At 44.1% G+C, this 144,179-nt stretch overlaps 4 protein-coding genes, 2 long non-coding RNA genes and 4 pseudogenes across 6 annotated transcripts; 9 read left to right on the top strand and 1 right to left on the bottom strand.

The window, feature by feature from the left end:
- Window positions 1-1,741: 1,741 nt before the first annotated feature.
- On the top strand, window positions 1,742-3,337 carry LOC143017047 (ankyrin repeat domain-containing protein 46-like; annotated as a pseudogene).
- Window positions 3,338-9,627: 6,290 nt separating this feature from the next.
- On the top strand, window positions 9,628-10,439 carry LOC143017010 (ankyrin repeat domain-containing protein 46-like). Its single transcript, XM_076171622.1, has 2 exons — window positions 9,628-9,938; window positions 10,229-10,439. The coding sequence occupies exons 1-2, from the start codon at window positions 9,628-9,630 to the stop codon at window positions 10,437-10,439; spliced, it is 522 nt and encodes a 173-aa protein (XP_076027737.1).
- Window positions 10,440-18,152: 7,713 nt separating this feature from the next.
- LOC143016992 (uncharacterized) lies at window positions 18,153-20,718 on the top strand. Its single transcript, XR_012965576.1, has 3 exons — window positions 18,153-18,439; window positions 18,982-19,084; window positions 20,487-20,718. It is a non-coding gene; the product is annotated as an uncharacterized LOC143016992 (long non-coding RNA).
- Window positions 20,719-20,897: 179 nt separating this feature from the next.
- On the bottom strand, window positions 20,898-22,624 carry LOC143016993 (uncharacterized). The gene is made up of 3 exons (XR_012965577.1): window positions 22,381-22,624; window positions 21,848-21,963; window positions 20,898-21,590 (listed from the first exon to the last, which is right to left on the bottom strand). It is a non-coding gene; the product is annotated as an uncharacterized LOC143016993 (long non-coding RNA).
- A 17,965-nt stretch (window positions 22,625-40,589) lies between these two features.
- LOC143017048 (ankyrin repeat domain-containing protein 46-like) lies at window positions 40,590-41,353 on the top strand. The gene is made up of 2 exons (XM_076171647.1): window positions 40,590-40,900; window positions 41,191-41,353. Exons 1-2 carry the CDS (start codon window positions 40,590-40,592, stop codon window positions 41,351-41,353), a joined length of 474 nt encoding a protein of 157 aa, XP_076027762.1.
- A 4,133-nt stretch (window positions 41,354-45,486) lies between these two features.
- LOC143017045 (ankyrin repeat domain-containing protein 46-like) lies at window positions 45,487-47,409 on the top strand (annotated as a pseudogene).
- Window positions 47,410-70,778: 23,369 nt separating this feature from the next.
- LOC143017037 (ankyrin repeat domain-containing protein 46-like) lies at window positions 70,779-72,808 on the top strand. Its single transcript, XM_076171643.1, has 3 exons — window positions 70,779-71,086; window positions 71,377-71,526; window positions 72,403-72,808. The coding sequence occupies exons 1-3, from the start codon at window positions 70,779-70,781 to the stop codon at window positions 72,617-72,619; spliced, it is 675 nt and encodes a 224-aa protein (XP_076027758.1). The 3' UTR covers window positions 72,620-72,808.
- Window positions 72,809-81,968: 9,160 nt separating this feature from the next.
- LOC143017019 (ankyrin repeat domain-containing protein 46-like) lies at window positions 81,969-131,019 on the top strand (annotated as a pseudogene).
- LOC143016998 (ankyrin repeat domain-containing protein 46-like) lies at window positions 84,372-87,402 on the top strand (annotated as a pseudogene).
- LOC143017029 (ankyrin repeat domain-containing protein 46-like) lies at window positions 124,711-125,025 on the top strand. Its single transcript, XM_076171639.1, has one exon. The coding sequence runs from the start codon at window positions 124,711-124,713 to the stop codon at window positions 125,023-125,025; it is 315 nt and encodes a 104-aa protein (XP_076027754.1).
- Window positions 131,020-144,179: the final 13,160 nt, after the last annotated feature.

Here is a 144,179-nt window from a genome sequence, read left to right as displayed (position 1 = left end):
CTGGTTTACATAATGAACATGTGGGCTCTTTATCGCCCTGACATCAGATTAAAGCATGAGTCACCAACACAGTCATCAGGTGGCTCAATAAATGTGGCCGTTTGAAAGGGGGTCAGGAGAGGAGGAGGAGAAGGGGGAGGAGGAGGAGCCCTGCTCAATACCGTTGAGGCAGGTTGTCGTAGGAGATCCTTCGCTCTCGGCTCCAGTTGCGCCTCTGCGACGCCACCACAGAGAAACTAATACTGCTGTGAGGATGGAGAGGATGATGATGGCGATGATGGCCCACGTCGGTGTCTGTTCAGTGCTGCACTGTGTTGGCTACAGAGAACAAGCCTTGATCCTCCGGCTTAGTCCGAAACACCTCCAGAGACAAGTCCCCGTGTGCGGCACCATCCACAGACACGCTCCTGTTAAACCCAGCCCCGTACCCGCGCCCCCCAGACTTGAGATCAAGCTCAAACACAAGCTCGTCGTTCCTTTTCCATCGTATAAACCCCGCAGAAGTTTGACCCACAGTATCGAGGTAACATGGGAGTTTGACGCTTTGCCGAACAGACGCTGTCACTTCCACAGGCGCCAAGACCTCCAGCTGGAAGCGGCTGAGGATGTAGCCAGCCCCGCACTTCAACTCGTACACCCCGTTATCGTTAAAAGTCGTGAACTTGAGGGCCACAGCAGAGCCTGGAGCGACCTTGTCTTTGAACCCGTTCTCTGGCTCCCAAATCCCGTCATGAAGTCGAGCCATCGGTGTCGGTATGGCACGCATTGACCGGTGGACCAGCGTGGTTTCCGCACCATCCAGGCACGAGTCGATCTTCCAACCCGGGAAGGTGCAACCGTCTCCCAATATCACAAGCGCCGAGAATTGAGCAGACGCCTGAGTACAGCAGAGGTAGAGTACTATGACACAGAGCAGCGTAAACATCATGTTCGGTGAGTCTCAGTTGCAGTTCTCGTTTTCGAGTATTCTGTGAGGAGGGTGTATGATTGAGTTGAATTTCACTATGACGTGCCGAGAGAAGCTATGCAGATGCTTCAAGGAGGGTGTATGATTGAGTCGACTTTCACTATGACCTGCCGAGAGAGACTATGCAGAAAAGCATGACAGGAAGAGTTTTCACTCACTTAGTTAGAAGAAAGCGACCGTGAAGAGTCCTACATCAAGCTGCTGGCACGCCAGACAAGAAGCATATTTTCCCGTTGTAGCAGTGACTCACAACGGTTCACCGCACGAGTCAGTTGTTTCGCACCCACATTGTCATTCACGGTGCCACCAGCTAGTACAAAAAAGACAACAACATAACTGAAGGTAGACTTAATCTAAATGTGAATACTATTAATCACTGCTACACATTGCATGCATTGCAAATTGCTGAGAAATTCTAAACCAACACGGATTCCTTCCCTGGTAGAGGCTCCGACATTCGACACTAGAGGGCGTAGTTGACCACTGTCTATGTCCATGTGACATCAACGCTTCTCTCAGCCTGCTGCGTTCACTGACTGCTGTCACATTTGTTATTATGTGTGACATGTTTAGTATGACAATCTTCCTTCTCCTTGTTCTTGTTCCCTTTCTTTCTGTAGGACAAACTGTCAACATGTCCTCAATGCTCTAACACAGGGCCTTTAAACGATCCAACTTTATTTAGATGTATTTATTATACTTTATTAAACGAAACATCTCCTGCTTTTTCTCCGCAATGCAGGTACGCTGGAATTTTCTGATACCCACTCAGACATGTCCTATGTCTTCATCAACGACTCGTCGCAGACCAGCGTGCCTTTGCTCCTGCACAAGTTTGGGGCAGATCTGTTGGCGACCGACTACCAAGGGAACACAGCGCTGCATCTGTGTGGACATGTGGATACTATACAGTTCCTGGTGTCCAACGGGCTGAAAATTGATATCTGGTAAGAGAGAGACTTGTTCAGATGATTCAATGTGCGTTACAGAATCTAGGGTGAGATTTGCTCAGTTCATCTCAATTACCAAGATTGCTCACTCCTGTCTTCGTTCAACTCCAGAATACTGGTTCACACGCTTGACAGGAGTTGTATTTTGTGGTTGGAGTTGAATTTGTACCAGGATGTGCTACAAAGGTCTGAAGAAAGAAAAGCAGCTGAGGGGGCTCCCATCTTAAACTTCTGACTCTCCAGCATTAACTGTAACTGTTGGTGCTTCTGCTCTTCCTGCATCACAGCAATCATAACGGATCGACTCCCTTGGTGCTGGCAGAGAGACGCTGGCAAAGATCCGCCTGCTGGAGGGGCTGGAGGAGCAGGAAGTGAAAGGCTTCAACAGGGGACCCCACTCCAAACTGGAGACCATGCAGATGGCCGAGAGCGAAAGGTAAGAGCTTTAACCTGACCCCCACCGCAACCTGATGAATTATAATGGATTCTGTGTGGGTTGTGTGTGTGTGTGTGTGTGTGTGTGTGTGTGTGTGTGTGTGTGTGTGTGTGTGTGTGTGTGTGTGTGTTGAGAGATGAGGGTTTCTTAACTGCATCATCGGTCACTTCTGCCTTTAATTTTTGCCTTGACTCAACCCAGTGTGGTCAGTTGAGCAGCATCTTAAAGCTGAGTGTCTAGCGTGCGTGCGTGCGTGCGTGCGTGCGTGCGTGCGTGCGTGCGTGCGTGCGTGCGTGCGTGCGTGCGTGCGTGCGTGCGTGCGTGCGTGCGTGCGTGCGTGCGTGCGTGCGTGCGTGCGTGCGTGCGTGCGTGCAGTCTGGTACAATAATGCAGCTGTGGTTTCTTCTTTCCCCATTGTCAGTGGTAAATAAAACAGTCTCTACAGTTCACCTTTGAATAAAGGCAAAGGATCAGCGAAAAGCTTTCATTTTATCTTCTTTTTGAGGAAACACTCTTTTTCTGAGATCTTCCATGATTTGTCTCAGGAAGTGCAATTTTAATATGGAGTTGTAGACTTTTTGTATGTAAATATTGACGCAGGTGTGGTTAAACGCCACAATGTACCAACGTTACAGAGGATTTGCTGGTGTCTGTTAAAAATGGAATGTACAGAAACACAAATACATGCACACACGCACGTATTTCATGTTATCTTGTCAGGTAGATATTTGACTGATTGCCCCTATAATTGTGTCCCCGTGTCTCAGTGCGATGGAGAGCCACTCTTTGCTAAACCCCAACCTGCAGAGCAGCGAGGGTGTCCTGTCCAGCTTCAGGACCACCTGGCAGGAGTTTGTGGAGGACCTGGGCTTCTGGCGGGTCCTGCTGCTGCTGGTGGTCATCGCCCTCCTCTCCCTGGGCATCGCCTACTACGTGAGCGGAGTCCTGCCTTTCTCCACCAGCCAGCTGGAGTTGGTGCACTGAGGGAGGGCGGGGAGGCCAGAGCAGAGCAGCAGAGGAGCCGTGCAGAGGAACAAACGAGCAAACTCTGACCGACAAAATCACATTTTTCATTATTTGCAGTCTGGAACTTTTCCAGGTCTAGTCGATGAAAAGGTCGCAATTTTTGAGTGGAAAACTTTCAATTAAAAAGAACTTTTATTTATGTATAATCCTGCCCTGAAGGTCAGAAGCCAGGAAAGACCCAGAACATTTACACTCCAAACATTTCAATTACACTGCAATTAGGAAGAGAGATGTAGTTTTTCTAACCTACCTACCTGAGGTTTATGCATTTAGAATGGGCACGGATCAAACTATGCTCTCTGCGATGAACAGACCTGGATCATGGCACTGTACATCTTTTATTTCACCACCACCTCCACATGCAACACAGCAGGTAGACTGAGAGAGCAGCATGTAAACCACAGAGTGACGCTGGCTCAGACGCTCACACGTCTCTGTCCCTGTACACCACCTTTCATTCCTTTCTCATGTGTTCTGTTACAATTGCCAATATGGTTTATATCTTTGTTTTTTCCCCTGCCTGATCTCTATTAACTGTATTATTTATCAAACTACTTAACTGGTTTAGTATTCTTTCTTCACACACGTCTTATTGAGATGCTGCAGCCCCTCTGCTTTTATTCTAACAAACATCTCACACCGGAAACTATAGCGCTGCGATAACTGGACAGGGATTCACTGAAGAGGTGCAGGAATGTTGGAGTGTCGCCGGCTACATGCAGAGTACAGCGGTTACATTTCATGAGACGTTCCTGCCACAAGCATGCCGCTTTGTGTTTACTTTGTATACGTCACATGTAGGCGCTGAAATTGAAGTGCAGGATTATGGCAGCAGGTTAATGCTTCTTACTTACTTTGTTGTATATTCATTCTATTAAAATGCAACTGTAAACCTTGTAACTGTAGATTCCCTGTTGATTTTGTGTGTAACTCATTTGAAGTAAATCCACATTTCAAGTGGAAAATAAACAAAATCACACCTGTGTATGATTCTAATCTTCCGTCTGCTTTGCTTTGCCTGTGTTAGAATAGAGCCTCACTCGTTCTGTGTTGTATAACGTTAGGATCTACATCTCCTCTCCCTGCAGAGCCTGTGACCCTCAACATCATAGAGTTGTAGGTGGATTGAAGGAAGGAAGAGTAAACGATGGTTAAGGGGGAGAAGAAGTAAAGACCAACACAGTTATAGAGAAATGTGCATTCACTGTGTTTCCAAAGTACAGCGTTGGTGTTGGCGGATGCAAACGGAAAGTAACATTTAACACACTTTCATTCAAAGAGACATAATTGAGATTTGAATACAGCAACACCGGGTAAGGATCTGGTCCAGCGCTCAACAGGAGAAGGTGTCAATGGGAGAAATTTTTATTGAGTGTATATTCATACTTTAGAAGTAGAAGCGGATACAGTCATACCAAAAGTGGGGGGGAGGGGAGTTAGTGAGCAGATTAAATGAGCCATCAGTGCCTGCAGATCTCTGAGTTTTCCACCTTGTACTTCCACAATCATGAATCATTTGGCTAGAGTTGCTGCCTATCTGTTGACACAGAGTTCCGCCCACAATCCGACAGTTGCTCATACGGATTAATTCACACCCACATCCTCTTTCACGGTGCCACCAGCTATTACAGCGATAACAACTAAACAGAAAGTAAACTAAAACTTCATGTTAATACCATTCATTACTTTATTTTTTAAGATTCGATTAGATTAGATTCAACTTTATTGTCAATGAGCAAGTACAGGTACGAGCTAATGAAATGCAGTAGCATCCAACCAGAAAGTGCAAAAGTGTACTATTATATATACAGAATACAGAATATATACATTCTATATACATTCCCCCAGACTTGAGATCAAGCTCAAACACAAGCTCGTCGTTCCTTTTCCATCGTATAAACCCCGCAGAAGTTTGAAGAGTAAAGTACTACAGATTAAACTAGAACGCAACACAATTAAAGTAGCTTTCCTGAAGCTTTGAATTGATGGTTTGTTGGGCTGGGGTTGATTGCATTGCTGTGGTTGCTACGTCTCAAACTCCCAAGTTCAGGTAGAAAATAAATAAAATCACACCTGTGTATGATTCTAATCTTCCGTCTGCTTTGCTTTGGCTGTGTTAGAATAGAGCCTCACTCGTTCTGTGTTGTATAACGTTAGGATCTACATCTCCTCTCCCTGCAGAGCCTGTGACCCTCAACATCATACAGTTGTAGATGGATGGAAGAAAGGAAGAGTAAACGATGGTGAAGGGTGAAAAAAGTAACAGTTATATAATAGAAAAGTGCATTTATTGTGTATTTGAAGTACAGTGTTTGAACACACGTATCGGTGTTGGTAGTTGCAGATGTAAGGCTATGTTTACATTTACTTTGAGTCATTTAGCTGAGACAACACAGCAAGTCCCTGCTGGTTTACATAATGAACATGTGGGCTCTTTATCGCCCTGACATCAGATTAAAGCATGAGAAACCCACACAATCATCAGGTGGCTCAATATATGTGGCCGTTTGAAAGGGGGTCAGGAGGTCTAGAGGAGCCCTGCTCAATGCTGTTGAGGAGGACTGTCGTAGGAGATCCTCCGCTCTCGGCTCCAGGTGCGCCTCTGCGACGCCACCACAGATAAACTAATACTGCTGTGAGGGTGAGGGTGATGATGGTGAGGATGACGATGATGATGATGGCCCACGTCGGTGTCTGTTCAGTGCTGCACTGTGTTGGCTACCGAGGACAAGAAAAGAAGGAAATCAGGTTATCAGTATAAACACTGCACGTTTGATACTTAGGAGTCCCAAACATTATATTACGATCATTTGGCAGACGCTTTTATCCAAAGCGACTCAATTTGCATTACACTGCCACCCTTCGCAGAGAGGGGAGCAACTGAGGATTTGGTGTCTTGCCCAGAGGCACCTCGGCAGCGACTCGAACCGGCATCCCTCCGGTTACCAAGCGGATGCTCTACCCACTGAGCTACTGCCTCCAAACAAATAGTAATAATTATTTGATTATATTATTATGAGTTCGGCTCTGCCTCCCCTGACCGCACGCCTCTGCCCACTGCATAAGTGTTGTGTTCCGGTGCGGACGGGACTTACCGGGACCGAAACGGTGCAGTTGGTCGGTTTTGGGTTCGCGGTGACCGACAGCCGCACGTCAGCGACCCCGTATTCCCTCTTCGCCTCCACACGATAGCAGAAGAACACGCCTTGATCCTCCGGCTTAGTCCGAAACACCTCCAGAGACAAGTCCCTGTGTGCGGCACCATCCACAGACACGCTCCTGTTAAACCCAGCCCCGTACCCGCGCCCCCCAGACTTGAGATCAAGCTCAAACACAAGCTCGTCGTTCCTTTTCCATCGTATAAACCCCGCAGAAGTTTGACCCACAGTATCGTGGTAACATGGGAGTTTGACGCTTTGTCCAACCGACGCTGTCACTTCCACAGGCGCCACGACCTCCAGCTGGTGGAAGCTGAGGATGTAGCCAGCCCCGCACCACAACTCGTACACCCCGTTATCGTTAAAAGTCGTGAACTTGAGGGCGACAGCAGAGCCTGGAGCGACCTTGTCTTTAAACCCGTCCTCTGGCTCCCAAATTCCGTCATGAAGTCGAGCCATCGGCGTCGGGATGGCACGCAGTGTCCGATGGACCAGCGTGGTTTCCGCACCATCCAGGCACGAGCCGACCTTCCAACCCGGGAAGGTGCAACCGTTTCCCAATGTCACACGGGCCGCCAACTTAGCAGACGCCTGAGTACAGTAGTGGTATAATACTATCACACACAGCAGCGTGAATGACAACATGTTTGGCGATAGATTACGAAGAGGCTATGTGAACACAGAGTGAGCATGTCTGGATCTATATATAGGTGTACAATTGCCAGCTATCTGGTGTGAACTCTATTGCAACAATTTGTGACTTCCTGAGCGGGTTTGCTTACACAAGAATAATGGGCAGTTGTGACAATCACGTTCACTTCCGCTTTCGTTCTCTGTATTGAAGTTGAGTTCACCGCACGACTCAGTTGTTTCGCACCCACATTGTCATTCACGGTGCCACCAGCTAGTACAACAATGACAACAACATAACTGAAGGTAAACTAAATCTAAATGTGAATAACATTAATCACTACTATACTACTAACACTTGAACAGAATATTTAGTAACACTGAAACACACCACACAAAACTTAAACTCTTCCTTGTGCTCTTCCTTGTTCTAATATGTATGTGTACATTGTCTCCTTTAATATTGGCAACATATCCAGATAATAACATGCAAGCAGCCTATGACTAATGACTTGATCCTTATATAAGGAGGGTGGCAGTGGCTCAGTCTACAGAGTCACTTGGGTGGTAGCCGAAGGGTCGCCGGTCCAAGTCTCAGGAGGACCACGACAAAAAAAAACGGACGATGGGCTGGTGGCTGGAGGGATGCCGGCGCATCTCCTGGGCACCGCCGAGGTGCCCTTGAGCAAGGCACCTAACCCCCCAAATTGCTCCAGGGCGCCTACAAGGGGCTGCCCCCCTCACTCAGCATCTCTTCACACAATTGCTGCATGGGGATGTTTACATGTGTGTGTGTGTTTCAACTGTCTGTGTACAACAGTAATGTAAAGCATATAACTGAGTGAGGAGCAGAATTTCCCCCCGGGGATTAATAAAAGTGTTTCTTCTTCTTTTCTTCTTATACTGACTGTATCTAAAAGAGTTATTGCCTCACCCGTTTTAGACTTTTAATTGGAGTGAATTTCCCAGTATGGAGGTTTGGTTCAGCGTGATCTGTGACATTTTAAGCAAATATCAGACTGGAACAAGAGTGGAAGACTCAATGGTGCAAATACTAGCGCCAGCCTCTCTGCTACCGAAGGCGTGTACACAGGTCACATGTTATGAACGCAGCACAACAGCGTGTGGTTTAACACGACCGGGGTAAAAGCGGTTAGAAGGTAAAGAGACAGAGAGCTTGTGCAGCGCCTTGCTCAAGAAGAAAAGGGGGAAAGGAAATGATGCTGAATGCACGTGTCACGGCGGCTGCAGTTCTGAATGATTTCGCCCCTTTTATATTCACATTTTGAAATCGATGTAGTTGAGCCGCATGCATCAGTTGTTTCGCACACACATTCTCTTTCACGGTGCCATCAGCTATTACAACAATAACAACAACATAACAGAAAGTAAGCAAAATCTAAATGTGAATGCCATTCATTACTACTACTACTAACACATGAACAGAATATTTAGTAACACTGAACACACCACACAAAACTTATCCACACCGTCCCCGGGCATGCTAGGAGGTCCTTGGAAGTGTGTTAGAATAGAGTCTCACTCGTTCTGTGTTGTATAACGTATAGGATCTACATCTCCTCTCCCTGCAGAGCCTGTGACCCACGACATCATAGAGGTGTAGATGGGGGAGGGAGGAAGAGTAAAGTACTACAGATTAAACTAGAATGCAACACAATTAAAGTAGCTTTGAATTGTTTGTTTGTTGGGCTGGGGTTGATTGCATTGCTGTAGTTGCTATGTCGCAAACTTCTAATTTCAAGTAGAAAATAAATAAAATCACACCTGTGTATGATTCTAATCTTCTGTCTGCTTTGCTTTGCCTGTGTTAGAATAGAGCCTCACTCGTTCTGTGTTGTATAACGTTAGGATCTACATCTCCTCTCCCTGCAGAGCCTGTGACCCTCAACATCATAGAGTTGTAGATGGATGGAGGAAGGAAGAGTAAAGTACTACAGATTAAACTAGAATGCAAAACTAAAGTAACTTTCCTGAAGCTTTGAATTGTTTGTTTGTTTGTTTAGGGTTGATTGCATTGCTGTAGTTGCTACGTCGCAAACAACCTCAGCAATGGGGTTGCATTGCAAATTGCTGAAAAATTCTAAACGAATACAGATTCCTTCCCTGGTAGAGGCTCCGACATTCGACACTAGAGGGCGTAGTTGACCACTGTCCATGTTCATGTGACATCAACCCTTCTCTCAGCCTGCTGCGTTCACTGACTGCTGTCACATTTGTTATTATGTGTGACATGTTTAGTATGAAAATCTTCCTTCTCCTTGTTCTTGTTCCCTTTCGTTCTGTAGGACAAACTGTCAACATGTCCTCACTGCTCCAACACAGGGCCTTTAAATAATCCAACTTTATTTAGATGTATTTAGTATACTGTATTAAACTAAACATCTCCTGCTTTTTCTCCGCAATGCAGGTACGCTGGAATTTTCTGATACCCACTTGGACATGTCCTATGTCTTCATCAACGACTCGTCGCAGACCAGCGTGCCTTTGCTGCAGTCGTGCATTGATGGAGACCTGCCCTTTGCCAAGAGGCTCCTGGAGACGGGATGTGACCCCAACATCCGCGACAACCGGAGTCGCACCGGCCTGCACCTAGCCGCCGCCGGCGGGAACGTGGACATATGCCGACTCCTGCACAAGTTTGGGGCGGATCTGTTGGCGACCGACTACCAAGGGAACACAGCGCTGCATCTGTGTGGACATGTGGATACTATACAGTTCCTGGTGTCCAACGGGCTGAAAATTGATATCTGGTAAGAGAGAGACTTGTTCAGATGATTCAATGTGCGTTACAGAATCTAGGGTGAGATTTGCTCCGTTCATCTCAAATACCAAGATTGCTCACTCCTGTCTTCGTTCAACTCCAGAATACTGGTTCACATGCCTGACAGGAGTTGTATTTTGTGGTTGGAGTTGAATTTGTACCAGGGTGTGCTACAAAGGTCTGAAGAAAGAAAAGCAGCTGAGGGGGCTCCCATCTTAAACTTCTGACTCTCCAGCATTAACTGTAACTGTTGGTGCTTCTGCTCTTCCTGCATCACAGCAATCATAACGGATCGACTCCCTTGGTGCTGGCAAAGCGACGCGGCGTCAACAAGGATGTCATCCGCCTGCTGGAGGAGCAGGAAGTGAAAGGCTTCAACAGGGGACCAGAACATTTTGTAACAGAATATTTTGTAACTCTGAAACACACCACACAAAACTTAAACACAAGGCGGCAAACTCACCCTTCTTACACAGAGCTGATACTCTAGCTTTTTCATCCAATGAACTTTAATCAATTGCATTATACACACAAATTCCTTTAAAAAAGATGTGCTCTTGTATTTTTCTCACGGATTGGATATACTCACTCATTTATATTGAATGAGTATGAATTGAGGAATTGCGATGGCAAACTTGAGACACACGGAGGGTGCAGAGGAAGAGCCGCTATAAGTATAACGCTCTTCCTTGTTCTAATATGTATATGTACATAGCCATGATTCTAATCTTCCGTCTGCTTTGCTTTGCCTGTGTTAGAATAGAGCCTCACTCGTTCTGTGTTGGATAACGTTAGGATCTACATCTCCTCTCCCTGCAGAGCCTGTGACCCACGACATCATAGAGGTGTAGTTGGAGGGAGGGAGGAAGAGTAAAGTACTACAGATTAAACTAGAATGCAACACAATTAAAGTAGCTTTGAATTGTTTGTTTGTTGGGCTGGGGTTGATTGCATTGCTGAAGTTGCTACGTCGCAAACTACTAATTTCAAGTAGAAAATAAATAAAATCACACCTGTGTATGATTCTAATCTTCTGTCTGCTTTGCTTTGCCTGTGTTAGAATAGAGCCTCACTCGTTCTGTGTTGTATAACGTTAGGATCTACATCTCCTCTCCCTGCAGAGCCTGTGACCCTCAACATCATAGAGTTGTAGATGGATGGAGGAAGGAAGAGTAAAGTACTACAGATTAAACTAGAATGCAAAACTAAAGTAACTTTCCTGAAGCTTTGAATTGTTTGTTTGTTTGTTTGGGGTTGATTGCATTGCTGTAGTTGCTACGTCGCAAACAACCTCAGCAATGGGGTTGCATTGCAAATTGCTGAAAAATTCTAAACGAATAGCCTCTCTGGGAGGCAGTGGATCAGTGGGTAGTGCTTCCGCTTGGGAACCGGAGGGTCACCGGTTCGAGTCCCTGCCGAGGTGCCCCTGAGCAAGGCACCGAACCCTCAATTGCTCCCCCCTCTGTGAAGGGTGGTAATGTAATGTAAGTCGCTTTGGATAAAAGCGTCTGCCAAATGCTCGTAATGTAATGTAATGTAATGTCTCTGCTATCTAAGGCGTGTGACGTGGTCGTTCTATGAGAACTTGTATTTTCTAACTTGCGTTTTAACTATTTCTCGGTTTTCCACGGTGCCGCGTTCAAGAATGCAAATCCTTCGCTCTCGGCTCCACGCGCGCCTCTGCGAGGCCACAACAGATAAACTAATACATTACATTACAGTCATTTAGCAGACGCTTTTATCCAAAGAGACTTCCAATAAGTGCGTTCAACATAGGTAGGCAAAGAATAATACTGCTGTGAGGGTGGGGGTGAGGGTGAGGATGACGATGAAAATGACGATGACGATGATGATGATGATGGCCCACGTCGAAAAGACGAAAATCAGGAAATCAGTAAAAAAACTGCAAATTTGATACTTTTTCTAACCTACCTGCCTGAGGTTTATGCATTTAGAATCGGCACAAATCAAACTATGCTCTCTGCGATGAACAGACCTGGATCATGGCACTGTACATCTTTTATTTCACCACCACCTCCACATGCAACACAGCAGGTAGACTGAGAGAGCAGCATGTAAACCACAGAGTGACGCTGGCCCACATACCATCAGAGCACCGGTCGATCTTCCAACCCGGGACGTAGAACAATCTCCTAATTAGAGATGTGACGTTCGCGAACGATCCAGTTCTTTTGAACGGCTCATTAACATGAACGATGAGAGCCAGGTCGCGATTGGTTGGGAGCCGTTCTTTTTTTTGTTCATTTTTTTTCTCTCTTCCTGCGATCACGCCTCTAGCAAACAGATGCTTACAAAAGCTCCTCCCTCCACTATCCACGCTCTCCACGCCTCACCTGGGAGGAGCGCTTATTTAATATGCAAATGTTTGCATGAGTTGGCTTAGCCAATTTATGGCTAAGAAGCTTTGTGTCGTGGCTACATCAGTTCCATCTGAGAGAATTTTCTCTAAAACAGGACAAATAATTACAGAGAGGAGAAGTCGCCTCAAGCCCGAAAAAGTAAGGGCACTTACCTTCCTCAATGCAAATTTGCCAAGGGACAAGAAAGAGAGGCCGTAAAGCATGGTTTATTATTGCTGCTTTATTATTTATTTTATTTATTTTTTATTTTGTCTACAGTTGATGTTGTTATTTGAGTTATGGTTATGGTTTTAGTCTATTGTACAGTTTGGACCAGTATTTCCAGGAGCGTGTATACACCTTTTTTCTCAATTTATTGCAGTTTTATATGTTTTGATAACACTTGAAGTATTGTTTTAGAGTTTTGTATGCAAATATTTTGTCATTTATATTAGTTATTGTTTTCTTTAAAATGTGCACCTTTATTATAAGCCTGTGTTATATAATATTGTTTGTATTGAGGTTTTTTTTGTATTATTCTTTAAATCTGTATTGTAATGTTCTTGAATTTTTTGCACTAAAAGCTTTTGCAACTTCTTTGTAGCTTGCTTTGGGCTTTTTGTATGTATTTGTAAGTATTAAGGTGTTGGATAAGTAAAATAAGTCAAAGTAGGCGCTTACACACACTTTATACAATGAGTAAATTGTCATCTCACTGTCAATCAGACTTAAAAAATCTTGTCCACACATGTCAAATGAAGCTATAATCTATACTATAGAATAATTCAAATCCAAATATTTGTGGGAAATCTAAGTTAGAAATTATTCTGATGCATGTTGGGTTTCCCCAACCTTACAGTTGAATGACTCACAGTGAAGCCTGTCTCTACTACGTTTCTAGCGTGTCAGTTGCTTCCGATCAGCGTTATATGATTTGTTTCACACTCACATCCTCTTTCACGGTGCCACCAGCTATTACAGCGATAACAACATAACAGAAAGTAAACTAAATCTACATGTTAATACCATTCATCACTTTATTTTTTTAGATTAGATTAGATTAGATTCAACTTTATTGTCAATGAGCAAGTACAGGTACAAGCCAATGAAATGCAGTAGCATCCAACCAGAAAGTGCAAAAGTGTACTATTATATATACAGAATACAGAATATATACATTCTATATACATTCCCCCAGACTTGAGATCAAGCTCAAACACAAGCTCGTCGTTCCTTTTCCATCGTATAAACCCCGCAGAAGTTTGAAGAGTAAAGTACTACAGATTAAACTAGAATGCAACAAAATTAAAGTAGCTTTCCTGAAGCTTTGAATTGATGGTTTGTTGGGATGGGGTTGATTGCATTGCTGTAGTTGCTACGTCTCAAACTCCCAAGTTCAAGTAGAAAATAAATAAAATCACACCTGTGTATGATTCTAATCTTCTGTCTGCTTTGCTTTGCCTGTGTTAGAATAGAGCCTCACTCGTTCTGTGTTGTATAACGTTAGGATCTACATCTCCTCTCCCTGCAGAGCCTGTGACCCTCAACATCATAGAGGTGTAGAAGGATGGAAGGAAGGAAGAGTAAACGGTGGTAAAGGGGGAGAAGAAGTAAAGACCAACACAGTTATAGAGAAATGTGCATTTATTTTGTATCCAAAGAGACATAAATGAGATTTGAATACAACAACACACAAGCAATCATCTGGCCCAGAGAGCAACAAGAGAAAGTGCCATAAAGAGAAATTCTTGTTTTGTATAGATTTATATTTATAAAAAAGAAGAAAATACACTCATGTTAAGGCTAATGTGTATAAAAGCTCCCTGCTGGTTTACATAATGAACATGTGGGCTCTTTATCGCCCTGACATCAGATTAAAGCATGAGAAACCCACACAATCATCAGGTGGCTCAATATATGTGGCCGTTTGAAAGGGGGTCAGGAGGTCTAGAGGAGCCCTGCTCAATGCTGTTGAGGGGGGTTGTAGTAGGAGATCCTTCGCTCTCGGCTCCAGGTGCGCCTCTGCGACGCCACCACAGATAAACTAATACTGCTGTGAGGGTGAGGGGGATGATGGCGAGGATGACGATGATGATGATGGCCCACGTCGCTGTCTGTTCAGTGCTGCACTGTGTTGGCTACCGAGGACAAGAAAAGAAGAAAATCAGGTTATCTGTATGAACACTGCACGTTTGATACTTAGGAGTCCCAAACAAAGTAGTAATATTATTTGATTATATTATTATTAGTTTGGCTCTGCCTCCCCTAACCGCACGCCTCTGCCCACTGCATAAGTGTTGTGTTCCGGTGCGGACGGCACTTACCGGGACCGAAACGGTGCAGTTGGTCGGTTCGGGGTTCGCGGTGACCGTCAGCCGCACGGCAGCGACCCTGTGTTCCTCCTTCGCCGCCCCACGATAGCAGAAGAACACGCCTTGATCCTCCTGCTTAGTCCGAAACACCTCCAGAGACAAGGCCCCGTGTGCGGCACCATCCACAGACACGCTCCTGTTAAACCCAGCCCCGTACCCGCGCCCCCCAGACTTGAGATCAAGCTCAAACACAAGCTCGTCCTTCCTTTTCCATCGTATAAACCCCGCAGAAGTTTGACCCACAGTATCGAGGTAACATGGGAGTTTGACGCTTTGCCCAACAGACGCTGTCACTTCCACAGGCGCCACGACCTCCAGCTGGTGGAAGCTGAGGATGTAGCCAGCCCCGCACCTCAACTCGTACACCCCGTTATCGTTAAAAGTAGTGACGTTGAGGACGACAGCAGAGCCTGGAGCGACCTTGTCTTTGTACCCGTGTTCTGGCTCCCAGATCCCGTCATGAAGTCGAGCCATCAGCGTCTGGACATCACCCGGTGACCGGTGGACCAGCGTGGTTTCTGCGCCGTGCGGGCAGATCTTAAACACCGGGAAGATAAAGCCATCTGCTAACATCACCCACGCGAATTCGGCAGGCACGGGAGTAAAATAGAGCCATGTGTGAAGTGCAAATAACAGCAAAAGTTGTTCCATTACAAGTTTACCTCGGTGTGCAAGTCGCAGCCAGGAGATACACTGTGGCGAGTTGAGAGTTCGCATCGCAGACAGAAAGTGCTGGGGCACCTGCATCCTCTATCCGGAATTATGACTCATCCGTCCAGAATTTCTCTCTCCCGTTGCGCTTGATATGACTCCTTGCACAACCGTTCTGCAGAATTGCTTGTCCCTTCTCAGACACACTCATAGGATTTGTTTCACACCTGCATTCTCTTTCACGGTGCCACCAGCTATTACAGCGATAACAACATAACAGAAAGTAAACTAAATCTACATGTTAATACCATTCATTACTTTATTTTTTTTAGATTAGATTAGATTACATTCAACGTTATTGTCAATGAGCAAGTACAGGTACAAGCCAATGAAATGCAGTAGCATCCAACCAGAAAGTGCAAAAGTGTAGTATTATATATACAGAATACAGAATAAATACAAAATATATACAGAATAAACTACATACATTATATATACTATATATACTAACTATAAATATAAATTAATAAATATGTAAATAAATAGTGCGAGTCTGAGTGCAAATATATATACAGAATACAGACTATATACAGAATAAACTATATACATTCTTTATACATTCTATATACAGAATAAACTATACACATTCTATATAATATATATACCATAATTACAAATTAATAAATATGTAAATAAATAGTGCAAGGAGTCTTAGTGCAGTAAGGAATTGAAATGGAAATGATCAGTGCAAACAGAAAGTTGTGCAAATTGCAGTTGAGTGCTAGATGATGCTAGAGGGAGGATGGAGTTGAGTGGAGTTGAGTGGGGCAATGGAGTGGAGTTCAGCAGGGTCAACGCCAAGTAGAAGAATCAAACTACTTAACTGGTTTAGTATTCTTTTCTTCACACACGTCTTATTGAGATGCTGCAGCCCCTCCGCTTTTATTCTAACAAACATCTCACACCGGAAACTATAGCACTGCGATAACTGGACAGGGATTCACTGAAGAGGTGCAGGAATGTCGGAGTGTCGCCGGCTACATGCAGAGTACAGCGGTTACATCATGAGACGTTCCTGCCACAAGCATGCCGCTTTGTGTTTACTTTGTATACGTCACATGTAGGCGCTGAAATTGAAGTGCAGGATTATGGCAGCAGGTTAATGCTTCTTACTTACTTTGTTGTATATTCATTCTATTAAAATGCAACTGTAAACCTTGTAACTGTAGATTCCCTGTTGATTTTGTGTATAACTCATTTCAAGTGGAAAATAAATAAAATCACACCTGTGTATGATTCTAATCTTCCGTCTGCTTTGCTTTGCCTGTGTTAGAATAGAGCCTCTGCGACGCCACCACAGATAAACTAATACTGCTGTGAGGGTGAGGGTGATGATGGCGAGGATGACGATGATGATGATGGCCCACGTCGCTGTCTGTTCAGTGCTGCACTGTGTTGGCTACCGAGGACAAGAAAAGAAGAAAATCAGGTTATCGATGATGATGATGGCCCACGTCGGTGTCTGTTCAGTGCTGCACTGTGTTGGCCACAGAGGACAAGCAAAGAAGAAAATCAGGAAACAGTTTAAGAACTGCAAGTTTGATACTTAGGAGTCCCGCACAGCGATGATGAGATTCATGCTGCAATCCAAACTATTACTACAACACTAACAGCAGATCTACAGTGACATGCGGTGTGGTTCGTGGCTGGTGAGGCCAATGACTCTTTCAAAGTCAGATTTATAGATTAATCTCAATATATGAATTCATTATAGGAGTTTCAATTCACCATTTATTTGGCTGCTTCCAAATTATTAACTAAATATGTTTCATATCTCATATCAGCATGTGTACACACACATATAAGATACATATTAGGCCAAAGTCAATACAAATGAAAGTACAACCACCTGCATCAGCCAGACCTAATGTGTTGTACAAAGTGAACAAATAGTAATATTATTTGATTATATTATTATTAGTTTGGCTCTGCCTCCCCTAACCGCACGCCTCTGTCCGCTGCATAAGTGTTGTGTTCCGGTGCGGACGGGACTTAGAGGGACCGAAACGGTGCAGTTGGTGGGTTCGGGCTGTCACTTCCACAGGCGCCACGACCTCCAGCTGGTGGAAGCTGAGGATGTAGCCAGCCCCGCACCACAACTCATACACCCCGTTATTGTTAAAAGTAGTGACGTTGAGGACGACAGCAGAGCCTGGAGCGACCTTGTCTTTGAACCCGTGTTCTGGCTCCCAGATCCCGTCATGAAGTCGAGCCATCAGCGTCTGGACATCACCCGGTGACCGGTGGACCAGCGTGGTTTCTGCGCCGTGCGGGCAGATCTTCAATCCCGGGAAGGTAAAGCCATCTGCTAACATCACCTGCGCAAACTCAGCAGACGCGTACTCAATGTAAGAGCATAGAAGCAATACATGAAGCACATTTCTAAATGCCATTGTCAGCAGCGACAGAACAGCACAGAACAGCGACAGAACAGAACAGCACAGCACAAAGACCTGTACAGGTACAGTGAGCGTGCGGCACACAGGTTTATATGGGATGTGGATGTGGAGTTGTGGGCGTGTCGCAGTGGATGTGGAGTTGTGGGCGTGTCGAAAATCAAAACATGGGCGTAACGATTAGGCCGTATCCCACATTTTGAAGAGTAGTGGCCCTAAAGAGAAGTTCTTGTTTTGTATACAATTATATTTATAAAAGAAAAGAAAATACAGTAATGTTAAGGCTAATGTGTATTCTGCGCCGTGAGGGCATTTTTACGGTGGCCGAGAACCGCCACCGCTGCAAATAAAAGAAGCGCTGCAAAAATAAAAAGCTGGTGCAAAAATAAAAAAGGCGATGCAAATAAAAGAAAGTCTGCAAAAAAGAAACGCTACTGCAAATAAAAGAAAGTCTGCAAAAATAAAAAAGTCGGTGCAAAAATAAAAACGGTGATGCAAATAAAAAAGCCACAACGGAAGTGGGTTACCGGGGACTGTTTTTGCCGATGCACCTGTGTGAGTAGAAGACGACGCCGACGCACCTGTGTGAGGAGAAGAAGACGGCGACGACGACGACGAGAAGAAACTACGAATAGGAAAACGAACTAGAAAGTAAGTGAACATGATAGTGTTTAATGTCGCTACGTGTACTTTTTAATGTGTTATTTGGTTAGGCCAGGTAACCCCAGGTTTGAAGGTGAACTGGAGAATGCCGGTGTATTGTTAGCTTCGGCTAACACGGGGAGACCACTAACCAGATGTCAGTTTGACATCATAGCTGGAGTTTGAGTTATTGGATGACATCGTTTTGTTAGCGTGATGCCATCACACTCATTTATTTAAGTAGCTTCAGATTCAAACAGCTTCAGCAGCATTGGAGACACACTTTCTGGACCAACATCTGACTGTGACTCTGTGAGTGAGCTCGTTTTGTGGTGACTATCTACAGTGAAGACAGCTTATTACTGTCGTTGTTGTTGTTTGTATCATTAATAATCATGCTAACAATAATCTAAGGCGTGGGTAACAGAAGTTATGTGGATGAATGTGAAGTTTAAGCTGTGTGGGGTGGCCAGGGACCTTTGAGAAAGAACCATGACCATAATGTCAGATTGAATCCTAAACTTGACTGTTTTTGCTTTGTCATTTACCAGGTCATGTTTTGTCCATTCTGTGGGGTGAACCTTCCATCTGTCCTGGTATATTGTGGCTCATGCTGTAGAAATGTCAGGTTCCTAAGGAGTCTTCAAGATGAAGGTACATTTCTTTCTGACAGTTAATGAGGTTCTTAAACATGATGGATTGCTATGCTTTTTCAGAGAATATACTGTCTGTTAGTCATGAATATACCACTTCATATGGTGAAATCCATAACAGAGGCATGTGGAATACAATGAATTTGAAGACATGAAAAATTAAGAAAGTTTCTTAGTCTAGTAGGCTACTGATCCCTGTAAAAAAATCCTATGCAACAATTTTGAGTGTTTTGCACTATGCTACTTTTATATAAAGACATTTTCAATTAATTAACTTTAACGAGTGCATTGAATAGCTTGATTCCTCAATAACTAATCACTAACTACCATGTCACCCACACATGATAATCTTAACAATCTCATTTATTCACCTCTGTAAAAATTGAAAATGTTCATTATGCAGTTCATCATTTAGCCTCTAATATAGTGTCCTCCGTCCTACCCCTCAGGTCCTGAAGCTAGTACTCCAGTGGATGAACTTATCCAAAAATATTTCACAGAGGGCCATAGTTATGAAATAATAGTGGACTTACTGAAAACCAAACACAACACATCAGTCAGTTTTCGCAATCTACAAAAAAGACTAAAACATGCAAGCCTGACCAGAAGGATCAACTACACTCCAATTGCTACTGTGCAGGCAGCTATTTCCGAGGAGCTAAAGGGATCAGGCCAGCTTTTAGGGTATAGAGCGATGTTGCAGATTCTGAAACGGAAACACTCTCTTGTCGTCAGACAAGACGATGCACCTAATGGCAGAGCTGGATCCATGTGGAACAGAGAATCGCTGCAGACGTAGATTTGTTCGAAGGGCATATCATTCAATGGGACCAAACGAAACCTGGCACGTTGATGGGTATAATAAATTAAAACCTTTTGGAATTGGCATAAGTGGCTGCATTGATGGCTTCTCCAGAAAAATTATGTGGCTGAATTGTGGAAAGACGAACAACGACCCTTCAGTAATTGCTCAAAACTACATCAACTGTGTAGTTGAGCATGGAGTTTTTCCAAAGCGGCTCCGCACAGATTGCGGCACTGAAAATGGAATAATGGCCGCCATTCAATGTACCATGAGATCAGAGCATGCAGACGAGTTTGCAGGAGCTTAAAGCCACATGTATGGCACTTCAACATCCAACCAGCGGATTGAAAGCTGGTTCCGGAAACAAAGGTTTCTGTCACTTTTAATTCATTTATGTTTTACTTGACCCTGGATTATTGTATTTGCTGTATGCATTTATATTATTTCTCAGTTTAATGTATATTGCTGTGCTTTTTAAAGGAAAGGGTATATTGTAGTGAAATCTCCAAAAGGCATGAGTCAGTAGTAAGTGGACTTGTACATTAATCTAAACCTCTTGAAGAACGATGACCTGGATGAATTTGTGTTTTCTATCTAGGAGCCAATTTTGGATGGATCTGTTCAGTGACTTGAGGGAGAGGCATCTCTTCAATGGCAGCCCTGCAAACACAAAGTTCACCTCCTGGAGTCACCTTATTTATTATTAATTACGTAAAAACTGAAATAATGTGGTGCTCTAAAATGTGGGTACTTAACTGCACTTGAAAATATTTTGTAACATTTTGATTATAAAATTTAAGATTCACAATAAAGTTTTCCCTCATGTGCAATGCTTTCTCTAATATTTGATACTTAGTTTAACCTAAGATCATTGCTTGTCTTTGGGTCTCTGCATCCTTGTCCTGTAAGAAACTCTGGAGATAATTGTAATGACCATGAAAGTGAAACTTAATTGATGTGTTGCTCAGTGTGAACACTTTCCTGTACTTGCTCCTAGCAATTGTGGTTTCCCAGCATCTGCCCAAACCCTGAACCACATCACCAGCATCATGCCAGTGCCAGCAACTCCTGCTGGGGATGAGCATGAAACTCTTTTTGGAGAACTGCAACGACAGAGTGGTGTAAGAGCTCCTTTGCAGTGGGAATCAGCTGTAGAGAACTACATCACCCTGAAAAACATGGCTGGTCTGTAAAAATTTTAGGGACATATTTGTGTTGTGACAACACCAAAACAAACTTCTTTTTATGTGTTGTATTTGCTGCTGCTGTATATTGCTGCTGTCATTTTCTTCTCTCCCCTGTCATTTGGCAGAGGCTTTTGTCCAAAGCAACGTACAAATGTCTGTAATAAAGTTGTCTATGCCTGAAAAAATCTTAAAAAAAAAAAAAAAGAACAGTCTGTAGTTTTTTTATTTATTTTTTATTTAAAGAAACAAGCTGAAGCTGCAAGCACATTCCTGATATCAAATACAATAAAAATGTGCGGTCTTGACAACAGTCTAAAAATGAAATGTTTAATATAATGTACACAAACATGGATCTCTAGGTCAGAGCGTGACACATTCTTTTAAGTAGTTTAAGCCTTGATTGTGTGACAATATTTTCAGACAAGGCTAAGTGTGAACGATAGACTATGTTTCGGAGCTACAATTACCAGAGCTGCTGAATCAGTGCTTGACTCTCCATCTGCAGGTTCCCATATCTGGAAGTAAAAAACAATATATCAGTGAGCACTTCAAATTTGATTGACAGAACTAGAGCTGAACAAATTTGAACATAAATATTGAAGTTTGTAAAATATGTGTAGGCCAGGACACTGCAACATTTACTGTAATTTAAAATGCTATTTTGGCACGTTTCATCAGAAACATGGCTTCTATGTAAAATCTAGAAACATTTTCATTTTCAGACAGAACTTACAATATAATCAATGTAAGACACAACAAATGTGGCACTCACCAATGTATCAGCTGCACTGAATTCTGCAGAGCTTGGACTCATGATGATCACCTCTGAATCCGACAAAGTAGTTTCGGAGGCTGCTGGTGTCCACAAAAAGGACAATTCATTATGATCTGCAAAAAACAAACAAAAAAAACAAGTATCATTAGGTTGCTTTGGACTTAAATTGCATGAACATTTTAGCCGTCAGTTCAATACCTCAATCTGACATTATGGTCATGGTATTTTCACAAAAGTCCCTGGCCACCTCACACAGCTTAAACTTCACATTCATCCAAATAACTATTGTTACCCACGCCTTAGATTATTGTTAGCATGACTATTAATGATACAAGCAACAACAACAACGATAGTAATAAGCTGTAGCCGTCAGTTGCTTCCACTCTCGTTAGTGGTCTCCCCGTGTTAGCCGAAGCTAACAATACACCGGCATTCTCCAGTTCAACTTCAAACCTGGGGTTACCTGGCCTAACCAAATAACACATTAAAAAGTACACGTAGCGACATTAAACACTATCATGTTCACTTACTTTCTAGTTCGTTTTCCTATTCGTAGTTTCTTCTCGTCGTCGTCGCCGTCTTCTTCTCCTCACACAGGTGCGTCGGCGTCGTCTTCTACTCACACAGGTGCATCGGCAAAAACAGTCCCCGGTAACCCTCTTCCGTTGTGGCTTTTTTATTTGCATCACCGTTTTTATTTTTGCACCGACTTTTTTATTTTTGCAGACTTTCTTTTATTTGCAGTAGCGTTTCTTTTTTGCAGACTTTCTTTTATTTGCATCGCCTTTTTTATTTTTGCACCAGCTTTTTATTTTTGCACACCAGCTTTTTTATTTTTGCAGCGCTTCTTTTATTTGCAGCGGTGGCGGTTCTCGGCCACCGTACATTTTCAATCACGGGGAAAAAAAACCATCTCCTAACATCATCTGCGCGAACTCAGCAGTCGCGTAGTTAGAGTAAAAGCATATAAGAAACACAAGCAGCGGCGTAATCTGCGACATTTTCAGTTAACATCAACCTGAACGCTGAGAGGACAAGACAAGAGTGCGGTTGGGAGCATCATTATCCCTGGCTTTATCGGCGGGTGACACAGTCTGTGTTTAGTTAGCTTCTAGACCTTTCCACTGTCTAACGCTCTTTCGTGATTTGAATTGCAAATCGCGCTATTTCTGATCGCAGTTGTCCAATTACGCCGCACGAATCAGTTGTTTCGCACCCACATTCTCTTTCACGGAGCTTTTCCAGGTCTAGTTGATGAAAATGTCACATTTTCTTGAGTGGAAAACTTTCAATTAAAAATAACTTTTATTTATGTATAATCCTGCCCTCAGGTGTGGTTAAACGCCACAATGTACCAAAGTTACAGAGGATTTGCTGGTGTCTGTTAAAAATGGAATGTACACACACACACACACACACACAGGTTTATATGGGATATGGATGTGGAGTTGTGGGCGTGTCGAAAATCAAAACATGGGCGTAACGAGAGTTAGGCCGTATCCCACATTTTGAAGGGTAGTTCGTTATAGTTTGTGGAAAATATTGTTTTATTGTTTATTGCAGACAGCAACAGCATAACACAACGAACTAACACACGTAACACCGGAAGTGTAGTTTCTCACCGTATAACATACAGGCAGAGACAGTATAGTGGTAGAACAGCACCGCCATCTATTGGTAAAAATACTGTATAACAACACTCCCACTTACTCTTACAATGGGATTTACAAGTCCCCTTAATTTTCAAAAAAATTGTTTTACTTTGTTTTTCAAGAACTCTTTTTCACATTTTTCAGAAATTGCTTTGACCAGGCAGCGTTCTTCGTACACCTGTCAAGCATTTTAAATAGGGAAAAGTCCGATCTCTCCCCTGAGATATTCAAATCTCTGTCTAGCCAGTGGCTTGGTGAAGATATCCGCTTTCATGTCAGTTGTTGGACAATATTGCAGTTTTATTTGTCCATTCTGTACACATTGACGGATGTAGTGGTAGCGAATGTCTATGTGTTTGGTCCTGGAGAGATTCACAGGGTTCTTCGCGATTTCGATGGCTCCTTGGTTGTCTTCCAGGATCACTATGGATATACACTCCACTGCTAGATCACACAGTAGTCGTCTCAGCCAGATTCCTTCTTGAGCTGATTGACTGAGTGCGATGTACTCCGCTTCTGCTGTTGAAAGTGCGACTGTTGCTTGTTTCTTGCTGAGCCAGCTCACCGCTCCTCCACTCAGAAGAAAGATGTTGCCTGTTGTTGACCGACGATCATCCTGATCTCCAGCCCAGTCAGCATCTGAGTATCCGATTAAGGCTTCAGAGTCTGACTTCTCATACTTGAGAGCAAAGTTCACTGTTCCTTTTAAGGATCGAAGTATCCTCTTTACAGCAGTCAGGTGTGAAGCGTCTGGATTTGAGTTGAACTTTGACACAGCACTCACAGCGTGAGCTATGTCTGGTCGTGTGCCCATTGCAGCATACAGCAGACTTCCAACCATTGACTGATAAGTATGTTGATGAACTGACTTACTGACACCATCACTCTTTCTCAGCTTGACGTTGGCATCTGCAGGAGTTGCTACAGGATTGGCATTATCCATTCCATATTTCCGAAGTATGGCTTCAAAGTAATGCTTCTGATGAAGAATGACACAGTTCTTTCCTTTGTCCTGGATCACAGAGATGCCCAGGATGTAGGATAGCTCACCCATATCTTTCATCTTGTAGCGCTCCTTGAGAGCCGTTTTGAGCTCCTTCATGCTCTCAGTTGATTCTGTAATCAAAATCAAATCATCCACATACACTGCTAGTATCTCAAGCTCTTGTCTTGATCTCACAAACACGCAGGTGTCTGATGTGCTCTGTTTGAATCCAATTTCCATCATGAACTCTGTGAAAGTCTTGCTCCAACAGCGAGGTGACTGTTTCAGTCCATAGATTGACCTTTTCAGTTTGCATACCAGATTTTCCTGCCCCGGTTTGATGTAACCCTCTGGTTGCTCCATGTATATTTCCTCTTCCAGGTGTCCATTAAGGAATGCAGTTACAACATCCATCTGGTGCACATACAGATTGTTTTGAACAGCAAAGGACAATAAAGTACGAATAGAGCTAAATCGTACCACTGGTGAAAACGTTTCATCATAGTCAGCACCATACAACTGTGAGTAGCCCTTGGCAACGAGCCTGCACTTGTATCGTTCCACTCTTCCATCACCATGATGCTTAACTTTGAACACCCACCTTGATCCTACTGCCTTTCTGTCTCTAGGCGAGTCCACTAAGTCCCATGTCTCATTTTCCAGCTGTGACTCATATTCCAAGTCAGCTGCTTCCTGCCACTCTTTTGCATTAGGACTCTCCATTGCCTCTTTCAGTGAGAGTGGCTCTGTCACACGACACACGTTGGCATAATGATCAACAGTCACTACATCAGCAAACTCATCATATCCAAATCTTCTTGGAGCATTTCTGATTCTGTCATTTTTTCTGACAGTGCTCTCAACAGTGACCTCATCATCTCGTGTTTCACTCTCATCTGTTGCTGTAGTCATTTCGTTCTATGTGCAGGGAACTTTCACTTCCTGCTTCCAGTTGAAGTTTGATTCGTCAAAGACGATATCACGACGGATTAGAATCCTCCTTTTTTCTTCATCATATAGGCGATAGCCCTTGGCATTGTTTGCATATCCCACGAAGCGAAGTTTCACAGTCTTTTTGTCCAGTTCTCTTCTCTCTTCATCTGGGACGTGTGCATAGGCAATACAGCCAAACACCTTTGTGTGACTCACATCAGGTTTCTTGCCACACCATCTCTGGTACGGTGTCTCTCCCTTTAGAACAGAAGTAGGTAGCCTGTTCTGTATGTAGGCTGCGGTGGCTACAGCCTCTGCCCAGAACATCTTTGGTAACCTAGCATGAGACAGCATGCTCCTAGCTGCTTCAACTAGTGTTCTGTTTTTCCTTTCAGCAACACCATTTTGCTGTGGTGAGTGGGGTACAGTCATTTCATGGTGGATGCCTTGAGCCTTCAAGTATTCTTGAAACTCTTTTGAGGTGTACTCACCACCATTGTCTGTTCTCAACCTTGAGACGTTCAGCCCACACTCGTTTGTGAAAGTTTTTTCAAATTCCTTGAATTTGTATAGCACTTCATTCTTCTGTTCATGAAGTACACTTTGCAGCATCTTGAGTAGTCATCTATGAAAGTGACAAAATATTTTGATCCACTTATAGATTCAGTCTGCATGGGACCACAGACATCACTATGAATCAGCTGCATCCTGCGCTCAGAACGTATTTTTCCAATCGACTTGAATGGCTTTTTTGCCAGTTTGCCTTCCACACATCCTTCACAGAAGGGAACTTCCTTTTCTGTAGAGAAGTCCACTCCGTTCACCAGACCTTTTAGTTCCTTCAGTTTGGTAGTGTGACCAAGGCGCTGGTGCCACAAAATGGCAGCTACTGATGCACTGTGAAAGACAGAGTCACTTCCTTCCACATCCAGCTGATAAAGTCCATCAGGTCTTTGTGTTCCCATTCCCTCAAGAGATCCATCTCTTCCACGAATGTAGCAGCGAGACCTCTTAAACTGTACTGTATTTCCCTTTTTGGTAGAAGCTCCCACTGAGAATAAATTCCCAGACAACTTTGGAACATACAACACTTCATACATAGTGACATTTTTTACATTACTTGACTTGAAAGTCATTTTCATGTTGACATTTCCGATTCCTAGGGCTTTAACCACCCTACCGTCACCGAGTTTCACTGACTGTGCTTTTGAGAACTGCTGGTACTCCTGAAGAATTTCTTGATCACGCGTCATGTGCTTTGATGCTCCTGAATCAATTAACCATTCAGCCTGTTGTGGTCTGCCAGATACTTCCCCTCCAGTCACAAAGGCACTCTCAAATGGGTCATCTTATTCCTCCAACATCATATTTTTGGCTTTGTGGGTTTTCTTTTTAGGTTTATTTTTCCAGCTTGGACAGTCACGTTTGATATGGCCTTCTTTCCCACATTTATAGCATCTCCACGTTCTTTGTCCTGCTGCTCCCACTGCTTTGGAGCCATCGTGCACATTTCCACGAAACTGTGATGACATGGCTGCAGCACCACCTGACGTAGCACCACTGTTGTCATTAACATTAACTCGCTTTTGTTCTTCATTGATTAATGCTTGCTGAACAAACTTCAGTGTCAGGTTGTCGATTTTTGTTTCTAGTGCAGTGACAATTGTTGCATAACTTTGTGGCAAACTTCCCAATAGTGTCACAATTTGATCCTCTTCTTCAATTACAGCTTCAATTGCTGATAATTGATCAGTTAGCTCCTTCATTTGTTTTAGATGCTCTGTTAAACTATCTCCTTCTTTCATTTCACATCTGAAATATTTCTTCTTCAGAAATAGTTTATTTGCCAAAGTATCTCTCTCAAAATGGGCTTTCAGCGTAGTCCACGCTTCTTTGGGAGTCTTGCAGCTTGTTATCAGATACATCTGTGGCGTACTTACGTTCAGCACGACCGTCGAGAATGTTTTCTCTCTCCGTCTGGTAAACTCAGCCTGTGCTGCTGCGCCAGCGTCTCCGGGTAGCGTGTCTTCCTCTGTTAGCATACCCCATAGTCCTTTAGCCTTTAGCAAGTGCTCCATCTGAAACTTCCATGTTGCCCAATTCTCTGGTCCGCTCAGCTTGTCAATAAACAGCTTGTCCTCCATTGTGAATTCCAATACTGTTTATCTCACACACAATTCCGTGGTCTTCAGCTTTTTAGCGATGCTCTGGGCCCATAACCTATTGTTTTATTGTTTTATTGCAGACAGCAACAGCATAACACAACGAACTAACACACGTAACACAACATACAGGCAGAGACAGTATAGTGGTAGAACAGCACCGCCATCTATTGGTAAAAGTACTGTATAACAACAGAGAAGTGGGACGGCCGAAAATCAAAACATGGGCTGTGGCTTACGGGAGTTAGGCCACAGCGTGTGGGCTGATTGGCTGTGGCCTACGAGAGATAGGCCACACGGTGATGACACGCATGATGTGTCATGCAAAACTGAAGCATCGGCCCTTAGAGCCGACGCTTTGCTCAAATGACGCTGTCACTTCCACAGGCGCCACGACCTCCAGCTGGTGGAAGCTGAGGATGTAGCCAGTTCCGCACCTCAACTTGTACACCCCGTTATCGTTAAAAATCGTGAACTTGAGGGCGACAGCAGAGCCTGGAGCGACCTTGTCTTTGTACCCGTGTTCTGGCTCCCAGATCCCGTCATGAAGTCGAGCCATCAGCGTGACCGGCGAACCAGCGTGGTTTCTGTGCCGTGCGGGCAGATTTTCAATCCCGGGAAAGTAAAGCCATCTCCTAACATCACCTGCACGAACTCAGCAGACGCGTACTTAATGTAAAAGCATAGAAATAATACAAAAAGCGGAGTACTGGATGACATTATCGGTACAGGCAGGGATCCGACCGCAGGAAAATAACCCATGTGAGAATGGATCGCTGCGCGCACATTTATTTAGGAGACAAGGTGAAGGGGGTGGAGCGTCGCTGCATGTGACCGTAATTCGGTTAAATTCCTCATCAAAGAGAGGATAACCTCTGGCAGGAAATCCGGTCTTTAAGAGCCGGTATCAAATCATTCGCACCCACGGTGCCACCAACTACTACAACAAGAACAACATAACAGAAAGTAAACTAAATCTAAATGTGAATAACATTAATCACTACTATACTACTAACACTTGAACAGAATATTTAGTAACACTGAAACACACCACACAAAACTTAAACACACCGCCCCAAGGCATGCTAGGAAGTCCCCCCCCCCCCTTCCTAGCATGGACGGAAGAACCTCTATAAATATATTGCTCTTCCTTGTTCTGATATGTATATGTACATAGCCATAATTCTAATCTTCCGCCTGCTTTGCTTTGCCTGTGTTAGAATAGAGCCTCACTCGTTCTGTGTTGTATAACGTTAGGATCTACATCTCCTCTCCCTGCAGAGCCTGTGACCCTCAACATCATAGAGGTGTAGATGGATGGGAGGAAGGAAGAGTAAACGATGGTTAAGTGTGAGAAAAAGTAACTAGACCAACACAGGAATATAGAAATGTGCATTTATTTTGTATCCAAAGAGACATAAATGAGATTTGAATACAACAACACACAAGCAATCATCTGGCCCAGAGAGCAACAAGAGAAAGTGCCATAAAGAGAAATTCTTGTTTTGTATAGATTTATATTTATAAAATAGAAGAAAATACACTCATGTTAAGGCTAATATGTATAAAAGCTCCCTGCTGGTTTACATAATGAACATGTGGGCTCTTTATCGCCCTGACATCAGATTAAAGCATGAGAAACCCACACAGTCATCAGGTGGCTCAATATATGTGGCCGTTTGAAAGGGGGTCAGGAGAGGAGGAGGGGGAGCCCTGCTCAATGTCCTTGAGGCAGGTTGTCGTAGGAGATCCTTCGCTCTCGATTGTTAAGGGTGAGAAAAAGTAACTAGACGCAGTTATATTAAAGAAAAGTGCATTTATTGTGTACCTGAAGTACAGTGTTTGAAGACGTGTATCAGTGTTGCAGATGAAAGGTTATGTTTACATTTACATTTAGTCATTTAGCAGACACTCTTATCCAAAGCCAGCACACAAGCAAACATCTGATCCAGAGAGCAACAAGAGAAAGTGCCAAAAAGAGAAGTTATTTAAGTTTTATTTTAAGTTATGTATAAAAGTTCCAGCTGGTTTAGATGATGAGCATGTGGGCTCTTTATCTCCCTGACATCAGATTAAAGCAGGAGAAAATCACACAATCATCAGGTGGCTCAATATATGTGGTCATCTGAAAGGGGGTCAAGAGGTCTAGAGGAGCCCTGCTCAATGCTGTTGAGGAGGACTGTCGTAGGAGATCCTCCGCTCTCGGCTCCAGGTGCGCCTCTGCGACGCCACCACAGATAAACTAATACTGCTGTGACGGTGAGGGTGATGATCGTGATGATGGCCCACGTCGGTGTTTGTTCAGTGCTGCACTGTGCTGGCTGCCGAGGACAAGAAAAGAAGAAAATCAGGAAATCAGTATAAAACCTGCAAGTGTGATAGGAGTCCCGGACAGCGATGATCAGAATCACACTGCGATCGAAACTAGAACTACAACACTAACAGCAGATCTACAGTGACATGGGGTGTGGTTCGTGGCTGGCGAGGCCAGTGACTCTTTCAAAGTCAGATTTATAGATTTATCTCAATATATTCATATATTCTTCTGCACCCTCTGTGTGTCCAGTTTCCCGTCGCAATTTCACAATTCTTACTCATTCAATACGAATGAAAGTACAACCACCTGCATCAGCCAGACCTAATGTGTAACATAAAGTGAACAAATAGTAAGATTATTTGATTATATAATTAGTAGTTTGGCTTTGCTCCCCTAACCGCACGACCCTTCCCACTCATAAGTGTTGTGTTCCGGTGCGGACGGCACTTACCGGGACCGAAACGGTGGGGTTGGTCGGTTCGGGGTTCGCGGCGACCGTCAGCCGCACGGTAGCGATCCTGTATTCCTCCTTCGCCTCCACACGATAGCAGAAGAACACGCCTTGATCCTCCTGCTTAGTCCGAAACACCTCCAGAGACAAGTCCCCGTGTGCGGCACCATCCACAGACACGCTCCTGTTAAACCCAGCCCCGTACCCGCGCCCCCCAGACTTGAGATCAAGCTCAAACACAAGCTCGTCGTTCCTTTTCCATCGTATAAACCCCGCAGAAGTTTGACCCACAGTATCGAGGTAACATGGAAGTTTAACGCTTTGCCCAACAGACGCTGTCACTTCCACAGGCGCCACGACCTCCAGCTGGTGGAAGCTGAGGATGTAGTCAGCCCCGCACCACAACTCGTACACCCCGTTATCGTTAAAAGTAGTGACGTTGAGGACGACAGCAGAGCCTGGAGCGACCTTGTCTTTGTACCCGTGTTCTGGCTCCCAGATCCCGTCATGAAGTCGAGCCATCAGCGTCTGGACATCACCCGGTGACCGGTGGACCAGCGTGGTTTCTGCGCCGTGCGGGCAGATCTTAAACACCGGGAAGATAAAGCCATCTGCTAACATCACCCGCGCGAACTCAGCACACACGCGAGAAAAGTAGAGCCATGTGAATAATGCTGACAGCGGCAGAAGTTGCTCCATTGTAAGTTTATATCGATGGGCAGGTCGCAGACAGGATTTACAAGGTAGTGATCTGAAACTGGGACTGCTAATACCTTCAACCCACATCTAGCCGATGCATGCGTTATATGGTCTATGAAATGGAACTAGAAAAATCCTAGTGACTCATTGAGCAACGCTGCATTCCTCACTCAGAACTGTTTCAGTCAAAGATCTGCTGGCAGTTCATTCCTCAGGCAGACAGACTTGTATGATATGTTTCAAACCCACATCCTCTTTCACGGTGCCACCAGCTATTACAGCGATAACAACATAGCAGAAAGTAAACTTAATCTACATGTTTATACCATTCATTACTTTATTTTTTTAGATTAGATTAGATTCAACTTTATTGTCAATGAGCAAGTACAGGTACAAGCCAATGAAATGCAGTAGCATCCAACCAGAAAGTGCAGAAGTGTGCAATTATTTATACAGAATACAGAATAAATACAGACTATATACAGAATAAACTATATACATTCTATATACTATATATACTAACCACAATTATAAATTAATAAAAATGTAAATAAAAAGTGCAAAGAGTCTTAGTGCAGTACGGAAGTGAAATGGAAATGATCAGTGCAAACAGAAAGTTGTGCAAATTGCAGTTGAGTGCTAGATGATGCTAGAGGGAGGATGGAGTTGAGTGGAGTTGAGTGGGGCAATGGAGTGGAGTTCAGCAGGGTCAACGCCTCGGAGAAGAATCAAACTACTTAACTGGTTTAGTATTCTTTCTTCACACACGTCTTATTGAGATGCTGCAGCCCCTCCGCTTTTATTCTAACAAACATCTCACACCGGAAACTATAGCGCTGCGATAACTGGACAGGGATTCACTGAAGAGGTGCAGGAATGTCAGAGTGTCGCCGGCTACATGCAGAGTACAGCGGTTACATCTCATGAGACGTTCCTGCCACAAGCATGCCGCTTTGTGTTTACTTTGTATACGTCACATGTAGGCGCTGAAATTGAAGTGCAGGATTATGGCAGCAGGTTAATGCTTCTTACTTACTTTGTTGTATATTCATTCTATTATTATTATTCTAATCTTCCGCCTGCTTTGCTTTGCCTGTGTTAGAATAGAGCCTCACTCGTTCTGTGTTGTATAACGTTAGGATCTACATCTCCTCTCCCTGCAGAGCCTGTGACCCTCAACATCATAGAGGTGTAGATGGATGGAGGAAGGAAGAGTAAACGGTAAAGGGTGAAAAAAGTAACAGTTATATTATAGAAAAGTGCATTTATTGTGTATCTGAAGTACAGTGTTTGAAGACACGTATCAGTGTTGGTAGTTGCAGATGTAAGGTTATGTTTACATTTACATTTAGTCATTTAGCAGACATTCTTATCCAAAGAGACATATCGCATACAAATATGAGATTTAAATACAACAACACACAAGCAAACATCTGTTCCAGAGGGCAACAAGAGAAAGTGCCAAAAAGAGAAATTAGAAGGAAATACAGTCATACAGCAAGTCCCTGCTGGTTTACAAAATGAGCATGTGGGCTCTTTATCTCCCTGACATCAGATTAAAGCATGAGAAACCCACACAATCATCAGGTGGCTCAATATATGTGGCCGTTTGAAGGGGGGTCAGGAGGTCTAGAGGAGCCCTGCTCAGTGCTGTTGAGGCAGGAAATCCTTTCCTCTCAGCTCCAGTACAGTATAAGAGATGAAACCTTTATAGAATGATACAACATTTTCAAAGCTGTATTCAAAGTCGATTCAGTGCTCAGCTCTGCGACGCCACCACAGAGAAACTATTACTGCTGTGGTGATGGTGATGGTGAGGATGACGATGATGATGATGGCCCACGTCGGTGTCTGTTCAGTGCTGCACTGTGTTGGCTACCGAGGACAAGAAAAGAAGGAAATCAGTTTAAAAACTGCAAGTTTGATACTTAGGAGTCCCGGACAGCGATGATCAGATTCATGCTGTGATCCAAACTAGAACTGCAACACCAGCAGATCTAGTGAGCTGTGGTTTGTGGCTGGTGAGGCCAATGACTCTTTCAAAGTCAGATTTATAGATTTATAGATTTATCTTAATATATAAATTCAATATAGGAGTTTCAATCCACCATTTATTTGGCTGCTAACTGGATATGTTTCAGATCTCATATCAACATGTTTCTACACACACATACAAGATATATTAGGCCAAAGAAGAACGTTAGATTTATAGCGGCTCTTCTTCTGCACCCTCTGTGTGTCAAGTTTCCCGTCGCTATTCCACAATTCTTACTCATTCATCACAAATGAAAGTACAACCACCTGCATCAGCCAGACCTAATGTGTTGTGAACAAATAGTGATATTATTTGATTATATAATTATTAATTTGGCTCTGCCTCCCCTAACCGCACGCCCCTGCCCACTGCATAAGTGTTGTGTTCCGGTGCGGACGGCACTTACCGGGACAGAAACGGTTAAGTTGGTCGGTTCGGGGTTCGCGGTGACCGTCAGCCGCACGGCACCGACCCTGTGTTCCTCCCTCGCCCCACGATAGCAGAAGAACACGCCTTGATCCTCCGGCTTAGTCCGAAACACCTCCAGAGACAAGTCCCCGTCTGCGGCACCATCCACAGACACGCTCCTGTTATACCCAGCCCCGTACCCGCGCCCCCCAGACTTGAGATCAAGCTCAAACACAAGCTCGTCGTTCCTTTTCCATCGTATAAACCCCGCAGAAATTTGACCCACAGTATCGTGGTAACATGGGAGTCTGACGCTTTGCCCAACAGACGCTGTCACTTCCACAGGCGCCACGACCTCCAGCTGGAAGCGGCTGAGGATGTAGCCAGTCCCGCACCTCAACTCGTACACCCCGTTATCGTTAAAAGTCGTGAATTTGAGGGCGACAGCAGAGCCTGGAGCGACCTTGTCTTTGAACCCGTTCTCTGGCTCCCAAATCCCGTCATGAAGTCGAGCCATCGGCGTCGGTGTGGCACGCAGTGTCCGGTGGACCAGCGTGGTTTCCGCACCATCCGGGCACGAGCCGATATTCCAAACCGGGAAGGTGCAACCGTTTCCCAATATCACAGGCGCCGCGACCTGAACAGACGCCTGAGTACAGCAGAGATATAATATTACCGCACAGCGCAGCGTGTCCGTCAACATTTTAGGTGTTAAACGGCGGAGAGGCGCTGTAGATAGAGAATGAGTGTATCTATGTGCACAGTTCGCAAGTCTCAAGAAGCGACAAATGGTGTAATTTCTTAAGCCGGAACTGTCTACTACGGTGTCATGTAATAAAGAAAAGGAGCTGTTTTTACCCACATCCTGTGTTCTGTGTTCACCGCACGAGTCAGTTGTTTCGCACCCACATTGTCATTCACGGTGCCACCAGCTAGTACAACAATGACAACAACATAACTGAAGGTAAACTAAATCTAAATGTGAATAACATTAATCACTACTATACTACTAACACTTGAACAGAATATTTAGTAACACTGAAACACACCACACAAAACTTAAACTCTTGCTTGTGCTCTTCCTTGTTCTAATAAGTATGTGTACATCGTCTCCTTTCATACTGGCAACATATCCAGATAATAACATGCAAGCAGCCTATGACTAATGATTTGATCCTTATATAAGGAGGGTGGCAGTGGCTCAGTCTACAGAGTCACTTGGGTGGTAGCCGAAGGGTCGCCGGTCCAAGTCTCAGGAGGACCACGACAAAAAAAAACGGACGATGGGCTGGTGGCTGGAGGTATGCCGGCGCATCTCCTGGGCACCGCCGAGGTGCCCTTGAGCAAGGCACCTAACCCCCCAAATTGCTCCCGGGTGCCTACAAGGGGCTGCCCCCCTCACTCAGCATCTCTTCACAAAATTGCTGCATGGGGATGTTTACATGTGTGTGTGTATGTGTTTCAACTGTCTGTGTACAACAGTAATGTAAAGCATATAACTGAGTGAGGAGCAGAATTCCCCCCCGGGGATTAATAAAAGTGTTTCTTCTTCTTCTCTTCTTATACTGACTGTATCTAAAAGAGTTATTGCCTCACCCGTTTTAGACTTTAAATCGGAATGAATTTCCCAGTATGGAGGTTTGGTTCAGCGTGATCTGTGACATTTTAAGCAAATATCAGACTGGAACAAGAGTGGAAGACTCAATGGTGCAAATACTAGCGCCAGCCTCTCTGCTATCTAAGGCGTGTACAAAGATCACATGTTGTAAAATCATAGAAACAGCGTGTGCGTTAACACGACAGGGAAATAGCGAATAGAAGGAATAGAAGGAGACAGAGCGCTTGTGCAGTGCTGAGCTCACATACATGAAACAGTCGGAAGGAGAAGTACTTATGCATGCACGTGTTACGGCACATACTCTTCTTCATAACTGCGCCTCTTTAACACTTACTCGCCCTGACTGTATCCAGGTCGAACCGCATGCATCAGTTGTTTCGCACACACATTCTCTTTCTCTATGATGTCGGAAGGAAGAGTAAACGATGGTAAAGGGGGAGAAGAAGTAACTAGACCAACACAGTTATAGAGAAATGTGCATTTATTTTGTATCCAAAGAGACATAAATGAGATTTGAATACAACAACACACAAGCAATCATCTGGCCCAGAGAGCAACAAGAGAAAGTGCCGTAAAGAGAAATTCTTGTTTTGTATAGATTTATATTTATAAAATAGAAGAAAATACACTCATGTTAATGCTAATGTGTATAAAAGCTCCCTGCTTGTTTACATAATGAACATGTGGTCTCTTTATCGCCCTGACATCAGATTAAAGCATGAGAAACCCACACAATCATCAGGTGGCTCAATATATGTGACAGTTTGAAAGGGGGTCTGGAGGTCTAGAGGAGCCCTGCTCAATGCTGTTGAGGGGGGTTGTAGTAGGAGATCCTTCGCTCTCGGCTCCAGGTGCGCCTCTGCGATGCCACCACAGATAAACTAATACTGCTGTGAGGGTGAGGGTGATGATGGCGAGGATGACGATGATGATGATGATGATGGCCCACGTCGGTGTCTGTTCAGTGCTGCACTTTGTTGGCTACCGAGGACAAGAAAAGAAGAAAATCAGGTTATGAGTATAAACACTGCACGTTTGATACTTAGGAGTCCCAAACATTATATTACGATCATTTGGCAGAAGCTTTTATCCAAAGCGACTTAAATTGCATTACACTACCATCCCTGCAGAGGGGGGAGCAGTTGAGGGTTCGGTGCCTTGCTCAGGGGCACCTCGGCAGGGACTCGAACCGGCAACCCTCCGGTTACCGCATGCCTCTGCCCACTGCATAAGTGTTGTGTTCCGGTGCGGACGGCACTTACCGGGACCGAAACGGTTAAGTTGGTCGGTTTGGGGTTCGCGGTGACCGTCAGCCGCACGGCAGCGACCCTGTGTTCCTCCTTCGCCCCACGATAGCAGAAGAACACGCCTTGATCCTCCTGCTTAGTCCGAAACACCTCCAGAGACAAGTCCCCGTGTGCGGCACCATCCACAGACACGCTCCTGTTAAACCCAGCCCCGTACCCGCGCCCCCCAGACGTGAGATCAAGCTCAAACACAAGCTCGTCGTTCCTTTTCCATCGTATAAACCCCGCAGAAGTTTGACCCGCAGTATCGAGGTAACATGGGAGTTTGACGCTTTGCCCAACAGACGCTGTCACTTCCACAGGCGCCACGACCTCCAGCTCGTGGAAGCTGAGGATGTCGTCAGCCCCGCACCTCAACTCGTACACCCCGTTATCGTTAAAAGTAGTGACGTTGAGGACTACAGCAGAGCCTGGAGCGACCTTGTCTTTGTACCCGTGTTCTGGCTCCCAGATCCCGTCATGAAGTCGAGCCATCAGCGTCTGAACATCACCCGGTGACCGGTGGACCAGCGTGGTTGCTGCGCCGTGCTGGCATATCTTAAACACCGCGAAGATTAAGCCATCTCCTAACATCACCTGCGCGAACTCAGCAGACGCGTAGGTAAAGTAGAGCCTTATTAGCGGCGGAAGTTCAGCCATTTTTTGTCAAACTCAGTCTGTGTATCGAGGGGAAGACACGGCGGTGCAGATACCGGTTCCTCCTTCGCTTCAATATGAGGATGGAAGGATTATCATCTATCCTTCCGTTAATCATTCACATTTCCCATTAGTAGGTGTACGCTGTGACAGTCTTGTGAGCCAATTACATTTCATTACTATCGCTTTTATCTAAGTTGACTTACTATACATTTACCAAGCGACAAGCTCTAACCACTGACTTCCAATAATTTGTACACCTGACAACGTGAAAGTCATGTATAGTTCTGCTGTTATCCTGTGCCATGGTCTCACATCTCTCCACCATTTGTATGATTGCAGACCACGAATTTGTCCACAACGCCTACGATATGTAAATTCTATTCCACAAGTGTTTCGCACCCACATTCTCTTTCACGGTGCCACCAGCTTTCACATCAATAATGGCAACATTAAAGTAAACTAAATCTTAATGTGAATAAGATTAATTACTACTATACTACACTTGAACAGAATATTTAGTAACACTGAAACACAAAACTTAAACACACCGACCAAAGGCATGCTAGGAAGTACTCCCCCCCATAGTCCCAACACACAGCACCAAATTAACCCTTCATCTACACAGAGCTGATACATTACATTACAGTCATTTAGCAGACGCTTTTATCCAAAGCGACTTCCAATAAGTGTGTTCAACAAAGGTAGATAAAAGAACTTCAGGTCACAAGAAATCGTGAGTGCATTTCTTTCCAAAATCAACAGCTAAGAGCATAACTAGAGCTAGAGTAGAAGTACAAGAAGTTATGATGTATGAGAAAAAAGGACAAATTAGAAATGACAAGTTAGAAAACAAATAAGTGCATCAGAAGAGCTAGGTCAAGATAGGTGATGTCCTAAGAGGGCGGTTCCGGGTAGTGTTTGTTGAAGAGATGGGTCTTCAGCCTGCGGCGAAAGATGGGCAGCGACTCCGCTGTCCTGACATCAGTCAGGAGATCATTCCACCACTGAGGTGCCAGAACAGTGAAAAGCCGTGACCGTGTCCACCCAATGAACTTCAATCAATTGCTTTATACAGACAAATTAATTTTTAGAAAAGATGTGTGATGATGACAGATGTGTGACCTGAAGTTCTTTTATCTACCTTTGTTGAACACACTTATTGTAAGTCGCTTTGGATAAAAGCGTCTGCTAAATGATCGTAATGTAATGTAATGTAATGTGCTCCTGTGTTTTTTGGCGTGGATTGTATATACTTTCATTTACAATGAATGAGTATGAATTGAGGGATTGCGATGGCAAACTTGAGACACACGGAGGGTGCAGAGAAAGAGGCCCCATAAATATAACGCTCTTCCTTGTTCTAACATGTATATGTACATAGCCATGATTCTCATCTTCCGCCTGCTTTGCTTTGCCTGTGTTAGAATAGAGCCTCACTCGTTCTGTGTTGTATAACGTTAGGATCTACATCTCCTCTCCCTGCAGAGCCTGTGACCCTCAACATCATAGAGGTGTAGATGGATGGAAGGAAGGAAGAGTAAACGATGGTAAAGTGTGAGAAAAAGTAACTAGACACAGTTATATAATAGAAAAGTGCATTTATTGTGTATCTGAAGTACAGTGTTTGAAGACACGTATCAGTGTTGGTATAGTTGCAGATGTAAGGTTAGGTTTACATTTACATTGAGCAGACACTCTTATCCAACGAGACATATCTCATACACATATGAGATTTTAATACAACAACACATAAGAAAACATCTGGTCCAGAGAGCAACAAGAGAAAGTGCCAAAAAGAGAAGTGTGTGTGTGTGTGTGTGTGTGTGTACTGCCCGTGCAGGGGGTGTTCTCTTTGATGCAGCAAGACAGCCAGCTAACATAACCAAAGGTACTCTTCAATAATGGATACAAGGCTTACTTTTCTTGAATCTTTTACTGTCGATAGTTTGCTATTTGTAAAACTGAAACGTTACAAAGAAAAAACACTTTAGAGCATAAACATAAACACTCATCAGTTTACTCACAGACAAATAGTCCCCAAGGCAGAAGCGTATCAAGATAGCGTTCAGCTTGAAATATGCCCGACTCCTCCTGGTGTCAGTCTGAGCTCACTGAGAAATTGCACCACTCAGGTGCTTTTGATTGTTCTGGTTGATTAGACCTGTGCTCAGGTGACGTTGATTGACTGTGAGAAACCAAGAGCTTTACCGCTCCTTATCAGCAGAGGACGCCATTAATCTAAACCAATGCGCTCTAAATAAACGTCTTTAATGTCATAACTTTAACTAACACTAAAGGCAGCACAGTGTGTGTGTGCGTGCGTGCGTATATACAATTTGTATCCTGTTGATGTCACCTCCACATCAGATATATTCCATCAAAGTGCAAATCAAAGCTCTGGCATATTTAGATATCCTGATCTTACATCTTTAACTCCGGGGAAGGTAAAGCCATCTCTTAACATTACCTGTGTGAACTCTGTGTATGCGTATTTAGATAGGGATAATCTTAAATGCTTGGATGGTCACTGGTAGAGGTACAAAGTTCCGCTCTTATACTTTGGTGATCAATCTGTATGATATATTTTGTTCTGGGCCCAACAAGACACATGATCATTAAAAATCTTTCCCGGGATAACCTTTGCCAAAGATCATCTCTGTCATAGTTATATTTGTACTGACAGGTTGACTCATCACGATCTCTCATACGCATGCTCGATGTCATTCTCCCTCAAAGTGCCATCAGGTATTACAACAATAACAACAACACAACAGAAAGTAAACTAAATCTAAATGTGAATAACATTCATTACCACTAACACTTGAACAGAATATTTAGTAACACTGAAACACACCACACAAAACTGAAAAACACCGCCCCAAGGCATGCTGGGAAGTCCTTGGAAGTGTGTCAGAATAGAGCCTCACTCGTTCTGTGTTGTATAACGTTAGGATCTACATCTCCTCTCCCTGCAGAGCCTGTGACCCTCGACATCATAGAGGTGTAGATGGATGGAGGAAGGAAGAGTAAAGTACTACAGATTAAACTAGAATGCAACATAACTAAAGTAACTTTCCTGAAGCTTTGAATTGTTTGTTTGGGGTTGATTGCATTGCTGTAGTTGCTACGTCGCAAACAACCTCAGCAATGGGGTTGCATTGCAAATTGCTGAAAAAGTCTAAACGAATACGGATTCCTTCCCTGGTAGAGGCTCCGACATTCGACACTAGAGGGCGTAGTTGACCACTGTCCATGTCCATGTGACATCAACCCTTCTCTCAGCCTGCTGCGTTCACTGACTGCTGTCACATTTGTTATTATGTGTGACATGTTTAGTATGAAAATCTTCCTTCTCCTTGTTCTTGTTCCCTTTCTTTCTGTAGGACAAACTGTCAACATGTCCTCACTGCTCCAACACAGGGCCTTTAAATGATCCAACTTTATTTAGATGTATTTATTATACTTTATTAAACTAAACATCTCCTGCTTTTTCTTTGCAATGCAGGTACGAATTTTCTGATACCCACTCAGACATGGCCTTTGTCCTTATCAACGACTCGTCGCAGACCAGCGTGCCTTTGCTGCAGTCGTGCATTGATGGAGACCTGCCCTTTGCCAAGAGGCTCTTGGAGACGGGATGTGACCCCAACATCCGCGACAACCGGGGCCGCACCGGCCTGCACCTAGCCGCCGCCCGTGGGAATGTGGACATATGCCGACTCCTGCACAAGTTTGGGGCGGATCTGTTGGCGACCGACTACCAAGGGAACACAGCGCTGCATCTGTGTGGACATGTGGATACTATACAGTTCCTGGTGTCCAACGGGCTGAAAATTGATATCTGGTAAGAGAGAGACTTGTTCAGATGATTCAATGTGCGTTACAGAATCTAGGGTGAGATTTGCTCAGTTCATCTCAAATACCAAGATTGCTCACTCCTGTCTTTGTTCAACTCCAGAATACTGGTTCACATGCCTGACAGGAGTTGTATTTTGCGGTTGGAGTTGAATTTGTAGCAGGATGTGCTACAAAGGTCTGAAGAAAGAAAAGCAGCTGAGGGGGCTCCCATCTTAAACTTCTGACTCTCCAGCATGAACTGTAACTGTTGGTGCTTCTGCTCTTCCTGCATCACAGCAATCATGACGGATCGACTCCCTTGGTGCTGGCAAAGAGACGCGGCGTCAACAAGGATGTCATCTGCCTGCTGAAGGGGCTGGAGGAGCAGGAAGTGAAAGGCTTCAACAGGGGACCCCACTCCAAACTGGAGACCATGCAGATGGCCCAGAGTGAAAGGTGAGAGCTTTAACCTGACCCCGACAGCAACCTGATGAATTATAATGGCTGCAAACATGACGACAGTGCTGTGTGTGCCTGAAAGCATGAGTGCAGTCTGGTACAATAACGCAGATATGGTTACGAGTTTCCCCTTTGTCAGTGGTCTCCAACCTTTTTTCCTCTGAGCGCCCCCCAGACTTGAGATCAAGCTCAAACAGATGCTCGTCGTTCCTTTTCCATCGTATAAACCCCGCAGAAGTTTGACCCACAGTATCGAGGTAACATGGGAGTTTAACGCTTTGTCCATCAGACGCTGTCACTTCCACAGGCGCCACGACCTCCAGCTGGTGGAAGCTGAGGATGTAGCCAGCCCCGCACCACAACTCGTACACCCCGTTATCGTTAAAAGTCGTGACCTTGAGGGCGACAGCAGAGCCTGGAGCGACCTTGTCTTTGTACCCGTGTTCTGGCTCCCAGATCCCGTCATGAAGTCGAGCCATCAGCGTCTGGACATCACCCGGTGACCGGTGAACCAGCGTGGTTACTGCGCCGTGAGGGCAGATCTTAAACACCGGGAAGATAAAGCCATCTCCTAACATCACCTGCGCGAACTCAGCAGACGCGTAGGTAAAGTAGAGCCATATTAGCGGCGTAAATTCAGCCATTTTTTGTCAAACTCAGTCTGTGTATCGAGGGGAAGACACGGCGGTGCAGAAACCAGTTCTTCCTTCGCTTCAATATGCGGATGGACAGATTATCATCTATCCTTCAGTTACTCATTCACATTTCCCGTTAGTAGATGATTGCTGGGACAGATCGCGGTTAGCTCTAGCGACTGACTTCCAGTATTTCTTACCTCTGATGATATGAAAGTCATGTGTACTTCTGCTGTTTTCCTGTGCCATAGTTTCACTTCTCTTTACCATGTCTATGATTGCGGTTGATGAACTTGATCTGACTGGCGGCACGGCGGTAGTTCTATTCCACAAGTGTTTCGCACCCACATTCTCTTTCACGGTGCCACCAGCTTTCACATCAATAATGGCAACATTAAAGTAAACTAAATCTTAATGTGAATAAGATTAATTACTACTATACTACACTTGAATAGAATATTTAGTAACACTGAAACACAAAACTTAAACACACCGACCAAAGGCATGCTAGGAAGTACTCCCCCCCATAGTCCCAACACACAGCACCAAATTAACCCTTCATCTACACAGAGCTGATACATTACATTACAGTCATTTAGCAGACGCTTTTATCCAAAGCGACTTCCAATAAGTGCGTTCAACAAAGGTAGATAAAAGAACTTCAGGTCACAAGAAATCGTGAGTGCATTTCTTTCCAAAATCAACAGCTAAGAGCATAACTAGAGCTAGAGTAGAAGTACAATAAGTTATGATGTATGAGAAAAAAGGACAAATTAGAAATGACAAGTTAGAAAACAAATAAGTGCATCAGAAGAGCTAGGACAAGATAGGTGATGTCCTAAGAGGGCGGTTCCGGGTAGTGTTTGTTGAAGAGATGGGTTTTCAGCCTGCGGCCAAAGATGGGCAGCGACTCCGCTGTCCTGACATCAGTCAGGAGATCATTCCACCACTGAGGTGCCAGAACAGTGAAAAGCCGTGACCGTGTCCACCCAATGAACTTCAATCAATTGCTTTAGACACACAAATTAATTTTTAGAAAAGATGTGTGATGATGACAGATGTGTGACCTGAAGTTCTTTTATCTACCTTTGTTGAACACACTTATTGTAAGTCGCTTTGGATAAAAGCGTCTGCTAAATGATCGTAATGTAATGTAATGTAATGTGCTCCTGTGTTTTTGGCGTGGATTGTATATACTTTCATTTATAATGAATGAGTATGAATTGAGGGATTGCGATGGCAAACTTGAGACACACGGAGGGTGCAGAGAAAGAGGCCCCATAAATATAACGCTCTTCCTTGTTCTAATATGTATATGTACATAGCCATGATTCTCATCTTCCGCCTGCTTTGCTTTGCCTGTGTTAGAATAGAGCCTCACTCGTTCTGTGTTGTATAACGTTAGGATCTACATCTCCTCTCCCTGCAGAGCCTGTGACCCTCAACATCATAGAGTTGTAGATGGATGGAAGGAAGGAAGAGTAAACGATGGTAAAGTGTGAGAAAAAGTAACTAGACACAGTTATATAATAGAAAAGTGCATTTATTGTGTATCTGAAGTACAGTGTTTGAAGACACGTATCAGTGTTGGTATAGTTGCAGATGTAAGGTTAGGTTTACATTTACATTGAGCAGACACTCTTATCCAACGAGACATATCTCATACACATATGAGATTTTAATACAACAACACATAAGAAAACATCTGGTCCAGAGAGCAACAAGAGAAAGTGCCAAAAAGAGAAGTGTGTGTGTGTGTGTGTGTGTGTGTACTGCCCGTGCAGGGGGTGTTCTCTTTGATGCAGCAAGACAGCCAGCTAACATAACCAAAGGTACTCTTCAATAATGGATACAAGGCTTACTTTTCTTGAATCTCTTACTGTCGATAGTTTGCTATTTGTAAAACTGAAACGTTACAAAGAAAAAACACTTTAGAGCATAAACATAAACACTCATCAGTTTACTCAGACAAATAGTCCCCAAGGCAGAAGCGTATCAAGATAGCGTTTAGCTTGTAATATGCCCGACTCCTCCTGGTGTCAGTCTGAGCTCACTGAGAAATTGCACCACTCAGGTGCTTTTGATTGTTCTGGTTGATTAGACCTGTGCTCAGGTGACGTTGATTGACTGTGAGAAACCAAGAGCTTTACCGCTCCTTATCAGCAGAGGACGCCATTAATCTAAACCAATGCGCTCTAAATAAACGTCTTTAATGTTATAACTTTAACTAACATTAAAGGCAGCACAGTGTGTGTGTGCGTGCGTGCATGCGTGCGTATATACAATTTGTATCCTGTTGATGTCACCTCCACATCAGATATATTCCATCAAAGTGCAAATCAAAGCTCTGGCATATATAGATATCCTGTTCTTACATCTTTAACTCCGGGAAGGTAAAGCCATCTCTCAACATTACCTGTGTGAACTCTGTGTATGCGTATTTAGATAGGGATAATCTTAGATGCTTGGATGCACACTGGTGGAGGTACACAGTTCCTATCTTATACTTTGGTTATCAACCTCTCTGATATATTTTGTTCTGGGCGCAACAAGACACATGATCATTAAAAATCTTTCCCGGGATAACCTTTGCCCCTTTGAAAGACCATCTATGTCATAGTTATTTTTGTACTGACAGGTTGACTAATCACAATCTCTCATACGCATGCTCGATGTCATTCTCCCTCAAAGTGCCATCAGCTATTACAACAATAACAACAAGACAACAGAAAGTAAACTAAATCTAAATGTGAATAACATTCATTACCACTAACACTTGAACAGAATATTTAGTAACACTGAAACACACCACACAAAACTGAAAAACACCGCCCCAAGGCATGCTGGGAAGTCTTTGGAAGTGTGTTAGAATAGAGTCTCACTCGTTCTGTGTTGTATAACGGTAGGATCTACATCTCCTCTCCCTGCAGAGCCTGTGACCCACGACATCATAGAGGTGTAGATGGATGGAGGAAGGAAGATTAAAGTACTACAGATTAAACTGGAATGCAACAAAACTAAAGTAACTTTCCTGAAGCTTTGAATTGTTTGTTTGTTTGTTTGGGTTGATTGCATTGCTGTAGTTGCTACGTCGCAAACAACCTCAGCAATGGGGTTGCATTGCAAATTGCTGAAAAAGTCTAAACGAATACGGATTCCTTCCCTGGTAGAGGCTCCGACATTCGACACTAGAGGGCGTAGTTGACCACTGTCCATGTCCATGTGACATCAACGCTTCTCTCAGCCTGCTGCGTTCACTGACTGCTGTCACATTTGTTATTATGTGTGACATGTTTAGTATGAAAATCTTCCTTCTCCTTGTTCTTGTTCCCTTTCTTTCTGTAGGACAAACTGTCAACATGTCCTCACTGCTCCAACACAGGGCCTTTAAATGATCCAACTTTATTTAGATGTATTTATTATACTTTATTAAACTAAACATCTCCTGCTTTTTCTCCGCAATGCAGGTACGCTGGAATTTTCTGATACCCACTCAGACATGTCCTATGTCTTCATCAACGACTCGTCGCAGACCAGCGTGCCTTTGCTGCAGTCGTGCATTGATGGAGACCTGCCCTTTGCCAAGAGGCTCCTGGAGACGGGATGTGACCCCAACATCCGCGACAACCGGGGCCGCACCGGCCTGCACCTAGCCGCCGCCCGCGGGAACGTGAACATATGCACAAGTTTGGGGCGGATCTGATGGCGATCGACTACCAAGGGAACACAGCGCTGCATCTGTGTGGACATGTGGATACTATACAGTTCCTGGTGTCCAACGGGCTGAAAATTGATATCTGGTAAGAGAGAGACTTGTTCAGATGATTCAATGTGCGTTACAGAATCTAGGGTGAGATTTGCTCAGTTCATCTCAAATACCAAGATTGCTCACTCCTGTCTTTGTTCAACTCCAGAATACTGGTTCACGCGCCTGACAGGAGTTGTATTTTGTGGTTGGAGTTGAATTTGTACCAGGATGTGCTACAAAGGTCTGAAGAAAGAAGAGCAGCTGAGGGGGCTCCCATCTTAAACTTCTGACTCTCCAGCATTAACTGTAACTGTTGGTGCTTCTGCTCTTCCTGCATTACAGCAATCATAACGCATCGACTCCCTTGGTGCTGGCAAAGAGACGCGGCGTCAACAAGGATGCCATCCGCCTGCTGGAGGGGCTGGAGGAGCAGGAAGTGAAAGGCTTCAACAGGGGACCCCACTCCAAACTGGAGACAATGCAGATGGCCTAGAGCGAAAGGTAAGAGCTCTAACCTGACCCCCACAGCAACCTGATGAATTATAATGGATTCATTTACCATATATGCACACATGACCACAGTGCTGTGTGTGTGGGTGTGGGTGTGGGTGGGTGGGTGTGTGTGTGTGTGTGTGTGTGTGTGTGTGTGTGTGTGTGTGTCTGTGTCTGTGTCTGTGTGTGTGTCTGTGTCTGTGTGTGTGTTGAAAGATGAGGGTTTCGTAAACTGCATCAGTGTGTCACTTCTGCCTTTAATCTTTGCTTTGACTCGACCCAGTGTGGTCAGTTGAGCTGTGCAGCATCTTATAGCTGAGTGTCTAGCGTGCGTGCGTGCGTGCGTGCGTGCGTGCGTGCGTGCGTGCGTGCGTGCGTGCGTGCGTGCGTGCGTGCGTGCGTGCGTGCGTGCGTGCGTGCGTGCGTGCGTGCGTGCGTGCGTGCGTGCGTGCGTGCAGTCTGGTACAATAATGCAGCTGTGGTTACTTCTTTCCCCATTGTCAGTGGTAAATAAAACAGTCTCTACAGTTCACCTTTGAATAAAGGCAAAGGATCGGCGAAAAGCTTTTATTTTATCTTCTTTTTGAGGAAACACTTTTTTTCTGAGATCTTCCATGATTTGTCTCAGGAAGTGCAATTTAAATATGGAGTTGTAGACTTTTTGTATGTAAATATTGACGCAGGTGTGGTAAATCGCCACAATGTACCAACGTTACAGAGGATTTGCTGGTGTCTGTTAAAAATGGAATGTACAGAAACACAAATACATGCACACACGCACACGCACACGCGCACACACACACACACACACACACACACACACACACACACACACACACACACACACACACACACACACACACTCTCACTCACACACACATCAGAGACACAGAGAAGCATTTCATGTTATCTTGTCAGGTAGATATTTGACTGATTGCCCCTTTAATTGTGTCCCCGTGTCTCAGTGCGATGGAGAGCCACTCTTTGCTAAACCCCAACCTGCAGAGCAGCGAGGGTGTCCTGTCCAGCTTCAGGACCACCTGGCAGGAGTTTGTGGAGGACCTGGGCTTCTGGCGGGTCCTGCTGCTGCTGGTGGTCATCGCCCTCCTCTCCCTGGGCATCGCCTACTACGTGAGCAGAGTCCTGCCTTTCTCCACCAGCCAGCTGGAGTTGGTGCACTGAGGGAGGGCGGGGAGGCTAGAGCAGAGCAGCAGAGGAGCCGTGCAGAGGAACAAACGAGCAAACTCTGACCGACAAAATCACATTTTTCATTATTTGCAGTCTGGAACTTTTCCAGGTCTAGTCGATGAAAAGTTCGCAATTTCTTGAGTGGAAAACTTTCAATTAAAAAGAACTTTAATTTATTTATAATCCTGCCCTGAAGGTCAGAAGCCAGGAAAGACCCAGAACATTTACACTCCAAACATTTCAATTACACTGCAATTAGGAAGAGAAATGTAGTTTTTCTAACATACCTACCTGAGGTTTATGCATTTAGAATGGGCACAGATCAAACTATGCTCTCTGCGATGAGCAGACCTGGATCATGGCACTGTACATCTTTTATTTCACCACCACCTCCACATGCAACACAGCAGGTAGACTGAGAGAGCAGCATGTAAACCACAGAGTGACGCTGGCTCAGACGCTCACACGTCTCTGTCCCTGTACACCACCTTTCATTCCTTTCTCATGTGTTCTGTTACAAGTTGTAAATTGCCAATATGTTTTATATCTTTGTTTTTTCCCCCTGTCTGATCTCTATGAACTGTATTATTTATCAAACTACTTAACTGGTTTAGTATTCTTTCTTCACACACGTCTTATTGAGATGCTGCAGCCCCTCCGCTTTTATTCTAACAAACATCTCACACCGGAAACTATAGCGCTGCGATAACTGGACAGGGATTCACTGAAGAGGTGCAGGAATGTCGGAGTGTCGCCGGCTACATGCAGAGTACAGCGGTTACATTTCATGAGACGTTCCTGCCACAAGCATGCCGCTTTGTGTTTACTTTGTATACGTCACATGTAGGCGCTGAAATTGAAGTGCAGGATTATGGCAGCAGGTTAATGCTTCTTACTTACTTTATTGTATATTCATTCTATTAAAATGCAACTGTAAACCTTGTAACTGTAGATTCCCTGTTGATTTTGTGTGTAACTCATTTGAAGTAAATCCTCATTTCAAGTGGAAAATAAATAAAATCACACCTGTGTATGTTTCTAATCTTCTGTCTGCTTTGCTTTGCCTGTGTTAGAATAGAGCCTCACTCGTTCTGTGTTGTATAACGTTAGGATCTACATCTCCTCTCCCTGCAGAGCCTGTGACCCTCAACATCATAGAGGTGTAGATGGATGGAAGAGTAAACGGTGGTAAAGGGGGAGAAAAAGTAAAGACCAACACAGTTAAAGAGAAATGTGCATTTATTTTGTATCCAAAGAGACATAAATGAGATTTGAATACAACAACACACAAGCAATCATCTGGCCCAGAGAGCAACAAGAGAAAGTGCCATAAAGAGAAATTCTTGTTTTGTATAGATTTATATTTATAAAATAGTAGAAAATACACTCATGTTAAGGCTAATGTGTATAAAAGCTCCCTGCTGGTTTACATAATGAACATGTGGGCTCTTTATCACCCTGACATCAGATTAAAGCATGAGAAACCCACACAATCATCAGGTGGCTCAATATATGTGGCCGTTTGAAAGGGGGTCAGGAGGTCTAGAGGAGCCCTGCTCAATGCTGTTGAGGGGGGTTGTAGTAGTAGGAGATCCTTCGCTCTCGGCTCCAGGTGCGCCTCTGATCCAGGTGCGACCGCAGATAAACTAATACTGCTGTGAGGGTGAGGGCGATGATGGTGAGGATGACGATGATGATGATGGCCCACGTCGCTGTCTGTTCAGTGCTGCACTGTGTTGGCTACCGAGGACAAGAAAAGAAGAAAATCAGGTTATCAGTATAAACACTGCACGTTTGATACTTAGGAGTCCCAAACAAAGTAGTAATATTATTTGATTATATTATTATTAGTTTGGCTCTGCCTCCCCTAACCGCACGCCTCTCCCCATTGCATAAGTGTTGTGTTCCGGTGCGGACGGGACTTACCGGGACCGAAACGGTGCAGTTGGTCGGTTCGGGGTTCGCGGTGACCGTCAGCCGCACAGCACCGATCCTGTGTTCCTCCCTCGCCCCACGATAGCAGAAGAACACGCCTTGATCCTCCTGCTTGGCCCGAAACACCTCCAGAGACAAGTCCCCGTGTGCGGCACCATCCACAGACACGCTCCTGTTAAACCCAGCCCCGTACCCGCGCCCCCCAGACTTGAGATCAAGCTCAAACACAAGCTCGTCGTTCCTTTTCCATCGTATAAACCCCGCAGAAGTTTGACCCACAGTATCGAGGTAACATGGGAGTTTGACGCTTTGTCCATCAGACGCTGTCACTTCCACAGGCGCCACGACCTCCAGCTGGAAGCGGCTGAGGATGTAGCCAGCCCCGCACCACAACTCGTACACCCCGTTATCGTTAAAAGTCGTGAAGTTGAGGGCGACAGCAGAGCCTGGAGCGACCTTGTCTTTGAACCCGTTCTCTGGCTCCCAAATCCCGTCATGAAGTCGAGCCATCGGTGTCGGTATGGCACGCAGTGTCCGGTGGACCAGCGTGGTTTCCGCACCATCCGGGCACGAGTCGATCTTCCAACCCGGGAAATTGCAACAGTCTCCCAATAGCACACGGGCCGCAATCTGATCAGACGCCTGAGTGCAGTAGTGGTATAGAAATATCTCACAGAAGAGCGTAAACGCCAACATGCTTGGCGATAAATGACGAAGAGGATATGTGAACAATGGCTGAGTTTGTCATGATCTATATCCGGCTACACTTTCCCTTTCTGTGCAGTTTCACTTTCACAATTAACATGTGCTGTTATTAAAACTCACTTTAGTCACAAGTTCCATTTCCTGCGCTAACCTCCGGTGTTTCACCTCACGAGTCAGTTGTTTCGCACCCACATTGTCATTCACGGTGCCACCAGCTAGTACAACAATGACAACAACATAACTGAAGGTAAACTAAATCTAAATGTGAATAACATTAATCACTACTATACTACTAACACTTGAACAGAATATTTAGTAACACTGAAACACACAACACAAAACTTAAACTCTTGCTTGTGCTCTTCCTTGTTCTAATAAGTATGTGTACATCGTCTTCTTTCATACTGGCAACATATCCAGATAATAACATGCAAGCAGCCTATGACTAATGATTTGATCCTTATATAAGGAGGGTGGCAGTGGCTCAGTCTACAGAGTCACTTGGGTGGTAGCCGAAGGGTCGCCGGTCCAAGTCTCAGGAGGACCACGACAAAAAAAAAACGGACGATGGGCTGGTGGCTGGAGGGATGCCGGCGCATCTCCTGGGCACCGCCGAGGTGCCCTTGAGCAAGGCACCTAACCCCCCAAATTGCTCCCGGGCGCCTACAAGGGGCTGCCCCCCTCACTCAGCATCTCTTCACAAAATTGCTGCATGGGGATGTTTACATGTGTGTGTGTGTTTCAACTGTCTGTGTACAACAGTCATGTAAAGCATATAACTGAGTGAGGAGCAGAATTTCCCCCCGGGGATTAATAAAAGTGTTTCTTCTTCTTCTCTTCTTATACTGACTGTATCTAAAAGAGTTATTGCCTCACCCGTCTTAGACTTTTAATCGGAATGAATTTCCCAGTATGGAGGTTTGGTTCAGCGTGATTTGTGACATTTTAAGCAAATATCAGACTGGAACAAGAGTGGAAGACTCGATTGTGCAAATACTAGCGCCAGCCTCTCTGCTAGCGAAGGCGTGTACAAAGATGACATGATGTAAAATCATAAAAACAGCGTGTGTAATGGACATCTCCTCTCCCTGCAGAGCCTGTGACCCACGACATCATAGAGGTGTAGTTGGAGGGAGGGAGGAAGAGTAAAGTACTACAGATTAAACTAGAATGCAACACAATTAAAGTAGCTTTGAATTGTTTGTTTGTTGGGCTGGGGTTGATTGCATTGCTGTAGTTGCTACGTCGCAAACTTCTAATTTCAAGTAGAAAATAAATAAAATCACACCTGTGTATGTTTGTAATCTTCCGTCTGCTTTGCTTTGCCTGTGTTAGAATAGAGCCTCACTCGTTCTGTGTTGTATAACGTTAGGATCTACATCTCCTCTCCCTGCAGAGCCTGTGACCCTCAACATCAAAGAGGTGTAGATGGAAGGAAGGAAGGAAGAGTAAACGGTGGTAAAGGGGGAGAAGAAGTAAAGACCAACACAGTTATAGAGAAATGTGCATTTATTTTGTATCCAAAGAGACATAAATGAGATTTGAATACAACAACACACAAGCAATCATCTGGCCCAGAGAGCAACAAGAGAAAGTGCCATAAAGAGAAATTCTTGTTTTGTATAGATTTATATTTATAAAATAGAAGAAAATACACTCATGTTAAGGCTAATGTGTATAAAAGGAGATCCTTCGCTCTCGGCTCCAGGTGCACCTCTGCGACGCCACAACAGATAAACTAATACTGCTGTGAGGGTGAGGGTGATGATGGTGAGGATGACGATGACGATGATGGCCCACGTCGGTGCCTGTTCAGTGCTGCACTGTGTTGGCTACCGAGGACAAGAAAAGAAGAAAATCAGGTTATCAGTATAAACACTGCACGTTTGATACTTAGGAGTCCCAAACATTATATAACGATCATTTGGCAGACGCTTTTATCCAAAGCGACTTAAATTGCATTACACTACCACCCTTCGCAGAGGGGGGAGCAATTGAGGGTTCGGCGCCTTGCTCAGGGGCACTTCGGCAGGGACTCGAACCGGCAACCCTCTGGTTACCAAGCGGAAGCTCTGCCTCCCATAACCGCACGCCTCTGCCCACTGCATAAGTGTTGTGTTCCGGTGCGGACGGCAGTTACCGGCACCGAAATGGTGCAGTTGGTCGGTTCGGGGTTCGCGGTGACCGTCAGCCGCACGGCAGCGACCCTGTGTTCCTCCCTCGCCTCCCCACGATAGCAGAAGAACACGCCTTGATCCTCCTGCTTAGTCCGTGACACCTCCAGAGACAAGTCCCCGTGTGCGGCACCATCCACAGACACGCTCCTGTTAAACCCAGCCCCGTACCCGCGCCCCCCAGACGTGAGATCAAGCTCAAACACAAGCTCGTCGTTCCTTTTCCATCGTATAAACCCCGCAGAAGTTTGACCCGCAGTATCGAGGTCACATGGGAGTTTGACGCTTTGCCCAACAGACGCTGTCACTTCCACAGGCGCCACGACCTCCAGCTCGTGGAAGCTGAGGATGTCGTCAGCCCCGCACCTCAACTCGTACACCCCGTTATCGTTAAAAGTAGTGACGTTGAGGACTACAGCAGAGCCTGGAGCGACCTTGTCTTTGTACCCGTGTTCTGGCTCCCAGATCCCGCCATGAAGTCGAGCCATCAGCGTCTGGACATCACCCGGTGACCGGTGGACCAGCGTGGTTGCTGCGCCGTGCTGGCATATCTTAAACACCGGGAAGATAAAGCCATCTCCTAACATCACCTGCGCGAACTCAGCAGACGAGTAGGTAAAGTAGAGCCATATTAGCGGCGGAAGTTCAGCCATTTTTTGTCAAACTCAGTCTGTGTATCGAGGGGAAGACACGGCGGTGCAGATACCGGTTCCTCCTTCGCTTCAATATGAGGATGGAAGGATTATCATCCATTCGTTACTCATTCACATTTCCCATTAGTAGGTGTACGCTGTGACAGTCTTGTGGGCCAATTACATTTCATTACTATCGCTTTTTTCCAAGTTGACTTACTATACATTTACCAAGCGACAAACTCTAACCACTGACTTCCAATAATTTTTACCCCTGACAACGTGAAAGTCATGTGTAGTTCTGCTGTTTTCCTGTGCCATGGTCTCACTTCTCTCCCCCATTTGTATGATGGCAGTCGAAGAACTTATCCAGGATGCCAATGGCAAGTAAATTCTATTCCACAAGTGTTTCGCACCCACATTCTCTTTCACGGTGCCACCAGCTTTCACATCAATAATGGCAACATTAAAGTAAACTAAATCTTAATGTGAATTTAGTAACACTGAAACACAAAACTTAAACACACCGACCAAAGGCATGCTAGGAAGTACTCCCCCCCATAGTCCCAACACACAGCACCAAATTAACCCTTCATCTACACAGAGCTGATACATTACATTACAGTCATTTAGCAGACGCTTTTATCCAAAGCGACTTCCAATAAGTGTGTTCAACAAAGGTAGATAAAAGAACTTCAGGTCACAAGAAATCGTGAGTGCATTTCCTTCCAAAATCAACAGCTAAGAGCATAACTAGAGCTAGAGTAGAAGTGCAATAAGTTAGGTACTCTGATGTATGAGAAAAAAGGACAATTTAGAAATGACAAGTTAGAAAACAAATAAGTGCATCAGAAGAGCTAGGACAAGATAAGTGATGTCCTAAGAGGGCGGTTCCGGGTAGTGTTTGTTGAAGAGATGGGTCTTCAGCCTGCGGCGAAAGATGGGCAGCGACTCCGCTGTCCTGACATCAGTCAGGAGATCATTCCACCACTAAGGTGCCAGAACAGTGAAAAGCCGTGACCGTGTCCACCCAATGAACTTCAATCAATTGCTTTATACAGACAAATTAATTTTTAGAAAAGATGTGCTCCTGTGTTTTTGGCGTGGATTGTATATACTTTCATTTATAATGAATGAGTATGAATTGAGGGATTGCGATGGCAAACTTGAGACACACGGAGGGTGCAGAGAAAGAGGCCCCATAAATATAACGCTCTTCCTTGTTCTAACATGTATATGTACATAGCCATGATTCTCATCTTCCGCCTGCTTTGCTTTGCCTGTGTTAGAATAGAGTCTCACTCGTTCTGTGTTGTATAACGTTAGGATCTACATCTCCTCTCCCTGCAGAGCCTGTGACCCTCAACATCATAGAGTTGTAGATGGATGGAAGGAAGGAAGAGTAAACGATGGTAAAGTGTGAGAAAAAGTAACTAGACACAGTTATATTATAGAAAAGTGCATTTATTGTGTATCTGAAGTACAGTGTTTGAAGACACGTATCAGTGTTGGTATAGTTGCAGATGTAAGGTTAGGTTTACATTTACATTGAGCAGACACTCTTATTCACAGAGACATATCTCATACACATATGAGATTTTAATACAACAACACATAAGAAAACATCTGGTCCAGAGAGCAACAAGAGAAAGTGCCAAAAAGAGAAGTGTGTGTGTGTGTGTGTGTGTGTGTACTGCCCGTGCAGGGGGTGTTCTCTTTGATGCAGCAAGACAGCCAGCTAACATAACCAAAGGTACTCTTCAATAATGGATACAAGGCTTACTTTTCTTGAATCTTTTACTGTCGATAGTTTGCTATTTGTAAAACTGAAACGTTACAAAGAAAAAACACTTAAGAGCATAAACATAAACACTCATCAGTTTACTCACAGACAAATAGTCCCCAAGGCAGAAGCGTATCAAGATAGCGTTCAGCTTGTAATATGCACGACTCCTCCTGGTGTCAGTCTGAGCTCACTGAGAAATTGCACCACTCAGGTGCTTTTGATTGTTCTGGTTGATTAGACCTGTGCTCAGGTGACGTTGATTGACTGTGAGAAACCAAGAGCTTTACCGCTCCTTATCAGCAGAGGGCGCCATTAATCTAAACCAATGCGCTCTAAATAAACGTCTTTAATGTTATAACTTTAACTAACATTAAAGGCAGCACAGTGTGTGTGTGCGTGCGTGCGTGCGTATATACAATTTGTATCCTGTTGATGTCACCTCCACATCAGATATATTCCATCAAAGTGCAAATCAAAGCTCTGGCATATATAGATATCCTGATCTTACATCTTTAACTCCGGGGAAGGTAAAGCCATCTCTTTACATTACCTGTGTGAACTCTGTGTATGCGTATTTAGATAGGGATAATCTTAGATGCTTGGATGCACACTGGTGGAGGTACACAGTTCCTATCTTATACTTTGGTTATCAACCTCTCTGATATATTTTGTTCTGGGCGCAACAAGACACATGATCATTAAAAATCTTTCCCGGGATAACCTTTGCCCCTTTGAAAGACCATCTATGTCATAGTTATATTTCTATTGACAGGTTGACTCTTCCCGATCTCTCATACACATGCTCAATGTTAGATTGCAGTTAACTCCATTAGTACCTTCATTGGCGACAATAACACCCATTGTGATGCGTACCCACTTAGTTGCAGTTCACTTTCTTCATTATGGGCACGCCATGTGGCAGGCATAACCTGAGTCACAGCACCCACATTCTCCCTCAAAGTGCCATCAGCTATTACAACAATAACAACAACACAACATAAAGTAAACTAAATCTAAATGTGAATAACATTCATTACCACTAACACTTGAACAGAATATTTAGTAACACTGAAACACACCACACAAAACTGAAAAACACCGCCCAAAGGCATGCTGGGAAGTCCTTGGAAGTGTGTTAGAATGGAGCCTCACTCGTTCTGTGTTGTATAACGTACGTTAGGATCTACATCTCCTCTCCCTGCAGAGCCTGTGACCCTCAACATCATAGAGTTGTAGATGGATGGAGGAAGGAAGAGTAAAGTACTACAGATTAAACAAGAATGCAACAAAACTAAAGTAACTTTCCTGAAGCTTTGAATTGTTTGTTTGTTTGTTTGGGGTTGATTGCATTGCTGTAGTTGCTACGTCGCAATCAACCTCAGCAATGGGGTTGCATTGCAAATTGCTGAAAAAGTCTAAACGAATACGGATTCCTTCCCTGGTAGAGGCTCCGACATTCGACACTAGAGGGCGTAGTTGACCACTGTCCATGTCCATGTGACATCAACCCTTCTCTCAGCCTGCTGCGTTCACTGACTGCTGTCACATTTGTTATTATGTGTGACATGTTTAGTATGAAAATCTTCCTTCTCCTTGTTCTTGTTCCCTTTCTTTCTGTAGGACAAACTGTCAACATGTCCTCACTGCTCCAACACAGGGCCTTTAAATGATCCAACTTTATTTAGATGTATTTATTATACTTTATTAAACTAAACATCTCCTGCTTTTTCTCCGCAATGCAGGTACGCTGGAATTTTCTGATACCCACTTAGACATGTCCAAGGTCTTCATCAACGACTCATCGCAGACCAGCGTGCCTTTGCTGCAGTCGTGCATTGATGGAGACCTGCCCTTTGCCAAGAGCCACAGCAACCTGATGAATTATAATGGATTCATTTACCATATATGCACACATGACCACAGTGCTGTGTGTGTGTGTGTGTGTGTGTGTGTGTGTGTGTGTGTGTGTGTGTGTGTGTGTGTGTGTGTGTGTGTGTGTGTGTGTGTGTGCGTTTGCGTGTGTGTTGAAAGATGAGTTCTCACTCATCACTTCTGCTTTTAATCTTTGCTTTGACTCGACCCAGTGTGGTCAGTTGAGCTGTGCAGCATCTTATAGCTGAGTGTCTAACTTCTAGTGTTTGTTTGTGTGTGTGTGTGCAGTCTGGTACAACAATGCAGCTCTGGTTACGACTTTCCCCTTTGTCAGTTGTCTCCAACCTTCTTTCCTCTGAGAGCTTCTTGTGTTTAACATCGTTAGTAACATTTATCCACATGGCTGATTCTCCACCCAAACCAGCTGAATAAGAGTCTTTTGTGTTGATATATCCAACACTCTTTACTATTTTACTAATACTATACCTTTCATATTTGACCTTTTCTGTCATCACTGTCACAATTTCCTTTCGCATTCCCTGTAACTCTTGGAATTTCATCAGTTCTTCACATGCATTCAGTCTGTTCATCAATTCTGTACAATGTACCATGGTTACAGAGGATTTGCTGGTGTCTGTTATAAATGGAATGCACACACACACACACACACACACACACACACACACACACACACACATATATTCAGAGACACAGAGAAGCATTTCATGTTATCTTGTCAGGTAGATATTTGACTGATTGCCCCTTTAATTGTGTCCCCGTGTCTCAGTGCGATGGAGAGCCACTCTTTGCTAAACCCCAACCTGCAGAGCAGCGAGGGTGTCCTGTCCAGCTTCAGGACCACCTGGCAGGAGTTTGTGGAGGACCTGGGCTTCTGGCGGGTCCTGCTGCTGCTGGTGGTCATCGCCCTACTCTCCCTGGGCATCGCCTACTACGTGAGCGGAGTCCTGCCTTTCTCCTCCAGCCAGCTGGAGTTGGTGCACTGAGGGAGGGCGGGGAGGCCAGAGCAGAGCAGCAGAGGAGCCGTGCAGAAGAACAAACGAGCAAAGTCTGACCGACAAAATCACATTTTTCATTATTTGCAGTCTGGAACTTTTCCAGGTCGATGAAAAGGTCGCAATTTCTTGAGTGGAAAACTTTCAATTAAAAAGAACTTTTATGTATGTATAATCCTGCCCTGAAGGTCAGAAGCCAGGAAAGACCCAGAACATTTACACTCCAAACATTTCAATTACACTGCAATTAGGGAGAGAAATGTAGTCTCTCTAACCTACCTACCTGAGGTTTATGCATTTAGAATGGGCACAGATCAAACTATGCTCTCTGCGATGAACAGACCTGGATCATGGCACTGTACATCTTTTATTTCACCACCACCTCCACATGCAACACAGCAGGTAGACTGAGAGAGCAGCATGTAAACCACAGAGTGACGCTGGCTCAGACGCTCACACGTCTCTGTCCCTGTACACCACCTTTCATTCCTTTCTCATGTGTTCTGTTACAAGTTGTAAATTGCCAATATGTTTTATATCTTTGTTTTTTTCCCCTGCCTGATCTCTATTAACTGTATTATTTATCAAACTACTTAACTGGTTTAGTATTCTTTTCTTCACACACGTCTTATTGAGATGCTGCAGCCCAGGAGCTTTTATTCTAACGAACATCTCACACCGGAAACTATAGCGCTGCGATAACTGGACAGGGATTCACTGAAGAGGTGCAGGAATGTCGGAGTGTCGCCGGCTACATGCAGAGTACAGCGGTTACATTTCATGAGACGTTCCTGCCACAAGCATGCCGCTTTGTGTTTACTTTGTATACGTCACATGTAGGCGCTGAAATTGAAGTGCAGGATTATGGCAGCAGGTTAATGCTTCTTACTTACTTTGTTGTATATTCATTCTATTATTATTATTCTAATCTTCCGTCTGCTTTGCTTTGCCCGTGTTAGAATAGAGCCTCACTCGTTCTGTGTTGTATAACGTTAGGATCTTACATCTCCTCTCCCTGCAGAGCCTGTGACCCTCAACATCATAGAGGTGTAGATGGATGGAAGGAAGGAAGAGTAAACGATGGTAAAGGGTGAAAAAAGTAACAGTTATATTATAGAAAAGTGCATTTATTGTGTATTTGAAGTACAGTGTTTGAAGACACGTATCAGTGTTGGTAGTTGCAGATGTAAGGTTATGTTTACATTTACATTTAGTCGTTTAGCAGACACTCTTATCCAAAGAGACATATCGCATACAAATATGAGATTTAAATACAACAACACACAAGCAAACATCTGGTCCAGAGGGCAACAAGAGAAAGTGCCAAAAAGAGAAATTAGAAGGAAATACAGTCATACAGCAAGTCCCTGCTGGTTTACATAATGAACATGTTGGCTATTTATCTCCCTGACATCAGATTAAAGCATGAGAAACCCACACAATCAACAGGTGGCTCAATATATGTGGCCGTTTGAAGGGGGGTCAGGAGGTCTAGAGGAGCCCTGCTCAATGCTGTTGAGGCAGGAGATCCTTTCCTCTCAGCTCAAGGTGCGCCTCTGCGACGCCACCACAGAGAAACTATTACTGCTGTGGTGATGGTGATGGTGAGGATGACGATGACGATGATGGCCCACGTCGGTGTCTGTTCAGTGCTGCACTGTGTAAGCTACCGAGGACAAGAAAAGAAGGAAATCAGTTTAAAAACTGCAAGTTTGATACTCAGGAGTCCCGGACAGCGATGATCAGATTCATACTGCGATCCAAACTAGAACTGCAACACCAGCAGATCTAGTGAGCTGTGGTTTGTGGCTGGTGAGGCCAATGACTCTTTCAAAGTCAGATTTATAGATTTATAGATTTATCTTAATATATGAATTCAATATAGGAGTTTCAATTCACCATTTATTTGGCTGCTAACTGGATATGTTTCAGATCTCATATCAACATGTGTACACACACATATAAGATATATTAGGCCAAAGAAGAACGTTAGATTTATAGCGGCTCTTCTTCTGCACCCTATGTGTGTCAAGTTTCCCGTCGCTATTCCACAATTCTTACTCATTCAACACAAATGAAAGTATAACCACCTGCATCAGCCAGACCTAATGTGTTGTGAACAAATAGTAATATTATTTGATTATATAATTATTAGTTCGGCCCTGCCTCCCCTAACCGCACGCCCCTGCCCACTGTATAAGTGTTGTGTTCCGGTGCGGACGGGACTTACCGGGACCGAAACGGTTAAGTTGGTCGGTTCGGGGTTCGCGGTGACCGTCAGCCGCACGGCACCGACCCTGTGTTCCTCCCTCGCCCCACGATAGCAGAAGAACACGCCTTGATCCTCCGGCTTGGTCCGAAACACCTCCAGAGACAAGTCCCCGTGTGCGGCACCATCCACAGACACGCTCCTGTTAAACCCAGCCCCGTACCCGCGCCCCCCAGACTTGAGATCAAGCTCAAACACAAGCTCGTCGTTCCTTTTCCATCGTATAAACCCCGCAGAAGGCTGAGGATGTAGCCAGCCCCGCACCACAACTCGTACACCCCGTTATCGTTAAAAGTCGTGAACTTGAGGGCGACAGCAGAGCCTGGAGCGACCTTGTCTTTAAACCCGTTCTCTGGCTCCCAAATTCCGTCATGAAATCGAGCCATCGGCGTCTGGACATCACCCGGTGTCCGGTGGACCAGCGTGGTTTCCGCACCATTTGGGCACGAGTCAATATTCCAACCCGGGAAGGTGCAACCGTCTCCCAATATCACACGCGCCGCAAACTGAGCAGACGCCTGAGTACAGCAAAGGTATAATCCTATCACACAAAGCAGCGTGAACGTCAACATGTTTGGCGGTAAACGACGAAGAGGCTAGAGATGTGACGTTCGCGACGATCCAGTTCTTTTGAACGGCCCATTAACATGAACGATGAGAGCCAGGTCGCGATTGGTTGGGAGCCGTTCTTGTTTCGTTCATTTTTTTTCTCTCTCCCTGCGATCACGCTTCTAGCAAACAGATGCTTACAAAAGCTCCTCCCTCCACTGTCCACGCTCTCTCCACGCCTCACCTGCGAGGAGCGCTTATTTAAGTAGTGGTGGTGGAAGTGGTGGAAAAGTCGGGTCCTTGTGTACCCCGGGCTTAGCCAACTCATGGCTAAGAAGCTTTGTGTCGTGGCTACATCAGTTCCATCCGAGAGAATTTTCTCTAAAACAGGACAAATAATTACAGAGAGGAGAAGTCGCCTCAAGCCCGAAAAAGTAAGGGCACTTACCTTCCTCAATGCAAATTTGCCAAGGGACAAGAAAGAGAGGCCGTAAAGCATGGTTTATTATTGCTGCTTTATTATTTATTTTATTTATTTTTTATTTTGTCTACAGTTGATGTTGTTATTTGAGTTATGGTTATGGTTTTAGTCTATTGTACAGTTTGTACCAGTATTTCCAGTAGCGTGTATGCACATTTTTTCTCAATTTATTGCAGTTTTATATGTTTTGATAACACTTGAAGTATTGTTTTAGAGTTTTGTATGCAAATATTTTGTCATTTATATTAGTTATTGTTTTCTTTAAAATGTGCACCTTTATTATAAGCCTGTGTTATATAATATTGTTTGTATTGAGGGTTTTTTTGTATTATTCTTGAAATCTGTATTGTAATGTTCTTGAATTTTTTGCACTAAAAGCTTTTGCAACTTCTTTGTAGCTTGCTTTGGGCTTTTTGTATGTATTTGTAAGTATTAAGGTGTTGGATAAGTAAAATAAGTCAAAGTAGGTTTACGCGCGTACACACACTTTATACAATGAGTAAATTGTCATCTCACTGTCAATCAGACTTAAAAAATCTTGTCCACACATGTCAAATGAAGCTATAATCTATACTATAGAATAATTCAAATTCAAATATTTGTGGGAAATCTAAGTTAGAAATTATTCTGATCCAAATCTCAGCCCATCATTCCTCCCTTCTTTCTTATTTACAGGATAATAGGAATTAACCCCAGACTGGCTTCTTAAAAAGTGAATATATAGAAAAGAGCCAAATGAGCCAGTGTTTTGAACAGCTCTTTGAAGTGAACGGATCTCAAATGAACGGCTCCCTCCAAAGGGCCAAGAATCCCATCTCTAGAAGGAAGAGTAAACGGTGGTAAAGGGGGAGAAAAAGTAACTAGACCAACACAGTTATAGAGAAATGTGCATTTATTTTGTATCCAAAGAGCCATTAAAAGTTCACCTCGGTGGATAAAGTCACAGCCACGTTATACATTGTAGCTATTTGATAATGCAATTACTAGTGGTATGCATTGAATTCTGCTTCCACGACGGTGTAGGATATTTCCGCACTTTGAGTTTTCCCCAGCCATACATTTGAATGACTCGCGCTGGAGCGTGTCTCTACTACGGTTCTAACGTGTCACACGCTTCCGATCAGAGTTATATGATTTGTTTCACACCCACATCCTCTTTCACGGTGCCACCAGCTATTACAGCGATAACAACATAACAGAAAGTAAACTAAATCTACATGTTAATACCATTCATCACTTTATTTTTTTAGATTAGATTAGATTAGATTCAACTTTATTGTCAATGAGCAAGTACAGGTACAAGCCAATGAAATGCAGTAGCATCCAACCAGAAAGTGCAAAAGTGTACTATTATATATACAGAATACAGAATATATACAGACTATATACATTCCCCCAGACTTGAGATCAAGCTCAAACACAAGCTCGTCGTTCCTTTTCCATCGTATAAACCCCGCAGAAGTTTGAAGAGTAAAGTACTACAGATTAAACTAGAATGCAACAAAATTAAAGTAGCTTTCCTGAAGCTTTGAATTGATGGTTTGTTGGGATGGGGTTGATTGCATTGCTGTAGTTGCTACGTCTCAAACTCCCAAGTTCAAGTAGAAAATAAATAAAATCACACCTGTGTATGATTCTAATCTTCTGTCTGCTTTGCTTTGCCTGTGTTAGAATAGAGCCTCACTCGTTCTGTGTTGTATAACGTTAGGATCTACATCTCCTCTCCCTGCAGAGCCTGTGACCCTCAACATCATAGAGGTGTAGATGGATGGAAGGAAGGAAGAGTAAACGGTGGTAAAGGGGGAGAAGAAGTAAAGACCAACACAGTTATAGAGAAATGTGCATTTATTTTGTATCCAAAGAGACATAAATGAGATTTGAATACAACAACACACAAGCAATCATCTGGCCCAGAGAGCAACAAGAGAAAGTGCCATAAAGAGAAATTCTTGTTTTGTATAGATTTATATTTATAAAATAGAAGAAAATACACTCATGTTAAGGCTAATGTGTATAAAAGCTCCCTGCTGGTTTACATAATGAACATGTGGGCTCTTTATCGCCCTGACATCAGATTAAAGCATGAGAAACCCACACAATCATCAGGTGGCTCAATATATGTGGCCGTTTGAAAGGGGGTCAGGAGGTCTAGAGGAGCCCTGCTCAATGCTGTTGAGGGGGGTTGTAGTAGGAGATCCTTCGCTCTCGGCTCCAGGTGCGCCTCTGCGATGCCACCACAGATAAACTAATACTGCTGTGAGGGTGATGATGATGAGGATGAGGATGACGATGATGATGATGGCCCACGTCGGTGTTTGTTCAGTGCTGCACTGTGTTGGCTACCGAGGACAAGAAAAGAAGAAAATCAGTTTAAAAACTGCAAGTTTGATACTTAGGAGTCCCGGACAGCGATGATCAGATTCATGCTGTGATCCAAACTAGAACTGCAACACCAGCAGATCTAGTGAGCTGTGGTTTGTGGCTGGTGAGGCCAATGACTCTTTCAAAGTCTGATTTATAGATTTATAGATTTATCTTAATATATGAATTCAATATAGGAGTTTCAATTCACCATTTATTTGGCTGCTAGCTGGATATGTTTCAGATCTCATATCAACATGTGTACACACACATATAAGATATATTAGGCCAAAGAAGAACGTTAGATTTATAGCGGCTCTTCTTCTGCACCCTCTGTGTGTCAAGTTTCCCGTCGCTATTCCACAATTCTTACTCATTCAACACAAATGAAAGTACAACTACCTGCATCAGCCAGACCTAATGTGTTGTGAACAAATAGTAATATTATTTGATTATAATTATTAATTTGGCTCTGCCTCCCCTAACCGCACGCCCCTGCCCACTGCATAAGTGTTGTGTTCCGGTGCGGACGGGACTTACCGGGACCGAAACGGTTAAGTTGGTCGGTTCGGGGTTCGCGGTGACCGTCAGCCGCACGGCAGCGACCCTGTGTTCCTCCCTCGCCCCACGATAGCAGAAGAACACGCCTTGATCCTCCTGCTTAGTCCGAAACACCTCCAGAGACAAGTCCCCGTGTGCGGCACCATCCACAGACACGCTCCTGTTAAACCCAGCCCCGTACCCGCGCCCCCCAGACTTGAGATCAAGCTCAAACACAAGCTCGTCCTTCCTTTTCCATCGTATAAACCCCGCAGAAGTTTGACCCACAGTATCGTGGTAACATGGGAGTTTGACGCTTTGACCAACAGACGCTGTCACTTCCACAGGCGCCACGACCTCCAGCTGGAAGCGGCTGAGGATGTAGCCAGCCCCGCACCACAACTCGTACACCCCGTTATCGTTAAAAGTCGTGAAGTTGAGGGCGACAGCAGAGCCTGGAGCGACCTTGTCTTTAAACCCGTCCTCTGGCTCCCAAATTCCGTCATGAAATCGAGCCATCGGCGTCGGGATGTCACGCAGTGTCCGGTGGACCAGCGTGGTGTCCGCACCATCGGGGCACGGGCCGATTCTCCAGCCCGGGAAGGTAAAACCATCTCCTGATAACACACGCGCCGCGAACTGAGCAGAGGCGTAAGAAAGGAAGAGATGTTGTAGTGCCACACAGAGCAGCGTAGGCGTTGTCATGGTTTACACTAGCTGAGAAAGTTTCAAGTTGCCGTCGAGGATCGGCAGTCGCACCATCGGCAATCCTCGAAGGAGAAGTGTATTGGAAAACTTCTGTGCCGGCTTTTATAGAGCAGAAGCCCCTCCCTGCACCTTACTCGTCTTCCGTCGTAATACGTCATGATGCGTCCAAGTCTGGCTGTGTTTGTAGCATACAATTTTGCCAGTTTCAACGCCCTGCATGTCACCGAGCGAGTCACTTGTTTCGCCCCCACATTGTCAATCACGGTGCCACCAGCTAGTACAACAATGACAACAACATAACTGAAGGTAAACTAAATCTAAATGTGAATAACATTAATCACTACTATACTACTAACACTTGAACAGAATATTTAGTAACACTGAAACGCACCACACAAAACTTAAACTCTTGCTTGTGCTCTTCCTTTTTTCTAACATGTATGTGTACATCGTCTCCCTTAATATTGGCAACATATCCAGATGATAACATGCAAGCAGCCTATGACTAATGATTTGATCCTTATATAAGGAGGGTGGCAGTGGCTCAGTCTACAGAGTCACTTGGGTGGTAGCCGAAGGGTCGCCGGTCCAAGTCTCAGGAGGACCACGACAAAAAAAAACGGACGATGGGCTGATGGCTGGAGGGATGCCGGCGCATCTCCTGGGCACCGCCGAGGTGCCCTTGAGCAAGGCACCTAACCCCCCAAATTGCTCCCGGGCGCCTACAAGGGGCTGCCCCCCTCACTCAGCATCTCTTCACAAAATTGCTGCATGGGGATGTTTACATGTGTGTGTGTGTTTCAACTGTCTGTGTACAACAGTAATGTAAAGCATATAACTGAGTGAGGAGCAGAATTTCCCCCCCGGGGATTAATAAAAGTGTTTCTTCTTCTTCTCCTCTTATACTGACTGTATCTAAAAGAGTTATTGCCTCACCCGTTTGAGACTTTTAATCGGAGTGAATTTCCCAGTATGGAGGTTTGGTTCAGCGTGATCTGTGACATTTTAAGCAAATATCAGACTGGAACAAGAGTGGAAGACTCAATGGTGCAAATACTAGCGCCAGCCTCTCTGCTATGGAAGGCGTGTGACGTGGTGGTTCTATGAGCACTTGTATTTTCTAACTTGCGTTTTAACTATTTCTCGGTTTTCCACGGTGCCGCGTTCAAGAATGCAAATCCTTCGCTCTCGGCTCCACGTGCGACTCTGCGAGGCCACAACAGATAAACTAATACATTACATTACAGTCATTTAGCAGACGCTTTTATCCAAAGCGACTTCCAATAAGTGCATTCAACATAGGTAGGCAAAAGAATAATACTGCTGTGAGGGTGAGGGTGAGGGTGAGAATGACGAGGACGATGACGATGATGATGATGTTGATGATGATTATGGCCCACGTCGGTGTCTGTTCGGTGCCGTATGGTGTTGGCTACCGAGGACATGAAAAGACGAAAATCAGGAAATCAGTATAAAAACTGCAAATTTGATACTTTTTCTAACCTACCTACCTGAGGTTTATGCATTTAGAATGGGCACTAATCAAACTATGCTCTCTGCGATGAACAGACCTGGATCATGGCACTGTACATCTTTTATTTCACCACCACCTCCACATGCAACACAGCAGGTAGACTTTGAGAGCAGCATGTAAACCACAGAGTGACGCTGGCTCACATACCATCAGGGCACTGGTTGCTCTTCCAACCCGGAACGTAGAACCATCTCCTAATAACACATGCTCCGCGAGCTGAGCAGATGCGTAAATAAAGAAGACATGTTGTAGAATTTACATGTCTGATTCGAAAGAAGAGAAGGTAAGGAGACAGAGCGCTTGTGTAGTTGTCCGCTCGGTCAGAAACAACGGAGGGAAGGGGAAGTACTGCAGCATGCACGTGTCACAGCGACGGTTTTTCTAGGCGTGGACATCTCCGTTCCATCGACCATAACAACAACATAACAGAAAGTAAGCAAAATCTAAATGTGAATGCCATTCATTACTACTACTACTAACACATGAACAGAATATTTAGTAACACTGAACACACCACACAAAACTTAACCACACCGTCCCCAGGCATGCTAGGAGGTCCTTGGAAGTGTGTTAGAATAGAGTCCCACTCGTTCTGTGTTGTATAACGTATAGGATCTACATCTCCTCTCCCTGCAGAGCCTGTGACCCACCACATCAGAGAGGTGTAGATGGAGGGAGGGAGGAAGAGTAAAGTACTACAGATTAAACTAGAATGCAACACAATTAAAGTAGCTTTGAATTGTTTGTTTGTTGGGCTGGGGTTGATTGCATTGCTGTAGTTGCTACGTCGCAAACATCTAATTTCAAGTAGAAAATAAATAAAATCACACCTGTGTATGATTCTAATCTTCTGTCTGCTTTGCTTTGCGTTAGAATAGAGCCTCACTCGTTCTTTGTTGTATAACGTTAGGATCTACATCTCCTCTCCCTGCAGAGCCTGTGACCCTCAACATCATAGAGGTGTAGATGGATGGATGGAAGGAAGAGTAAACGGTGGTAAAGGGGGAGAAGAAGTAAAGACCAACACAGTTATAGAGAAATGTGCATTCATTGTGTATCCAAAGTACAGCATTGAGTGATTGATTTGCTCCTTCATACCTCCAGGCTATGGTCAACTACCCGGATCCTCCCTCTTAGGACATCACCTACTCTGTCTAGCTCTTCTGATGCTCTTGTTTTCTAATCTTTCATTTCTAATTTGTCCTTTTTTCTCATTCATCAGAGTACCTAACTTATTGCACTTCTACTCTAGCTCTAGTTATGCTCTTAGCTGTTGGTTTAGGAAGGAAATGCGCTTATGATTTCTTGTGACCTGAAGTTCTTTGATCTACCTTTGTTGAACACACTTATTGTAAGTCGGTTTGGATAAAAGCGTCTGCTAAATGACCATAATGTAATGTAATGTAATGGGTATCAGTGTTGGTGGTTGCAAATGTAAAGTAACGTTCACATTTGACAGATACTTTCATCCAAAGAGACATAAATGAGTTTTGAATACAACAACACACAGGCAAACATCTGGTCCGGAGAGGGCAAAGAGAAAGTTCTAAGAATGGGATTTTTATTGGGTATGAATCTATATCTACACGTGGAAGAATAAACAGTCATGACAAGGAAGGTGGGGGGAAATGGGGTAGGCAGTTGGGGTGCGACATTAGAAAGTGCGCCAGCTGCTGCAGTGAAGGGTTGCCCCGACTCACACTCATCTACGATATGTCAGGACTTTCCCTTAACAAGGTGGAGTTGCACAAGGGAGTTGTTTCACACCTACATTCTCTTTCACTGTGCCACCAGCTATTACAGCGATAACAACAACATAACAGAAAGTAAACTAAATCTAAATGTTAATACCCTTCATTACTACGGTACTACTAACACTTGAACAGAATATTTAGTAACACTGAAACACACCACACAAAACCTAACCACACCGTCCCAAGGCATGCTAGGAAGTCCTTGGAAGTGTGTTAGAATAGAGCCTCACTCGCTCTGTGTTGTAATAACGTAGATTAGGATCTACATCTCCTCTCCCCGCAGAGCCTGTGACCCTCAACATCATAGAGGTGTAAATGGATGGAGGAAGGACGAGTAAACGATGGTAAAGGGTGAGAAAGAGTAACTAGACATAGTTATATTAACGAAAAGTGCATTCATTGTGTAGCTGAAGTACAGTGTGATAATCTCCCTGATATCAAATTGAAGCAAGAGAAACCCATTTAATCACCAGGTTGTTCAGTGTATGTGACCATCTGAAAGGGAGTCAGGAGGTCTAGAGAAGTCCCGCTCAATCAGTCAGATTGTGACAAGCAAACGCAGCGACACCGCTGCTTGTGGCGCAATAAGTCTCTTTTCAGGGCGCAAGGGCGACGAACGGACTGTTAGACACATAGCTCGATCAATGGTAATCATGTCTGATCTCTATTAACTGTATTATTTATCAAACTACTTAACTGGTTTAGTATTCTTTCTTCACACACGTCTTATTGAGATGCTGCAGCCCCTCCACTTTTATTCTAACGAACATCTCTATTTATAGGCAGGATGTGGTGTTGCTTTGAGCAGAGAGTTTTGCAGAGATTTCAATCAAATAACTTTTCATGATGTCCCAGACCCCAGCTACAACTACTAAGTATTTTTTGTTCTGAGCTTGTATTTGTCTACACATTGCAAACGCAGACTGTCTGATTGCAGCGCAAACTGACGTGTGCGTCTCACGTATTTTTGTTGTTGAATGCAGATTGCGCTCGATCAGTCTTACTTGAATTGAATAAGCAATGTGTTGGTTTGTAAAACGGAGATTATCAGTCAAAAGGTGGCTAGTTGTGGAATAATGCATTGCAATCCTTTGACATTTGCTTGTTTTCAAGAGAAGATGATTGAAGAAAATATTGAAATATTAATTAGACATTTATTTTGGGGAAAATAATTGTGATATGTGTAATAAATATAATCTATAGATTAATCGACTAATCGAAAAAATAATCTGTAGATTAATTGTTGAAATAATCGTTGGGTGCAGCCCTAGTTATTACTGATCCTCATTTATACACTGATGTTCAACTTGAAGTCAACTTGACCGCTCCAAGTTGAAGCGCTCAAGTAAAAGCGGAGCCGATTGTTTTTGCTCTTACTTTGTCCACAGTGCAGTTCTCTCCAGCTTTAACTGTAACTGTTGGTGCTTCTGCTCTTCCTGCATCACAGCAATCACATCGGATCGACTCCCTTGGTGCTGGCAAAGAGACGCGGCGTCAACAAGGATGCCATCCGCCTGCTGGAGGGGCTGGAGGAGCAGGAAGTGAAAGGTTTCAACAGGGGACCCCACTCCAAACTGGAGACCATGCAGATGGCCTAGAGTGAAAGGTAAGAGCTTTAACCTGACCCCCTTAGCAACCTGATGAATTATAATGGATTCATTGACCGTATATGCACACATGCAACATGTTGTTGCAATTTGTTTTTATTGAGGCAAACATTGTACATGACATTGCGCAAACATTTGTAGTATATATTGGAGATATTTTTTTATATATAAAGAGGGGAAAGAGAAGAGAGATGAAGAGAAAAAAGGAAGGTTGTGTTATCACTTGTTGTTAAACTTTAAACGAAGACCCGGAAGTAGACTACAAGTAGATTGGAATTGCAATGATGTCATAGGGTAAATACAGTTTTTACAGGATAGCGTAGAGACATAAGAGTAATGCAAGTAGCAGCGTTGTCTGTGGCATGTTCGGTAGAGAGCTTCATCATTGAGCCGAATGAACAAAGATTTCTAGGCTGTAGGTTAGTGATGCCAGCACCGTGCCCTGTTTGATCATAAGGTGGTAATTGGGTTTCTGATAAACTAAGTTATTTGACGACACGCCTCGCTGATTTAGCTTTCATCTTTAGTATATCATCCTACATGGGTAGGCTGTATATTGGTGAATACTATCTTCACTTCTGTCATGTAGCAGGCATAAGCTGATTCACAGCACACACATTTTCCCTCAAAGTGCCACCAGCTATTACAACAAACAAACAACACAACAGAAAGTAAACTAAATCTAAATGTGAATACCATTCGTTACTACTATACTACTTACACTTGAACAGAATGTTTAGTAACACTGAAACACACCACACAAAACTGAAAAACACCACCCCAAGGCATGCTGGGAAGTCCTTGGAAGTGTGTTAGAATGGAGCCTCACTCGTTCTGTGTTGTATAACGTAGATTAGGATCTACATCTCCTCTCCCTGCAGAGCCTGTGACCCTCGACATCATAGAGGTGTAGATGGATGGAGGAAGGAAGAGTAAAGTACTACAGATTAAACTAGAATGCAACAAAACTAAAGTAACTTTCCTGAAGCTTTGAATTGTTTGTTTTGGGTTGATTGCATTGCTGTAGTTGCTACATCGCAAACAACCTCAGCAATGGGGTTGCATTGCAAATTGCTGAAAAAGTCTAAACGAATACGGATTCCTTCCCTGGTAGAGGCTCCGACATTCGACACCAGAGGGCGTAGTTGACCACTGTCCATGTCCATGTGACATCAACCCTTCTCTCAGCCTGCTGCGTTCACTGACTGCTGTCACATTTGTTATTATGTGTGACATGTTTAGTATGAAAATCTTCCTTCTCCTTGTTCTTGTCCCCTTTCTTTCTGTAGGACAAACTGTCAACATGTCCTCACTGCTCCAACACAGGGCCTTTAAATGATCCAACTTTATTTAGATGTATTTATTATACTTTATTAAACTATACATCTCCTGCTTTTTCTCCGCAATGCAGGTACGCTGGATTTTTCTGATACCCACTCAGACATGTCCAATGTCTTCATCAACGACTCCTCGCAGACCAGCGTGCCTTTGCTGCAGTCGTGCATTGATGGAGACCTGCCCTTTGCCAAGAGGCTCCTTGAGACGGGATGTGACCCCAACATCCGCGACAACCGGGGCCGCACCGGCCTGCACCTAGCCGCCGCCCGCGGGAACGTGGACATATGCCGACTCCTGCACAAGTTTGGGGCGGATCTGTTGGCCGACTACCAAGGGAACACAGCACTGCATCTGTGTGGACATGTGGATACTATACAGTTCCTGGTGTCCAACGGGCTGAAAATTGATATCTTGTAAGAGAGAGACTTATTCAGATGATTCAATGTGCGTTACAGAATCTAGGGTGAGATTTGCTCAGTTCATCTCAAATACCAAGATTGCTTACTCCTGTCTGCGTTCAACTCCAGAATACTGGTTTACATGCCTGACAGGAGTTGTATTTTGTGGTTGGAGTTGAATTTGTACCAGGATGTGCTACAAAGGTCTGAAGAAAGACAAGCAGCTGAGGGGGCTCCCATCTTAAACTTCTGACTCTCCAGCATTAACTGTAACTGTTGGTGCTTCTGCTCTTCCTGCATCACAGCAATCATAACGGATCGACTCCCTTGGTGCTGGCAAAGAGACGCGGCGTCAACAAGGATGCCATCCGCCTGCTGGAGGAGCAGGAAGTGAAAGGCTTCAACAGGGGACCCCACTCCAAACTGGAGACCATGCAGATGGCCCAGAGTGAAAGGTGAGAGCTTTAACCTGACCCCGACAGCAGCCTGATGAATTATAATGGCTGCAAACATGACGACAGTGCCTGTGTGTGTGCGTGAAAGCATGAGTGCAGTCTGGTACAATAATGCAGCTGTGGTTACGAGTTTCCCCTTTGTCAATGGTCTCCAACCTTTTTTCCTCTGAGAGCTAATTTGAGAAAATAAAAGTGTCTGAGAGCTTCTTGTGTTTAACATTATTAGTAACATTTATCCACATGGCTGATAATCCACCCAAACCAGCTGAATAAGAGTCTTTTGTGTGAACATTTGCAAAATGTTGATGTATCCAACACTCTTTACTATTTTACTAATACTATACCTCTCCTATTTGACCTTTTCTGTCACATCACTGTCACAATTTCCTTTCACATGCCCTGTAACTCTTGGAATTCCATCTGTTCTTCACCTGCATTCAGTCTGTTCATCAATTCTGTGAGTTGTCAGAGGGTTACATGCACAGGAAGCAGTTAGGAGAGAGTGGAGCTGATGTGCGCTGTCTCTACAGTTCACCTTTCAATAAAGGCAAAGGATCAGCAAAGAGTTTTTTATTTTTCAGGATCTTCCATGATTTCTCTCAGGAAGTGCAATTTTAATTTGGAGGTGTAGACTTTTTGTAAATATTGACTCAGGTGTGGTTAAACGCCACAATGTACCAACGTTACAGAGGATTTACTGGTGTCTGTTACACACACACACACACACAAACAAACAAACAAACAAACAAACAAACAAACAAACAAACACACACACACACACACACACACATTCAGAGACACAGAGGAGCATTTCATGTTTACTTGTCAGGTAGATATTTGACTGATTGCCCCTATAATTGTGTCCCCGTGTCTCAGTGCGATGGAGAGCCACTCTTTGCTAAACCCCAACCTGCAGAGCAGCGAGGGTGTCCTGTCCAGCTTCAGGACCACCTGGCAGGAGTTTGTGGAGGACCTGGGCTTCTGGCGGGTCCTGCTGCTGCTGGTGGTCATCGCCCTCCTCTCCCTGGGCATCGCCTACTACGTGAGCGGAGTCCTGCCTTTCTCCACCAGCCAGCTGGAGTTGGTGCACTGAGGGAGGGCGGGGAGGCCAGAGCAGAGCAGCAGAGGAGCCGTGCAGAGGAACAAACAAGCAAACTCTGACCGCCAAAATCACATTTTTCATTATTTGCAGTCTGGAACTTTTCCAGGTCTAGTCGATGAAAAGGTCGCAATTTCTTGAGTGGAAAACTTTCAATTAAAAAGAACTTTTATTTATGTATAATCCTGCCCTGAAGGTCAGAAGCCAGGAAAGACCCAGAACATTTACACTCCAAACATTTTAATTACACTGCAATTAGGAAGAGAAATGTAGTTTTTCTAACCTACCTACCTGAGGTTTATGCATTTAGAATGGGCACAGATCAAACTATGCTCTCTGCGATGAACAGACCTGGATCATGGCACTGTACATCTTTTATTTCACCACCACCTCCACATGCAACACAGCAGGTAGACTGAGAGAGCAGCATGTAAACCACAGAGTGACGCTGGCTCAGATGCTCACACGTCTCTGTCCCTGTACACCACCTTTCATTCCTCTCATGTGTTCTGTTACAAGTTGTAAATTGCCAATATGTTTTATATCTTTGTTTTTTCTCCCTGTCTGATCTCTATTAACTGTATTATTTGTCAAACTACTTAACTGGTTTAGTATTCTTTCTTCACACACGTCTTATTGAGATGCTGCAGCCCCTCCGCTTTTATTCTAACAAACATCTCACACCGGAAACTATAGCGCTGCGATAACTGGACAGGGATTCACTGAAGAGGTGCAGGAATGTCGCAGTGTCGCCGGCTACATGCAGAGTACAGCGGTTACATTTCATGAGACGTTCCTGTCACAAGCATGCCGCTTTGTGTTTACTTTGTATACGTCACATGTAGGCGCTGAAAGTGAAGTGCAGGATTATGGCAGCAGGTTAATGCTTCTTACTTACTTTGTTGTATATTCATTCTATTAAAATGCAGCTGTAAACCTTGTAACTGTAGATTCCCTGTTGATTTTGTGTGTAACTCATTTGAATTAAATCCTTATTTCAAGTGGAAAATAAATAAAATCACACCTGTGTATGATTCTAATCTTCCGTCTGCTTTAGAGTCTCACTCGTTCTGTGTTGTATAACGTCAGGATCTACATCTCCTCTCCCTGCAGAGCCTGTGACCCTCAACATCATAGAGTTGTAGATGGATGGAAGGAAGGAAGAGTAAACGGTGGTAAAGGGGGAGAAGAAGTAAAGACCAACACAGTTATAGAGAAATGTGCATTTATTTTGTATCCAAAGAGACATAAATGAGATTTGAATACAACAACACACAAGCAATCATCTGGCCCAGAGAGCAACAAGAGAAAGTGCCATAAAGAGAAATTCTTGTTTGTATAGATTTATATTTATAAAATAGAAGAAAATACACTCATGTTAAGGCTAATGTGTATAAAAGCTCCCTGCTGGTTTACATAATGAACATGTGGGCTCTTTATCGCCCTGACATCAGATTAAAGCATGAGAAACCCACACAATCATCAGGTGGCTCAATATATGTGGCCGTTTGAAAGGGGGTCAGGAGGTCTAGAGGAGCCCTGCTCAATGCTGTTGAGGGGGGTTGTAGTAGGAGATCCTCAAATCTCGGCTCCACATGCGCCTCTGCGACGCCACCACGGATAAACTAATGCTGCTGTGAGGGTGAGGGTGATGATGGTGAGGATGACGATGATGATGATGGCCCACGTCGGTGTCTGTTCAGTGCTGCACTGTGTTGGCTACCGAGGACAAGAAAAGAAGAAAATCAGGTTATCAGTATAAACACTGCACGTTTGGTACTTAGGAGTCCCAAACATTATATTACGATCATTTGGCAGGCGCTTTTATCCAAAGCGACTTAATTTGCATTACACTGCCACCCTTCGCAGAGGGGGGAGCAATTGAGGGTTTGGTGCCTTGCCCAGAGGCACCTCGGCAGCGACTCGAACCGGCATCCCTCCGGTTACCAAGCGGATGCTCTACCCACTGAGCTACTGCCTCCAAATACAGTACTCATTTTATTTGATTATATTATTATTAGTTTGGCTCTGCCTCCCCTAACCGCACGCCCCTGCCCACTGCATAAGTGTTGTGTTCCGGTGCGGACGGCACTTACCGGGACCGAAACGGTTAAGTTGGTCGGTTCGGGGTTCGCGGTGACCGACAGCCGCACGGCAGCGACCCTGTATTCCCTCTTCGCCTCCACACGATAGCAGAAGAACACGCCTTGATCCTCCGGCTTAGTCCGAAACACCTCCAGAGACAAGTCCCCGTCTGCGGCACCATCCACAGACACGCTCCTGTTAAACCCAGCCCCGTACCCGCGCCCCCCAGACTTGAGATCAAGCTCAAACACAAGCTCGTCGTTCCTTTTCCATCGTATAAACCCCGCAGAAGTTTGACCCACAGTATGGTGGTAACATGGGAGTTTGGCGCTTTGTCCAACAGACGCTGTCACTTCCACAGGCGCCACGACCTCCAGCTGGAAGCGGCTGAGGATGTAGCCAGCCCCGCACCACAACTCGTACACCCCGTTATCGTTAAAAGTCGTGAAGTTGAGGGCGACAGCAGAGCCTGGAGCGACCTTGTCTTTAAACCCGTCCTCTGGCTCCCAAATTCCGTCATGAAATCGAGCCATCGGCGTCTGGACATCACCCGGTGACCGGTGGACCAGCGTGGCACCATCGGTGCACGGGCCGATTCTCCAGCCCGGGAAGGTAAAACCATCTCCTGATAACACACGCGCCGCGAACTGAGCAGAAGCGTAAGAAAGGAAGAGTTGTTGTAGTGTCGCACGTAGCAGCGTAGGCGTTGTCATGGTTTACACTAGCTGAGAAAGTCTCAGGTAGCCGCCGAGAGAGTACCGACAGACGCACAATCGGCACTCCTCGGAGAAGATGTGTGTGGAGAAGTTGTGTGCCGGTTTTTATAGAGCAGAAGCCACTCCCTACACCTTCCTCGTCTCCCGTCGTAAGACGTCATGATGCGTCCAAGTGTGGCTGTATTTCTAGCATACAATTTTGCCAGCTTTCATGCCCCGCTAGTCACCGAGCGATTCACTTGTTTCGCACCCACATTGTCATTCACGGTGCCACCAGCTAGTACAACAATGACAACAACATAACTGAAGGTAAACTAAATCTAAATGTGAATAACATTAATCACTACTATACTACTAACACTTGAACAGAATATTTAGTAACACTGAAACACACCACACAAAACTTAAACTCTTGCTTGTGCTCTTCCTTGTTCTAATATGTATGTGTACATCTTCTCCTTTAATATTGGCAACATACCCAGATAATAACATGCAAGCAGCCTATGACTAATGATTTGATCCTTATATAAGGAGGGTGGCACCTACCTGAGGTTTATGCATTTAGAATGGGCACAGATCAAACTATGCTCTCTGCGATGAACAGACCTGGATCATGGCACTGTACATCTTTTATTTCACCACCACCTCCACATGCAACACAGCAGGTAGACTGAGAGAGCAGCATGTAAACCACAGAGTGACGCTGGCTCAGACGCTCACATGTCTCTGTCCCTGTATACCACCTTTCATTCCTTTCTCATGTGTTCTGTTACAAGTTGTAAATTGCCAATATGTTTTATATCTTTGTGTTTTTTCCCTGTCTGATCTCTATTAACTGTATTATTTATCAAACTACTTAACTGGTTAAGTATTCTTTCTTCACACACGTCTTATTGAGATGCTGCAGCCCCTCCGCTTTTATTCTAACAAACATCTCACACCGGAAACTATAGCGCTGCGATAACTGGACAGGGATTCACTGAAGAGGTGCAGGAATGTCGGAGTGTCGCCGGCTACATGCAGAGTACAGCGGTTACATCTCATGAGACGTTCCTGCCACAAGCATGCTGCTTTGTGTTTACTTTGTATACGTCACATGTAGGCGCTGAAATTGAAGTGCAGGATTATGGCAGCAGGTTAATGCTTCTTACTTACTTTGTTGTATATTCATTCTATTAAAATGCAACTGTAAACCTTGTAACTGTAGATTCCCTGTTGATTTTGTGTGTAACTCATTTAAAGTAAATCCTTTTTCCAAGTGGTAATAAACAAAATCACACCTGTGTATGATTCCAATCTTCGATGGGGTGAGAAAAAGTAACTAGATACAGTTATATTATATAGAAAAGTGCATTTATTGTGTATCTGAAGTACAGTGTTTGAAGACACGCATCAGTGTTGGTAGTTGCAGATGTAAGGTTCTGTTTACATTTAGTCATTTAGCAGACACACTTATCCAAAGAGACATATCTCATACAAATATGAGATTTGAATACAACAACACACAAGCAAACATCTGGTCCAGAGGGCAACAAGAGTTAATGTCACCTCCACATCAGATTTATTCCATAAAAGTGCAAATCAAAGCTCTGGCATATAGAGATATCCTGTGATATATGTAGAAAATAGAAGAAAATACAGTCATTTTAAGGCTCATGTGTATAAAAGCTCCCTGCTGGTTTACATAATGAGCATGTGGGCTCTTTATCTCCCTGACATCAGATTAAAGCATGAGACACCAACACAGTCATCAGGTGGCTCAATATATGTGGCCGTTTGAAAGGGGGTCAGGAGAGGAGGAGGAGAAGGGGGAGGAGGAGGAGCCCTGCTCAATGCCGTTGAGGCAGGTTGTCGTAGGAGATCCTTCGCTCTCGCCTCCAGGTGCGCCTCTGCGACGCCACCACAGATAAACTAATACTGCTGTGAGGGTGATGATGGTGAGGATGACGATGATGATGATGGCCCACGTCGGTGTCTGTTCAGTGCTGCACTGTGTTGGCTACCGAGGACAAGAAAAGAAGAAAATCAGGTTATCTGTATGAACACTGCACGTTTGATACTTAGGAGTCCCAAACAAAGGCCTCTTTGAAATAGTAATATTATTTGATTATATAATTATTAATTTTATTGATTAATATTCTTGATTATATAATTATTAATTTGGCTCTGCCTCCCCTAACCGCACGCCCCTGCCCACTGCATAAGTGTTGTGTTCCGGTGCGGACGGGACTTACAGGGACCGAAACGGTGCAGTTGGTCGGTTCGGGGTTCGCGGTGACCGTCAGCCGCACGGCAGCGACCCTGTGTTCCTCCCTCGCCTCCCCACGATAGCAGAAGAACACGCCTTGATCCTCCTGCTTAGTCCGAAACACCTCTAGAGACAAGTCCCCGTGTGCGGCACCATCCACAGACACGCTCCTGTTAAACCCAGCCCCGTACCCGCGCCCCCCAGACTTGAGATCAAGCTCAAACGCAAGCTCGTCGTTCCTTTTCCATCGTATAAACCCCGCAGAAGTTTGAAGAGTAAAGTACAACAGATTAAACTCGAATGCAACAAAATTAAAGTAGCTTTCCTGAAGCTTTGAATTGATGGTTTGTTGGGCTGGGGTTGATTGCATTGCTGTAGTTGCTACGTGGCAAACTCCCAAGTTCAAGTAGAAAATAAATAAAATCACACCTGTGTATGATTCTAATCTTCTGTCTGCTTTGCTTTGCCTGTGTTAGAATAGAGTCTCACTTGTTCTGTGTTGTATAACGTTAGGATCTACATCTCCTCTCCCTGCAGAGCCTGTGACCCTCAACATCATAGAGTTGTAGGTGGATGGATGGAAGGAAGAGTAAACGATGGTGAAGGGTGAGAAGAAGTAAAGACCAACACAGTTATAGAGAAATATGCATTCATTGTGTTTCCAAAGTACAGCGTTGAGTGTTGGGGGATGCAAATGGAAAGTAACATTTAACAGACACTTTCACCCAAAGAGACATAATTGAGATTTGAATACAGCAACACACAAGTAAACATCTGGTCCAGCGCCCAACAAGAGAAAGTGTCAATAGGAGAAATATTTATTGAGTGTATATTTATACTTTTAAAGTAGAAGAAAATACAGTCATGCCAAAGGTGGGGGTGGGGGGGGGGGGGGGGGGGTTTACATTACATTACATTACATGGCATTTTGGCAGACGCATTTATCCAAAGCGACTTACATTACATTAACACCCTTCGCAGAGGGGGGAGCAATTGAAGGTTCGGTGCCTTGCGTAGCCAGCAGTGTATGAGCACATAGATCTCTCAATTCCCCGCCTTGTACTTCCCCAGCCATACAGTCAAATGAATCATGGTGGAACCTGTCGCTACTGCAGTGTGGACTTCAACTTCCTGACTGACACAGTTATTCATATGATTTGTTTCACACCCACATCCTCTTTCACGGTGCCACCAGCTATTACAGCGATAACAACATAACAGAAAGTAAACTAAATCTACATGTTAATACCATTCATCACTTTATTTTTTTAGATTAGATTAGATTAGATTCAACTTTATTGTCAATGAGCAAGTACAGGTACAAGCTAATGAAATGCAGTAGCATCCAACCAGAAAGTGCAAAAGTGTACTATTATATATACAGAATACAGAATATATACAGACTATATACATTCCCCCAGACTTGAGATCAAGCTCAAACACAAGCTCGTCGTTCCTTTTCCATCGTATAAACCCCGCAGAAGTTTGAAGAGTAAAGTACTACAGATTAAACTAGAATGCAACAAAATTAAAGTAGCTTTCCTGAAGCTTTGAATTGATGGTTTGTTGGGCTGGGGTTGATTGCATTGCTGTAGTTGCTACGTGGCAAACTCCCAAGTTCAAGTAGAAAATAAATAAAATCACACCTGTGTATGATTCTAATCTTCTGTCTGCTTTGCTTTGGCTGTGTTAGAATAGAGCCTCACTCGTTCTGTGTTGTATAACGTTAGGATCTACATCTCCTCTCCCTGCAGAGCCTGTGACCCTCAACATCATAGAGTTGTAGGTGGATGGAAGGAAGGAAGAGTAAACGATGGTGAAGGGTGAGAAGAAGTAAAGACCAACACAGTTATAGAGAAATGTGCATTCATTGTGTTTCCAAAGTACAGCGTTGAGTGTTGGCGGATGCAAATGGAAAGTAACATTTAACAGACACTTTCATCCAAAGAGACATAATTGAGATTTGAATACAGCAACACACAAGTAAACATCTGGTCCAGCGCCCAACAAGAGAAAGTGTCAATAGGAGAAATATTTATTGAGTGTATATTTATACTTTTAAAGTAGAAGAAAATACAGTCATGCCAAAGGTGGGGGGAGGGGTTTACATTACATTACATTACATGGCATTTTGGCAGACGCATTTATCCAAAGCAACTTACATTACATTAACACCCTTCGCAGAGGGGGGAGCAATTGAAGGTTCGGTGCCTTGCGTAGCCAGCAGTGTATGAGCACATACATCTCTCAATTCCCCACCTTATACTTCCCCCGCCATACAGTCAAATGAATCATGGTGGAACCTGTCGCTACTGCAGTGTGGACTTCAACTTCCTGACTTACAGTTATTCATATGATTTGTTTCACACCCACATCCTCTTTCACGGTGCCACCAGCTATTACAGCGATAACAACATAACAGAAAGTAAACTAAATCTACATGTTAATACCATTCATTACTTCATTTTTTAAGATTAGATTAGATTAGATTCAACTTTATTGTCAATGAGCAAGTACAGGTACAAGCTAATGACTATATACAGAATAAACTATATACATTCTATATACTATATATACTTACCATAATTATAAATTAATAAATATGTAAATAAATAGTGCAAGGAGTCTTAGTGCAGTAGGGAAGTGAAATGGAAATGATCAGTGCAAACAGAAAGTTGTGCAAATTGCAGTTGAGTGCAAGATGATGCTAGAGGGAGGATGGAGTTGAGTGGAGTTGAGTGGGGCAATGGAGTGGAGTTCAGCAGGGTCAACGCCTCGTAGAAGAATCAAACTACTTAACTGGTTTAGTATTCTTTTCTTCACACACGTCTTATTGAGATGCTGCAGCCCCTCCGCTTTTATTCTAACAAACATCTCACACCGGAAACTATAGCGCTGCGATAACTGGACAGGGATTCGCTGAAGAGGTGCAGGAATGTCGGAGTGTCGCCGGCTACATGCAGAGTACAGCGGTTACATTTCATGAGACGTTCCTGCCACAAGCATGCCGCTTTGTGTTTACTTTGTATACGTCACATGTAGGCGCTGAAATTGAAGTGCAGGATTATGGCAGCAGGTTAATGCTTCTTACTTACTTTGTTGTATATTCATTCTATTAAAATGCAACTGTAAACCTTGTAACTGTAGATTCCCTGTTGATTTTGTGTGTAACTCATTTGAAGTAAATCCTTATTTCAAGTGGAAAATAAACAAAATCACACCTGTGTATGATTCCAATCTTCCGTCTGCTTTGCTTTGCCTGTGTTAGAATAGGGTAGATGGATGGAAGGAAGGAAGAGTAAACGATGGTAAAGGATGAAAAAAGTAACAGTTATATAATAGAAAAGTGCATTTATTGTGTATTTGAAGTACAGTGTTTGAAGACACGTATCAGTGTTGGTAGTTGCAGATGTAAGGCTATGTTTACATTAACTTTTAGTCATTTAGCTGACACTCTTATCCAAAGAGACATATCGCATTCAAATATGAGATTTAACAACACACAAGAAAACATCTGGTCCAGAGGGCAACAAGAAAGTGCCAAAAAGAGAAATTCTTGTTGTGTATACATAAATTTTTTTTAATAGAAGAAAATACAGTCATGTTAAGGCTAATGTGTATAAAAGCTTCCTGCTGGTTTACATAATGAACATGTGGGCTCTTTAGCTCCCTGACATCAGATTTAAGGTGTGCACACCATCGACCATGATGTGCACACCAGAGCTACAGTGACATGCGGTGTGGTTCGTGGCTGGTGAGGCCAATGACTCTTTCAAAGTCAGATTTATAGAGTAATCTCAATATATGAATTCAATACATGAATTCAATTCACCATTTATTTGGCTGCTTGCACATTATTAACTGGATATGTTTCATATCTCATATCAGCATGTGTACACACACATATAAAATATATTAGGCCAAAGAAGAACGTAAGATTTATAGCGGCTCTTCTTCTGCACCCTATGTGACAAGTTTGCAACAGAATATTAAGTAACACAAACACACCACACCAAGCTTAAACACACCGCCCCAAGGCATGCTTGAAAGTACTCCACCCCCCATAGTCCCAACACACGGCACCAAATTAACCCTTCTTCTACACAGAGCTGATACTCTAGCTCTTCCATCCAACGAACTTTAATCAATTGCATTATACACACAAATTAATTTTTAATTAATAAAGGTATGCTCTTGTATTTTTCTCTCTGATTGTATATACTTTCATTTGTATTGAATGAGTTGAATTGAGATGTGTCTAAATATTTAAAGAAATGTTAAGGTAGGTAATAAAGACAGAGATTGAAACAGGTAAACTAATCACGGCGGATTACTGGCTAGGGTGAGAATCAAACGTGTGACCGTGTGATCAACATCTATGTCATGCCAAGGTATATAGAAATAGAGGAATAGGCTTTTTACAAATATGCTATGATATACACCAACATGTTAAATTTTTGTGATGGAGGATAAGGTTAGAAAAACAAAATTTCTTCGCTTTTTCTCTCCCTTTTCCATTTGATCTCTCCGTTCTTCTCCCCCTTGTGTCCCCGCTGAGTGAGGTCAGACTAGGCCAATAACAACCCGACTGGTTGTCCAATCATCCCCGTGTGATCCATGAGGAAGTGTCCGCCCCAAGCTCCAAGCATCACTCGTACGGTTTGCCTCGACCATACTGCCAAAACAAACGGGGTTATCGGGGCAGTAAACCGAGCACAGAGACCCCAAAAGCGCCATAGAGCCGCGATGTGTAGCTAACATGACTCAGCAGACGAGCTAATGCAGACGCTAAAGAGCTAACCAGCTAACGAGCCTGGGTTTACGCCATGAATCTGAGAGGCCTCTTTCAGGACTTCAACCCCAGGTAAGCTTTGCGCGGATACGTTTGTTTTGTGTTAAATGTGTGGGGTTCAGTTTAGTCAGTATGTTTTACGCGGTGCTACGTTCCTCAGATTATCGAAAACAACCATTTTGAAGTCAAGAACGTCAATGCTAGTCAGTTGGTGAAGCTAGCTAAAGATGCTAGCAGATTTAGCATAGGTGTTTGCTAGCTCCAGTCGTGTTTACGTTGGCGGTAGTCGAGTGAACATCAACATAAAGCGATACATTTCCGTAGTCGGTGTGGGGTATTTGTACATTTAGCTGGTAATTTTTACGGGCAGCCATGGTATAGACGCTAACGTTAGCGCCGATCGGCAGGCAGGTTGAAAACGGAGTTAGCCGTCGAAGCAGTAGTCAGTTTAGTTCTCACTTCTTAACAAATGCCCTTCTTTTCTTTAATAATCACTTTGTAAAGTTGCTTAATGTACAAACAGTTGACCAATTTGACCACCTTGTGTCCGTTAGCACACACACCATTGTGAGTAAACATTCTCCTCCGTTCGCAGTAAGTTCCTGATCGACTCGTGTCTGCTGCTGTTCTCTGTGCTGCTGTCCTTGAGGCTGGATGGGGTCATCCAGTGGAGCTACTGGGCCGTATTTGCCCCAATATGGCTGTGGAAGCTCCTGGTCATCATCGGGGCCTCGGTGGGCACTGGGGTCTGGGCGCACAACTCTCAGTACAGGTACACACACACACACACACACACACACACAAAAGATCGTCAAAGATATGGGTCACTGTAGGGGTGGGTGGTGTAAACAACACATGTATATGACCTGAAAAATGTACACAAAAACACTTCATTAATCAGATGGAGAAAAAGTATGAAGTCAATGGAAATACTTATGACGCTATTATGTCACATCTGGTCTGAAGTACACTTTCATAAATGTTATTACTCCCTTTACCATGAAATTCTCATGTGCAGTCATTTGAGGCTTGTGGTGATGGGTTCAGCATGTTGTATGGTAATAGTCATGTATACAGTATATATCTACAGTGCACTATGTGTTGGATCAGACCATGACACAAATGTTTATAGGCAGGAGGTGGTGTTGCTTTGAGCAGAGAGTTTTGCAGAAGTTTCATTCAAATAACTTTTCACAATGTCCCAGACCCCAGCTACAACTACTAAGTGTTGTTTGCTTTGAGCTTGTATTTGTCTACACATTGCAAGCGCGTTCTGCGCTGTTCTATTCTGCACTAGTGTGTACTTTGTATTATGTGATGTAAATTTGATGAAAATGCAAAGTGTAAATATGCATTGAAATGTTTCCATGGTAACAGTTTAGCATAACAATTACAAATAAACATGTTTGAATGGCAAAATTTAGATTTGACATTAACATTACGTTTTGGTCTTTAAAGCAGCCTTTTTCTGAACATAAAATCAAAACTACATTACAGAATTCCTTTCAAAGTAATAAAATAACTGTTTATCTGTCTGATTGCAGCGCAAACTGACGTGTGCGTCTCATGTATTTTTGTTGTTGAATGCAGATTGCGCTCGATCACTCTTACTTGAATTGAATAAGCAATGTGTTGGTTTGTAAAACGGAGGTTATCAGTCAAAAGGTGGCTAGTTGTGGAATAATGCATTGCAATCCTTTGACATTTGCTTGTTTTCAAGAGAAGATGATTGAAGAAAATATTGAAATATTAATTAGACATTTATTTTGGGGAAAATTATTGTGATATGTGTAATAAATATAATCTATAGATTAATCGACTAATCGAAAAAATAATCTGTAGATTAATTGTTAAAATAATCGTTGGGTGCAGCCCTAGTTATTACTGATCCTCATTTATACACTGATGTTCAACTTGAAGTCAACTTCACCGCTCCAAGTTGAAGCGCTCAGGTAAAAGCAGAGCCGATTGTTTTTGCTCTTACTTGTCCACAGTGCAGTTCTCTCCAGCATTAACTGTAACTGTTGGTGCTTCTGCTCTTCCTGCATCACAGCAATCACAACGGATCGACTCCCTTGGTGCTGGCAAAGAGACGCGGCGTCAACAAGGATGCCATCCGCCTGCTGGAGGGGCTGGAGGAGCAGGAAGTGAAAGGCTTCAACAGGGGACCCCACTCCAAACTGGAGACCATGCAGATGGCCTAGAGTGAAAGGTAAGAGCTTTAACCTGACCCCCATAGCAACCTGATGAATTATAATGGATTCATTTACCGTATATGCACACGTGCAACATGTTGTTGCAATTTGTTTTTATTGAGGCAAACATTGTACATGACATTGCGCAAACATTTGTAGGATATATTGGAGATATTTTTTTATATATAAAGAGGGGAAAGAGGAGAGAGATGGAGGGAAAGAAGGAAGGTTGTATTATCACTTGTTGTTAAACTTTAAACGTAGAGCCAGAAGTAGACTACAAGTAGATTGGAATTGCAATGATGTCATAGGGTAAATACAGTTTTTACAGGATAGCGTAGAGACATAAGAGTAATGCAAGTAGCAGCGTTGGCTGTGGCATGTTTGGTAGAGAGCTTCAGAATTGGAGCCGAATGAACAAAGATTTCTAGGCTGTAGGTAAGTAGCTGCCAGCACCGTGCCCTGTTTGATCATGAGGTGGTAAATGGGTTTCTGATAACTGAGAATTGTCTGGCGACACGCCTCGCTGATTTAGCTTTCATCTTTGGTATATCTTCCTACATAGGTAGGCCGCCCGTTAGTGGGTACTATCTTGACTCCTATCATACAGCAGGCATAAGCTGATTCACAGCACACACATTCTCCCTCAAAGTGCCACCAGCTATTACAACAAATAAACAACACAACAGAAAGTAAACTAAATCTAAATGTGAATACCCTTCATTACTGCTATACTACTTACACTTGAACAGAATGTTTAGTAACACTGAAACACACCACACAAAACTGAAAAACACCACCTCAAGGCATGCTGGGAAGTCCTTGGAAGTGTGTTAGAATAGAGCCTCACTCGTTCTGTGTTGTATAACGTTAGGATCTACATCTCCTCCCCCTGCAGAGCCTGTGACCCTCGACATCATAGAGGTGTAGATGGATGGAGGAAGGAAGAGTAAAGTACTACAGATTAAACTAGAATGCAACAAAACTAAAGTCACTTTCCTGAAGCTTTGAATTGTTTGTTTGTTTGTTTGGGGTTGATTGCATTGCTGTAGTTGCTACATCGCAAACAACCTCAGCAATGGGGTTGCATTGCAAATTGCTGAGAAAGTAAACGAATACAAATTCCTTCCCTGGTAGAGGCTCCGACATTCGACACTAGAGGGCGTAGTTGACCACTGTCCATGTCCATGTGACATCAACCCTTCTCTCAGCCTGCTGCGTTCACTGACTGCTGTCACATTTGTTATTATGTGTGACATGTTTAGTATGAAAATCTTCCTTCTTCTTGTTCTTGTTCCCTTTCTTTCTGTAGGACAAACTGTCAACATGTCCTCACTGCTCCAACACAGGGCCTTTAAGTGATCCAACTTGATGTATTTATTATACTTTATTAAACAATACATCTCCTGCTTTTTCTCCGCAATGCAGGTACGCTGGAATTTTCTGATACCCACTCAGACATGTCCTATGTCTTCATCAACGACTCGTCGCAGACCAGCGTGCCTTTGCTGCAGTCGTGCATTGATGAGGCTCCTGGAGACGGGATGTGACCCCAACATCCGCGACGCTGGCAAAGATCCGCCTGCTGGAGGGGCTGGAGGAGCAGGAAGTGAAAGGCTTCAACAGGGGACCCCACTCCAAACTGGAGACCATGCAGATGGCCGAGCGCGAAAGGTAAGAGCTTTAACCTGACCCCCACAGCAACCTGATGAATTATAATGGATTCTGTGTGTGTGTGTGTGTGTGTGTTGAGAGATGAGGGTTTCTTAACTGCATCAGTGTGTCACTTCTGCCTTTAATCTTTGCCTTGACTCAACCCAGTGTGGTCAGTTGAGCAGCATCTTAAAGCTGAGTGTCTAGCGTGCGTGCGTGCGTGCGTGCGTGCGTGCGTGCGTGCGTGCGTGCGTGCGTGCGTGCGTGCGTGCGTGCGTGCGTGCGTGCGTGCAGTCTGGTACAATAATGCAGCTGTGGTTACTTCTTTCCCCATTGTCAGTGGTAAATAAAACAGTCTCTACAGTTCACCTTTGAATAAAGGCAAAGGATCGGCGAAAAGCTTTTATTTTATCTTCTTTTTGAGGAAACACTTTTTTTCTGAGATCTTCCATGATTTGTCTCAGGAAGTGCAATTTAAATATGGAGTTGTAGACTTTTTGTATGTAAATATTGACGCAGGTGTGGTTAAACGCCACAATGTACCAACGTTACAGAGGATTTGCTGGTGTCTGTTAAAAATGGAATGTACAGAAACACAAATACATGCACACACGCACACGCGCGCACACACACACACACACACACACACACACACACACACACACACACACACACACACACACACACACACACACACACACACACTCTCACTCACACACACATCAGAGATACAGAGGAGCATTTCATGTTATCTTGTCAGGTAGATATTGGACTGATTGCCCCTTTAATTGTGTCCCCGTGTCTCAGTGCGATGGAGAGCCACTCTTTGCTAAACCCCAACCTGCAGAGCAGCGAGGGTGTCCTGTCCAGCTTCAGGACCACCTGGCAGGAGTTTGTGGAGGACCTGGGCTTCTGGCGGGTCCTGCTGCTGCTGGTGGTCATCGCCCTCCTCTCCCTGGGCATCGCCTACTACGTGAGCGGAGTCCTGCCTTTCTCCACCAGCCAGCTGGAGTTGGTGCACTGAGGGAGGGCGGGGAGGCCAGAGCAGAGCAGCAGAGGAGCCGTGCAGAGGAACAAACAAGCAAACTCTGACCGCCAAAATCACATTTTTCATTATTTGCAGTCTGGAACTTTTCCAGGTCTAGTCGATGAAAAGGTCGCAATTTTTGAGTGGAAAATTTTCAATTAAAAAGAACTTTTATTTATGTATAATCCTGCCCTGAAGGTCAGAAGCCAGGAAAGACCCAGAACATTTACACTCCAAACATTTCAATTACACTGCAATTAGGAAGAGAAATGTAGTCTCTCTAACCTACCTACCTGAGGTTTATGCATTTAGAATGGGCACAGATCAAACTATGCTCTCTGCGATGAACAGACCTGGATCATGGCACTGTACATCTTTTATTTCACCACCACCTCCACATGCAACACAGCAGGTAGACTGAGAGAGCAGCATGTAAACCACAGAGTGACGCTGGCTCAGACGCTCACACGTCTCTGTCCCTGTATACCACCTTTCATTCCTTTCTCATGTGTTCTGTTACAAGTTGTAAATTGCCAATATGTTTTATATCTTTGTTTTTTCCCCTGCCTGATCTCTATTAACTGTATTATTTATCAAACTACTTAACTGGTTTAGTATTCTTTCTTCACACACGTCTTATTGAGATGCTGCAGCCCCTCCGCTTTTATTCTAACAAACATCTCACACCGGAAACTATAGCGCTGCGATAACTGGACAGGGATTCACTGAAGAGGTGCAGGAATGTCGGAGTGTCGCCGGCTACATGCAGAGTACAGCGGTTACATCTCACGAGACGTTCCTGCCACAAGCATGCCGCTTTGTGTTTACTTTGTATACGTCACATGTAGGCGCTGAAATTGAAGTGCAGGATTATGGCAGCAGGTTAATGCTTCTTACTTACTTTGTTGTATATTCATTCTATTAAAATGCAACTGTAAACCTTGTAACTGTAGATTCCCTGTTGATTTTGTGTGTAACTCATTTGCAGTAAATCCTCATTTCAAGTGGAAAATAAATAAAATCACACCTGTGTATGATTCTAATCTTCCGTCTGCTTTGCTTTGCCTGTGTTAGAATAGAGCCTCACTCGTTCTGTGTTGTATAACGTTAGGATCTACATCTCCTCTCCCTGCAGAGCCTGTGACCCTCAACATCATAGAGGTGTAGATGGATGGATGGATGGAAGAGTAAACGGTGGTAAAGGGGGAGAAGAAGTAAAGACCAACACAGTTATAGAGAAATGTGCATTTATTTTGTATCCAAAGAGACATAAATGAGATTTGAATACAACAACACACAAGCAATCATCTGGCCCAGAGAGCAACAAGAGAAAGTGCCATAAAGAGAAATTCTTGTCTTGTATAGATTTATATTTATAAAAAAGAAGAAAATACACTCATGTTAAGGCTAATGTGTATAAAAGCTCCCTGCTGGTTTACATAATTAACATGTGGGCTCTTTATCGCCCTGACATCAGATTAAAGCATGAGAAACCCACACAATCATCAGGTGGCTCAATATATGTGGCCGTTTGAAAGGGGGTCAGGAGGTCTAGAGGAGCCCTGCTCAATGCTGTTGAGGGGGGTTGTAGTAGGAGATCCTTAGCTCTCGGCTCCAAGTGCGCCTCTGCGACGCCACCACAGATAAACTAATACTGCTGTGAGGGTGAGGGTGATGATGGTGAGGATGACGATGATGATGATGGCCCACGTCGGTGTCTGTTCAGTGCTGCACTGTGTTGGCTACCGAGGACAAGAAAAGAAGAAAATCAGGTTATCTGTATGAACACTGCACGTTTGATACTTAGGAGTCCCAAACAAAGTAGTAATATTATTTGATTATATTATTATTAGTTTGGCTCTGCCTCCCCTAACCGCACGCCTCTGCCCACTGCATAAGTGTTGTGTTCCGGTGCGGACGGCACTTACCGGGACCGAAACGGTTAAGTTGGTCGGTTCGGGGTTCGCGGTGACCGTCAGCCGCACGGCAGCGACCCTGTGTTCCTCCTTCGCCGCCCCACGATAGCAGAAGAACACGCCTTGATCCTCCTGCTTAGTCCGAAACACCTCCAGAGACAAGTCCCCGTGTGCGGCACCATCCACAGACACGCTCCTGTTAAACCCAGCCCCGTACCCGCGCCCCCCAGACTTGAGATCAAGCTCAAACACAAGCTCGTCGTTCCTTTTCCATCGTATAAACCCCGCAGAAGTTTGACCCACAGTATCGAGGTAACATGGGAGTTTGACGCTTTGCCCATCAGACGCTGTCACTTCCACAGGCGCCACGACCTCCAGCTGGTGGAAGCTGAGGATGTAGCCAGCCCCGCACCTCAACTCGTACACCCCGTTATCGTTAAAAGTAGTGACGTTGAGGACGACAGCAGAGCCTGGAGCGACCTTGTCTTTGTACCCGTGTTCTGGCTCCCAGATCCCGTCATGAAGTCGAGCCATCAGCGTCTGGACATCACCCGGTGACCGGTGGACCAGCGTGGTTTCTGCGCCGTGCGGGCAGATCTTAAACACCGGGAAGATAAAGCCATCTGCTAACATCACCCGCGCGAATTCGGCAGACACACGAGTAAAATAGAGCCATGTGTGCAGTGCAAATAACGGCAAAAGTTGTTCCATTACAGGTTTACCTCGGTGTGCAAGTCGCAGCCAGGAGATACACTGTGGCGAGTTGAGGTTTCGCATCGCAGACAGAAAGTGCTGGAGCGCCTGCATCCTTTATCCGGAATTATGACTCATCCGCCCAGAATTTCTCTCACCCGTTGCGCTTGATATGACTCGTTGCACAACCGTTCTACAGAATTGCTTGTCCCTTGTCAGACACACTCATAAGATTTGTTTCACACCTGCATTCTCTTTCACGGTGCCACCAGCTATTACAGCGATAACAACATAACAGAAAGTAAACTAAATCTACATGTTAATACCATTCATTACTTTATTTTTTTTAGATTAGATTAGATTACATTCAACGTTATTGTCAATGAGCAAGTACAGGTACAAGCCAATGAAATGCAGTAGCATCCAACCAGAAAGTGCAAAAGTGTACTATTATATATACAGAATACAGAATATATACAAAATATATACAGAATAAACTACATACATTATATATACTATATATACTAACTATAAATATAAATTAATAAATATGTAAATAAATAGTGCAAGGAGTCTGAGTGCAAATATATATACAGAATAAACTATATACATTCTATATACATTCTATATACAGAATAAACTATACACATTCTATATAATATATATACCATAATTACAAATTAATAAATATGTAAATAAATAGTGCAAGGAGTCTTAGTGCAGTAAGGAATTGAAATGGAAATGATCAGTGCAAACAGAAAGTTGTGCAAATTGCAGTTGAGTGCTAGATGATGCTAGAGGGAGGATGGAGTTGAGTGGAGTTGAGTGGGGCAATGGAGTGGAGTTCAGCAGGGTCAACGCCTCGTAGAAGAATCAAACTACTTAACTGGTTTAGTATTCTTTTCTTCACACACGTCTTATTGAGATGCTGCAGCCCCTCCGCTTTTATTCTAACAAACATCTCACACCGGAAACTATAGCGCTGCGATAACTGGACAGGGATTCACTGAAGAGGTGCAGGAATGTCGGAGTGTCGCCGGCTACATGCAGACTACAGCGGTTACATCTCATGAGACGTTCCTGCCACAAGCATGCCGCTTTGTGTTTACTTTGTATACGTCACATGTAGGCGCTGAAATTGAAGTGCAGGATTATGGCAGCAGGTTAATGCTTCTTACTTACTTTGTTGTATATTCATTCTATTAAAATGCAACTGTAAACCTTGTAACTGTAGATTCCCTGTTGATTTTGTGTGTAACTCATTTGAATTAAATCCTCATTTCAAGTGTAAAATAAATAAAATCACACCTGTGTATGTTTCTAATCTTCCGTCTGCTTTGCTTTGCCTGTGTTAGAATAGAGCCTCACTCGTTCTGTGTTGTATAACGTTAGGATCTACATCTCCTCTCCCTGCAGAGCCTGTGACCCTCAACATCATAGAGGTGTAGATGGATGGATGGAAGGAAGAGTAAACGGTGGTAAAGGGGGAGAAAAAGTAACTAGACCAACACAGTTATAGAGAAATGTGCATTTATTTTGTATCCAAAGAGACATAAATGAGATTTGAATACAACAACACACAAGCAATCATCTGGCCCAGAGAGCAACAAGAGAAAGTGCCATAAAGAGAAATTCCTGTTTTGTATAGATTTTTATTTATAAAATAGAAGAAAATATACTCATGTTAAGGCTCATGTGTATAAAAGCTCCCTGCTGGTTTACATAATGAACATGTGGGCTCTTTATCGCCCTGACATCAGATTAAAGCATGAGAAACCCACACAATCATCAGGTGGCTCAATATATGTGGCCGTTTGAAAGGGGGTCAGGAGGTCTAGAGGAGCCCTGCTCAATGCTGTTGAGGGGGGTTGTAGTAGGAGATCCTTCGCTCTCGGCTCCAGGTGCGCCTCTGCGACGCCACCACAGATAAACTAATACTGCTGTGAGGGTGAGGGGGATGATGGCGAGGATGACGATGATGATGATGGCCCACGTCGGTGTCTGTTCAGTGCTGCACTGTGTTGGCAACCGAGGACAAGAAAAGAAGAAAATCAGGAAATCAGTATAAACACTGCACGTTTGATACCTAGGAGTCCCGGACAAAGTAGTAATATTATTTGATTACATTATTATTAGTTTGGCTCTGCCTCCCCTAACCGCACGCCTCTGCCGCTGCATAAGTGTTGTGTTCCGGTGCGGACGGGACTTACAGGGACCGAAACGGTGCAGTTGGTCGGTTCGGGGTTCGCGGTGACCGTCAGCCGCACGGCAGCGACCCTGTGTTCCTTCTTCTCCTCCTCACGATAGCAGAAGAACACGCCTTGATCCTCCGGCTTGGTCCGAAACACCTCCAGAGACAAGTCCCCGTGTGCGGCACCATCCACAGACACGCTCCTGTTAAACCCAGCCCCGTACCCGCGCCCCCCAGACTTGAGATCAAGCTGAAACACATGCTCGTCGTTCCTTTTCCATCGTATAAACCCCGCAGAAGTTTGACCCACAGTATCGAGGTAACATGGGAGTTTAACGCTTTGTCCATCAGACGCTGTCACTTCCACAGGCGCCACGACCTCCAGCTGGAAGCGGCTGAGGATGTAGCCAGCCCCGCACCACAACTCGTACACCCCGTTATCGTTAAAAGTCGTGACCTTGAGGGCGACAGCAGAGCCTGGAGCGACCTTGTCTTTGTACCCGTGTTCTGGCTCCCAGATCCCGTCATGAAGTCGAGCCATCAGCGTCTGGACATCACCCCGTGACCGGTGAACCAGCGTGGTTACTGCGCCGTGCGGGCAGATCTTAAACACCGGGAAGATAAAGCCATCTCCTAACATCACCTGCGCGAACTCAGCAGACGCGTAGGTAAAGTAGAGCCATATTAGCGGCGTAAATTCAGCCATTTTTTGTCAAACTCAGTCTGTGTATCGAGGGGAAGACACGGCGGTGCAGAAACCAGTCCTTCCTTCGCTTCAATATGCGGATGGACGGATTATCATCTATCCTTCAGTTAGTCATTCACATTTCCCGTTAGTAGATGAATGCTTGGACAGATCGCGGTTAGCTCTAGCGACTGACTTCCAGTATTTCTTACCTCTGATGATATGAAAGTCATGTGTACTTCTGCTGTTTTCCTGTGCCATAGTTTCACTTCTCTTTACCATGTCTATGATTGCGGTTGATGAACTTGATCTCACTGGAGGTCAGGCGGTGATTCTATTCCACAAGTGTTTCGCACCCACATTCTCTTTCACGGTGCCACCAGCTTTCACATCAATAATGGCAACATTAAAGTAAACTAAATCTTAATGTGAATAAGATTAATTACTACTATACTACACTTGAATAGAATATTTAGTAACACTGAAACACAAAACTTAAACACACCGACCAAAGGCATGCTAGGAAGTACTCCCCCCCATAGTCCCAACACACAGCACCAAATTAACCCTTCATCTACACAGAGCTGATACATTACATTGCAGTCATTTAGCAGACGCTTTTATCCAAAGCGACTTCCAATAAGTGCGTTCAACAAAGGTAGATAAAAGAACTTCAGGTCACAAGAAATCGTGAGTGCATTTCTTTCCAAAATCAACAGCTAAGAGCATAACTAGAGCTAGAGTAGAAGTACAATAAGTTATGATGTATGAGAAAAAAGGACAAATTAGAAATGACAAGTTAGAAAACAAATAAGTGCATCAGAAGAGCTAGGACAAGATAGGTGATGTCCTAAGAGGGCGGTTCCGGGTAGTGTTTGTTGAAGAGATGGGTTTTCAGCCTGCGGCCAAAGATGGGCAGCGACTCCGCTGTCCTGACATCAGTCAGGAGATCATTCCACCACTGAGGTGCCAGAACAGTGAAAAGCCGTGACCGTGTCCACCCAATGAACTTCAATCAATTGCTTTAGACACACAAATTAATTTTTAGAAAAGATGTGTGATGATGACAGATGTGTGACCTGAAGTTCTTTTATCTACCTTTGTTGAACACACTTATTGTAAGTCGCTTTGGATAAAAGCGTCTGCTAAATGATCGTAATGTAATGTAATGTAATGTGCTCCTGTGTTTTTGGCGTGGATTGTATATACTTTCATTTATAATGAATGAGTATGAATTGAGGGATTGCGATGGCAAACTTGAGACACACGGAGGGTGCAGAGAAAGAGGCCCCATAAATATAACGCTCTTCCTTGTTCTAACATGTATATGTACATAGCCATGATTCTCATCTTCCGCCTGCTTTGCTTTGCCTGTGTTAGAATAGAGCCTCACTCGTTCTGTGTTGTATAACGTTAGGATCTACATCTCCTCTCCCTGCAGAGCCTGTGACCCTCAACATCATAGAGTTGTAGATGGATGGAAGGAAGGAAGAGTAAACGATGGTAAAGTGTGAGAAAAAGTAACTAGACACAGTTACATTATAGAAAAGTGCATTTATTGTGTATCTGAAGTACAGTGTTTGAAGACACGTATCAGTGTTGGTATAGTTGCAGATGTAAGGTTAGGTTTACATTTACATTGAGCAGACACTCTTAACCAAAGAGACATATCTCATACACATATGAGATTTTAATACAACAACACATAAGAAAACATCTGGTCCAGAGAGCAACAAGAGAAAGTGCCAAAAAGAGAAGTGTGTGTGTGTGTGTGTGTGTGTGTACTGCCCGTGCAGGGGGTGTTCTCTTTGATGCAGCAAGACAGCCAGCTAACATAACCAAAGGTACTCTTCAATAATGGATACAAGGCTTACTTTTCTTGAATCTCTTACTGTCGATAGTTTGCTATTTGTAAAACTGAAACGTTACAAAGAAAAAACACTTTAGAGCATAAACATAAACACTCATCAGTTTACTCACAGACAAATAGTCCCCAAGGCAGAAGCGTATCAAGATAGCGTTCAGCTTGAAATATGCCCGACTCCTCCTGGTGTCAGTCTGAGCTCACTGAGAAATTGCACCACTCAGGTGCTTTTGATTGTTCTGGTTGATTAGACCTGTGCTCAGGTGACGTTGATTGACTGTGAGAAACCAAGAGCTTTACCGCTCCTTATCAGCAGAGGGCGCCATTAATCTAAACCAATGCGCTCTAAATAAACGTCTTTAATGTTATAACTTTAACTAACATTAAAGGCAGCACAGTGTGTGTGTGCGTGCGTGCGTGCGTATATACAATTTGTATCCTGTTGATGTCACCTCCACATCAGATATATTCCATCAAAGTGCAAATCAAAGCTCTGGCATATATAGATATCCTGTTCTTACATCTTTAACTCCGGGAAGGTAAAGCCATCTCTTAACATTACCTGTGTGAACTCTGTGTATGCGTATTTAGATAGGGATAATCTTAGATGCTTGGATGCACACTGGTGGAGGTACACAGTTCCTATCTTATACTTTGGTTATCAACCTCTCTGATATATTTTGTTCTGGGCGCAACAAGACACATGATCATGAAAAATCTTTCCCGGGATAACCTTTGCCCCTTTGAAAGACCATCTATGTCATAGTTATATTTCTATTGACAGGTTGACTCTTCCCGATCTCTCATACACATGCTCAATGTTAGATTGCAGTTTACTCCATTAGTACCTTCATTGGCGATATTAACACCCACTGTGATGAGTACCCACTTAGTTGCAGTTCACCTTCTTCATTATGGGCACGCCATGTGGCAGGCATAACCTGAGTCACAGCACCCACATTCTCCCTCAAAGTGCCATCAGCTATTACAACAATAACAACAACACAACATAAAGTAAACTAAATCTAAATGTGAATAACATTCATTACCACTAACACTTGAACAGAATATTTAGTAACACTGAAACACACCACACAAAACTGAAAAACATCACCCAAAGGCATGCTGGGAAGTCCTTGGAAGTGTGTTAGAATGGAGCCTCACTCGTTCTGTGTTGTATAACGTACGTTAGGATCTACATCTCCTCTCCCTGCAGAGCCTGTGACCCTCAACATCATAGAGTTGTAGATGGATGGAGGAAGGAAGAGTAAAGTACTACAGATTAAACTAGAATGCAACAAAACTAAAGTAACTTTCCTGAAGCTTTGAATTGTTTGTTTGTTTGTTTGGGGTTGATTGCATTGCTGTAGTTGCTACGTCGCAATCAACCTCAGCAATGGGGTTGCATTGCAAATTGCTGAAAAAGTCTAAACGAATACGGATTCCTTCCCTGGTAGAGGCTCCGACATTCGACACTAGAGGGCGTAGTTGACCACTGTCCATGTCCATGTGACATCAACCCTTCTCTCAGCCTGCTGCGTTCACTGACTGCTGTCACATTTGTTATTATGTGTGACATGTTTAGTATGAAAATCTTCCTTCTCCTTGTTCTTGTCCCCTTTCTTTCTGTAGGACAAACTGTCAACATGTCCTCACTGCTCCAACACAGGGCCTTTAAATGATCCAACTTATTTAGATGTATTTATTATACTTTATTAAACTAAACATCTCCTGCTTTTTCTCCGCAATGCAGGTACGCTGGAATTTTCTGATACCCACTCAGACATGTCCTATGTCTTCATCAACGACTCGTCGCAGACCAGCGTGCCTTTGCTGCAGTCGTGCATTGATGGAGACCTGCCCTTTGCCAAGAGCCACAGCAACCTGATGAATTATAATGGATTCATTTACCATATATGCACACATGACCACAGTGCTGTGTGTGTGTGTGTGTGTGTGTGTGTGTGTGTGTGTGTGTGTGTGTGTGTGTGTGTGTGTGTGTGTGTGTGTGTGTGTGTGCGTTTGCGTGTGTGTTGAAAGATGAGTTCTCACTCATCACTTCTGCTTTTAATCTTTGCTTTGACTCGACCCAGTGTGGTCAGTTGAGCTGTGCAGCATCTTATAGCTGAGTGTCTAGCTACTAGTGTTTGTTTGTTTGTGTGTGTGCAGTCTGGTACAACAATGCAGCTCTGGTTACGACTTTCCCCTTTGTCAGTTGTCTCCAACCTTTTTTCCTCTGAGAGCTTCTTGTGTTTAACATCGTTAGTAACATTTATCCACATGGCTGATTCTCCACCCAAACCAGCTGAATAAGAGTCTTTTGTGTTGATATATCCAACACTCTTTACTATTTTACTAATACTATACCTTTCATATTTGACCTTTTCTGTCATCACTGTCACAATTTCCTTTCACATTCCCTGTAACTCTTGGAATTTCATCAGTTCTTCACATGCATTCAGTCTGTTCATCAATTCTGCACACTGTACCATGGTTACAGAGGATTTGCTGGTGTCTGTTAAAAATGGAATGCACACACACACACACACACACACACACACACACACACACACACACACACACACACACACACATATATTCAGAGACACAGAGAAGCATTTCATGTTATCTTGTCAGGTAGATATTTGACTGATTGCCCCTTTAATTGTGTGCCTGTGTCTCAGTGCGATGGAGAGCCACTCTTTGCTAAACCCCAACCTGCAGAGCAGCGAGGGTGTCCTGTCCAGCTTCAGGACCACCTGGCAGGAGTTTGTGGAGGACCTGGGCTTCTGGCGGGTCCTGCTGCTGCTGGTGGTCATCGCCCTCCTCTCCCTGGGCATCGCCTACTACGTGAGCAGAGTCCTGCCTTTCTCCACCAGCCAGCTGGAGTTGGTGCACTGAGGGAGGGCGGGGAGGCCAGAGCAGAGCAGCCGAGGAGCCGTGCAGAAGAACAAACGAGCAAAGTCTGACCGACAAAATCACATTTTTCATTATTTGCAGTCTGGAACTTTTCCAGGTCTATGAAAAGGTCGCAATTTCTTGAGTGGAAAACTTTCAATTAAAAAGAACTTTTATTTATGTTTAATCCTGCCCGGAAGGTCAGAAGCCAGGAAAGACCCAGAACATTTACACTCCAAACATTTCAATTACACTGCAATTAGGAAGAGAAATGTAGTCTCTCTAACCTACCTACCTGAGGTTTATGCATTTAGAATGGGCACAGATCAAACTATGCTCTCTGCGATGAACAGACCTGGATCATGGCACTGTACATCTTTTATTTCACCACCACCTCCACATGCAACACAGCAGGTAGACTGAGAGAGCAGCATGTAAACCACAGAGTGACGCTGGCTCAGACGCTCACACGTCTCTGTCCCTGTACACCACCTTTCATTCCTCTCATGTGTTCTGTTACAAGTTGTAAATTGCCAATATGTTTTATATCTTTGTTTTTTTCCCCTGTCTGATCTCTATTAACTGTATTATTTATCAAACTACTTAACTGGTTTAGTATTCTTTTCTTCACACACGTCTTATTGAGATGCTGCAGCCCCTCCGCTTTTATTCTAACAAACATCTCACACCGGAAACTATAGCGCTGCGATAACTGGACAGGGATTCACTGAAGAGGTGCAGGAATGTCGGAGTGTCGCCGGCTACATGCAGAGTACAGCGGTTACATCTCATGAGACGTTCCTGCCACAAGCATGCCGCTTTGTGTTTACTTTGTATACATCACATGTTGGCGCTGAAATTGAAGTGCAGGATTATGGCAGCAGGTTAATGCTTCTTACTTACTTTGTTGTATATTCATTCTATTAAAATGCAACTGTAAACCTTGTAACTGTAGATTCCCTGTTGATTTTGTGTGTAACTCATTTGAAGTAAATCCTCATTTCAAGTGGAAAATAAATAAAATCACACCTGTGTATGATTCTAATCTTCCGTCTGCTTTGCTTTGCCTGTGTTAGAATAGAGCCTCACTCGTTCTGTGTTGTATAACGTTAGGATCTACATCTCCTCTCCCTGCAGAGCCTGTGACCCTCAACATCATAGAGGTGTAGATGGATGGAAGAGTAAACGGTGGTAAAGGGGGAGAAGAAGTAAAGACCAACACAGTTATAGAGAAATGTGCATTTATTTTGTATCCAAAGAGACATAAATGAGATTTGAATACAACAACACACAAGCAATCATCGGGCCAAAATAGCAACAAGAGAAAGTGCCATAAAGAGAAATTCTTGTCTTGTATAGATTTATATTTATAAAATAGAAGAAAATACACTCATGTTAAGGCTAATGTGTATAAAAGCTCCCTGCTGGTTTACTTAATGAACATGTGGGCTCTTTATCACCCTGACATCAGATTAAAGCATGAGAAACCCACACAATCATCAGGTGGCTCAATATATGTGGCCGTTTGAAAGGGGGTCAGGAGGTCTAGAGGAGCCCTGCTCAATGCTGTTGAGGGGGGTTGTCGTAGGAGATCCTTCGCTCTCGGCTCCGAGTGCACCTCTGCGACGCCACCACAGATAAACTAATACTGCTGTGAGGATGAGGGTGATGATGGTGAGGATGACGATGATGATGATGGCCCACGTCGGTGTCTGTTCAGTGCTGCACTGTGTTAGCTACCGAGGACAAGAAAAGAAGAAAATCAGGTTATCTGTATGAACACTGCACGTTTGATACTTAGGAGTCCCAAACAAAGTAGTAATATTATTTGATTATATTATTATTAGTTTGGCTCTGCCTCCCCTAACCGCACGCCTCTGCCCACTGCATAAGTGTTGTGTTCCGGTGCGGACGGGACTGAAACGGTTCAGTTGGTCGGTTCGGGGTTCGCGGTGACCGTCAGCCGCACAGCAGCGACCCTGTGTTCCTCCCTCGCCTCCTCACGATAGCAGAAGAACACGCCTTGACCCTCCTGCTTAGTCCGAAACACCTCCAGAGACAAGTCCCCGTGTGCGGCACCATCCACAGACACGCTCCTGTTAAACCCAGCCCCGTACCCGCGCCCCCCAGACTTGAGATCAAGCTCAAACACAAGCTCGTCGTTCCTTTTCCATCGTATAAACCCCGCAGAAGTTTGACCCACAGTATCGAGGTAACATGGGAGTTTAACGCTTTGCCCAACAGACGCTGTCACTTCCACAGGCGCCACGACCTCCAGCTGGTGGAAGCTGAGGATGTAGCCAGCCCCGCACCACAACTCGTACACCCCGTTATTGTTAAAAGTAGTGACGTTGAGGACGACAGCAGAGCCTGGAGCGACCTTGTCTTTGTACCCGTGTTCTGGCTCCCAGATCCCGTCATGAAGTCGAGCCATCAGCGTCTGGACATCACCCGGTGACCGGTGGACCAGCGTGGTTACTGCGCCGTGCGGGCATATCTTAAACACCGGGAAGATAAAGCCATCTGCTAACATCACCTGTGCGATTCAGCAGACACGCGAGTAAAGCAGAGCCATGTGAGCAATGCGAATAGCGGCATAAGTTGTGCCATTACATGGTTACCTCGGTGGATAAGTCGCAGCCAGGTCCTACAACGTAGCGTTTTCATACTGTAAATGCCAGTGGTACGCATCGTTATTGCACTGTCAATTCGATGTCCTTGTACGCCCATTGAGGGTATTTCGGTGTTTTGGACTTCCCCAGCCACACCCTTGAATGACTCACGGTGCAGCCTGTCGCTACTTTGGTTCCGGGCTTGCAACATTATTCATATCATTTGTTTCACACCCACACATCCTCTTTCACGGTGCCACCAGCTATTACAGCGATAACAACATAACAGAAAGTAAACTAAATCTACATGTTAATACCATTCATCACTTTATTTTTTTAGATTAGATTAGATTAGATTCAACTTTATTGTCAATGAGCAAGTACAGGTACAAGCTAATGAAATGCAGTAGCATCCAACCAGAAAGTGCAAAAGTGTAGTATTATATATACAGAATACAGAATAAATACAGACTATATACAGAATAAACTATATACATTCTATATACTATATATACTTACCATAATTATAAATTACTAAATATGTAAATAAATAGTGCAAGGAGTCTTAGTGCAGTACGGAAGTGAAATGGAAATGATCAGTGCAAACAGAAAGTTGTGCAAATTGCAGTTGAGTGCTAGATGATGCTAGAGGGAGGATGGAGTTGAGTGGAGTTGAGTGGGGCAATGGAGTGGAGTTCAGCAGGGTCAACGCCTCGTAGAAGAATCAAACTACTTAACTGGTTTAGTATTCTTTTCTTCACACACGTCTTATTGAGATGCTGCAGCCCCTCCACTTTTATTCTAACAAACATCTCACACCGGAAACTATAGCGCTGCGATAACTGGACAGGGATTCACTGAAGAGGTGCAGGAATGTCGGAGTGTCGCCGGCTACATGCAGAGTACAGCGGTTACATCTCATGAGACGTTCCTGCCACAAGCATGCCGTTTTGTGTTTACTTTGTATACGTCACATGTAGGCGCTGAAATTGAAGTGCAGGATTATGGCAGCAGGTTAATGCTTCTTACTTACTTTGTTGCATATTCATTCTATTAAAATGCAACTGTAAACCTTGTAACTGTAGATTCCCTGTTGATTTTGTGTGTAACTCATTTGAAGTAAATCCTTATTTCAAGTGGAAAATAAATAAAATCACACCTGTGTATGATTCTAATCTTCCGTCTGCTTTGCTTTGCCTGTGTTAGAATAGAGCCTCACTCGTTCTGTGTTGTATAACGTTAGGATCTACATCTCCTCTCCCTGCAGAGCCTGTGACCCTCAACATCATAGAGTTGTAGATGGATGGGAGGAAGGAAGAGTAAACGATGATACGGGTTAGAAAAAAGACTAGACCAATACAGTTATATTATAGAATTGTGCATTTATTTTGTATCCGAAATACAATGTTGTGTAGCAGTGTCAGCAGTTGCATATGTAGGATAACATTTCCTTTTACACTTAGCAGACACATTTATTGAAAGAGTCATAAATGAGATGTGATAACAACAATATATAAGCCACCAATAGTAACATGCGGTGTGATTCCTCCCCAGTGCCACTGACCCTTCACAGCAATGTTTGCTGTGGTAAGGGTGTGGCTATTGTCCACAATCATTTCACTCTGCTCAGCTTGGATCCCGTTAGTCTTGTATGATCTGTGCGCAGCAAAGTCAATATTGACTTAACTGTCAGCCTTGGTGCCCAGAAGTACAGCAGCAACCAGCCTTTTTTCACCTATATCCTTCCCAGAGTAGATCAATTGATTGTCTCAGCCTGTTTGACGCAGGTATCTGATGATTCGCCCCAACATCCTCTGTATCTGTGAAGAGGAGCCTCCTGCCTTTGTTGTGCTAAAAATCAAAAACAACTGCTACTTTGTTTATGCACCTAGGCTTTGTGTGTGTGTGTGTGTGTCCGTGTGTGTGTGTGTGTTTGTGTGTGTGTGTGTGTGTGTGTGTGTGTGTGTGTGTGTCAACATCTGATCATTAATTTGAACATTTATTGTGCAAACAACAACAACTTTGAAAACTTCATCAGCAAAAGAGAACACAACAGAACATGAAATATGAACACCTTTGAACCAGCAATGACAGGGCTTTGAATATGTTTGAGAGAAACAGATAGATAGAGAGAGCGAGTGTGAGACTGTGTGCGTGTGTTCAGTTTCACTTTAGTTGACAAGCATGCGATGTGATTCATAAGCAGTGCCACTGACCCTTCACAGCAATGTAAACTGTTTATCACAAGGGTGTGGCCATTGTCTACAATCATTTCACTCTGCTCAATTCGGATTAGAGATGTGACGTTCGCGAACGATCCAGTTCTTTTGAACGGCTCATTAACATGAACGATGAGAGCCAGGTCGCGATTGGTTGGGAGCCGTTCTTTTTTCGTTCATTTTTTTTCTCTCTCCCTGCGATCATCTGTTTGCGATCACGCCTCTATCAAACAGATGCTTACAAAAGCTCCTCCCTCCACTGTCCACGCTCTCCACGCCTCACCTGCGAGGAGTGCTTATTTAATATGCAAATGTTTGCATGAGTTGGCTTAGCCAACTCATGGCTAAGAAGCTTTGTGTCGTGGCTACATCAGTTCCATCCGAGAGAATTTTCTCTAAAACAGGACAAATAATTACAGAGAGGAGAAGTCGCCTCAAGCCCGAAAAAGTAAGGGCACTTACCTTCCTCAATGCAAATTTGCGAAGGGACAAGAAAGAGAGGCCGTAAAGCATGGTTTATTATTGCTGCTTTATTATTTATTTTATTAATTTTTTATTTTGTCTACAGTTGATGTTGTTATTTGAGTTATGGTTATGGTTTTAGTCTATTGTACAGTTTGTACCAGTATTTCCAGGAGCGTGTATGCACATTTTTTCTCAATTTATTGCAGTTTTATATGTTTTGATAACACTTGAAGTATTGTTTTAGAGTTTTGTATTCAAATATTTTGTCATTTATATTAGTTATTGTTTTCTTTAAAATGTGCACCTTTATTATAAGCCTGTGTTATATAATATTGTTTGTATTGAGGGTTTTTTTGTATTATTCTTGAAATCTGTATTGTAATGTTCTTGAATTTTTTGCACTAAAAGCTTTTGCAATTTCTTTGTAGCTTTTTGTATGTATTTGTAAGTATTAAGGTGTTGGATAAGTAAAATAAGTCAAAGTAGGTTTACGCGCGTACACACACTTTATACAATGAGTAAATTGTCATCTCACTGTCAATCAGACTTAAAAAATCTTGTCCACACATGTCAAATGAAGCTATAATCTATACTATAGAATAATTCAAATTCAAATATTTGTGGGAAATCTAAGTTAGAAATTATTCTGATCCAAATCTCAGCCCATCATTCCTCCCTTCTTTCTTATTTACAGGATAATAGGAATTAACCCCAGACTGGCTTCTTAAAAAGTGAATATATAGAAAGGAGCCAAATGAGCCAGTTTTTTGAACAGCTCTTTGAAGTGAGCGGATCCCAAATTAATTGCGGTTCTGTGACGATGTAGGGTATTTCCAGATTTTGGGTTTCCCCAGCCATACAGTTGATTGACTCACGGTGGAGCCTGTCTCTACTACGGTTCTAACGTGGCCTACGCATCCGATCAGCGTTATATGACTTGTTTCACACTCACATCCTCTCTCACGCTGCCACCAGCTGTTACAGCGATAACAACATAACAGAAAGTAAACTAAATCTCCATGTTAATACCATTCATCACTTTATTTTTTTAGATTAGATTAGATTCGATTCAACTTTATTGTCAATGAGCAAGTACAGGTACAAGCCAATGAAATGCAGTAGCATCCAACCAGAAAGTGCAAAAGTGTACTATTATATATACAGAATACAGAATATATACATTCTATATACATTCCCCCAGACTTGAGATCAAGCTCAAACACAAGCTCGTCGTTCCTTTTCCATCGTATAAACCCCGCAGAAGTTTGAAGAGTAAAGTACTACAGATTAAACTAGAATGCAACAAAATTAAAGTAGCTTTCCTGAAGCTTTGAATTGATGGTTTGTTGGGATGGGGTTGATTGCATTGCTGTAGTTGCTACGTCTCAAACTCCCAAGTTCAAGTAGAAAATAAATAAAATCACACCTGTGTATGATTCTAACCTTCTGACTGCTTTGCTTTGCCTGTGTTAGAATAGAGCCTCACTCGTTCTGTGTTGTATAACGTTAGGATCTACATCTCCTCTACCTGCAGAGCCTGTGACCCTCAACATCATAGAGGTGTAGAAGGATGGAAGGAAGGAAGAGTAAACGGTGGTAAAGGGGGAGAAGAAGTAAAGACCAACACAGTTATAGAGAAATGTGCATTTATTTTGTATCCAAAGAGACATAAATGAGATTTGAATACAACAACACACAAGCAATCATCTGGCCCAGAGAGCAACAAGAGAAAGTGCCATAAAGAGAAATTCTTGTTTTTTATAGATTTATATTTATAAAAAAGAAGAAAATACACTCATGTTAAGGCTAATGTGTATAAAAGCTCCCTGCTGGTTTACATAATGAACATGTGGGCTCTTTATCGCCCTGACATCAGATTAAAGCATGAGAAACCTACACAATCATCAGGTGGCTCAATATATGTGGCCGTTTGAAAGGGGGTCAGGAGGTCTAGAGGAGCCCTGCTCAATGCTGTTGAGGGGGGTTGTAGTAGGAGATCCTTCGCTCTCGGCTCCAGGTGCGCCTCTGCGATGCCACCACAGATAAACTAATACTGCTGTGAGGGTGAGGGTGATGATGGCGAGGATGACGATGATGATGATGGCCCACGTCGGTGTTTGTTCAGTGCTGCACTGTGTTGGCTACCGAGGACAAGAAAAGAAGGAAATCAGTTTAAAAACTGCAAGTTTGATACTTAGGAGTCCCGGACAGCGATGATCAGATTCATGCTGCGATCCAAACTAGAACTGCAACACCAGCAGATCTAGTGAGCTGTGGTTTGTGGCTGGTGAGGCCAATGACTCTTTCAAAGTCAGATTTATAGATTTATAGATTTATCTTAATATATGAATTCAATATAGGAGTTTCAATTCACCATTTATTTGGCTGCTAGCTGGATATGTTTCAGATCTCATATCAACATGTGTACACACACATATAAGATATATTAGGCCAAAGAAGAACGTTAGATTTATAGCGGCTCTTCTTCTGCACCCTCTGTGTGTCAAGTTTCCCGTCGCTATTCCACAATTCTTACTCATTCAACACAAATGAAAGTACAACTACCTGCATCAGCCAGACCTAATGTGTTGTGAACAAATAGTAATATTATTTGATTATAATTATTAATTTGGCTCTGCCTCCCCTAACCGCACGCCCCTGCCCACTGCATAAGTGTTGTGTTCCGGTGCGGACGGGACTTACCGGGACCGAAACGGTTAAGTTGGTCGGTTCGGGGTTCGCGGTGACCGTCAGCCGCACGGCAGCGACCCTGTGTTCCTCCCTCGCCCCACGATAGCAGAAGAACACGCCTTGATCCTCCTGCTTAGTCCGAAACACCTCCAGAGACAAGTCCCCGTGTGCGGCACCATCCACAGACACGCTCCTGTTAGACCCAGCCCCGTACCCGCGCCCCCCAGACTTGAGATCAAGCTCAAACACAAGCTCGTCGTTCCTTTTCCATCGTATAAACCCCGCAGAAGTTTGACCCACAGTATCGTGGTAACATGGGAGATTGACGCTTTGACCAACAGACGCTGTCACTTCCACAGGCGCCACGACCTCCAGCTGGAAGCGGCTGAGGATGTAGCCAGCCCCGCACCACAACTCGTACACCCCGTTATCGTTAAAAGTCGTGAACTTGAGGGCGACAGCAGAGCCTGGAGCGACCTTGTCTTTGTACCCGTGTTCTGGCTCCCAAATCCCGTCATGAAGTCGAGCCATCGGTGTCGGTATGGCACGCAGTGTCCGGTGGACCAGCGTGGTTTCCGCACCATCCGGGCACGAGTCGATCTTCCAACCCGGAAAGGTGCAACCGTCTCCCAATATCACACGCGCCGCGAACTGTGCAGACGCCTGAGTACAGCAGAGGTATAATGCTACCGCACAGGGCAGGGTGAACGTCAACATGTTTGGCGATAAACGACGAAGAAGTTATGTTAACACAGCGTGAGTATGTCTGGGTACACTTTTACCAGCTTCATCCTCGACAGTTGCGAGTTTGTTGCTTCATATGCGGGTCTCCTCAGCCAGGCTTTCTGAGCAACAGAAATACTGCATTTTTCAAACGGCGGCATTTTCACCAGACATTGAAATGAGTCACCGCACGAAGCACTTGTTTCGCACACAGATTGTCATTCACGGTGCCACCAGCTAGTACCACAATGACAACAACATAACTGAAGGTAAACTAAATCTAAATGTGAATAACATTAATCACTACTATACTACTAACACTTGAACAGAATATTTAGTAACACTGAAACACACCACACAAAACTTAAACTCTTGCTTGTGCTCTTCCTTGTTCTAATAAGTATGTGTACATCGTCTCCTTTCATACTGGCAACGTATCCAGATAATAACATGCAAGCAGCCTATGACTAATGACTTGATCCTTATATAAGGAGGGTGGCAGTGGCTCAGTCTACAGAGTCACTTGGGTGGTAGCCGAAGGGTCGCCGGTCCAAGTCTCAGGAGGACCACGACAAAAAAAAACAGACGATGGGCTGGTGGCTGGAGGGATGCCGGCGCATCGCCTGGGCACCGCCGAGGTGCCCTTGAGCAAGGCACCTAACCCCCCAAATTGCTCCCGGGCGCCTACAAGGGGCTGCCCCCCTCATTCAGCATCTCTTCACAAAATTGCTGCATGGGGATGTTTACATGTGTGTGTGTGTTTCAACTGTCTGTGTACAACAGTCATGTAAAGCATATAACTGAGTGAGGAGCAGAATTTCCCCCCGGGGATTAATACAAGTGTTTCTTCTTCTTTTCCTCTTATACTGACTGTATCTAAAAGAGTTATTGCCTCACCCGTTTTAGACTTTTAATCGGAATGAATTTCCCAGTATGGAGGTTTGGTTCAGCGTGATCTGTGTCATTTTAAGCAAATATCAGACTGGAACAAGAGTGGAAGACTCAAGGGTGCAAATACTAGCGCCAGCCTCTCTGCTATGGAAGGCGTGTGACGTGGTGGTTCTATGAGCACTTGTATTTTCTAACTTGCGTTTTAACTATTTCTCGGTTTTCCACGGTGCCGCGTTCAAGAATGCAAATCCTTCGCTCTCGGCTCCACGTGCGACTCTGCGAGGCCACAACAGATAAACTAATACATTACATTACAGTCATTTAGCAGACGCTTTTATCCAAAGAGACTTCCAATACGTGCGTTCAACATAGGTAGGCAAAAGAATAATACTGCTGTGAGGGTGAGGATGACGATGACGATGACGATGATGATGATGATGGCCCATGTCGGTGTCTGTTCGGTGCCGTATGGTGTTGGCTACCGAGGACATGAAAAGACGAAAATCAGGAAATCAGTATAAAAACTGCAAATTTGATACTTTTTCTAACCTACCTACCTGAGGTTTATGCATTTAGAATGGGCACAGATCAAACTATGCTCTCTGCGATGAACAGACCTGGATCATGGCACTGTACATCTTTTATTTCACCACCACCTCCACATGCAACACAGCAGGTAGACTGAGAGAGCAGCATGTAAACCACAGAGTGACGCTGGCTCACACACCATCAGAGCACCGGTCGATCTTCCAACCCGGGTTGTAGAAACATTACCTATTAACACACGCTAAGAGCTGAGCAGACGCGGAACCAAAGAAGAATTCTTGTAGAGTCATACAAAACAGTGCTTGCGTTGACATGACTGGAGACTAATCAAGCGAGGAGACGGAGCGCTTGTGCAGTTATCCCGTCAGTTAGAGGCAACGAAGGAAAGAGGAAGTACAGCAGCATGTATATGTCGTAGCAACTGTCTTTTCTAAAATATTAACTTCTGTTTCATCAAAACAACCAACGTAATGTGGCAGAGCCGCATGCATCAGTTGTTTCGCACACACATTCTCTTTCACGGTGCCATCAGCTATTACAACAATAACAACAACATAACAGAAAGTAAGAAAAATCTAAATGTGAATGCCATTCATTACTACTACTACTAACACATGAACAGAATATTTAGTAACACTGAACACACCACACAAAACTTAACCACACCGTCCCCGGGCACGCTAGGAGGTCCTTGGAAGTGTGTTAGAATAGAGCCTCACTCGTTCTGTGTTGTATAAGGTTAGGATCTACATCTCCTCTCCCTGCAGAGCCTGTGACCCTCAACATCATAGAGGTGTAGATGGATGGAAGAGTAAACAGTGGTAAAGGGGGAGAAGAAGTAAAGACCAACACAGTTATAGAGAAATGTGCATTTATTTTGTATCCAAAGAGACATAAATGAGATTTGAATACAACAACACACAAGCAATCATCTGGCCCAGAGAGCAACAAGAGAAAGTGCCATAAAGAGAAATTCTTGTTTTGTATAGATTTATATTTATAAAATAGAAGAAAATACACTCATGTTAAGGCTAATGTGTATAAAAGCTCCCTGCTGGTTTACATAATGAACATGTGGGCTCTTTATCGCCCTGACATCAGATTAAAGCATGAGAAACCCACACAATCATCAGGTGGCTCAATATATGTGGCCGTTTGAAGGGGGGTCAGGAGGTCTAGAGGAGCCCTGCTCAATGCTGTTGAGGGGGGTTGTAGTAGGAGATCCTTCGCTCTCTAGGTGCGCCTCTGCGACGCCACCACAGATAAACTAATACTGCTGTGAGGGTGATGATGGTGAGGATGACGATGATGATGATGGCCCACGTCGGTGTCTGTTCAGTGCTGCACTGTGTTGGCTACCGAGGACAAGAAAAGAAGGAAATCAGTTTAAAAACTGCAAGTTTGACACTCAGGAGTCCCGGACAGCGATGATCAGATTCATGCTGCGATCCAAACTAGAACTGCAACACCAGCAGTTCTAGTGAGCTGTGGTTTGTGGCTGGTGAGGCCAATGACTCTTTCAAAGTCAGATTTATAGATTTATAGATTTATCTTAATATATGAATTCAATATAGGAGTTTCAATTCACCATTTATTTGGCTGCTAACTGGATATGTTTCAGATCTCATATCAACATGTGTACACACACATATAAGATATATTAGGCCAAAGAAGAACGTTAGATTTATAGCGGCTCTTCTTCTGCACCCTCTGTGTGTCAAGTTTCCCGTCGCTATTCCAGAATTCTTACTCATTCAACACAAATGAAAGTACAACTACCTGCATCAGCCAGACCTAATGTGTTGTGAACAAATAGTAATATTATTTGATTATATAATTATTAATTTGGCTCTGCCTCCCCTAACCGCACGCCCCTGCCCACTGCATAAGTGTTGTGTTCCGATGCGGACGGCACTTACCGGGACCGAAACGGTTAAGTTGGTCGGTTCGGGGTTCGCGGTGACCGTCAGCCGCACGGCAGCGACCCTGTGTTCCTCCCTCGCCCCACGATAGCAGAAGAACACGCCTTGATCCTCCGGCTTGGTCCGAAACACCTCCAGAGACAAGTCCCCGTGTGCGGCACCATCCACAGACACGCTCCTGTTAAACCCAGCCCCGTACCCGCGCCCCCCAGACTTGAGATCAAGCTCAAACACAAGCTCGTCGTTCCTTTTCCATCGTATAAACCCCGCAGAAGTTTGACCCACAGTATCGTGGTAACATGGGAGTTTGACGCTTTGTCCATCAGACGCTGTAACTTCCACAGGCGCCACGACCTCCAGCTGGAAGCGGCTGAGGATGTAGCCAGCCCCGCACCACAACTCGTACACCCCGTTATCGTTAAAAGTCGTGACCTTGAGGGCGACAGCAGAGCCTGGAGCGACCTTGTCTTTGTGCCCGTGTTCTGGCTCCCAAATCCCGTCATGAAGTCGAGCCATCGGTGTCGGTATGTCACGCAGTGTCCGGTGGACCAGCGTGGTTTCCGCACCATCCGGGCACGAGTCGATCTTCCAACCCGGGAAGGTGCAACCGTCTCCCAATATCACACGCGCCGCGAACCGGTCAGACGCTTGAGTACAGCAGAGGTGTAGCGCTATCACACGCAGCAGCGTGAACGTCAACATGTTTGGCGATAAACGACGAAGAGGCTATGTAGACACGAGGCGAGTGTGTCTGGGTGAGCAGTTACCAGCGTCGTGTTGGAGGAAGTAAAGGATCTGGCTTTTTTAAAGGTGCCTCCTTAGTCAGGCGAAGTGACAAGTTATAGCACGATGCTTCCGCAACACGCAACTTTCCCTAGCGTGAGTGATTAAAATTCACCGCACGAGTCAGCTGTTTCGCACCCACATTGTCAATCACGGTGCCACCAGCTAGTACAACAATGACAACAACATAACTGAAGGTAAACTAAATCTAAATGTGAATAACATTAATCACTACTATACTACTAACACTTGAACAGAATATTTAGTAACACTGAAACACACCACACAAAACTTAAACTCTTGCTTGTGCTCTTCCTTGTTCTAATAAGTATGTGTACATCGTCTCCTTTAATATTGGCAACATACCCAGATAATAACATGCAAGCAGCCTATGACTAATGACTTGATCCTTATATAAGGAGGGTGGCAGTGGCTCAGTCTACAGAGTCACTTGGGTGGTAGCCGAAGGGTCGCCGGTCCAAGTCTCAGGAGGACCACGACAAAAAAAAACGGACGATGGGCTGGTGGCTGGAGGGATGCCGGCGCATCTCCTGGGCACCGCCGAGGTGCCCTTGAGCAAGGCACCTAACCCCCCAAATTGCTCCCGGGCGCCTACAAGGGGCTGCCCCCCTCACTCAGCATCTCTTCACAAAATTGCTGCATGGGGATGTTTACATGTGTGTGTGTATGTGTTTCAACTGTCTGTGTACAACAGTAATGTAAAGCATATAACTGAGTGAGGAGCAGAATTCCCCCCCGAGGATTGATAAAAGTGTGTCTTCTTCTTTTCTTCTCATATTGACTGTATCTAAAAGAGTTATTGCCTCACCCGTTTTAGACTTTTAATCGGAATGAATTTCCCAGTATGGAGGTTTGGTTCAGCATGATTTGTGACATTTTGAGTAAATATCAGACTGGAACAAGAGTGGAAGACTCAATGGTGCAAATACTAGCGCCAGCGTCTCTGCTATCGATGGCGTGTACAAAGATCACATGTTGCAAAATCATAGAAACAGCGTGTGCGTTAACACGACAGGGAAATAGCGAATAGAAGGAATAGAAGGAGACAGAGCGCTTGTGCAGTGCTGAGCTCACATACATGAAACAGTCGGAAGGAGAAGTACTTATGCATGCACGTGTTACGGCACATACTCTTCTACATAACTGCGCCTCTTTTACACTAACTCGCCCTGACTGTATCCAGGTCGAGCCGCATGCATCAGTTGTTTCGCACACACATTCTCTTTCTCTATGATGTCGGAAGGAAGAGTAAACGATGGTAAAGGGGGAGAAGAAGTAACTAGACCAACACAGTTATAGAGAAATGTGCATTTATTTTGTATCCAAAGAGACATAAATGAGATTTGAATACAACAACACACAAGCAATCATCTGGCCCAGAGAGCAACAAGAGAAAGTGCCATAAAGAGAAATTCTTGTTTTGTATAGATTTATATTTATAAAAAAGAAGAAAATACACTCATGTTAAGGCTAATGTGTATAAAAGCTCCCTGCTGGTTTACATAATGAACATGTGGGCTCTTTATCGCCCTGACATCAGATTAAAGCATGAGAAACCCACACAATCATCAGGTGGCTCAATATATGTGGCCGTTTGAAAGGGGGTCAGGAGGTCTAGAGGAGCCCTGCTCAATGCTGTTGAGGGGGGTTGTAGTAGGAGATCCTTCGCTCTCGGTTCCAGGTGCGCCTCTGCGACGCCACCACAGATAAACTAATACTGCTGTGAGGGTGAGGGGGATGATGGCGAGGATGACGATGATGATGATGGCCCACGTCGCTGTCTGTTCAGTGCTGCACTGTGTTGGCTACCGAGGACAAGAAAAGAAGAAAATCAGGTTATCAGTATAAACACTGCACGTTTGATACTTAGGAGTCCCAAACAAAGTAGTAATATTATTTGATTATATTATTATTAGTTTGGCTCTGCCTCCCCTAACCGCACGCCTCTGCCCACTGCATAAGTGTTGTGTTCCGGTGCGGACGGCACTTACCGGGACCGAAACGGTGCAGTTGGTCGGTTCGGGGTTCGCGGTGACCGTCAGCCGCACGGCAGCGACCCTGTGTTCCTCCTTCGCCGCCCCACGATAGCAGAAGAACACGCCTTGATCCTCCTGCTTAGTCCGAAACACCTCCAGAGACAAGGCCCCGTGTGCGGCACCATCCACAGACACGCTCCTGTTAAACCCAGCCCCGTACCCGCGCCCCCCAGACTTGAGATCAAGCTCAAACACAAGCTCGTCCTTCCTTTTCCATCGTATAAACCCCGCAGAAGTTTGACCCACAGTATCGAGGTAACATGGGAGTTTGACGCTTTGCCCAACAGACGCTGTCACTTCCACAGGCGCCACGACCTCCAGCTGGTGGAAGCTGAGGATGTAGCCAGCCCCGCACCTCAACTCGTACACCCCGTTATCGTTAAAAGTAGTGACGTTGAGGACGACAGCAGAGCCTGGAGCGACCTTGTCTTTGTACCCGTGTTCTGGCTCCCAGATCCCGTCATGAAGTCGAGCCATCAGCGTCTGGACATCACCCGGTGACCGGTGGACCAGCGTGGTTTCTGCGCCGTGCGGGCAGATCTTAAACACCGGGAAGATAAAGCCATCTGCTAACATCACCCACGCGAATTCGGCAGACACGGGAGTAAAATAGAGCCATGTGTGAAGTGCAAATAACGGCAAAAGTTGTTCCATTACAAGTTTACCTCGGTGTGCAAGTCGCAGCCAGGAGATACACTGTAGCGAGTTGAGAGTTCACATCGCAGACAGAAAGTGCTGAGGCACCTGCATCCTCTATCCGGAATTATGACTCATCCGTCCAGAATTTCTCTCTCCCGTTGCGTTTGATATGACTCGTTGCACAACCGTTCTGCAGAATTGCTTGTCCCTTGTCAGACACACTCATAAGATTTGTTTCACACCTGCATTCTCTTTCACGGTGCCACCAGCTATTACAGCGATAACAACATAACAGAAAGTAAACTAAATCTACATGTTAATACCATTCATTACTTTATTTTTTTTAGATTAGATTAGATTACATTCAACGTTATTGTCAATGAGCAAGTACAGGTACAAGCCAATGAAATGCAGTAGCATCCAACCAGAAAGTGCAAAAGTGTACTATTATATATACAGAATACAGAATATATACAAAATATATACAGAATAAACTACATACATTATATATACTATATATACTAACTATAAATATAAATTAATAAATATGTAAATAAATAGTGCGAGTCTGAGTGCAAATATATATACAGAATACAGACTATATACAGAATAAACTATATACATTCTTTATACATTCTATATACAGAATAAACTATACACATTCTATATAATATATATACCATAATTACAAATTAATAAATATGTAAATAAATAGTGCAAGGAGTCTTAGTGCAGTAAGGAATTGAAATGGAAATGATCAGTGCAAACAGAAAGTTGTGCAAATTGCAGTTGAGTGCTAGATGATGCTAGAGGGAGGATGGAGTTGAGTGGAGTTGAGTGGGGCAATGGAGTGGAGTTCAGCAGGGTCAACGCCTAGTAGAAGAATCAAACTACTTAACTGGTTTAGTATTCTTTTCTTCACACACGTCTTATTGAGATGCTGCAGCCCCTCCGCTTTTATTCTAACAAACATCTCACACCGGAAACTATAGCACTGCGATAACTGGACAGGGATTCACTGAAGAGGTGCAGGAATGTCGGAGTGTCGCCGGCTACATGCAGAGTACAGCGGTTACATCATGAGACGTTCCTGCCACAAGCATGCCGCTTTGTGTTTACTTTGTATACGTCACATGTAGGCGCTGAAATTGAAGTGCAGGATTATGGCAGCAGGTTAATGCTTCTTACTTACTTTGTTGTATATTCATTCTATTAAAATGCAACTGTAAACCTTGTAACTGTAGATTCCCTGTTGATTTTGTGTATAACTCATTTCAAGTGGAAAATAAATAAAATCACACCTGTGTATGATTCTAATCTTCCGTCTGCTTTGCTTTGCCTGTGTTAGAATAGAGCCTCTGCGACGCCACCACAGATAAACTAATACTGCTGTGAGGGCGAGGGTGATGATGGCGAGGATGACGATGATGATGATGGCCCACGTCGCTGTCTGTTCAGTGCTGCACTGTGTTGGCTACAGAGGACAAGCAAAGAAGAAAATCAGGAAACAGTTTAAGAACTGCAAGTTTGATACTTAGGTGTCCCGCACAGCGATGATGAGATTCATGCTGCAATCCAAACTATTACTACAACACTAACAGCAGATCTACAGTGACATGCGGTGTGGTTCGTGGCTGGTGAGGCCAATGACTCTTTCAAAGTCAGATTTATAGATTAATCTCAATATATGAATTCATTATAGAAGTTTCAATTCACCATTTATTTGGCTGCTTCCAAATTATTAACTAAATATGTTTCATATCTCATATCAGCATGTGTACACACACATATAAGATACATATTAGGCCAAAGTCAATACAAATGAAAGTACAACCACCTGCATCAGCCAGACCTAATGTGTTGTACAAAGTGAACAAATAGTAATATTATTTGATTATATTATTATTAGTTTGGCTCTGCCTCCCCTAACCGCACGCCTCTGTCCGCTGCATAAGTGTTGTGTTCCGGTGCGGACGGGACTTAGAGGGACCGAAACGGTGCAGTTGGTGGGTTCGGGCTGTCACTTCCACAGGCGCCACGACCTCCAGCTGGTGGAAGCTGAGGATGTAGTCAGCCCCGCACCACAACTCGTACACCCCGTTATTGTTAAAAGTAGTGACGTTGAGGACGACAGCAGAGCCTGGAGCGACCTTGTCTTTGAACCCGTGTTCTGGCTCCCAGATCCCGTCATGAAGTCGAGCCATCAGCGTCTGGACATCACCCGGTGACCGGTGGACCAGCGTGGTTTCTGCGCCGTGCGGGCAGATCTTCAATCCCGGGAAGGTAAAGCCATCTGCTAACATCACCTGCGCAAACTCAGCAGACGCGTACTCAATGTAAGAGCATAGAAGCAATACATGAAGCACATTTCTAAATGCCATTGTCAGCAGCGACAGAACAGCACAGAACAGCGACAGAACAGAACAGCACAGCACAAAGACCTGTACAGGTACAGTGAGCGTGCGGCACACAGGTTTATATGGGATGTGGATGTGGAGTTGTGGGCGTGTCGGAGTGGATGTGGAGTTGTGGGCGTGTCGAAAATCAAAACATGGGCGTAACGATTAGGCCGTATCCCACATTTTGAAGAGTAGTGGCCCTAAAGAGAAGTTCTTGTTTTGTATACAATTATATTTATAAAAGAAAAGAAAATACAGTAATGTTAAGGCTAATGTGTATTCTGCGCCGTGAGGGCATTTTCAATCCCGGGGAAAAAAAAACATCTCCTAACATCATCTGCGCGAACTCAGCAGTCGCGTAGTTAGAGTAAAAGCATATAAGAAACACAAGCAGCGGCGTAATCTGCGACATTTTCAGTTAACATCAACCTGAACGCTGAGAGGACAAGACAAGAGTGCGGTTGGGAGCATCATTATCCCTGGCTTTATCGGCGGGTGACACAGTCTGTGTTTAGTTAGCTTCTAGACCTTTCCACTGTCTAACGCTCTTACGTGATTTGAATTGCAAATCGCGCTATTTCTGATCGCAGTTGTCCAATTACGCCGCACGAATCAGTTGTTTCGCACCCACATTCTCTTTCACGGAGCTTTTCCAGGTCTAGTTGATGAAAATGTCACATTTTCTTGAGTGGAAAACTTTCAATTAAAAATAACTTTTATTTATGTATAATCCTGCCCTCAGGTGTGGTTAAACGCCACAATGTACCAAAGTTACAGAGGATTTGCTGGTGTCTGTTAAAAATGGAATGTACACACACACACACACACACACACAGGTTTATATGGGATATGGATGTGGAGTTGTGGGCGTGTCGAAAATCAAAACATGGGCGTAACGAGAGTTAGGCCGTATCCCACATTTTGAAGGGTAGTTCGGTATAGTTTGTGGAAAATATTGTTTTATTGTTTATTGCAGACAGCAACAGCATAACACAACGAACTAACACACGTAACACCGGAAGTGTAGTTTCTCACCGTATAACATACAGGCAGAGACAGTATAGTGGTAGAACAGCACCGCCATCTATTGGTAAAAGTACTGTATAACAACACTCCCACTTACTCTTACAATGGGATTTACAAGTCCCCTTAATTTTCAAAAAAATTGTTTTACTTTGTTTTTCAAGAACTCTTTTTCACATTTTTCAGAAATTGCTTTGACCAGGCAGCGTTCTTCGTACACCTGTCAAGCATTTTAAATAGGGAAAAGTCTGATCTCTCCCCTGAGATATTCAAATCTCTGTCTAGCCAGTGGCTTGGTGAAGATATCCGCTTTCATGTCAGTTGTTGGACAATATTGCAGTTTTATTTGTCCATTCTGTACACATTGACGGATGTAGTGGTAGCGAATGTCTATGTGTTTGGTCCTGGAGAGATTCACAGGGTTCTTCGCGATTTCGATGGCTCCTTGGTTGTCTTCCAGGATCACTATGGACATACACTCCACTGCTAGATCACACAGTAGTCGTCTCAGCCAGATTCCTTCTTGAGCTGATTGACTGAGTGCGATGTACTCCGCTTCTGCTGTTGAAAGTGCGACTGTTGCTTGTTTCTTGCTGAGCCAGCTCACCGCTCCTCCACTCAGAAGAAAGATGTTGCCTGTTGTTGACCGACGATCATCCTGATCTCCAGCCCAGTCAGCATCTGAGTATCCGATTAAGGCTTCAGAGTCTGACTTCTCATACTTGAGAGCAAAGTTCACTGTTCCTTTTAAGGATCGAAGTATCCTCTTTACAGCAGTCAGGTGTGAAGCGTCTGGATTTGAGTTGAACTTTGACACAGCACTCACAGCGTGAGCTATGTCTGGTCGTGTGCCCATTGCAGCATACAGCAGACTTCCAACCATTGACTGATAAGTATGTTGATGAACTGACTTACTGACACCATCACTTTTTCTCAGCTTGACGTTGGCATCTGCAGGAGTTGCTACAGGATTGGCATTATCCATTCCATATTTCCGAAGTATGGCTTCAAAGTAATGCTTCTGATGAAGAATGACACAGTTCTTTCCTTTGTCCTGGATCACAGAGATGCCCAGGATGTAGGATAGCTCACCCATATCTTTCATCTTGTAGCGCTCCTTGAGAGCCGTTTTGAGCTCCTTCATGCTCTCAGTTGATTCTGTAATCAAAATCAAATCATCCACATACACTGCTAGTATCTCAAGCTCTTGTCTTGATCTCACAAACACGCAGGTGTCTGATGTGCTCTGTTTGAATCCAATTTCCATCATGAACTCTGTGAAAGTCTTGCTCCAACAGCGAGGTGACTGTTTCAGTCCATAGATTGACCTTTTCAGTTTGCATACCAGATTTTCCTGCCCCGGTTTGATGTAACCCTCTGGTTGCTCCATGTATATTTCCTCTTCCAGGTGTCCATTAAGGAATGCAGTTACAACATCCATCTGGTGCACATACAGATTGTTTTGAACAGCAAAGGACAATAAAGTACGAATAGAGCTAAATCGTACCACTGGTGAAAACGTTTCATCATAGTCAGCACCATACAACTGTGAGTAGCCCTTGGCAACGAGCCTGCACTTGTATCGTTCCACTCTTCCATCACCATGATGCTTAACTTTGAACACCCACCTTGATCCTACTGCCTTTCTGTCTCTTGGCAAGTCCACTAAGTCCCATGTCTCATTTTCCAGCAGTGACTCATATTCGAAGTCAGCTGCTTCCTGCCACTCTTTTGCATTAGGACTCTCCATTGCCTCTTTCAGTGAGAGTGGCTCTGTCACACGACACACGTTGGCATAATGATCAACAGTCACTACATCAGCAAACTCATCATATCCAAATCTTCTTGGAGCATTTCTGATTCTGTCATTTTTTCTGACAGTGCTCTCAACAGTGACCTCATCATCTCGTGTTTCACTCTCATCTGTTGTTGTAGTCATTTCGTTCTATGTGCAGGGAACTTTCACTTCCTGCTTCCAGTTGAAGTTTGATTCGTCAAAGACGATATCACGACGGATTGGAATCCTCCTTTTTTCTTCATCATATAGGCGATAGCCCTTGGCATTGTTTGCATATCCCACGAAGCGAAGTTTCACAGTCTTTTTGTCCAGTTCTCTTCTCTCTTCATCTGGGACATGTGCATAGGCAATACAGCCAAACACCTTTGTGTGACTCACATCAGGTTTCTTGCCACACCATCTCTGGTACGGTGTCTCTCCCTTTAGAACAGAAGTAGGTAGCCTGTTCTGTATGTAGGCTGCGGTGGCTACAGCCTCTGCCCAGAACATCTTTGGTAACCTAGCATGAGACAGCATGCTCCTAGCTGCTTCAACTAGTGTTCTGTTTTTCCTTTCAGCAACACCATTTTGCTGTGGTGAGTGGGGTACAGTCATTTCATGGTGGATGCCTTGAGCCTTCAAGTATTCTTGAAACTCTTTTGAGGTGTACTCACCACCATTGTCTGTTCTCAACCTTGAGACGTTCAGCCCACACTCGTTTGTGAAAGTTTTTTCAAATTCCTTGAATTTGTATAGCACTTCATTCTTCTGTTTCATGAAGTACACTTTGCAGCATCTTGAGTAGTCATCTATGAAAGTGACAAAATATTTTGATCCACTTATAGATTCAGTCTGCATGGGACCACAGACATCACTATGAATCAGCTGCATCCTGCGCTCAGAACGTATTTTTCCAATCGACTTGAATGGCTTTTTTGCCAGTTTGCCTTCCACACATCCTTCACAGAAGGGAACTTCCTTTTCTGTAGAGAAGTCCACTCCGTTCACCAGACCTTTTAGTTCCTTCAGTTTGGTAGTGTGACCAAGGCGCTGGTGCCACAAAATGGCAGCTACTGATGCACTGTGAAAGACAGAGTCACTTCCTTCCACATCCAGCTGATAAAGTCCATCAGGTCTTTGTGTTCCCATTCCCTCAAGAGATCCATCTCTTCCACGAATGTAGCAGCGAGACCTCTTAAACTGTACTGTATTTCCCTTTTTGGTAGAAGCTCCCACTGAGAATAAATTCCCAGACAACTTTGGAACATACAACACTTCATACATAGTGACATTTTTTACATTACTTGACTTGAAAGTCATTTTCATGTTGACATTTCCGATTCCTAGGGCGTTAACCACCCTACCGTCACCGAGTTTCACTGACTGTGCTTTTGAGAACTGCTGGTACTCCTGAAGAATTTCTTGATCACGCGTCATGTGCTTTGATGCTCCTGAATCAATTAACCATTCAGCCTGCTGTGGTCTGCCAGATACTTCCCCTCCAGTCACAAAGGCACTCTCAAATGGGTCATCTTATTCCTCCAACATCATATTTTTGGCTTTGTGGGTTTTCTTTTTAGGTTTATTTTTCCAGCTTGGACAGTCACGTTTGATATGGCCTTCTTTCCCACATTTATAGCATCTCCACGTTCTTTGTCCTGCTGCTCCCACTGCTTTGGAGCCATCGTGCACATTTCCACGAAACTGTGATGACATGGCTGCAGCACCACCTGACGTAGCACCACTGTTGTCATTAACATTAACTCGCTTTTGTTCTTTATTGATTAATGCTTGCTGAACAAACTTCAGTGTCAGGTTGTCGATTTTTGTTTCTAGTGCAGTGACAATTGTTGCATAACTTTGTGGCAAACTTCCCAATAGTGTCACAATTTGATCCTCTTCTTCAATTACAGCTTCAATTGCTGATAATTGAAGACTATCTCCTTCTTTCATTTCACATCTGAAATATTTCTTCTTCAGAAATAGTTTATTTGCCAAAGTATCTCTCTCAAAATGGGCTTTCAGCGTAGTCCACGCTTCTTTGGGAGTCTTACAGCTTGTTATCAGATACATCTGTGGCGTACTTACGTTCAGCACGACCGTCGAGAATGTTTTCTCTCTCCGTCTGATAAACTCAGCCTGTGCTGCTGCGCCAGCGTCTCCGGGTAGCGTGTCTTCCTCTGTTAGCATACCCCATAGTCCTTTAGCCTTTCGCAAGTGCTCCATCTGAAACTTCCATGTTGCCCAATTCTCTGGTCCGCTCAGCTTGTCAATAAACAGCTTGTCCTCCATTGTGAATTCCCACAATACTGTTTATCTCACACACAATTCCGTGGTCTTCAGCTTTTTAGCGATGCTCTGGGCCCATAACCTATTGTTTTATTGTTTTATTGCAGACAGCAACAGCATAACACAACGAACTAACACACGGAACACCTGAAGTGTAGTTTCTTCACCGTATAACATACAGGCAGAGACAGTATAGTGGTAGAACAGCACCGCCATCTATTGGTAGAAGTACCGTATAACAACACGCCCCTGCCCACTGCATAAGGGTTGTGTTCCGGTGCGGACGGGAATTACCGGGACCGAAACGGTGCAGTTGGTCGGTTCGGGGTTCGCGGTGACCGTCAGCTGCATGGCAGCGACCCTGTATTCCTCCTTCGCCTCCACACGACAGCAGAAGAACACGCCTTGATCCTGCTGCTTAGTCCGAAACACCTCCAGAGACAAGTCCCCGTGTGCGGCACCATCCACAGACACGCTCCTGTTAAACCCAGCCCCGTACCCGCGCCCCCCAGACTTGAGATCAAGCTCAAACACAAGCTCGTCGTTCCTTTTCCATCGTATAAACCCCCACAGAAGTTTGACCCAAAGTATCGAGGTAACATGGGAGTTTGACGCTTTGCCCATCAGACGCTGTCACTTCCACAGGCGCCACGACCTCCAGCTGGTGGAAGCTGAGGATGTAGCCAGCCCCGCACCTCAACTCGTACACCCCGTTATCGTTAAAAGCAGTGACGTTGAGGACGACAGCAGAGCCTGGAGCGACCTTGTCTTTGTACCCGTGTTCTGGCTCCCAGATCCCGTCATGAAGTCGAGCCATCAGCGTCTGGACATCACCCGGTGACCGGTGGACCAGCGTGGTTTCTGCGCCGTGCGGGCAGATCTTCAATCCCGGGAAGGTAAAACCATCTCTTAACATCACCTGCGAGAACTCAGCAGAGACACGTGCACAAGGCAAATAGCAGATCTCAGATGGTAATCGCAGCAAGGTTATAAAATGTAGTGATTTGAAACTGCAACTTTCAGTGAAATCCCGCATTTCCTGTTACAACACCCGGAAACCTGAATGATTCATGGTGGAGCCTGTCTCTACTACAGTTCTAATGTGCAAGAGGACTATGTCAGACAGTTTTATATGATTTGTTTCACACCTGCATTCTCTTTCACGGTGCCGCCAGCTATTACAGCGATAACAACATAACAGAAAGTAAACTAAATCTACATGTTAATACCATTCATTACCTTATTTGTTTAGATTAGATTAGATTCAACTTTATTGTCAATGAGCAAGTACAGGTACAAGCCAATGAAATGAAGTAGCATCCAACCAGAAAGTGCAAAAGTGTACTATTATATATACAGAATACAGAATATATACAGACTATATACAGAATAAACTATATACATTCTATATACATTCACTATACAGAATAAACTATATACATTCTATATAATATATATACCATAATTATAAATTAATAAATATATAAATAAATAGTGCAAAGAGTCTTAGTGCAGTACAGAAGTGAAATGGAAATGATCAGTGCAAACAGAAAGTTGTGCAAATTGCAGTTGAGTGCAAGATGATGCTAGAGGGAGGATGGAGTTGAGTGGAGTTGAGTGGGGCAATGGAGTGGAGTTCAGCAGGGTCAACGCCTCGTAGAAGAATCAAACCACTTAACTGGTTTAGTATTCTTTTCTTCACACACGTCTTATTGAGATGCTGCAGCCCCTCCGCTTTTATTCTAACGAACATCTCACACCGGAAACTATAGCGCTGCGATAACTGGACAGGGATTCACTGAAGAGGTGCAGGAATGTCGGAGTGTCGCCGGCTACATGCAGAGTACAGCGGTTACATTTCATGAGACGTTCCTGCCACAGGCATGCCGCTTTGTGTTTACTTTGTATACGTCACATGTAGGCGCTGAAATTGAAGTGCAGGATTATGGCAGCAGGTTAATGCTTCTTACTTACTTGTTGTATATTCATTCTATTAATATTATTCTAATCTTCCGTCTGCTTTGCTTTGCCCGTGTTAGAATAGAGCCTCACTCGTTCTGTGTTGTATAACGTTAGGATCTACATCTCCTCTCCCTGCAGAGCCTGTGACCCTCAACATCATAGAGGTGTAGATGGATGGAGGAAGGAAGAGTAAACGATGGTAAAGGGTGAAAAAAGTAACATTTATTTTGGGAAAAATAATTGTGATATGTGTAATAAATATAATCTATAGATTAATCGACTAATCGAAAAAATAATCTGTAGATTAATTGTTAAAATAATCATTGGGTGCAGCCCTAGTTATTACTGATCCTCATTTATACACTGATGTTCAACTTGAAGTCAACTTCACCGCTCCAAGTTGAAGCGCTCAGGTTAAAGCGGAGCCGATTGTTTTTGCTCTTACTTGTCCACAGTGCAGTTCTCTCCAGCATTAACTGTAACTGTTGGTGCTTCTGCTCTTCCTGCATCACAGCAATCACAACGGATCGACTCCCTTGGTGCTGGCAAAGAGACGCGGCGTCAACAAGGATGCCATCCGCCTGCTGGAGGAGCAGGAAGTGAAAGGCTTCAACAGGGGACCCCACTCCAAACTGGAGACCATGCAAATGGCCTATAGTGAAAGGTAAGAGCTTTAACCTGACCCCCACAGCAACCTGATGAATTATAATGGATTCATTGAACATATATGAACACATGCAACATGTTGTTGCAATTTGTTTTTATTGAGGCAAACATTGTACATGACATTGCGCAAACATTTGTAGGATATATTGGAGATATTTTTTTATATATAAAGAGGGGAAAGAGAAGAGATGGAGAGAAAGAAGGAAGGTTGTATTATCACTTGTTGTTAAACTTTAAACAAAGACCCGGAAGTAGACTACAAGTAGATTGGAATTGCAATGATGTCATAGGGTAAATACAGTTTTTACAGGATAGCGTAGAGACATACAAATAATGCAAGTAGCAGCGTTGTCTGTGGCATGTTCAGTAGAGAGCTTCAGAATTGGAGCCGGATGAACAAAGATTTCTAGGCTGTAGGTTGGTAGCTGCCAGCACCGTGCCCTGTTTCATCATAAGGTGGTAATTGGGTTTCTGATAAACGGGGTAAAAAGTTATTTGACAACATGCCTCACTGATTCAGCTTTCATTTTCAGTATATCTTTCTACATAGGTAAGCTGCATATTTATGAGTACTATCTCGACCTCTGTCATATAGCAGGCATAAACTGATTCACAGCACACACATTCTCCCTCAAAGTGCCACCAGCTATTACAACAAACAAACAACACAACAGAAAGTAAACTAAATCTAAATGTGAATACCATTCATTACTACTATACTACTTACACTTGAACAGAATGTTTAGTAACACTGAAACACACCACACAAAACTGAAAAACACCACCCCCAAGGCATGCTGGGAAGTCCTTGGAAGTGTGTTAGAATGGAGCCTCACTTGTTCTGTGTTGTATAACGTAGATTAGGATTTACATCTCCTCTCCCTGCAGAGCCTGTGACCCTCGACATCATAGAGGTGTAGATGGATGGAGGGAGGAAGAGTAAAGTACTACAGATTAAACTACAATGCAACAAACTAAAGTAACTTTCCCGAAGCTTTGAAATGTTTGTTTGTTTGTTTGGGGTTGATTGCATTGCTGTAGTTGCTATGTCGCAAACAACCTCAGCAATGGGGTTGCATTGCAAATTGCTGAAAAAGTCTAAACGAATACGGATTCCTTCCCTGGTAGAGGCTCCGACATTCGACACTAGAGGGCGTAGTTGACCACTGTCCATGTCCATGTGACATCAACCCTTCTCTCAGCCTGCTGCGTTCACTGACTGCTGTCACATTTGTTATTATGTGTGACATGTTTAGTATGAAAATCTTCCTTCTCCTTGTTCTTGTTCCCTTTCTTTCTGTAGGACAAACTGTAAACATGTCCTCACTGCTCCAACACAGGGTCTTTAAAATGATCCAACTTTATTTAGATGTATTTATTATACTTTATTAAACTAAACATCTCCTGCTTTTTCTCCGCAATGCAGGTACGCTGGAATTTTCTGATACCCACTCGGACATGTCCTATGTCTTCATCAACGACTCGTCGCAGACCAGCGTGCCTTTTCTGCAGTCGTGCATTGATGGAGACCTGCCCTTTGCCAAGAGGCTCCTGGAGACGGGATGTGACCCCAACATCCGCGACAACCGGGGCCGCACCGGCCTGCACCTAGCCGCCGCCCGCGGGAACGTGGACGTATGCCGACTCCTGCACAAGTTTGGGGCGGATCTGTTGGCGACCGACTACCAAGGGAACACAGCGCTGCATCTGTGTGGACATGTGGATACTATACAGTTCCTGGTGTCCAACGGGCTGAAAATTGATATCTGGTAAGAGAGAGACTTGTTCAGATGATTCAATGTGTGTTACAGAATCTAGGGTGAGATTTGCTCAGTTCATCTCAAATACCAAGATTGCTCACTCCGGTCTTCGTTCAAATACAGAATACTGGTTCACATGCCTGACAGGAGTTGTATTTTGTGGTTGGAGTTGAATTTGTAGCAGGATGTGCTACAACGGTCTGAAGAAAGAAGAGCAGTTCTTAAACTTCTGACTCTCCAGCATTAACTGTAACTGTTGGTGCTTCTGCTCTTCCTGCATCACAGCAATCATAACGGATCGACTCCCTTGGTGCTGGCAAAGAGACGTGGCGTCAACAAGGATGCCATCCGCCTGCTGGAGGGGCTGGAGGAGCAGGAAGTGAAAGGCTTCAACAGGGGAAACAAAAAAAACTGCTACTTTGTTTATGCACGTAGGCTTTTTGTGTGTGTGTGTGTGTGTGTGTGTGTGTCTGTGTGTGTGTGTGTGTGTGTGTGTGTGTGTGTGTGTGTGTGTGTGACTGTGACTGTGCGTGTGCGTGTGTGTGTGTTGAAAGATGAGTTCTCACTGAGTTATTACTTCTGCTTTTAATCTTTGCTTTGACTCGACCCAGTGTGGTCAGTTGAGCTGTGCAGCATCTTATAGCTGAGTGTCTAGCTTCTAGTGTTTGTTTGTGTGTGTGTGTGTGCAGTCTGGTACAACAATGCAGCTCTGGTTACGACTTTCCCCTTTGTCAGTTGTCTCCAACCTTTTTTCCTCTGAGAGCTTCTTGTGTTTAACATCGTTAGTAACATTTATCCACATGGCTGATTCTCCACCCAAACCAGCTGAATAAGAGTCTTTTGTGTTGATATATCCAACACTCTTTACTATTTTACTAATACTATACCTTTCATATTTGACCTTTTCTGTCATCACTGTCACAATTTCCTTTCACATTCCCTGTAACTCTTGAAATTTCATCAGTTCTTCACCTGCATTCAGTCTGTTCATCAAATCTGTACAATGTACCATGGTTACAGAGGATTTGCTGGTGTCTGTTAAAAATGGAATGTACACACACACACATATATTCAGAGACACAGAGAAGCATTTCATGTTATCTTGTCAGGTAGATATTGGACTGATTGCCCCTTTAATTGTGTCCCCGTGTCTCAGTGTGATGGAGAGCCACTCTTTGCTAAACCCCAACCTGCAGAGCAGCGAGGGTGTCATGTCCAGCTTCAGGACCTCCTGGCAGGAGTTTGTGGAGGACCTGGGCTTCTGGCGGGTCCTGCTGCTGCTGGTGGTCATCGCCCTCCTCTCCCTGGGCATCGCCTACTACGTGAGCGGAGTCCTGCCTTTCTCCACCAGCCAGCTGGAGTTGGTGCACTGAGGGAGGGCGGGGAGGCCAGAGCAGAGCAGCAGAGGAGCCGTGCAGAGGAACAAACGAGCAAAGTCTGACCGCCAAAATCACATTTTTCATTATTTGCAGTCTGGAACATTTCCAGGTCTAGTCGATGAAAAGGTCGCAATTTTTGAGTGGAAAACTTTCAATTAAAAAGAACTTTTATTTATGTATAATCCTGCCCTGAAGGTCAGAAGCCAGGAAAGACCCAGAACATTTACACTCCAAACATTTCAATTCCTGCCACAAGCATGCTGCTTTGTGTTTACTTTGTATACGTCACATGTAGGCGCTGAAATTGAAGTGCAGGATTATGGCAGCAGGTTAATGCTTCTTACTTACTTTGTTGTATATTCATTCTATTAAAATGCAACTGTAAACCTTGTAACTGTAGATTCCCTGTTGATTTTGTGTGTAACTCATTTGAAGTAAATCCTTATTTCAAGCCTATTATTTCACCTGTGTATGATTCTAATCTTCTGTCTGCTTTGCTTTGCCTGTGTTAGAATAGAGCCTCACTCGTTCTGTGTTGTATAACGTTAGGATCTACATCTCCTCTCCCTGCAGAGCCTGTGACCCTCAACATCATAGAGGTGCAGATGCATGGGAGGAAGGAAGAGTAAACGATGGTAAAGTGTGAGAAAAAGTAACTAGACACAGTTATATTATAGAAAAGTGCATTTATTGTGTATCTGAAGTACAGTGTTTGAAGACACGTATCAGTGTTGGTATAGTTGCAGATGTAAGGTTAGGTTTACATTTACATTGAGCAGACACTCTTATCCAACGAGACATATCTCATACACATATGAGATTTTAATACAACAAAACATAAGAAAACATCTGGTCCAGAGAGCAACAAGAGAAAGTGCCAAAAAGAGAAGTGTGTGTGTGTGTGTGTGTGTGTGTACTGCCCGTGCAGGGGGTGTTCTCTTTGATGCAGCAAGACAGCCAGCTAACATAACCAAAGGTACTCTTCAATAATGGATACAAGGCTTACTTTTCTTGAATCTTTTACTGTCGATAGTTTGCTATTTGTAAAACTGAAACGTTACAAAGAAAAAACACTTTAGAGCATAAACATAAACACTCATCAGTTTACTCAGACAAATAGTCCCCAAGGCAGAAGCGTATCAAGATAGCGTTCAGCTTGTAATATGCACGACTCCTCCTGGTGTCAGTCTGAGCTCACTGAGAAATTGCACCACTCAGGTGCTTTTGATTGTTCTGGTTGATTAGACCTGTGCTCAGGTGACGTTGATTGACTGTGAGAAACCAAGAGCTTTACCGCTCCTTATCAGCAGAGGACGCCATTAATCTAAACCAATGCGCTCTAAATAAACGTCTTTAATGTTATAACTTTAACTAACATTAAAGGCAGCACAGTGTGTGTGTGCGTGCGTGCGTGCGTATATACAATTTGTATCCTGTTGATGTCACCTCCACATCAGATATATTCCATCAAAGTGCAAATCAAAGCTCTGGCATATATAGATATCCTGATCTTACATCTTTAACTCCGGGAAGGTAAAGCCATCTCTTAACATTACCTGTGTGAACTCTGTGTATGCGTATTTAGATAGGGATAATCTTAGATGCTTGGATGCACACTGGTGGAGGTACACAGTTCCTATCTTATACTTTGGTTATCAACCTCTCTGATATATTTTGTTCTGGGCGCAACAAGACACATGATCATTAAAAATCTTTCCCAGGATAACCTTTGCCCCTTCGAAAGACCATCTATGTCATAGTTATATTTATATTGACAGGTTGACTCTTCATGATCTCTCATACACATGCTCAATGTTAGATTGCAGTTTACTCCATTAGTACCTTCATTGGCGACATTAACACTCGCCGTGATAAGTACCCACTTAGTTGCAGTTCATCTTCTTCATTGTGGGCAAACCATGTGGCAGGCATAACCTGAGTCACAGCACCCACATTCTCCCTCAAAGTGCCATCAGCTATTACAACAATAACAACAACACAATAGAAAGTAAACTAAATCTAAATGTGAATAACATTCATTACCACTAACACTTGAACAGAATATTTAGTAACACTGAAACACACCACACAAAACTGAAAAACACCACCCCAAGGCATGCTGGGAAGTCCTTGGAAGTGTGTTAGAATGGAGCCTCACTCGTTCTGTGTTGTATAACGTAGATTAGGATCTACATCTCCTCTCCCTGCAGAGCCTGTGACCCACGACATCATAGAGTTGTAGATGGATGGAGGAAGGAAGAGTAAAGTACTACAGATTAAACTAGAATGCAACAAAACTAAAGTAACTTTCCTGAAGCTTTTGAATTGTTTGTTTGTTTGTTTGGGGTTGATTGCATTGCTGTAGTTGCTACGTCGCAAACAACCTCAGCAATGGGGTTGCATTGCAAATTGCTGAAAAAGTCTAAACGAATACGGATTCCTTCCCTGGTAGAGGCTCCGACAGGGCGTAGTTGACCACTGTCCATGTCCATGTGACATCAACCCTTCTCTCAGCCTGCTGCGTTCACTGACTGCTGTCACATTTGTTATTATGTGTGACATGTTTAGTATGAAAATCTTCCTTCTCCTTGTTCTTGTTCCCTTTCTTTCTGTAGGACAAACTGTAAACATGTCCTCACTGCTCCAACACAGGGCCTTTAAATGATCCAACTTTATTTAGATGTATTTATTATACTTGATTAAACTATACATCTCCTGCTTTTTCTCCGCAATGCAGGTACGCTGGAATTTTCTGATACCCACTCGGACATGCCCTATGTCTTCATCAACGACTCGTTGCAGACCAGCGTGCCTTTTCTGCAGTCGTGCATTGATGGAGACCTGCCCTTTGCCAAGAGGCTCCTGGAGACGGGATGTGACCCCAACATCCGCGACAACCGGGGCCGCACCGGCCTGCACCTAGCCGCCGCCCGCGGGAACGTGGACATATGCCGACTCCTGCACAAGTTTGGGGCGGATCTGTTGGCGGCCGACTACCAAGGGATCACAGCGCTGCATCTGTGTGGACATGTGGATACTATACAGTTCCTGGTGTCCAACGGGCTGAAAATTGATATCTGGTAAGAGAGAGACTTGTTTAGATGATTCAATGTGCGTTACAGAATCTAGGGTGAGATTTGCTCAGTTCATCTCAAATACCAAGATTGCTCACTCCTGTCTTCGTTCAACTCCAGAATACTGGTTCACATGCCTGACAGGAGTTGTATTTTGTGGTTGGAGTTGAATTTGTAGCAGGATGTGCTACAAAGGTCTGAGAAAGAAGAGCAGCTGAGGGGGCTCCCATCTTAAACTTCTGACTCTCCAGCATTAACTGTAACTGTTGGTGCTTCTGCTCTTCCTGCATCACAGCAATCATAATGGATCGACTCCCTTGGTGCTGGCAGAGAGACGCTGGCAAAGATCCGCCTGCTGGAGGGGCTGGAGGAGCAGGAAGTGAAAGGCTTCAACAGGGGACCCCACTCCAAACTGGAGACCATGCAGATGGCCGAGCGCGAAAGGTAAGAGCTTTAACCTGACCCCCACAGCAACCTGATGAATTATAAAGGATTCTGTGTGTGTGTGTGTGTGTGTGTGTGTGTGTGTTGAGAGATGAGGGTTTCTTAACTGCATCAGTGTGTCACTTCTGCCTTTAATCTTTGCCTTGACTCAACCCAGTGTGGTCAGTTGAGCAGCATCTTAAAGCTGAGTGTCTAGCGTGCGTGCGTGCGTGCGTGCGTGCGTGCGTGCGTGCGTGCGTGCGTGCGTGCGTGCGTGCGTGCGTGCGTGCGTGCGTGCGTGCGTGCGTGCGTGCAGTCTGGTACAATAATGCAGCTGTGGTTACTTCTTTCCCCATTGTCAGTGGTAAATAAAACAGTCTCTACAGTTCACCTTTGAATAAAGGCAAAGGATCGGCGAAAAGCTTTTATTTTATCTTCTTTTTGAGGAAACACTTTTTTTCTGAGATCTTCCATGATTTGTCTCAGGAAGTGCAATTTAAATATGGAGTTGTAGACTTTTTGTATGTAAATATTGACGCAGGTGTGGTTAAACGCCACAATGTACCAACGTTACAGAGGATTTGCTGGTGTCTGTTAAAAATGGAATGTACAGAAACACAAATACATGCACACACGCACACGCGCACACACACACGCGCGCACGCACACACACACACACACACACACACACACACACACACACACACACACACACACACACACACACACACACAAACACACACACACACACACACACACTCTCACTCACACACACATCAGAGATACAGAGGAGCATTTCATGTTATCTTGTCAGGTAGATATTTGACTGATTGCCCCTTTAATTGTGTCCCCGTGTCTCAGTGCGATGGAGAGCCACTCTTTGCTAAACCCCAACCTGCAGAGCAGCGAGGGTGTCCTGTCCAGCTTCAGGACCACCTGGCAGGAGTTTGTGGAGGACCTGGGCTTCTGGCGGGTCCTGCTGCTGCTGGTGGTCATCGCCCTCCTCTCCCTGGGCATCGCCTACTACGTGAGCGGAGTCCTGCCTTTCTCCACCAGCCAGCTGGAGTTGGTGCACTGAGGGAGGGCGGGGAGGCCAGAGCAGAGCAGCAGAGGAGCCGTGCAGAGGAACAAACAAGCAAACTCTGACAGACAAAATCACATTTTTCATTATTTGCAGTCTGGAACTTTTCCAGGTCTAGTCGATGAAAAGTTCGCAATTTCTTGAGTGGAAAACTTTCAATTAAAAAGAACTTTAATTTATGTATAATCCTGCCCTGAAGGTCAGAAGCCAGGAAAGACCCAGAACATTTACACTCCAAACATTTCAATTACACTGCAATTAGGAAGAGAAAGGTAGTTTTTCTAACCTACCTACCTGAGGTTTATGCATTTAGAATGGGCACAGATCAAACTATGCTCTCTGCGATGAACAGACCTGGATCATAGCACTGTACATCTTTTATTTCACCACCACCTCCACATGCAACACAGCAGGTAGACTGAGAGAGCAGCATGTAAACCACAGAGTGACGCTGGCTCAGACGCTCACACGTCTCTGTCCCTGTACACCACCTTTCATTCCTCTCATGTGTTCTGTTACAAGTTGTAAATTGCCAATATGTTTTATATCTTTGTTTTTTCCCCCTGTCTGATCTCTATTAACTGTATTATTTATCAAACTACTTAACTGGTTTAGTATTCTTTCTTCACACACGTCTTATTGAGATGCTGCAGCCCCTCCGCTTTTATTCTAACAAACATCTCACACCGGAAACTATAGCGCTGCGGTAACTGGACAGGGATTCACTGAAGAGGTGCAGGAATGTCGGAGTGTCGCCGGCTACATGCAGAGTACAGCGGTTACATTTCATGAGACGTTCCTGCCACAAGCATGCCGCTTTGTGTTTACTTTGTATACGTCACATGTAGGCGCTGAAATTGAAGTGCAGGATTATGGCAGCAGGTTAATGCTTCTTACTTACTTTGTTGTATATTCATTCTATTAAAATGCAACTGTAAACCTTGTAACTGTAGATTCCCTGTTGATTTTGTGTGTAACTCATTTGAAGTAAATCCTCATTTGAAGTGGAAAATAAATAAAATCACACCTGTGTATGTTTCTAATCTTCCGCCTGCTTTGCTTTGCCTGTGTTAGAATAGAGCCTCACTCGTTCTGTGTTGTATAACGTTAGGATCTACATCTCCTCTCCCTGCAGAGCCTGTGACCCTCAACATCATAGAGGTGTAGATGGAAGGAAGGAAGGAAGAGTAAACAGTGGTAAAGGGGGAGAAGAAGTAACTAGACCAACACAGTTATAGAGAAATGTGCATTTATTTTGTATCCAAAGAGACATAAATGAGATTTGAATACAACAACACACACGCAATCATCTGGCCCAGAGAGCAACAAGAGAAAGTGCCATAAAGAGAAATTCTTGTTTTGTATAGATTTATATTTATAAAATAGAAGAAAATACACTCATGTTAAGGCTAATGTGTATAAAAGCTCCCTGCTGGTTTACATAATGAACATGTGGGCTCTTTATCGCCCTGACATCAGATTAAAGCATGAGAAACCCACACAATCATCAGGTGGCTCAATATATGTGGCCGTTTGAAAGGGGGTCAGGAGGTCTAGAGGAGCCCTGCTCAATGCTGTTGAGGGGGGTTGTAGTAGGAGATCCTCCGCTCTCGGCTCCAGGTGCGCCTCTGCGACGCCACAACAGATAAACTAATACTGCTGTGAGGGTGAGGGTGATGATGGCGAGGATGACGATGATGATGATGGCCCACGTCGGTGTCTGTTCAGTGCTGCACTGTGGTGGCTACCGAGGACAAGAAAAGAAGAAAATCAGGTTATGAGTATAAACACTGCACGTTTGATACTTAGGAGTCCCAAATAAAATAGTAATATTATTTGATTACATTATTATTAGTTTGGCTCTGCCTCCCGTAACCGCACGCCCCTGCCCACTGCATAAGTGTTATGTTCCGGTGCGGACGGCACTTACCGGGACCGAAACGGTTAAGTTGGTCGGTTCGGGGTTCGCGGTGACCGACAGCCGCACGGCAGCGACCCTGTGTTCCTCCCTCGCCTCCTCACGATAGCAGAAGAACACGCCTTGATCCTCCGGCTTAGTCCGAAACACCTCCAGAGACAAGTCCCCGTGTGCGGCACCATCCACAGACACGCTCCTGTTAAACCCAGCCCCGTACCCGCGCCCCCCAGACTTGAGATCAAGCTCAAACACAAGCTCGTCGTTCCTTTTCCATCGTATAAACCCCGCAGAACTTTGACCCACAGTATCACGGTAACATGGAAGTTTGACGCTTTGCCCAACAGACGCTGTCACTTCCACGGGCGCCACGACCTCCAGCTGGTGGAAGCTGAGGATGTGGCCAGCCCCGCACCTCAACTCGTACACCCCGTTATCGTTAAAAGTCGTGACCTTGAGGGCGACAGCAGAGCCTGGAGCGACCTTGTCTTTGTACCCGTCCTCTGGCTCCCAGATCCCGTCATGAAGTCGAGCCATCGGCGTCTGGACATCACCCGGTGAGCGGTGAACCAGCGTGGTTTCTGCGCCGTGCGGGCAGATCTTCAATCCCGGGAAGGTAAAACCATCTCCTAACATCACCTGCGCGAACTCAGCAGACGCGTACTCAATGTTAGAGCATAGGAGCAATACAAGAAGCACATTTCTAAATGCCATTGTCAGCAGCGACAGAACAGCAGACAAAGACCTGTACAGGTACAGTGAGCGTGCGGCACACAGGTTTATATAGGATGTGGAGAAGTGGGAGGGCCTAAAATCGAACAGGATGGGATGTGGCCTACGAGAGTTAGGCCGTATCCCACATTTTGAAGGGTAGTTCGGTATAGGTTGTGGAGAAGTGGGAGGGCCTAAAATCGAAACGCATGGGATGTGGCCTTCGAGAGTTAGGCCGTATCCCACATTTTGAAGGGAAGTTCGGTATAGGTTGTGGAGAAGTGGGACGGCCAAAAATCAAAACATAGGCTGTGGCTTACGGGAGTTAGGCCACAGCGTGTGGGCTGATGGGCTGTGGCCTACGAGAGATAGGCCACACGCTGATGACACGCATGATGTGTCATGCAAAACTGAAGCATCGGCCCTTAGAGCCGACGCTTTGCTCAACAAACGCTGTCACTTCCACAGGCGCCACGACCTCCAGCTGGTGGAAGCTGAGGATGTAGCCAGTTCCGCACCTCAACTCGTACACCCCGTTATCGTTAAAAGTCGTGAACTTGAGGGCGACAGCAGAGCCTGGAGCGACCTTGTCTTTGTACCCGTGTTCTGGCTCCCAGAACCAGCGTGGTTTCTGTGCCGTGCGGGCAGATTTTCAATCCCGGGAAAGTAAAGCCATCTCCTAACATCACCTGCGCGAACTCAGCAGACGCGTACTTAATGTAAGAGCATAGGAGTAATACAAAAAGCGGAGTACTGGATGACATTATCGGTACAGGCAGGGATCCAAATATAACGCTCTTCCTTGTTCTGATATGTATATGTATATAGCCATAGACGATGATGGCCCACGTCGGTGTCTGTTCAGTGCTGCACTGTGTTGGCTACAGAGGACAAGCAAAGAAGAAAATCAGGAAACAGTTAAAGAACTGCAAGTTTGATACTTAGGAGTCCCGCACAGCGATGATGAGATTCATGCTGCGCTCCAAACTAGAACTACAACACTAACAGCAGATCTACAGTGACATGCGGTGTGGTTCGTGGCTGGTGAGGCCAATGACTCTTTCAAAGTCAGATTCATAGATTAATCTCAATACATGAATTCAATATAGGAGTTTCAATTCACCATTTATTTGGCTGCTTCCAAATTATTAACTAGATATGTTTCATATCTCATATCAGCATGTGTACACACACACATACAGTATAAGATACATATTAGGCCAAAGTCAATACAAATGAAAGTACAACCACCTGCATCAGCCAGACCTAATGTGTTGTACAAAGTGAACAAATAGTCATATTATTTGATTATATTATATTATCATTAGTTTGGCTCTGCCTCCCCTAACCGCACGCCTTATTGTTTTATTGCAGACAGCAACAGCATAACACAACGAACTCACACACGTAACACCTGAAGTGTAATTTCTTCACCGTATATCATACAGGCAGAGACAGTATAGTGGTAGAGCAGCACCGCCATCTATTGGTAAAAATACTGTATAACAACACTCCCACTTACTTTTACAATAGGATTTAGAAGTCCCCTTAATTTTCAAAAAAACAATAGTTTTACATTGTTTTTCAGGAACTCTTTTTCACATTTTCACACTCTTTTTCACTGGAGTGATTCACAGGGTTCTTCGCGATTTCGATGGCTCTTTGGTTGTCTTCCATGATCACTATGGACATAGACTCCAGTCCTAGATCACTCAGTAGTTGTCTCAGATGCCTTCTTGAGCTGATTGACTGAGTACAATGTACTCCCCTTCTGCTGTTGAGTGCGACTGTTGCTTGTTTCTTGCTGAGCCAACAAAGATGTTGCCTGTTGTCGACCGACGACCATCCTGATCTCCAGCCCAGTCAGCATCTGACTTCTCATGCTTGAGAGCAAAGTTCACTGTTCCTTTTAAGTATCAAAGTATCCTCTTTACAGCAGGCAAGTTATATCAAACACTTATATGATTTGTTTCACACCTGCATTCTCTTTCACGGTGCCGCCAGCTATTACAGCGATAACAACATAACAGAAAGTAAACTAAATCTACATGTTAATACCATTCATCACTTTATTTTTTTAGATTAGATTAGATTAGATTCAACTTTATTGTCAATGAGCAAGTACAGGTACAAGCCAATGAAATGCAGTAGCATCCAACCAGAAAGTGCAAAAGTGTACTATTATATATACAGAATACAGAATATATACAGACTATATACAGAATAAACTATATACATTCTATATACATTCTATATACAGAATAAACTATATACATTCTATATAATATATATACCATAATTATAAATTAATAAATATGTAAATAAATAGTGCAAAGAGTCTTAGTGCAGTACGGAAGTGAAATGGAAATGATCAGTGCAAACAGAAAGTTGTGCAAATTGCAGTTGAGTGCAAGATGATGCTAGAGGGAGGATGGAGTTGAGTGGAGTTGAGTGGGGCAATGGAGTGGAGTTCAGCAGGGTCAACGCCTCGTAGAAGAATCAAACCACTTAACTGGTTTAGTATTCTTTTCTTCACACACGTCTTATTGAGATGCTGCAGCCCCTCCGCTTTTATTCTAACGAACATCTCACACCGGAAACTATAGCGCTGGGATAACTGGACAGGGATTCACTGAAGAGGTGCAGGAATGTCAGAGTGTCGCCGGCTACATGCAGACTACAGCGGTTACATCATGAGACGTTCCTGCCACAAGCATGCTGCTTTGTGTTTACTTTGTATACGTCACATGTAGGCGCTGAAATTGAAGTGCAGGATTATGGCAGCAGGTTAATGCTTCTTACTTACTTTGTTGTATATTCATTCTATTAAAATGCAACTGTAAACCTTGTAACTGTAGAACTGTAGGAAAATAAACAAAATCACACCTGTGTATGATTCCAATCTTCCGTCTGCTTTGCTTTGCCTGTGTTAGAATAGGGTAGATGGATGGAAGGAAGGAAGAGTAAACGATGGTAAAGGATGAAAAAAGTAACAGTTATATAATAGAAAAGTGCATTTATTGTGTATTTGAAGTACAGTGTTTGAAGACACGTATCAGTGTTGGTAGTTGCAGATGTAAGGCTATGTTTACATTTACTTTTAGTCATTTAGCAGACACTCTCATCCAAAGAGACATATCGCATTCAAATATGAGATTTAACAACACACAAGCAAACATCTGTTCCAGAGGGCAACAAGAAAGTGCCAAAAAGAGAAATTCTTGTTGTGTATACATAATTTTTTTTTAATAGAAGAAAATACAGTCATGTTAAGGCTAATGTGTATAAAAGCTTCCTGCTGGTTTACATAATGAACATGTGGGCTCTTTAGCTCCCTGACATCAGGTTTAAGGTGTGCACATCATCGACCATGATGTGCACACCAGAGCTACAGTGACATGCGGTGTGGTTCGTGGCTGGTGAGGCCAATGACTCTTTCCAAGTCAGATTTATAGAGTAATCTCAATATATGAATTCAATATATGAATTCAATTCACCATTTATTTGGCTGCTTGCACATTATTAACTGGATATGTTTCATATCTCATATCAGCATGTGTACACACACATATAAGATATATTAGGCCAAAGAAGAACGTAAGATTTATAGCGGCTCTTCTTCTGCACCCTATGTGACAAGTTTGCAACAGAATATTTAGTAACACAAACACACCACACGAAGCTTAAACACACCGCCCCAAGGCATGCTTGAAAGTACTCCACCCCCCATAGTCCCAACACACGGCACCAAATTAACCCTTCTTCTACACAGAGCTGATACTCTAGCTTTTCCATCCAACGAACTTTAATCAATTGCATTATACACACAAATTCATTTTAATAAAGGTATGCTCTTGTATTTTTCTCGCCGACTGTATATACTTTCATTTGTATTGAATGAGTTGAATTGAGATGTGTCTAAATATTTAAAGAAATGTTAAGGTAGGTAATAAAGACAGAGATTGAAACAGGTAAACTAATCACGGCGGATTACTGGCTAGAGTGAGAATCAAACGTGTGACCGTGTGATCAACATCTATGTCATGCCAAGGTATATAGAAATAGAGGAATAGGCTTTTTACAAATATGCTATGATATACACCAACATGTTAAATTTTTGTGATGGAGGATAAGGTTAGAAAAACAAAATTTCTTCGCTTTTTCTCTCCCTTTTCCATTTGATCTCTCCGTTCTTCTCCCCCTTGTGTCCCCGCTGAGTGAGGTCAGACTAGGCCAATAACAACCCGACTGGTTGTCCAATCATCCCCGTGTGATCCATGAGGAAGTGTCCGCCCCAAGCTCCAAGCATCACTCGTACGGTTTGCCTCGACCATACTGTCAAAACAAACGGGGTTATCGGGGCAGTAAACCGAGCACAGAGACCCCAAAAGCGCCATAGAGCCGCGATGTGTAGCTAACATGACTCAGCAGACGAGCTAATGCAGACGCTAAAGAGCTAACCAGCTAACGAGCCTGGGTTTACGCCATGAATCTGAGAGGCCTCTTTCAGGACTTCAACCCCAGGTAAGCTTTGCGCGGATACGTTTGTTTTGTGTTAAATGTGTGGGGTTCAGTTTGGTCAGTATGTTTTACGCGGTGCTACGTTCCTCAGATTATCGAAAACAACCATTTTGAAGTCAAGAACGTCAATGCTAGTCAGCTGGTGAAGCTAGCTAAAGATGCTAGCAGATTTAGCATAGGTGTTTGCTAGCCCCAGTCGTGTTTACGTTGGCGGTAGTCGAGTTAACATCAACATAAAGCGATACATTTCCGTAGTCGGTGTGGGGTATTTGTACATTTAGCTGGTAATATTTACGGGCAGCCATGGTATAGACGCTAACGTTAGCGCCGATCGGCAGGCAGGTTGAAAACGGAGTTAGCCGTCGAAGCAGTAGTAAGTTTAGTTCTCACTTCTTAACAAATGCCCTTCTTTTCTTTAATAATCACTTTGTAAAGTTGCTTAATGTACAAACAGTTGACCAATTTGACCACCTTGTGTCCGTTAGCACACACACCATTGTGAGTAAACATTCTCCTCCGTTCGCAGTAAGTTCCTGATCGACTCGTGTCTGCTGCTGTTCTCTGTGCTGCTGTCCTTGAGGCTGGATGGGGTCATCCAGTGGAGCTACTGGGCCGTATCTGCCCCAATATGGCTGTGGAAGCTCCTGGTCATCATCGGGGCCTCGGTGGGCACTGGGGTCTGGGCGCACAACTCTCAGTACAGGTATACACACACACACAAAAGATCGTCAAAGATATGGGTCACTGTAGGGGTGGGTGGTGTAAACAACACATGTATATGACCTGAAAAATGTACACAAAAACACTTCATTAATCCGATGGAGAAAAAGTCAATGGAAATACTTATGACGCTATTATGTCACATCTGGTCTGAAGTACACTTTCATAAATGTTATTACTCCCTTTACCATGAAATTCTCATGTGCAGTCATTTGAGGCTTGTGGTGATGGGTTCAGCATGTTGCATGGTAATAGTCATGTATACAGTATATATCTACAGTGCACTATGTGTTGGATCAGACCATGACACAAATGTTTATAGGCAGGAGGTGGTGTTGCTTTGAGCAGAGAGTTTTGCAGAAGTTTCATTCAAATAACTTTTCACAATGTCCCAGACCCCAGCTACAACTACTAAGTGTTGTTTGCTTTGAGCTTGTATTTGTCTACACATTGCAAGCGCGTTCTGCGCTGTTCTATTCTGCACTAGTGTGTACTTTGTATTATGTGATGTAAATTTGATGAAAATGCAAAGTGTAAATATGCATTGAAATGTTTCCATGGTAACAGTTTAGCATAACAATTACAAATAAACATGTTTGAATGGCAAAATTTAGATTTGACATTAACATTACGTTTTGGTCTTTAAAGCAGCCTTTTTCTGAACATAAAATCAAAACTACATTACAGAATTCCTTTCAAAGTAATAAAATAACTGTTTATCTGTCTGATTGCAGCGCAAACTGACGTGTGCGTCTCATGTATTTTTGTTGTTGAATGCAGATTGCGCTCGATCACTCTTACTTGAATTGAATAAGCAATGTGTTGGTTTGTAAAACGGAGGTTATCAGTAAAAAGGTGGCTAGTTGTGGAATAATCCATTGCAATCCTTTGACATTTGCTTGTTTTCAAGAGAAGATGATTGAAGAAAATATTGAAATATTAATTAGACATTTATTTTGGGGAAAATAATTGTGATATGTGTAATAAATATAATCTATAGATTAATCGACTAATCGAAAAAATAATCTGTAGATTAATTGTTAAAATAATCGTTGGGTGCAGCCCTAGTTATTACTGATCCTCATTTATACACTGATGTTCAACTTGAAGTCAACTTCACCGCTCCAAGTTGAAGCGCTCAGGTAAAAGCAGAGCCGATTGTTTTTGCTCTTACTTGTCCACAGTGCAGTTCTCTCCAGCAATAACTGTAACTGTTGGTGCTTCTGCTCTTCCTGCATCACAGCAATCACAACGGATCGACTCCCTTGGTGCTGGCAAAGAGACGCGGCGTCAACAAGGATGCCATCCGCCTGCTGGAGGGGCTGGAGGAGCAGGAAGTGAAAGGCTTCAACAGGGGACCCCACTCCAAACTGGAGACCATGCAGATGGCCTAGAGTGAAAGGTAAGAGCTTTAACCTGACCCCCATAGCAACCTGATGAATTATAATGGATTCATTTACCGTATGTGCACACATGCAACATGTTGTTGCAATTTGTTTTTATTGAGGCAAACATTGTACATGACATTGCGCAAACATTTGTAGGATATATTGGAGATATTTTTTTATATATAAAGAGGGGAAAGAGGAGAGAGATGGTGAGAAAGAAGGAAGGTTATATTATCACTTGTTGTTAAACTTTAAACGTAGAGCCAGAAGTAGACTACAAGTAGATTGGAATTGCAATGATGTCATAGGGTAAATACAGTTTTAACAGGATAGCGTAGAGACATAAGAGTAATGCAAGTAGCAGCGTTGTCTGTGGCATGTTCGGTAGAGAGCTTCAGAATTGGAGCCGAATGAACAAAGATTTCTAGGCTGTAGGTTAGTAGCTGCCCTGTTTGATCATGAGGTGGTAAATGGGTTTCTGATAACTGAGAATTGTCTGGCGACACGCCTCGCTGATTTAGCTTTCATCTTTGGTATATCTTCCTACATAGGTAGGCCGCCCGTTAGTGGGTACTATCTTGACTCCTGTCATACGGCAGGCATAAGCTGATTCACAGCACACACATTCTCCCTCAAAGTGCCACCAGCGATTACAACAAATAAACAACACAACAAAATGTGAATACCCTTCATTACTACTATACTACTTACACTTGAACAGAATGTTTAGTAACACTGAAACACACCACACAAAACTTAACCACACCGTCCCCGGGCATGCTGGGAAGTCAGCAGAGCCTGGAGCGACCTTGTCTTTGTACCCGTGTTCTGGCTCCCAGATCCCGTCATGAAGTCGAGCCATCAGCGTCTGGACATCACCCGGTGACCGGTGGACCAGCGTGGTTACTGCGCCGTGCTGGCATATCTTAAACACCGGGAAGATAAAGCCATTTCCTAACATCACCTGCGCGATTCAGCAGACACGCGAGTACAGCAGAGCCATGTGAGCAATGCTAATAGCGGCAACAGTTGTGCCATTACAAGTTTACCTCGGTGGATAAAGTCGCAGCCTCGTTGTACATTGTAGCTATTTGATAATGCAATTGCCAGTGGTATGCACAGGTTGTGCTTCCACGACGATGTACGGTATTTCCGCATTTTGGGTTTACACAATCATACATTTGAATCACTCACGTTTCAGTCTGTCTGTTCTCGGCCCTGACGTGTCACATGTTTGCGATCAGCGTTATATGAATTGTTTCACACTCACATCCTCTTTCACGGTGCCGCCAGCTATTACAGCGATAACAACATAACAGAAAGTAAACTAAATCTACATGTTAATACCATTCATTACTTTATTTTTTTAGATTAGATTAGATTCGATTCAACTTTATTGTCAATGAGCAAGTACAGGTACAAGCCAATGAAATGCAGTAGCATCCAACCAGAAAGTGCAAAAGTGTACTATTATATATACAGAATACAGAATATATACATTCTATATACATTCCCCCAGACTTGAGATCAAGCTCAAACACAAGCTCGTCGTTCCTTTTCCATCGTATAAACCCCGCAGAAGTTTGAAGAGTAAAATACTACAGATTAAACTAGAATGCAACAGAATTAAAGTAGCTTTCCTGAAGCTTTGAATTGATGGTTTGTTGGGATGGGGTTGATTGCATTGCTGTAGTTGCTACGTCTCAAACTCCCAAGTTCAAGTAGAAAATAAATAAAATCACACCTGTGTATGATTCTAATCTTCCGTCTGCTTTGCTTTGCCTGTGTTAGAATAGAGCCTCACTCGTTCTGTGTTGTATAACGTTAGGATCTACATCTCCTCTCCCTGCAGAGCCTGTGACCCTCAACATCATAGAGGTGTAGAAGGATGGAAGGAAGGAAGAGTAAACGGTGGTAAAGGGGGAGAAGAAGTAAAGACCAACACAGTTATAGAGAAATGTGCATTTATTTTGTATCCAAAGAGACATAAATGAGATTTGAATACAACAACACACAAGCAATCATCTGGCCCAGAGAGCAACAAGAGAAAGTGCCATAAAGAGAAATTCTTGTTTTGTATAGATTTATATTTATTAAAAAGAAGAAAATACACTCATGTTAAGGCTCATGTGTATAAAAGCTCCCTGCTGGTTTACATAATGAACATGTGGGCTCTTTATCGCCCTGACATCAGATTAAAGCATGAGAAACCCACACAATCATCAGGTGGCTCAATATATGTGGCCGTTTGAAAGGGGGTCAGGAGGTCGAGAGGAGCCCTGCTCAATGCTGTTGAGGGGGGTTGTAGTAGGAGATCCTCCGCTCTCGGCTCCAGGTGCGCCTCTGCGACGCCACCACAGATAAACTAATACTGCTGTGAGGGTGAGGGTGATGATGGCGAGGATGACGATGATGATGATGGCCCACGTCGGTGTCTGTTCAGTGCTGCACTGTGTTGGCTACCGAGGACAAGAAAATAAGAAAATCAGGTTATCAGTATAAACACTGCACGTTTGATTCTTAGGAGTCCCAAATAAAATAGTAATATTATTTGATTATATTATTATTAGTTTGGCTCTGCCTCCCCTAACCGCACGCCCCTGCCCACTGCATAAGTGTTGTGTTCCGGTGCGGACGGCACTTACCGGGACCGAAACGGTTAAGTTGGTCGGTTCGGGGTTCGCGGTGACCGTCAGCCGCACGGCAGCGACCCTGTGTTCCTCCCTCGCCTCCTCACGATAGCAGAAGAACACGCCTTGATCCTCCGGCTTAGTCTCGGACACCTCCAGAGACAAGTCCCCGTGTGCGGCACCATCCACAGACACGCTCCTGTTAAACCCAGCCCCGTACCCGCGCCCCCCAGACTTGAGATCAAGCTCAAACACAAGCTCGTCGTTCCTTTTCCATCGTATAAACCCCGCAGAAGTTTGACCCACAGTATCGTGGTAACATGGGAGTTTGACGCTTTGACCAACAGGCGCTGTAACTTCCACAGGCGCCACGACCTCCAGCTGGAAGCGGCTGAGGATGTAGCCAGCCCCGCACCACAACTCGTACACCCCGTTATCGTTAAAAGTAGTGAAGTTGAGGGCGACAGCAGAGCCTGGAGCGACCTTGTCTTTAAATCCGTCCTCTGGCTCCCAAATTCCGTCTTGAAATCGAGCCATCGGCGTCGGGATGCCACGCAGTGTCCGGTGGACCAGCGTGGTGTCCGCACCATCCGGGCACGGGCCGATTCTCCAGCCCGGGAAGGTAAAACCATCTCCTGATAACACACGCGCGGAGACCTGAGCAGAAGCGTAAGAAAGGAAGAAATGTTGAAGTGTCACACGTAGCAGCGTGAGCGTTGTCATGTTTCATACTAGCGGCGGAAGTCTCAAGTAGCCGCCGGGCGAGGACTCCTAGATGCACAATCAGCCCTACTTGCAAAAGGAGCACGTTCGACGAGGAAGCCGCTCGCTTTTATAGAGCAGTGCGCCTCCCTCCCATTTCCTCTTCTGACGTCTGTCAGAGAACATTCCAGAGAAACTCGTTTGTGAGAAAAATCACATGACGGCCCATGACTTTCTGTTTTAACTTATTCGCACACACATTCTCTCTCACGGTGCTATCAGCTATTACAACAATAACAACAACATAACAGAAAGTAAGCAAAATCTAAATGTGAATGCCATTCATTACTACTACTACTAACACATGAACAGAATATTTAGTAACACTGAAACACACCACACAAAACTTAACCACACCGTCCCCGGGCATGCTAGGAGGTCCTTGGAAGTGTGTTAGAATAGAGTCTCACTCGTTCTGTGTTGTATAACGTAGATTAGGATCTACATCTCCTCTCCCTGCAGAGCCTGTGACCCACGACATCATAGAGTTGTAGATGGATGGCGGAAGGAAGAGTAAAGTACTACAGATTAAACTAGAATGCAAAACTAAAGTAACTTTCCTG

This window comes from Genypterus blacodes, unplaced genomic scaffold (assembly GCF_046128005.1).
Source record: "Genypterus blacodes isolate CSIRO-AG114 ecotype Tasmania unplaced genomic scaffold, CSIRO-AGI_Gbla_v1 ptg000260l_1, whole genome shotgun sequence".
Classification (NCBI taxonomy): domain Eukaryota; kingdom Metazoa; phylum Chordata; class Actinopteri; order Ophidiiformes; family Ophidiidae; genus Genypterus; species Genypterus blacodes.
This window is presented reverse-complemented; position numbering and strand designations above follow the sequence as displayed.

What these genes read in the sequence shown, in the direction of transcription:
- LOC143017010 (XM_076171622.1), top strand. Translation starts at nt 9,628, where the DNA reads ATGTCCTATGTCTTCATCAACGACTCGTCGCAGACCAGCGTGCCTTTG. An exon ending in GGGCTGAAAATTGATATCTG is followed by an intron (nt 9,939 to 10,228) that starts GTAAGAGAGAGA and finishes CCTGCATCACAG; the next exon opens with CAATCATAACGGATCGACTC.
- LOC143017037 (XM_076171643.1), top strand. Translation starts at nt 70,779, where the DNA reads ATGTCCAATGTCTTCATCAACGACTCCTCGCAGACCAGCGTGCCTTTG. An exon ending in GGGCTGAAAATTGATATCTT is followed by an intron (nt 71,087 to 71,376) that starts GTAAGAGAGAGA and finishes CCTGCATCACAG; the next exon opens with CAATCATAACGGATCGACTC. An exon ending in CAGATGGCCCAGAGTGAAAG is followed by an intron (nt 71,527 to 72,402) that starts GTGAGAGCTTTA and finishes CCCGTGTCTCAG; the next exon opens with TGCGATGGAGAGCCACTCTT.
- LOC143017048 (XM_076171647.1), top strand. Translation starts at nt 40,590, where the DNA reads ATGGCCTTTGTCCTTATCAACGACTCGTCGCAGACCAGCGTGCCTTTG. An exon ending in GGGCTGAAAATTGATATCTG is followed by an intron (nt 40,901 to 41,190) that starts GTAAGAGAGAGA and finishes CCTGCATCACAG; the next exon opens with CAATCATGACGGATCGACTC.
- LOC143017029 (XM_076171639.1), top strand. Translation starts at nt 124,711, where the DNA reads ATGTCCTATGTCTTCATCAACGACTCGTCGCAGACCAGCGTGCCTTTT.